Below are 109,635 nucleotides of genomic sequence, written 5' to 3'. Positions count from 1 at the left end.
CGCTTAAGCCCCCGTAGTTCTTCCATATACCAAGGGGCCAGTTTTGAAGCGGGTCGGAAAGGACGCTTAGGAGCGATCATGTCTATCACCCCGGTGAGTTTGCTGTTCCAGTTCTCCACCAGGACATCAACAGGATTGCCAGCAGAGCCAACACTGAATCCCTCCAAGGCTTCTTGAAATCCTATGGGATCAAATAACCTTCTTGGGCGGACCATCCTAATAGGTCCCTCGCCCCTGCGAAGGTGGGGTGTGACTGTGAGTCTAACCTTAACCAGATGGTGGTCCGTCCATGACAATGGGGAAATCACAGGAGTGATTTCCCCACGGAACACCACCCTGATCAGAGTGAAAGACCAAATCAAGCATGTGACCTGCAATGTGTGTCGGTCCAGAGACCACCTGAGATAGGCCCATAGTCGTCATGGCTGCTATGAACTCCTGAGCCGCCCTGGACAAATTGGTCCCGAAATGAACATTGAAGTCACCCAGCACCACAAGCCTGGGCAACTCCAACACCAAGTCCGAGACCAAGTCCGTCGGCTCAGTTAGGGACTCTGTTGAGCAGCGGGGCAATCGGCACACCAACAGAAGTCCCAGTCTATCCTTGGTTCCCAAACTTAAGTACACACATTTGATACGGTCTGACACTCTAACCTTCCCCTGGTAAGGGGAATATTATTCTTGTAGACCACAGCCACTCCACCTCCCTGCCCCTGGTCCCTCACCCGCTCCTCAACAGAGTACCCTGGAGGGAGAAGCTGGGACCACACTGGGCGCCAGCCTCCCCCAACCAGGTCTCTGTAATACATACCAGGTCAGTACCTTCATCCAGAATCAAATCATGGATGCTTTATGATTTGTTCTGGACCGACCTGGCATTACAGAGGAGCAAGGTGAGTGTCCATGGGTGATTGGCACTGCTCCCCAAGGTCAAAGAGCTAGCAGGACAGCCAGAAGGGGAAATAGCTAGTAAATGTCTATGTTCCCTTCCCCTGTAACGGCCTGCTCTATATACGGTATTACATTTACACAATATATACGGTATTACATTTACACTAGAAACATGTTATCAGTTGATTTTCTGCCTGTCACAATGGTTAAAGTCATCAAACAGAACCCTCAGTCCCCAAAGTGCCACACTATTGCCATCCCTAGTAGAGACCCCACATTTAAAGGTGTTATTGCCATGGCAACCCAAGGTTCAACCCCCCCCCCCTTGTACTGCTCCCATCCCATTCAGCAATTGCTCCTCTTGCTAAGTCTGCAGTCCTAAATATCTTCCCTAGGGGAAAAAATTCCTTTTTGAACTCAGTGGTTTTAACATTTTTCCTTACAAATGCACTATATGTCCAAGCTGGTTTGTGACCCCGGTGTGTGTTTGAACTGTGGAGCACGTACACGTGTTGTGTCCCAGTTGGTTTGTGAATGGTCAAGAATCTGGGGTGGGGGGGATTATCTTTTTTCTGTTTTACAAATGCACTCTGGCCCAGACCTGTAGATTTGTGGTGAATGATCAAGAAGGTGTGTGGGTTATTTGAAGTTTTGCATAGTATCCTCCCCCCATGCACTCTAGACCACATCTGCGGATTTATGATGAATGATCAAGAAGGTGTGTGGATCCTTCAGCTGTTTGGTGGGTGGGAGGAGCTGGCTGAGGCAGAGTGCTCTGTGCGCTGCTGCCTCAGTCTACTTGCCTCCCTACCTGCCCACACCAATGGGAAGTTATGTGAAACCATGGTGTATGTGTGTGTGTGTGTAGAGGATGCTTATTTTGCAAGCCCCCCTCCCCCCGTGACCCACTAGGTCCAGGCTCCCAAGTTATCTAGCTGTACCTTTGGCAAACCTGCAGCCACACCCATATGGATAGCTGTGTGGTGCCGCCTCCGTGCCAATACAATTCAAAGCACCCCTCCATGTGTTTGTCTTCCTGTATGCCATGGACCTTGTAAGATTAACACTCTGGACCTTCTTCTATTGGTAGTGTTTTGTGCTCCCCACCACTGCTCTGAGCACAATAAAATTTGTAGAGTTGGTTCCTTTTGAGGAAGGGGTACTAGAGAAGTCTTCTTCTGGCATTTTGCAGAGTTCTGTTGGCTTACAGATGTACAATTTGAGCTGGTGTTCCAGAGGCGCAGATGCAAGCATACAGCACTAACTTCACACCAACATCACTCCCAAAGTTAGAGCAGCAACCCTGAAATCTACCCTGCTTTTCTCTCAGACAGCTCTAAAAGCTGTGCAAACAATGGGAAGCTGTGTGAAACCATGGGGCTAGTGTGTGTGAGTGGTGCTTATTTTGCAAGGAGGGCCCCCCAGTGACCCACTAAGTCCATGCTCCAAAACTACCTAGCTGCACCTCTGAGCAGAACCCGTATCCGACTATAAGTATGACTGACAACAGCAGCGGGCCCCCACAAAGCCAACAAGCACGCATGAGTGCGAGACGGGTTGCAAAGCTATAAGAACAAAACACAACCCGGTTGTCCCGCGGTCGCGAAGATACGCCAACCCCACGCCACACCTCCGAGGGGGTGCCAGGGAGGGAGGGACTGATGAGCGAGTGATCCTGTGGTGCGCACGCGCGCGGCTGCCGAGCAAACTCCGCCTTCTCCGAATGTAGCCTAGCCCCGCCTCTCAACCCCGTCTCCTGCGTGGGGTCACTGCGAGCGGTTGAGAATGCGCCTTATGTGAGCGAGCCGCGAGCTCCGCTTGGCTGTTCCTGCCTCTCTCCAGCTGATGGGGCCCGCCTGGTGCGCGCGGGGAGTTGCTTGAGCTCACCCAACCTCCCCTCCTCACCCTCATTCTCGTCATGAGGCGCAGTGAGCGGAGAGGTCATGGAGTCGGGGCCGGCAAGGCAGCGCTGGAGGAGCAGCCGCCGCCGCCGCCTAACGGCGCCGCTTCTTCCCCGGCTACCGAGGGGATGCTGGGACTCCGCGGAGACCCACTGCCGGCAGTAGCAGCAGCAGCAGCAGCTCACGGCGGCCGGCGCAGTACGGAGTCCGAGGTGTATGATGATGGGACCAACACCTTCTTCTGGTGAGAGGCTAAGAGGGACGCCTTCCCCTTTTCTTCGTCCGCCTCGGGCCCTCTACTCTCCCCCCCTTCTTTTTTCTTTTTCTTTTTCTTCTTCTTCTTTGTCTCTCTTACTTAGCTTCTCCAACTGACAAAGTGGCCGGAAGGAGTAAGTCGCGTCCGCCGGACCGAAACAGTCCTAATAGACCTGATCTGTAGAGCACCGACAGTAGCTAGGCGCTGCACAGAGAATAAAAGACTCGGCGGTACCTGTGTACATTTTAAAAGACTAGACCTACAAGGGAAAGAGAAGAGGAGGGCAGCAAACAGTGGTCGGAGGAGGGAGGTCAGCTCGAGAATTCCCCAATCGGAGTTATCTTAAAAATGTAATTGTAATGTAACAGGTTTTCATGGACTGTAGTCTGTGTCATCAGGAATGTGAAGTGTTAACCTCGGTTGCCAGGGGTGTGTGTGTGTGTATGTGTACATATACACACACGAGTTATAGAGGAAAGGGGAGGAAAAGTAAATGGCAAGGATTATAATCTGTGACAACTCTGTAAAGCTTATGTGCATAAGAGAAACACAATTGATGACTTGCAATACAATTTATTGGTGATAGTCCTTTACTACAAAAACAAACATAGTTACCCCTCTGGACTAGCTGAAGTGAATCTTTAACAAGAATTTAAGTCCAGCTGGGACTGGGCTGATCTCCCCTTGCTGCCATTCTTCCTAGGAGGAAAGGGGTGGAAACCACTTGCAGCTGCCCTAAACCAGCCTTCTCCCTAAATCACTGCAGTCTCCCTTCTCACCCTTGGTCACATAAACAACTAGCTATGATGCAATTAGTTGCCTTTTCACTTTCTGTTCTTGCCCTCAGGGTTGTGGTTAATACTGCAGTCCCAAATGCAGTTACTGGAGAGCACAATCCCACTGAAGTTTTCTGAGTAAGCATGTTTAGCATTACTCTGTGTGTGCCTCAATATCCTTTCTTTTCCTTTTATTTTTCTTTCTTTCCCACCAGTGTTCTCTGTAAGAGAGATTCCCAGATGGTGTTGACTCCCATAATCCCCAGCCAAAGGTATTTGCAGCTGGGAATGCTGGCAGTTGTAGTCAACAACATTTGGGAAACCTTCTTACAGGGAACACCACCTCCCACCATGGTAGAACTCATAAATCAGGTAAGTGTTTGAGCATATAGCAAAATTTCTGCAAAGTAACTGTTAATATGCAGAACTAAGAAAGGTATGAGGATATATCCCTAAACACACATTCAGTTGAGTTCTCGTGGAACTAAACTTCTGAATAAACATATTGTTTATTCATATTGAGCTTTCTGTTGCATTTGTTGTGGCATGAATTTTCCTAGGGAGCAATCTTCTTGAGATGACTGAAATGCAAACTTGCAACCTTCCATTGGAGGACCAATGAAATGTTTGCCTATGCTGGAAATGGGTTTTGAGGCGAGAATTTAGACACGTTCTCTCTAACTTTTTTCCCTTCTGTATGCAGAATGAATTTTGTTCTGGGTGGCAGTATCAAGGCAGTGTGTACACATGTGTTCAGAGTAGGACTTTCCTGATTAAACATGAGTGGGATCTAAAATTAACTGAGCAGATATCAAAAAATGCATGAGCACTCACACAGGCCTTAGAGGGGAAATTTCTGTGTCCTTGCTTAATATTTGTGAGGGTGCTCTAGGTTTCCTTCTTCTACTCGTTGTTCCCATATTCTGAGTTTACTATCTAGGGAACTGCGTATGTGGTGGAACTCTTCTGTAGTTTAGTAGCCCCAGGAAGAGAAAGAGGCTGTAGGTTTACAAATGCATTTGGTTAGGCTTTCCCCCCATCTTTAAAATGGTTGAGACTGCAATTTTCCCACACCTGGTGATGATGAATCATCACCTGATGAAGTAGACTTGTGCATACACTGTACCTCTTCTGCCTTGTTTTGAGTTTTACTCCAACAGATTCAACATGGCTACCCTACTGAGTTCTTAATACATCTTCAACTGATTGCTGATAGAGTAAAGAAATATATGGAAGTGTATCAAGAGAATATCTGCAAGGCATATTTGTACCTGACACACATCTCAGAGCTGAGCAAAAGAAAAGATATACTTAATTATTAATATACTTAACATACTAAGTGAAAATGGTAATTGTGTCTTGGATAATTATCCCCTTACACTTAAAAAATTTTTTTTTAGCCTTCTCCTAGATCATTATTGTACCACAGTTCTTACAGTTGTGTTCAACTTCATTCTTAGATTGATTATGTCTGGTAAAATACTGTTAGTTCCCATGATGAATCAAAGTATTTCCATAAAGCAAAGTCTGAGAATGCAACTGTATTTTCTAATAAATAGTGTGGTGTCAGTCACAAACCTAGTAACTGCTAAATAGCAGTTCAGTGTCCTTAGTTTAACTGGAAGATGGGAAGTTTCATGCAAACTTGGAAAAAGTTTCAAGTGCTTCATCCTCCTCCACTGTATGTTGAGTTTAGGAGCCATCTAATGGCACAGCGGGGAAGTAACTTGCCTAGGGAGCAAGAGGTTGCTGGTTTGAATCGCTGCTGGTATGTTCCTCAGACTATGGGAAACACCTATATCGGGCAGCAGCGATATAGGAAGATGCCGAAAGACATCCTTATACTGCATGGGAGATATCAGTGGTAAACCCCTCCTGCATACTACCAAAGACAACTACATGGCTCTATGGTTGCCAGGAGTCGACACTGATCCGATGGCACAACTTTTACCTCTACCATGGCTTCTAGTTTGAGTTCTCCTCCCACCCCCACTTTTTGTGCTACATGCTTCCTCCTTGGAAAAGAGAATAAAATGGTTACCTGTAGATACTTCTTAACAATTATACTTGCTTGATTTTCAAAGGCGGTAGAGGGCATAGTTTTTCTGGCTCTGCAGGATACTTAGTAAAAGGAGGAAGATTTGGACTGTGAAGTGGGTCTTAATTGGCACTGTCCCCTCTGATCTTGGCAGTAGTGGAAACAGGGATGTGTTGATCTTGATGGAGCCCCTGATATTCAGTGACACACATTCTGCAGGCTTGGAGCGCAGCTTGTGGAGTGCAGCTTGTGGAGTACGTAGAGGTGGTTGCATTCTAGCGTAGTATCTAGGAACTTGCAGCCTGCAGTATCAAAGTTCAGCTATTTAGGAAATAGCATATTTCAACGCTTGGGAACTATCACTGAGACAACACTGGGAACTTGCTGTGTGTTGGCAGAAATAAGATCAATAGGATTTTATTGAGGTTCAGGCTTAGTGCCACCTTTTAAATGGAGAATGGGTAAAATTGTTGCTTGAACACTTCTTTAAAACTAGTTAATTTAAAGCTTATGCATCTTATTTCTAAACTTTATTGCGATACTTTGAGTCAGTGATACTTTTACTGTAGAATGTGATGTATACACTTCGTGTTGTAGAAGGGCTAAACTTTCTGTAATTATGTAGACATTGATTATCTTTTGAACAGATATGTAAATTTATGCCATGAATGAAAATAGCATCTTAAATTAGTTACAGTTGTGTTTAGCACTCAGGTATGCTGACCAACATTTTGATTCATTTTAGTAGCTAGCGTTACCTTGATCACCAAGTAGGCAACTAGCACAAATTCAATGTTCTTGCTACTGTTGAATGGAACTCATTAATGCACTAACTCCTTGCTTATAATCCTTAAAGTGCCACCACTGAAAATGCTGAGTGTTCTGTTCTAAGTGACATGTTTAGGCAATGCTGATCCTAAGTATAAATACATCTGAGGAAACAAATAGGGGGTTGAGTAAAACATTTACTTATTACTTGGCATTGATCTTACTGTCTGCATTAGCTAACAGTAATCCTGAGGGCAGTAGCCATCTAGTCTTTGCTACTGTCTTAGTAGATTCCTAGACATAATGTAACACAAGCTGACTGTATGCATGACTGTAAATATGGCTTTCTCTAATGTAATGTTTAAACTTTTTCTTAACCCTTTAAAGCTGATTCTGAATAATAAACTTTTCAGCTCACACTCTTAAAACTAAGTTTAACAGCAAAATTGAGGCTCTGGGATGGGGTGGAGATGTGAAACTAAATTAGACTTGTCAGTGGGGCTGCAGTGTTGCTAGTGTGAAACCTTTTGAACTTCTTTACAAGGTTAACACTAATTGTTTCAGAGCAAATTCCAGAGGGGCAGCTGTGTTAGTCTGTTAAAGCAAAAAGAAAAGACAAATAGTGCAGAATGCCTTGGCCTTAATGAATATGGAGAGGTGAGACTAATTGTGTTGTGATTTGCCCTAGCTTCCAATGATGTTCTGGGCCCAGTTCAATGTGCTTAACCTTTAAAGATCTTCATAGCCAGGGGCCGGCATACCCAGTGTCTGCATCTCCCTATATGAACCCCTATATTGGTTAAGTACTTTTGATCAGGCCTTATTTCATTTATTCTCATTGTACAAGTTAAAATAATCAACAACTAGGAGCAGGACCCCTACTTCAGTTGCTCTGAGACTCTAGAATGATTTCCTTATGAATGTTACAACTAGCTCTTCCATTCTCATTTTCCAAACGGCTGCAAGCCCTGGCTATTGCTATGATATTTGGAATCTGATTTGATATTGTGGGCGGAGACTTAGATGAATTGCTATCTTTGGCTCTTGAATTTGTTGTGTGTTTGTGTTTACATTTTAATGACATTAAGAGATGTTATATAAATGACAAAATATATTTCAGCTTAGTTAAAATACTGAGTTATCTGTTAATAGTTAAATATTAGCGTTCATTGATGTATGTGTTCCTGTACCACAGGCGAGCGCACACCTTAACAGTCCTGTTTATCCTTACCTGCACCCTGGGATATGTGACACTACTTGAAGAGACCCCACAGGATACAGCTTACAACACAAAGAGGTATCTGACTTTCACAGAAGTATTGTAGTATGAACTTGGGGCTTCCAGCTTTTTATTTAATGGGTTAATGTATTGATTATTTGGTAGAGGCTATAAAAATAGGGATTTGGTCTCTCTATAATGAGTTGTAAGATGGTCTTTTTATAATGAGATGTCTGCTGAGACTAGTGAGGGTTGCTTAAAGCAACAAAAGAAGCTCTTCTAGATAGATTTGATGGAAGGGACAGGAAATGGAAGGCATGCTGCTCAGTTGATAAAGAGCTGGTCAGGAAGCCTATTTTGAAAGAGTCCAGGTATTCAGGGCCAAATGAACTACATTCAATGATAGTAAAATAACTTGCTGATATAGAACCTCTTCTCTGTCATCTTTGAGAAATCTTTAAGAATTATTTGAGAATCTTTGAGAAATATTGGAGTATGACAAGACTGGAGATAAGCCAGTATTGTCCCCATCTTTAAAAAGAGAGAAAAAGATCATCTGGAATAATGCAGACTGGTCATTTTGGCTTGAGTACCAGGAAGATACTGGAGCAGATTATACAGCAATCCTTCTGTAAGCATCTTGAGACCAATGTAGTTAATTAATAAAAGCCAGCATGGATTTCTCAAAAATAATTCCTGCCAGACTAATCTTCTCTTTCTTGGATCAGCTTGCTAGTTTAGTAGATTGTGGGAATACTCTGAACATTATCTGTCTGTCTGTCTGTCTGTCTGTCTGTCTGTCTGTCTGTCTATCTGTCTATCTGTCTGTCTATCTGTCTATCTGTCTATATATCTATCTATTTCTCTTAAACATATCTGTTGCTAATTCCATGTGTGGCAGCTCTCGTGAGAGTTTGTGAGCAGCTGCTGGGTAGCCTTGGGGATGGGCGAACGGCAGCCAGGCCAGCCAGTGGGGAGGGAAAGTGGCAGCCAGGCAGTGAGGGAAAGCGCTGCTGAAGGGCAGAGAGAGAAAGCAGACTGGGAGGGGGAGAACAAGCCTGGGGCTGAAGGGGGGGAGGGGATGGACTCAGGCTGAAGATGAAATGAAGATGGGGGGAGAGACAGGGAGAACTAGGGGCACAGATGCTCTGCACTGGATCAGCTAGTTCATCTTTATTGTGACCAAAAAATATGAACAGTCTTGCTGGATCAGGCTGAAGGCCTATTTAGTCCAGCATCCTGTTTCACGCAGGGGCCCACCAGATGCCTCTGAGAAGCCCACAGGCAAGAGGTATGCGCATGCCCTCTCTCCTGCTGTTGCTCCCCTGTAACCATTGATAGACCTGTCCTCCATGAATTTGTCTAAGCCCCTTTTAAAGCCATCCAAGCTAGTGGCCTTCAACACATCCCATGGCAGAGAATTCCATAGATTAACTATGTGCCATGTGAAAAAGTACTTCCTTCTGTTGGTCCTAATTTTCCCAGCCGTCGGTTTCATGAGATGACCCCTGGTTCTAGTATTGGGAGAGAGGGAGACAAATTTCTCTGTCCATTTTCTGTATTCCATGCATAATTTTATACACCTCTTTCATGTCCCCCTGTAGTCGCCTCTTTTCCGAACTAAAAAGCCCCAGATGCTATAGCCTTGTCTCATAAGGGACGTATTCCAGGCCCCTGATCATCTTGGTTGCCCTCTTCGGCACCTTTTCCAGTTCTACAATGTCCTTCTAAAAATATGGTGGCCAGAACTGCATCCAGTACTCCAAATGTGGCGGCACCATAGATTTGTATAAGGGCATTAAAATATTAGCAGTTTTATTTTCAGTCCCCTTCCCAATGATCCCTAGCATGGAATTGGCCTTTTTCACCGCTGCAGTGCACTGAGTTGGCACTTTCAATGACCTGTCCAGCATAACCCCAAGTTCTCTGTCCTGGTCAGTTCCTGATAGATCAGACCCCATCAGTGTAACAGTGAAGCTGGGTGTTTTTTGCATCACTTTACAGTTTGCTTAAATTGAACTGTATTTGCCATTTTGTCACCCGCTCACCAAGTTTGGAGAGATCCTTTTGGAGCTCCTCACAATCTGTTTTGGATTTCACTACCCTAAGTAGTTTAGTGTCATCTGCAAATTTGCCCACTTCACTGCTTACCCCAAATTCTCGATCATTTAATAAACGAGTTAAAAGAGCACTGGTCCCAGTACAGATCCCTGGGGGACCCCACATCTTACTTCCATCCATTGTGAAAACTGCCCATTTATTCCTACCCTCTGTTTCCTGTTCGTCAACCAGTTAGCAATCCACACATGAACCTGTCCCCTTATCCCATGACTGCTAAATTTACTCAAAAGCCTTTGGTGGTGAACCTTGTCAAAAGCTTTTTGGAAGTCCAGGTATACTATGTCAACCAAATCACCTTTATCCACATGAATGTTGACACTCTCAAGGAACTCCGAGGTTAGTGAGGCAAGAATTGCCCTTGCAGAAGCCATGCTGGTTCTTCTACAGCAAGGCTTGTTCTATGTGTTTTAACAGTTTTGTCTTTTAGTATGCTTTCCATCAATTTGCCCAGCACTGAACTTAAGCTAACTGACCTGTAATTTCCCAGATCCCCTTTTTGAAAATCAGAGTTACATTGGCTACTTTCCAATTCTTTGGTACAGAGCTTGTAGGGACAAGTTATATATTTTTGCTAGGAGATCGGAGGATTGCTCACTTACAATGAAGGCTGCTTCTTGCTGCTGGAGCTGAGGACATCTCTGAGTGGGTTATCCTTCCCACTCAAATATTTCCAGAAGGTTAGTTCTCCCCAACAGGACTATGCTAATTAGTTAGAAAGCCTTAAGAGCCTGGGGAGGATAACTCCATCCAGTTCTTTTAGGCCAAGAAGTGATGACAGTTTGCAGATCCTACTCTGTTTTTGCAGGCAGTAAAAATATACAGGAAGAAGCCAACACATGTCGCTGATAGAAATGAATGAAAAACCTAACAGACATTTCCAGGAGTAGGCCAGGACACCCTTTAGGGAGGGTTGGGACATCCTTTATTCCGGCAGCAAGAATAGGCCTTCATAGTCAGTTACCAATGCTCCATTCTCTGCTGCCCGGAGCTGAGGACATCTCTGAATGAGAGATGTCACAGCTCTGGCTATAACACTCACCGGGTGGGAACATCTCTGGGAAAAGAACCTGCTGAAGCACCCTCTGTCTGAATGCTGCTTGAGAAGAGGCGTAAGAGTAAATTTTATAGTGCCTCATGAATGTAGATGTTGCTTTCCATGTGGCTGCCTTGCAGGTTTCCTGAACTGGTGCGTTTGTGGAGAACACTGCAGAGGTGGAAGTTGCTCTGGTGGAGTGGGTCATGATATACATGGGAGGATGGACATTCTGGGTTTCATACGCCAATGAAATGCATGTTAGAATCCATCTGGCAATGGTGGCAGGAGGGACCTCGTTGCTCATAGACACTGGAAGAAAACTGACAAACAGGAATTCTGAGTTTTGAAAGTCTTCTGTACATTTTAACTAGGTCTTAAGGCACCTTCGGATGTCTGACGTGCCATGCCTTATCTGTCGGGGGGACTGGCCTAAGGCAGAATGATGTCACACAATTTGTGGAAGGAGAAGGTCATCTTGGGTCTGAAGAATGGGTCTGGTATGAGGCGCACTGAATCCTTTGAGAATAGGTTCTTGTGGGCAGACAGAATATAGAGCTCTGTTAGATAACAGTTCAAAATAATTGAAAAGCTAACAGGTATTAGGGATGTGAATGGAACCAGTGGGGGCGGGACAACTTTAAGGGCAGGGGAGGGTGCACTTCTGGCCACAGAGGGAACGGGGCGGCAGAGAGGCCTGCTGCCACCCCGATGGAGCCTTTACTAATGGAGTTCTGGTGGGGGGGAAAGTGGAGGGAGGGGTAAATCCACCCCCCCATCCTTAAAGTTGTCACACACACACCCCACCAGTGAGCCTCCTAACTGCCTGGTATTCGAACCTGTTCGGAGGCCCGTAAAAGGGCCTCCAAACAGTTTCGTGCACATCCCTAACAGCTATTTCACCACTGCTGTGCAATGGAGATTTGAGTGTCTCACTGACCAGCAAAGGAAGGCCCTCTAGGTATGCTGGTAAATTCTGTTAGTTGAGTCTCTTGTGGATGCCAACCTCATATTCAAGACCTTTTTGTTGTAACTGCGTTGCTTTAGTATTCCCTGTTCAGTTTCCAGGTGGCTAGCTATAACCAGCCTGGATCATGATGGAGGACTGGTACTTGATGTAGTAGGTCGTCCATCATTGGTACAAATCAGGGCTCCTCCGTGACCATGTGGTAGAGTTCCGAGAACCACGGTCTCCTTGGCCAGTATGGTGCTACAAGCAGTACTTGGGCTTTGCTAAGGCATACCTCATGCAGGAATCTGGATAGGAGAGGTGTTGTTGGAAACACACATAGGAGGCCCAGAGGCCATTGTGCCGACAATGTGTCAACTGCTTCCACCTGATTACACAGGAACCATGTGAAGAACCTGAATTGTTGTGCATTGGTTGTTGATGTGAAGAGGTCGACATGAGGCATTCCAGAGCGGATCATTAAGAGGTGAAAACCCGACATGTTGAGGGACCATTCCCCTGGTGGTAGTTCTCGCAACTCAACCAGTCCGCAATTGAGCTAAGATCGCATTGTACATGATGGGCTGTTATAGAGGCCAAGTGCGTCTCTGCCCATGATATTATCAGGGTTGCCTCTGTCTGTAGGGATTTTGACCTGGTCCCTCCCTGTCTGTTGATGTGTGCCTTGGCTGTAGTGTTGTTGTTGTGTACTGGCACATGTTTGTGTAAAATCATGTCCTGGAATGAGTGCCAATCGAATTGCGCTGAGTTCCAACCAGTTTATACTGTTTGTTGCCTCTGTTGGGGACGATCATCCCTGGGTTGACTATCTCTGACAGTGTGCCCCCAACCCAACTTGCTGGCATCTGTTGTGAAAATAATCTTGGGTGGGTCCAGGAACTGATTGCCTCGATTGAGGTTGTGGGGAGAGGTCCACTGTCGCAGGGATTGGAAGACCGGTTGAGGAACTGGTATGCTGGTGTTGGTCTTTTGGGTGATCACACTCTGTAATGGGAGCAGAAATCATTGCAGAGGTCAAAGGTGGAAGCAGGCCCATGGGACTGATTCCAGTGTCACCACCATGGGTCCCAGGAGGTGTGCGAGAGACAATATTGGGGCCTCCCTGGCTGTTAAAATTTTGGATGCTGCTTGTTGCTAGGTGGTCCCCTGGTAGAAAGAACTTCTTCTTCTGGGTATCTATTTGTTAAGATGGCTCCAGGTGGCTCTTTTCTCTGTTTATGAGAAAATTGTTGTGCTAGTGTCTGAAGTGTTAGTTGCATGTCTGTGGCGGCTGAATGAGTGAAAGGAGACTTGAGGAGCAGATTGTCCAAATAAGGAAAAATGTGTACCCCCACTGAAGGCAGAGGTGCACGATTATTGGGACTAGAATCTTTGTGAAGATGAGTGGTATTAAGGGCAGTCTAAATGCAAGTGCTCTGTATTGGTATTTGGTAGTTCATCGTATTTGAAATGTAGCACATCCTGGGCTGCTGGGGTGGATTGGAATCTGAAAGTAAGCCTCCTTCAGGTTGATAGATGTCAGAAGGTCCTGATGGTTTAGGGCCTCTGCTATTGAGCAGAGAGACTCCTCACAGAATGTGTGCTTCTTTACCCAGTGATTCAGGAATAGGTACTAGCTGGGCTGGGTGCAGAGCATCTGTGCCTCTGGCTGGCCCACCCACCACCACCTTTTTCTTGCCCCTTCTCCTACACTAACAGGTTTAATCCCTCCCCGGTGTGGGCAAAATTCCAGGAAAACCCTCTTTCTTTTACCAAATGGAAAAATACAAAAACCTCCCACGTGTAGCCTACATGTGAGGAGAAAAACTTGGTAGTGTGCTGCTGAGCAATCAAACTTGAGGCATGTTTGCACCAGAGTAAAACACCTTTCCAGCCCCCACTTCCTGAGTTGAAAATCCACTCAAAGAGGCTGGTTAAAATTGTAAAGGACCAAAAAGAAAAATAACCTTTATTCAAATACTACAGACAGTTTAGTCTGAGGCGCACTCTCTCTCTCTCTCTCAGCTTCAGTTACAGATTTTTTAAAAAAACCACACTTGGTACTTTCAAGAATAATTCAAAAAGAGCACTCCAGTTGATAGTTGGAGTGGTACACTTTAAAATCTTGGTTAACCAGTTGGAAAGATAATTCAAAAAGTACCCCCAGTTGTAAGGAACCTTTAGAAGCACCTCTACAGAGACTTTTGCAGTGCCCTGGATGAATAAAAAGGGTACAGATACAACTTTCTTACGTTTATAAAATAAAACACAATAGACCAGTTGTAAGGATCTGCAAAGCACTAAAATAAAGAATTCTGACACCAGCTACCTAACACACGGTTCCCTGGCTAAACCCTTCTCTGAAGCCAAGCCCTGGTCTCTTCCCTAAACACACCAAAACCATGGTAGAGACTTCAGGACCTTGCAGAGTTCCTGGTTGCTGCCATGACTTGGCCAGCCAACCTGTTGCTTCCCCTGCCTGAGAACAAAGAACCTCTTCACTTCCTCCCTCAAGGCCGCTCTAGTTCCCAGTCATTGTGTGCTGAGTGGCTAATCCCTAGGGATCACTGCCTGATGGACAGGGCAGGGTTCACTTCCAGTTCACTCTTTAGGGAAAAGGAAAAGCTGTTCCTGACTGATCACAACACACCCCTTTCTTCCCTCCCGCCCATACCTGTGGCTATCCGGCAGCTCTCCGAATCCTTGTGAGAGCTGCCATGCATGGGATTAGCCATGGGTATGCCTCAGAGAATTAAATATATAGAGGATAGTACTGCTCTGAGTGACCTGTCCTCCTTGGGGACTGTGAACAGGATAGAATAAATGCCCTCCCCATGTTGTGAGGAAGGAAACCCGCTCTACGGCACTTATCTGTAATATGTATTGGATAGTGCTGACTAAGCCTGTGTGTTTGGAAAACAAATGTGAACATGGGGTTGGGAGAAGGCAGTTTGGAGGTAGGGCAGTCAATTCTATCCTGTAAACTGTTGCTATAGTGTCTAGCACCCAGTGGCCTGTGGTTGTCTGTTTCCAAGCATGGAAGAAATCCTACAAATGCTCTCCCAGGCCTGGGGGATACAAGTCATAGTAGTTGTTTTTGAGCTCTGGATTGGTTAGAGAAGGCTTGTCTATTCTGATTAAATGGTCTTGTGCAGCCCCCACCCCTACACCTTTGTCTGTTCCAGGAAGGATGCTGTGACCTGAAGTCTCCCTCCGTCCCTCTGAAGGAGGGTCAAAATGCCCAGAAGGGCTGCAGTTGCCATCTGTGTGACACTCATTCTTGGCGGCGGTGGGCTGATGGCATAGATGAACATTTCTATTTGGACTCTATGAGGACCTCCTTAAGGGCTTGTTCACCAAAGAGTTTAGTTCCATCATAGGGCACTGATGCCAGGTTGTGCTTGAGTCAGAGGTTATGGCATCCCACCACAGTTGCGGAAGCCACTCTAGACGTGAAACAGATGAAGTCTAGTGTGGCGTCTGATAGAGAGGCCTGTGCCTTTTTGAATTTTTATCAATTGATGTTGGAGGATCCTGGATCAGGTCATCCGACCACACCAGGGAGGCACAGGCCAACAACAAAGCAGATTTGTTGATGACCAAATTGCCAGAGATGAGGTTTTGTGGGCCTGCCTAAAGGACACTTGTGTGCATTTATCATTTTTATTCTTATTAGGATCCTTTAGTGCTGATTGCCAATCACAAGGGAACAGTAAGCCAGAACAGTAAACCCCCAAGTGCAGTTATGGGGCTGCTGAAACCACCATTATTCCCTATGGGGGGAAAGGAACATTGGTCTTACCGTGAAGGGTACTTTTTCCTGGTGGTAGGAGAGCCTCAGGACAGGTTAAGCAGTGCGCATGCTCGAGACAGAACTGGACATGTGACTGTTTGTAGGTGTAGCTGCCTTCCAGTTCCAGGAATGGTGAGCGAGGAACGTATGATTCTTGGAGAGAGCTCGTCAGATGCTTGAGTACTGAATAGTAGAAAAAAAAACAACTGTGCAAACGAGAGAACTAGAAAGAACACATGTATAACGACCAGATTAAGGTAACGGCAATAGAAAAAACAGTAGTAGAAAGGGAAAGGTTCTGTTCACCCTGAGAGTCATCTGACACCTCCCTCTGGATAACCATCCACCCAAAAGGAGAGAAAGCGCATCCGGGTGGGGCTGAGGCTCTCCTACCACCAGGAAAAAGTACCCTTCACGGTAAGACCAATGTTCCTTTTTCCCCGGTGGTAGGAGAGCCTCAGGACGGGACGTGCCCAAGCGAGAGACAATCGTCCCGGGAGGGAAGGATGCAGCTATAAGACTTGCTGGAGAATCGTGCGACCAAAGGCCGCTTGACCTTCATTGAAATCGGAGATTTTGTAGTGCTTAATAAAAGGGGAGGCGGAAGACCAAATCGCCGCCCTACAAATTTCCGACAGTGGGACGTGTGCTGAATAGGCCGCAGAGGTAGCAGCACTTCTGGTAGAATGGGCGGTAATCCCCCCCAGGTGGTGTTAGATGCAGAGAAGAGTAGGCCAGTTTAATGCAAGCCCTAATCCAACCCGCCAATGTTGAGCCCGAGACCCTGTTCCCCAATGTGCGGGAGTGGAAGGAGACAAATAGGGCATCCGACTTTCTAATATCTTTTGTTCTTCTGAGGTAAGTGCGTAAGGCCCTACGGACGTCCAAGTTATGCCATAGTTTCTCCCTCCTGTGGACCGGGGATGGGCAAAACGAGGGCAGTACTATCACTTGAGACCTGTGGAATAGGGAGTTAACCTTTGGTAAGAAGGTCTCGTCCAACCTCAAAATGGCAGCATCGTCCTGAAAGGTACAGAACTCCTTCTTAGAGGATAGAGCCCCAAGCTCTGACACTCTCTGGGCAGATGTGATCGCCACCAAGAAGAGAACTTTATAAGACAGGGTCTGTAGCGGAATGGTTGCAATGGGCTCGAAGGGGTTTTTGGTGAGTGCATTAAGTACCTTGTTAAGGTTCCATGTGGGGAAGCGCCTGACAGTGGGAGGGGAGAGATTTGTAGCCCCTCTGAGGAACCTAGCAATGTGAGGGTGCAGTGCGTGAGTATTGCCTGTATTAAGGTTCAGGACCGACGCCAGAGCCGAGACTTGCCGTTGTAGGGTGGAAGGCCGTAGATGGAGCTGTAGTCCGTCCTGAAGGAAATTCAGTACCTCCGGTACCCCTGCACGCATGAAATCGACATTGTTCCGTGAAGCCCATTTGGTGAAAGATACCCACGTAACTTGATAGATGCTGTGCGTTGATGAGCGTCTGGAAGCTAATATAGTGTCTAATACGGGTCCCGAGTATCCCTGCGTTGCTAAATTCGAGTGCTCAATCTCCAAGCACACAGCTGGAACCAATTGGGTTCTGGATGCAGGAGCGGGCCTTGGTGAAGGAGGTCGTGACGACGTGGCAGAAAGTACGGGCTTTCGACGGCCAACTCGATCACTGAGGAGAACCAGGGTCTCCTGGGCCAGTGTGGGATGACGAGGATGATGTCCGCTTGTTCTTGAATAATCTTCCTTAGTACCTTCATGATTATGGGTATTGGGGGAAATGCGTACATCAGGCCCTTCAGCCAGGGAGATATCAGGGCGTCCGTTGCCTCTGCCTTTCGAGAGAGGTATCTGGTAAAGTATCGTTGCACTTGGTGGTTGCTGTCGGATGCGAACAGATCAACCGCTGGCTGTCCGAGGTGACCCGCTATCTGTGTGAAGACCTCTGGGTGTATGGCCCACTCTCCTGGATCCAGCCTTTCGCGACTGAGCCAGTCTGCCAGGTTGTTTTGCTCCCCCTTTAGATGTTCTGCCGATAGGGAACGGAGGTTCACCTCCGCCCAACGAAATAAGAGGTTTGACTCCTCCATTAGTGCTTGAGACCTGGTGCCCCCCTGACGATTGATGTGGGCTTTTACAGTCACATTGTCTGTTCTTAGCAGCGATCTAGGAGAAGGTCTTGGAAGCGGAGGAGCGCCAGACGGGCCGCTCTCAATTCCAGCCAATTGATGGGGCGTTGAGATTCCTCCATGGTCCACCCCCCTTGTGTGAATCGCTCCTGGCAATGTGCCCCCCAACTGGTGAGGCTGGCGTCTGTAGTTAGGATTATCCGGGTTGGAACTTCCAGGGAATGGCCTCTTGTCATTGCCGGTGATATCCACCAGTCTATGGACCTCTGAACCTGATGTGGTATCGTGATAATGGTTTTCATGCCCGCCATTATGTGGTCCTGCCACGGCAGCAGGAGCCACTGTAGGGGGCGGGAATGCCATCTGGCCCACGGGGTGCAAGTTAGGCACGCCATCATCGAGCCTAGCGCCTGAGATAGGGTCATGACATCCAACTTCCGATTGACCAAGAGTGGTTGTAACTGGAGCTTTATGCGGTCTATCTTCTCCTGGGAGAGGGAAATCATTCTCTGCGTCGTGTCGAAGAGAGCCCCGAGATGTACTAATTGCTGGGACGGGTTGAGGTGGCTCTTCTGTAGATTGACCACGAAGCCATGATCCCCGAGAGTCTGCAGTGTTGTCCTGATGTCCCTGATGGCCTGGGCCTTTGATCTGGCTCTCATGAGCAGATCGTCTAAATATGGGTGGATATTTGAGGCGCAGGAAGGCGCAGGAAGGAGATTAGGGACAGCATGACCTTGGTGAAGACTCTCGGGGCGGAGGAAAGGCCGAATGGCAGTGCCCGGTATTGATAGTGACACCCGCTGTAGGCGAACCGGAGATATTGCTGTGACTGCTGAGCGATTGGAATATGTAGGTATGCTTCTGACAGGTCTATTGCCGCCAAAAAGTCTCCCGGTTGAATGGCTTCTTTGATCGAGTGGAGAGATTCCATTCGAAATTTTCTCTTTTTTACGTAGCGATTGAAGGCCTTCAAATCCAAAACGGCCCGCCATGATCTGTCTTTTTTCGGCACAAGGAATAGTATGGAATAGATGCCTAGAAAAACTTGAGACGGAGGGACTGGTTCTATCGCCCTCATTTGGAGAAGATGCTGTATGGCTTCCAGGAGATGTTGATGCTTGTGCTGGGCAGAAGATCTTGGTGTGGGGATGAAGTTTTGCCGGGGAACAGAGGAAAGCTCGATATCGTATCCGTTCGTTACCACATCTAACACCCATTCGTCGGCAGCCGTAGACATCCATGTGGTACTGAAGTCCGCCAGTCTGTCACCCACCGGGGTAGCGTCATTGTTTTCTATAGGCGGAAGGTGGTGTGAAATCTTTGTGGGGAGCACCTCTGGTGCTGCCCCTGTAACGCTGTCTCCACTGGACTCGGCCTGCGCCCCTGTATTGATTGAATCTCGAGTCCCTGTTCCGGTAACCCTGGCTGTAGGATGGGTGGAACTGGTTGAACTGTTGCCTGTAGGGGCGAAAGGAGCGTGTGGAACAGCGAAAATAACCCCGATTTTGTCTGCGGGCAGAGGGCAAAACTTTCTTTTTATCCCAGGATTCGACCAGGACTGGGTCGAGGGCCGGGCCAAAAAGCTTTTCACCTGTGAAGGGTGCAGAAATCAGTGCCAATTTTGATTTCTAATCCGCATTCCATGACTTGAGCCGCAAGGCCCTATGAATAGCTACCCTGGCTACCATGGCCCTTGACGCTTGTTGAATCCCATCTAAGCTGGAATCAGCCATCAGGGCTGCTGCTTTGGCCATTTTATTAATCCCCTGACGAAGTTTGGGCAATTCGGCGGGAACTAGCTTAACCAGTTCCTTGGCCCAGAGCAGGGATGCCCTAGCAAATATGGAATTTGTAGTAGCAATCCTTATGGCAGACGCTGTGGCGTCATGAACTTTCTTGAGTAGTGACTCGCAACGCCTATCCTCCTGATTTTTGAGTTGTTCTTGTCCCTCTGCCTGAATAATTGCCCCAGACACCAACTGTGTCACCGGGGTTTCCACCTTAGGGAGGGCAAGGAGCTTAGAGATGTCACTAGTTAACGTATAGTGCTTCTTGGAGATATTGCCTATCGGCTTAGAGGCCGTGGGGCGTTGCCACTCAGCTGATAACACACTCTTAAATAAGGGAGGGAAAGGTACTGCTGGACTCACCGCCTCCGCCATCGGAAACACCTCTTGATCCAGAGCGGAAGTATTGCCCTCCTGTTCCGGAGCAGCGACATCCTTGATTATGTGCTTCGCCTTGGCCAGTAAGACCTCAAATTCAGCTGAGGAGAAAAGTCTAGCATTGTTAGGTATGGGTGGAGGGATGTCCTCCTCCGATAGCTCTCCCTCCTCTTTATCTGAATCAGGATCGTTGGGTAACTGAGGGGAGTGTTCATCTGATGATGGGTGAGAGCCTGGCGGGGAACGGGGCCGAAGAGGCTGTGAAGCAATGATTGGGACCCCAATAGGCGCTGGAGGGGGCTGAGCGGGTATTGGTGGCGCTGCTGGTATTGGGAGTGCTGGCACCACCAGTGGCAGCTCCCTGGGATGCTTGGGTGCATTGTCCCGGCTAGACCCCGAAGATGAGGAAGGGGAATGCCTGCGCTTGTTTCTGTGTCTCTGTGGTAAAAGTCTAGGCATAAAGGAACCCAGTTCAGAGAACGGTATGGCCCTCCTTCTGGGGCTGGAGTCTGGGGACGAGGATGACAATCTCACCGTGCCTCGCCTGTTGGGTTGGCGCCTGCTACCCAACCTATGTCCACGTGCCAGAATGGGATTGTGCAGAGGAGGATGTATAACTTGTAGTGCGGGCTGTGCAGGTACTGTGGAACCACCATTAAGTATAGTAGTGGGCTGAACTGCAGCAATCTCTCTCCTGAAAAACTCTTTGAGCCACTCAGTGGCTGCAGGAGTGAAAGGATCATTACTCACATTTAAAGCTGTAGCAGCCTGAAGAGCAGTGCCACAAGTGCCCACAATAGAATTGGTAGGAGCGTCTAGAATTCTGGTCTCCTCGTGAGTAATCCCTGCCTGCATCCCAGCATTGGTCTCCAACGTGCCCACCGGGCAATGACCGTCCTGTACCATCTGACCAGGGTTGTTGATCGGTAAATTGCCCACCGGGCCCCGATCCACCCGAACGGGCTTAGAAAGCTTTTTGTGTGCTTCCTTTTGTTTTGCGCCATTTCCTGCCGTTTTGGCTTTGGAGCGGCGGCACACCGCTTGTATCAGTAGGCGCTCGCTAAGACGCTTGTGTCCCTCCGCCTTAGAGAGGGACTCCTTGCGTTTCTTCTTCCTCTTTTGGGGCAAATCCGTCCCCAAATGCTTAGACTTTTTGAGGGCTTTTGTAGGAACATGCCCTGAAGCAGATGCTTCTTCCGTCAAGCCCCCGGTAGAGAAGGGAGCGGGGGTGGGTGCATTAATCGCCGTTAGATCTGTGGAGGCGATAGCGGAGGGATCTTCCCGCCCGCTGCCCAAGTTCTGAGGCAACAGGGACGCTTCTGAAAGAGAGCCCTGTAGGAGCTCTTTAGCGTGGGAGATATCCATGAAGGACAGAGAAGGGATCATTGTTTAAAAGTTAAAACAAATACTAAAAATTTTAAAGGGTTCCAATCCAGATCGAATCCAAAGTAAAAAGAGATTTTTTTCTGGTAAATTTTTGGTGCCGAATACAGAACGGACTCTCTTCCCCCCCTTGCACAAATTGTAAAAGGAAGAGGAATGGCAGGAAAAGGACAAGTTAAGTATAACGAGTCAAGTAATCAAGAGGACAGAGGACCAAAGTGAGAAGAAGAAAAAACACTTGCCAAATATAGAGCTCTCTCATATGCAGTCTAGTCCTGAGCGAGACAGAACTGGAACTGGAAGGCAGCTACGCCTACAAACAGTCACATGTCCAGTTCTGTCTCGAGAATGCGCACTGCTTAACCCGTCCTGAGGCTCTCCTACCACCGGGGAAAAAGCTTAAAGACACTCAAACTTCCCCAAATCACAAAAAATCAGCCCTTTGCCCTATTCCTTTTGGAATCTGGGTTGTGGCAGGCACTCCTTGGGGCACTTCTACCCAACCCACTGTTCTTCCCCAGCAGACCCCTTTCTGCCACGAAGAACATCACCAGGCAGCACACACATCGACGACAACAACAGCAGAGCTTTGCAAAGAGCCAGGTTTCCGAAGCAGGCATCATATGCGCAGCAGACTAGTAGTCAACAGCAGCATCAAGTGCGCCCTGCCCTCCCTTCCCCACCCAAGTATTTGTCATCTACAGACAGGGACTGAGACTTCCAGAACATGCGGGTGGCATCTTGCAGGGGAAGGCAGAATCCTGGGGGCTTGGCTGGCTGGGGCCCACTGGGGAGAAACCTGGGGAAATGGTGCCCTGGGCAGATCTCACCAGCGCTGTTGTTGAGGGCATAGTTTGGGTCATCCCATCCGCAGTCATTCCTTGGTGGTCCTTGAAAACCAGTGTTGGAGTAGGGGAGGGGAGGCCTTGGCTGCTGTTAGCTCCCAAAGTTCCCGCTATGCCCATGGTGCTCGAAGTTGAGTTTGAAGCCTGGGCCTCACTCTCTGCCATCTGTTGTTGCTGCTGTGGTGGCAGGGCCAGATGTTGTGGGAGCAAGGTGGCTGCCTGGCCCATACTATCTGGGGGCGCTTTCCCCATGTTCTGGGCCAAGTTGCATATCTCATGGCCCAAAGGCGAGAAATTGGGGTCAACAGCAGTTGAGGGCCCAGCGTGACACAGTGACGGCTTTCGTGGCAGTGGTAATCCTGGTGGTCAGGTCACATGAGGAAACCCTGCACGGTTTGATCCCTTGGGGAGAAGGATGTTCCTAATAGCTTGTTGGCGCTCCATAAGGAGAGGAGGAGATGTGGTAAGGAAAGAATAGTGAGGATTTTTTTGTGGGGGGCAGGATTAGATGGAAATAAGGAGAAGAGCTTGAGAAGTTGGCAAGAAGAGTAAAGATAAGGACAAAGTTTTGATAATCAAATCAATTTATTTATGGTCCGAGACCAGCATAAGACAATACAGTAGAGCAACATCAAAAAGTAACTATAAAATGGCATGGTCAAAATTAAAATCATGTTACATCAACATTACAATTACATTAAAATTACTATAGACCCCAATTACTGTAAACTATAATATAATTAATGATAAAATTACCAGGAACTATTAAAAATTATTGTAGACTATAAAAACTTATAAAGTTTGAGATGTTTTTACAATAAAACTACTAAAAAGCTAAAGTCCTGCCTGGGAGCACATGGGAAGGATAACCCACTCAGAGATGTCTTCTTATCCTGGCAGCGGAGAACAGCAGTTTCACATTTGAGTTCCATCAGAACTCTTGGGTAGATGCCATCTGGCTCTCACAATTTGTTATTTTTTAGTTTTCAAGACAGTTTAGAACATCCTCTTCTTGTCACCTTGAATTGGCCCAATTCTTCAGCCTCCAAGCCTGAAAAGCTCAGTTCTGGAGTGGGTACATGGTCAGTATCCTCCACCATGAAGGCAGATGCAAAGAACTCCTTCATCTTCTCTGCAATCTCCTTATCCTCCTTAATCCCTTTCACACCCTCATCATCTAAGGGTCCAACCACCTCCCTGGCAGGTTTCCTGCTGCTGATATATTTAAAGCCAGCATGGTATAGTGGTTAGACTGCTAGACTAGGACCGGGGAGACCTGAGTTCAAACCCCCATTCAGCCATGAGATTTGCTGGGTGACTCTGGGCCAGTCACTTCTCTCTCAGCCTAACCTACTTCATAGGGTTGTTGTGAGGAAAAACCTACGTATGTAGTACACCGCTCTGGGCTTCTTGGAGGAAGAGCGGGATATAAATGTAAATAATAATAATAAAAAGAAGCTTTTGTAATTCCCTTTGACACTTCTAGCTATATGCTCTTAAAACTCTCGTTTTGCATCCCATATTGTCTCCTTGCATTTCTTTTGCCAGAGTTTATGCTCCCCATAAATTCCCCCATTAAATTTTTGTTAGTAAACAAATGTCACTATTGTCACTATTTGATTTCTATACCGCCCTTCCAAAAATGGTTCAGGGCAGTTTACACAGAGAAATGATAAATAAGATGGATCCCTGTCCCCATAGGGCTCACAATTTGAAAGAAACATAAGATAGACACCAGCAACAGTCACTGGATGTACTGTGCTGGGGATGGATAGGGCCAGTTACTCTCCCCCTGCTAAATAAAGAGAATCACCACATTAAAAGGTGCCTCTTTGCCAAGTTAGCAGGGGACTAGTCTTACATAGGAACATAGGAAGCTGCCATATACAGAGTCAGACCATTGATCTATCTAGCTCAGTATTGTCTTCACAGACTGGCAGTGGCTTCTCCAAGGCTGCAGGCAGGAATCTCTCTCAGCCCTATCTTGGAGAAGCCAGGGAGGGAACTTGGAACCTTCTGCTCTTTCCAGAGCTGCTCCATTCCCTGAGGGGAATATCTTGCAGTGCTCACACATCAGGTCTCCCTTTCACATGCAATCAGGGCAGACCCTGCTTAGCTAAGGGGACAAGTTATCTCTCCTCTCAAGTATTCTCTAGCACCTGAAAAATGGACTGCAAATCTCAATCATTATTTCAATTTAAGGATTATTTTATTACTCAAAAAGGTACTCTGGGTTAGAGGAACTCTATAAAAAAATTCCTATCTGTGCTAAAAGCATATTGTTGGATTTAATCTGACTCTGTTTCTGTAAAAAGTATATATACAAATGATTGACATTTTATTCTGTGCATGAGTGGTTTAAGAATACATTTGCTGTGAAACTGGCTTTTGTACAAAACTATATATCCTAGATTTTCTTGCACCTATGTTATATTTGCAAGCACTTTCTGAAGGTAATTTGTGTGTGCACGCACACATCTGCAAAGCTACTGAACATATCTGCATATTTTGGAACAAGTGAGTAGCAAGAAGACATTAGAAGTTGTTTTGTGGGAAGGCTGGGGAGTTCAGTGGCCAAATAGCAACAGGCTGGCCTTCCTGCAACCTCATCCAAGTCTACCTGTAACACTAAATACAGGAGAACAAATCCAGCATTCACGGATTTGTGGTTGGGTAATAGACACCTGACCTTGGTATACATTGTAAAAATCTGGCAAAAAATGAGCTAAACTTATGTATCTGTGGGTCATGGTGGACGGAAATGATGTGAGACATTAATTCAGGTTGCCATTTTGAGTGCAGGAGCCATTTTATGGCTCATTTTCTTGAGGGGGAAAAACATGAAACATGGGGGGGACAAAAATTGGGCAATTTCTGGCTTTAGGGGGGCATTTCTGGATCTCTGGAGACCCACAGAGCACAGTAGGGCATTTTATTTCACCATTTTAACACTTTTGGCATTTTTGAGGCAATTTTCAGGCCTCTGGGAACCTAACGTCAGCGATCCCATTGCCCCAGTGACTCACTATTCATGGTTTCCATGTCCACGGTGATAGTAGAGAACGGATCCCCCACAAATATCGAGGTCCTCCTGTAATGCCTTTTCCTACACCCTTTACATAAGAACAGTCCTCTTGCCAGATTTGGCTTTTTGGGTTATGGCCCATTTGACTCACGAGTATACCCCTTAGGTTCTGGCCACCCTGGGGCTGGATCAGGCCCAAGGTCTATCTAGTCCAGTATCCTGTTTCACACAGTGGCCCACCAGATGCCTCAAGCAGGAAGTGAGGACATCTCCTACTGTTGTTCCCCTGCAACTGGTATTTAGAAGCATCCTAAATGAGGTAGCCTATAGCCACCAGACTAGTAGCCATTGATACACCTGTCCTTCATGAATTTGTCTAAGCCCCTTTTAAAGCCTTTCAAGCTAATGGCTATCACCACATCCCATGGCAGAGAATTCCATAGATCAATTATGTGCTGTATGAAAAAGTACTTCCTCTTGTTGGTCCTAAATTTCCCAATGTTCAGTTTCATGAGATGACCCCTGGTTCTATTGTGAGAGAGGGAGAAAAATTTCTCTCTGCCTGCTCTCTGTATTCCATGCATAATTTTATACACCTCTATCATGTACCCCTGTAGTAAAACCCCCCAGATGCTATAGCCTTGCCTCATAAGGAAGGTGTTTCAGGCCCCTGATCATCTTGGTTGCCCTCTTCTGCACCTTTTCCAGTTCTACACAGTCCTTATTAAAATATGGTGATCAGAACTGTATGCAGTACTCCAAATGTGGCCACACCATAATTGGTATAAGGGCATTATAAAACTAGCATTCTTATTTTCAATCTCCTTCCTAATGATCCCTAGCATGGAATTTGCCTTTCTCATCGCTGCCACACGTTGAGTCGACGCTTTCAATGAACTGTCCACCACGACCCCAAGTTCTCTCTTCTGATTAGTCACTGACAGCTCAGCTCCCATCATCGTATTTGTGCTGCTGTTTTTTTGCCCCAATATGCAGTACTTTACACTTATCAACACTGGACCACATTTGCCATTTTGTCATCCACTCACCAAGTTTGGAGAGATCCTTTTGGAGCTCCTCACAACCTGATTTGGATTTAACGACCCTAAATAATTTAGTATCATCTGCAAATTCGGTCACTTCACTGCTGACCCCAACTTCTAGATCATTTATGAACAAGTTAAAGAGCACTAGTCCCAGTACAGATCCCTGGGGGCCTTACTTCAGCAGCAAGGTTCACCCATGTTAGCAGTGAGATCATAGAACTAGAATTGAGTTTTGTAGGGGTGAATTGTGAAATTCAGAAGTAGTCATTGCCACTTCTGTTGAGAGGTGGAGTACAGAACCCTTCTTGACTGTTGGAGTGCTTGCATTGCCTGTGTAGTTACAGTAGCAGATGAAAATGCCTCTCTGTTGAGTGACTACCCTAATGGGCTTAAAAATCAGTGTTCTGTTATAGGAATTAAGGCAGTAACCAGGAACTGATTTATAGGCATATCCCTATGATTCACTTCTGTGTGACCTTCTTGGTTTGTAATTTTCAACTTTTTCTCTGTTTGGAATAATAACTTCAAAGTACTGCAGAGGATTCATTAGTTAAGTGTTTTGCAAATATGTTGCCTACGTGTCCAAGATACTACTTGAGAGTGCACTTTCATACACTAGTTACCTTGGTACCGTATTCCCCTGGAAGAGCCTGCCTGCTGAATGAACACCAAGTGTTTTGGCTCAGCTTAGTTCTGGAGGCAAAAGTGCTGTGTGCATACTTCAAATGATGATTGAAACTTCTAGAGGCATCTTATTTCTCACTCCAAGATAGTACTTGGAGTAACTGGAGTTTGGCTGAGTTGCCCCATGATTTATGTAAACTTGTCAGCCATTTTGGGTGAATGCCATGTAGAACTGGCCAGGCTTTCCAAACAAAGGATCCATTTTCTCTTGTTCATAGAATACCTTGTCAGGCTGTATAATCCAACCAGTTCCATACCACATGTGTGTTCCATTCCACATATCCATTGAATCATTTGTGGGAAAGGACACTGGCTTCAGTCCTTTACTTTGTTCCTTGTTTGCCTTAGTAGTATTAGACTTCCCATAGCTATTGATTACAGATTATAATAGGGCTTCCCTCACAACTGTCCAGCCAATTATTCCTTAGCTAGTAGAAAGAATAAGTGCCTTGGAGAATATGCTGAGTGCCTTTTGCTTTCCACTGAGCAGGTGAAGCCTAGCCTTTCTCACATAGAACTAAAGAGATGGCTTAGTCCCCCCCCAACCTGATTCCTTGCATGTCTTTCTAGAAATTACACTGCCCCATCTTCCTAGCAAGTATACCTTATGACAGGCTCTCTTCCACAAAAACAGAGTCCTGATTTTTCCTAACTTGCATCTAGCAGCTCCTTGCAATTAAAATACTATTTTGTCATAGGCAAGCTCTTTTTTTTTTTTTTTCAAGAATCTGACACAGGACTTTGTTTCTATCAGAGCACAGTCCAGCAGGAGTTCTATTTTTCATTTCAGGGCTAAAAAAAGCTAGTGAACACAATCTTTCTCTCCACAGAGAAGTCCACTCCAGGTTGTATTGCCAGTCTCCATTCCGTACAGCCACTCCTTAACTTGCAAACAAGTCTTTTTTCCTCCCCCCCCCACATTCTGGGTGTCTCCCCCCCCTTTCCGGGTGTCCCCCCTTTTTCCGCCCCCACTTTCTGGCCTCTGCCCTTCCCCCTTTCGGGTCCCCCCCTTTAACTGAGTTTTTAACTGTTTAAATGTTTTAATTGTTAATTAGTTGTATGCTTTTTATCATTTAGTTTTTTGTTTTTAATTGATTTTTATTGTTTTATTTTGATGTAAACCACCCTGAGCCATTTTTGGAAGGGCAGTATATAAAATGAATAAATAAATAATTCAGTGTGGAATGGTCATGATTCAGTTTTAAGAGATTTTAAATGCAGGCTTCAACATGTTTCTATTAAATCCCATTTTTCTTCTAAACCAGATCTTTTTTTAAAAAAACAAACCCTCGATTACAGTAAGCATCACTTTAAAAAAACTAGTGTTTTTAAATCACTTCTTATCCACACTGCCGGACAGCAGTAGTGGGATTCCAGGTCATAAGAAATATTGCCAATGATAATCAATACTAAAGAACAACAGAAAGGGTGAAACCTGCAGCTAGAATCGAATTTTTTTTTCTGGTTTCTGTCACTGCTCAGGAGTCCATTTTCTATTGTTATTTTACAAGGTAAACAAACTTTACTCCTCCTAAGAGGGCAAAGAGGCACTTGTTAAAGTGCTGCTGCTTTTACATTTAGCAGAGCGAGAGCAACACTCCCTACTGAAGCCAGTATGATGCCCCTTCAGTGGCTCCTGCTAGTATCTTGTGTTTTCATTGGTTTAAAGATGGTGAGCCCTTTGGAACAGGGAACTGGTGATGTGCACGGACCGCAGAGGTATGGTCCAACTCCAGGGGGCTGTTGCTTTAAGGGCGGGAGGGTTGTACTTACCCCTCCCGCCGCTTCCCCCCTCCAGTGCTCCAGTTTTCGGCAAAATCTTCAGGGCGGCAGCATTCCTCTCTGCCTCCCCTGCCCCCTTGTTGTCGGCCAAATCTGGAAGTAACACGGGTGCATGCACCCGCCGCCGCCTCGCATGCCGCCGATGTGCACTCGCACGCCGCAGTGATGTGCGTGATGCGTGCGGCAGTCGGCGCATGCGCCTGTGTTACCTCCAGATTTGGCCGACAACAAGGGGGCAGGGGAGGCAGGGAGGAACGCTGCCTCCCCGAAGATTTTGCTGGAAACTGTAGCACTGGAGGGGGGAAAGCGGCGGGAGGGGTAAATACAACCTCCCTGGCCTTAAAGCAACACACACACCCGCTGATGGTTCGTTGGACCGCTGGACAAGAGAACCGGTTCACAGGCCTCCAACACGGCCTGCGAACCGTTTCGTGCACATCCCTACAGGGAACTATTTTCTCATTCCTTTTGCTAACAGCCTTGACCATTTTTATTTTTTATTTTGTATGTAAGAGCCACCCAAACATTCAAGAGCCCAACAATGGACAATGGACTTCGTGGGGAGGAAGAGTAAATGGGCTTCTCTTTATTTGCTTTACAAATAACTCACTTAGAACAGAAACAATGTGGCCTAGGACAAACACAGACTGTGCCTCTGAATATCGTAGGCTAGTTACCATGGTTAAATTTCTGGGCAGATTTGTCAAGCCCTGAGCTATGTAAATCACTTTTTATGGAAAAGAGGTATCACAGCAGCATCAACTACATCCAGACTTGTGTTGCACAAGCACAGCATGAAAAGTTGTGCACAGTTAATATTGTGGAGCTGTGTAAAGTTGCAATGCTCTGTAATCTTGTGCACCTGCTAGTGGAAGCCTACTCCCAACACATACAATGTTCTACAAGGTGTCATACAATCTGTTGTGCAAGGCATCAACATCTACTTGTACAAGACCTAGAAAAGTTCAATGTACAATGGAATGGGGAGGAATGGTGAGAAAGTATGTGAAGCCCTCTTTAAATGCCAGCTAACATGCAGTGGCAATGAAGATTCGTGTTCTGCTACAGTTTATATGACTAACTGCATCCTGCCACAAATTCTCCATGTGTTCTGTTTACCATAAGCCGAAATTCAGTTGCTCCTTGATTAAGATAAATGTTAATTTGATCTGTTAGAGAAATATAATATTGGGTACAATGTGATCAGATTAACAGTTTGCAGAGTTTAGTAACTCTAAAGGGAATCAACAAAATCAATTATTTATGAAAGTGTACATTGTCATGGAAAACTCAAAGGAACTAAGTGAAGGTTTCATACCATCATTAAATGTTTCGCACAGTAAGATTTTCAATTCAAATTTCAAGAAACTAAGTTGTATGCATTAACAAGAGCTGCATTGTAACATAAAGTCATCAGTAATTTTGGGCAGTAAACACTGAAACTAGTTGCAAAGATTGAAACAGACCTCCTGAACACCAGAACTCCAGCTATCCATACCTAACTAGAATACAGTGTCAACACAGGGCACAGTTAATAAGTGTTTTAAAAGTCAGCTTCCATTCAACTTTTAATCCTTTATGCATTATTAAGGTTGCCTCCTGGTTACTCTAGTAATTTGTATTTAAAAAGCAGAATTTTTTTTTAGAAGCAGGTCTTTCAATTGCTATCTGACACTTTTTTAGTCACATAGAGCATATATACTGATCATAACTACAGAGCACTAGAAAACAGACAAGATTAGTATGTCAGGCATATATGATTAAATTGTGTCTTTGTCTCCCTGATTTAAATCGCTTTGACTCTGTCAATTCATTATGTGGTCCAATAATTACCCTTGGGTTCAGCAGTCCCCATTGAGATAGAGTGAATCCAGTTTGTGTCCTTTGGTTATCTAGGGCATTTTCCTTCAGAACAAGATATGGAGTTCTTTTGCATGTGCAAATTATTTTTATTCTATTCCTTTCCTATTCCTTTCCTATTCATGAGCCAGCGTGGTCGTAGTGGTTAGAGTGCTGGACTAGGACCGGGGAGACCTGAGTTCAAATCCGCATTCAGCCATGATACTATCTGGGTGACTCTGGGCCAGTCACTTCTCTCTTTGCCTAACCTACTTCACAGGGTTGTTGTGAAAGAGAAACTTATGTAGTGCACCGCTCTGAGCTCCTTGGAGGAAGAGCAGGATATAAATGTAAAATAATAATAATAATAATATTCCGCCCTTCCAAAAATGGCTCAGGGCGGTTTACACAGAGAAATAACAAATAAGATGGACCCCTGTCCCCAAAGGGCTCACAGTCTAAAAAGAAACCTAAGATAGACACCAACAGTAGTCGCTGGAGGTACTGTGCTGGAGGTAGATAGGGCCAATTATTCTCTCCCTGCTAAATAAAGAGAATCACCACATTAAAAGGTGCCTCTTGCCAAGTTAGCTCTTTGCCATTGTAAGCTGAATTCTCTTCCTGATTCAAAGGCTTCTATAAACTAAAAAAAAAAAAAAGTTACAAGAAAGCCAGGGCAGACTTCAGTTTAACTGGGCCTCTCAGTGTAGTTGTGATGTAGTGAGCTTTCTACTCACATAAATCCAGCATGTTTTTGTTTGTTTGTTATGGGATTGACCCTGACCGTTCCCATATTCTTTTCGTTTTGCTAATTGGACAGTGTTAATGATATGCATCAGGACTGCACAATATTGGCACTCCAGCTGTTTGTGGACTACAACTCCCATAATCCCCAGGCACGGTGGCAAATAGGGAGGTGCAAGCTGAAGTTGTACAGTCTTGATATATTGTAAGGAGTACACTGTCCCTAGTGATGAAATTATGGTATTGCATGCAGGAACATAACGGTGTTTTGGAGGCGTATGGTAGGCTTCAGAGAGAAGAGATTTGTGAAAATTGACCTTTCCCTGCTCAAGCAACAGCACAGTTGTAGTCTAGAACTTGCACTACTGTATGTACACAGTGCTAGTCTGGATGCTGGCCAATTAATTTTTAGAAATGTAAAATTTTCCATGGAAACACAGTATGGGAAAATTCCACCCCACATCTCTGGTCATAGGCAAGGATTTCAGCCTAGCCCCACTGCTGCACCTCTCTGACTGTGCCCCCGACCTGCCTTATTCTTCTTTGACTATACATTATAGAAACGGCATGCTTTGTTTCTCATAACTTTTAAGGGCCAGGTACCTTTTTATGGTTTGAAAGGGAAATCAAAAAAAGGTAGGTCACCTGCACGTATACTTTTACTTGCCGTAAGTGACCAGGCAAGCAGCTAATTAGTTAACTCTTGTATTGAGTCAGGGGAGACCATCTGATCCAATTGAATCCAGTAGTGTCCCTCTCAGTGACTCTTGCTGGTGTCTCCCTTGTGTTTCTTCTTAAACTGTGAGGCTGTTTGGGATAAGGAACTATCCCAAATCATGTTCTCTGATGTTGAAAAGTGGTGTATAATTATTCCAATAGTTCCAATGAAGGTAGACTTCCTTCCCATGCACGGAACTTGGTTTCTCCCCCCACCCCTGCTGTAGCATAACTAGTGGAGAGCAGGAGATGCTTCTTTGCCCTATTCAGTTGCTATTTTTTATTCCTGACTTTAACCAAAAGGGATGCCTTGCAAACCTTATAAGGACACTGTCAGGAAGGAATTCAGCAACCACCAAAGCATTCCTCCCTTAGGAAGCCCTTTTCAGTGAGACCCTGTAAGTGTCCCTTAGATTCTTGTTCACATAGCTGTCTCAAAAAGGGGGCTATTGGAATTGAATGGTGCCAGAAAAAAATGAGCTAGATCTTTCTATGTACTTGAGGTTCTTTGCTTTTGATTAGTCTTTGCTTTTTAAGATGTCGCCTCTTTTTTAAAAGAATTTACTTGCACATGCTTTTTAATATATATTTAGATTGTATGTGTGCCAGGTAAAGTTGTTCTTCCTTGCAACAGGCTTCTGAATTTTGAAAACTTATATCTGAAACGGCTGACTTGTTAATGTAGTATGAACTGGATGTTCATGATACTTCAACCTTACATACAAGACTGCTTTAAAATGTGTCAGTCATCCTTTCTCATTTAGATGTTTAATAAATACTAAAATACTTATTTAACAAATGGCAACATGGATTTGCCTTTTCATGAACAAATATACACTGAAGAATTGTTCTTGATGTCTTTTTCAGAGGCATTGTTGCCAGCATTTTAGTCTTCCTGTGTTTTGGAGTCACTCAAGCTAAAGATGGGCCATTTTCAAGACCTCATCCAGGTAATCCAAGTTGCTCATAGCATAAAAATTTGCCTTGAGTAGCTCCTAATAGTTATATGTTGTTGAATTGAGTATCTTCTGTTTCATATTATATATCCTCCAGATAGATTGTAATTTCATTAAAGGAATCTAGCTTAGTTTTGAAGCCCTCTCCTGAATTTGTACCTGACTGTCACATTCCAATCTAAATTTTCTGTTCAACTCTTGAAAGAATGTCAGTTGATGCCACATTGTCATTGAGATATCTCAGGCTTAGGTTATACATGAGAGAGATATTTTCTTCCTCCATCCCCATGTAAAGGTAAAATGTGCCGCCAAGTCGATTTCGACTCCTGGTGCCCACAGACCCCTGTGGTTTTCTTTGGTAGAGTACAGAAGGTTTTACCATTACCGTTGCCTCCTCCCGCACAGTATGGAATGATGCCTTTCAGCATCTTCCTATATCGCTGCTGCCTGATATAGTACCAGCGGGGATTCGAACTGGCAACCTTCTGTTTGTTAATCAAGCATTTCCACACTGTGCCACTTAAGGTCCCCATGACTAGTAGGTAATTTGGTCACATGTGGCACTTTCACACCAATGTATTGATTGATCATCCTTCTTTTGGAAAGTTCTGATTGAACATAACTTCTTTATAAATGCCAAACAAAATAATGATCTTGTTATTAGTTTCAGCAAGAATTAAAAACAAAAACCCTTTCTAGGATATTCATTACCTTGTCCAGAAGATGTTTTGTCAAAAAATGAGAAGTACGATAGAAATACTCCTGCAGACATACCTCTGAAGTGTCAGTTCTGTAGTGGTTCAAGAATGTGTCAATATGCTACTGTTTGTTTTGGTAGCTCAGCATCCTCACTGTTGTGGTTTTAAATACATTTTTGGTGGCTTTATTTCCTTGTTTGTATGCTACAGGGGAATGTTGCAGCCTTAGTCACCAAATGTGTTGATGATTCTGTGTTCTGTGCCTACTGGTATGCTGAGTGCTTAAAACTTTCATAAAGATTTTGAAGACACAGACAGTGGAAAAACAGTTTAGAAAACGCAAGCTAATGCTGGCCTTCACTGTCATGAAGTTGACCTTTTCTGTCTCGAGGGAGAGAACAAAAACCAATGGAGCAAAATGGAGGTGCTCTTGTAATTCTGAATGATTGACCCATCAAAAATGGTTCAAAGGAATAAGTGGCCAATTTTCACTCCCTCCTGAGTTAAGCACCATTTTCAAACACAAACATCTTGACAATTACATCAAAATGATTTCTGAAACTATTGAGAAAGTATAAAATAAGCTGCCTTTGACAGAGCGAGCAAAAGTAGTTACTGAAACTATTTTGTAAGGCAGTCTCTGATGAACTTGAAGTAGTAAAGAACACCACTGTTCTTTAGAGTGATGGAATAAAGGGGAGTAGAAGAGCCAACTGTCACTTTAGAGAAATGAGTGTGATAAGGTTCCCATAACAGGCATAGTTTAAAAAAAAAGTGCAACATAGTTGTGATTGGAAGTAATCTTAGTAAAGCTAAATTTCTCCTTTTGTAACTTCTGTGTGTGTCTGAGATACTTTCCCACTTTAGTGGGAAAAGGCAATCAGCACATTTTTCCTTAAGAGGTATTTCATCATCCTATCAGAACTGGAAGGTTTTTTTTATCTCGCATGAAACACTTGCACTTTATCCAGGCTACCATTTTATTCCTTAATGCAAATTGGGCCCTTCTGAAAATTCTAATTTAGCACCCTTGCACAAGTTTATTTTTTAAGCTCTTTCAAAGTAGTTTTAGGAATAGCTTTTGCTAGATAAGTTCTGCTCTTATCTCGCCCTCCACCAGAAAACAGTCATTTTGTCAAGTATCTTCTTTCAATGAACAGTTTTCTTGACTTCTCTGATATGTGATGATGGAGAACTTAATGAATGCTAACCACATCAAATAGACTGATTACATAAGAGGTTTTTTCCCCTCTTGTCATGGTTTCTCAGAATTCCCTTCTACCACCTCACCCTCACCTGGTGACTTAGTCTTACTGTAGACCGTGTCAGCTTGGAAATTATGCCATTGTGTCATGCTACTTAGGTGAGATGATCAGAGTGAAAATGAATAACCCAGCCTTCTTTCACCACAACTCACATCAGTGTTGCAGAACAAAGTCCTGTATGCAATGTGAGAACCTGTAGCTAGGCTACAAAATAGTAACCTTGACTGAGGCCATCTGCAGATTTTTCTGACTTCTCTGAGATAATGATTGTACTGCAATATTACATTTTTGACTACCATCAATTACTTAAATAAATAAAAAGTGAAATACATGCCATGCCTATGCATTTAGTAGTTCACTGTTTCTGTTGTATCTCTTGAATATTTGTCACATTGTTGATCATAATCTCTTCCCAGAATGTATTACTACAATTTCTAAAGAGTTAATTCAAGTGCATATATAGTTATTTCACATCACTGCATTAGTTTCTTGATGCTGATAAATGTATTAGTTGATGACTGCCAGAAATTATCATTTGTCCTTTTGCTTCGGAAGTTCTGAATATGCAGCCCTCTGGATATATGTCAGATTTCAGTGTGTAATTGGCCTTATATTCTACCATTTTTCCTCCTTTAAGAATGGTTGTTCTTCTTAGACACAAACCAGCACAACATGTTGTGGAATGAAGGGATGTGCACAAATCGGTTTGGTGCTCCTTTTGGGAAGCACCAAACCAGCTTAGGTGCCCACAGTTGATTTGTTCAGCGGGGCAGAGAGCAGTTCCCTTAAGAAGCAGGTCCTTACCTACCCCGCTGCCGCCTGGCTGCTTTTCTGGGTGTGGTGCTCACTCTAGCAAACGTGGGTGCAACATTGTTCTCCGGTGTCAATAACGTCACAGCTGCATGCAGCCTTTGTGCCGTGCCTGGAAAAGTGATAGGACGGCAGTGGAGCAGGAAAGGGACCTGCTTACCTGCTTCTTAAAGGAACTGCTTTCTGCCTGCGCCTGCACGAACCATTCGTGCACATCTCTAGTGGAATGTTCTCTTTTCTGAGCCATCTTCAGGTATCTTGAAGATTGGAGACTTCCACTTTTGGAATTGCAGACCAGGTTGTAGAGGACTTGGATCCAGATGTCTGCTAGTTAGGTAGAATCTCGATCTGAGGTTCCAAATTGTGATCTGGTTGTACATCTTAAGAGTAATACCAGCTAAATGAGAGGTATGTCAGGAATAATCCTTTTGCCTTCTCTCCTCTCACCATTCATTTTGGGATAATCACCAGTAGAAGTTGTGTGAATTGTCCTAGTGTTTGAAGACTGGGAGATATAGCAAGCGTTTATGTATAGCCCAAAGGGTGTTTAGGAAGGAAGGAAAGAATAGAGGGCTGCTTACCTTTCTAGGCCTTTTCTAGCATTCAGTATTTGTTTGTTCTTGCCTTCTACAGATGTAGTTTTAGGGCTGTGACAGTGTGATATGCAGCCACGTGATTGCTGCAGGGAAAGGAAGATCTGGACTGTTATGATTTGTTTAATCCTAAAAGCACTAGGGACAGAGCATGGATAAGCTGTTAAATTCATTAAATCTGTGCCTCACTTTTTGTCTGTTTTGGCTTAACATAGGTTTGTAAATAGGCACTTCCTGGACATAGTAACACCTCCTAGGCAAGTAGCTTGCAGACCTGCCACTTAGGCTGCCCTGTGACACCTGAGAGTGGGCTTATCTGCGAGACTGTGGTTTAGTATGGATTTTCTTGTATCTGCTTGTTTGTTGACTTTGCTGAATAACAGGATGCCTGATTAGAGCTACTACAACAGGAACTGGTAATGTGTAGGTAGTAATATTAGGGGAAGGATTACTACTGATTATTTACTGACTTCAAGGTAAATTGGTACAAATTACTGCCTGAGTATTCCCTTTACAGAATAAGGATTGAAGCCAAAGAGTCATGGTTTGAACTGAAGCCAGCCAAAACATGTTGGACAAGGAGTGGGAGGAATGTTACGTTTAGTGTTCTTTAAAATTCATTTAGATATACCCCCTCTTAATCGCTTTCCAGCATTATGAGCACTTGAGATGCCTACAAAACCATTTTTTAAAAGTCAAGTTTTAGAAGCATCAAAAAGCTAAATGAGGTTAAAATGGGAATATTATCTTATTAACCATGAGTTTATGAAACAGGAGCAAATGCCTGACAGAAGGCTTGTCATTAGCTGGCAGAAGAATATGCATAGTGGGAGGGGCTTATTTCATCAAACTGAGGAGAAACAAAGACATTGAGTAGGCATAGGGACCCTAGAAATCTTGAGATATATGATAATCTTGTCTCCCAAAAATAGACACATTTCGACAGCTATTAAATGTGTGCATGGACCATCTCCAAAGGCAATCAAACAAGATTACCTTTTCCAAAAATCGTTCTTGACTAAATGAACAAACAATCTTTACTAAATGTTGAGACTTCACTGAAAACTTGCGGCTTCCTGAAAGCACATTGTCTGACCTTGTTTGATGTTGAAGTGCTGACCATTCCATAGCTTGCTTCAAATAACAGTTGTAATAAATCTACCCATTAAACTCTCATTTGTGTGTGTGTGTTCTGATTTTCTTGTTTGTTCCTCTAGCCTACTGGAGGTTTTGGCTGTGTGTCAGTGTTGTGTATGAGCTTTTCCTCATCTTCATACTCTTTCAGGTAAGAAATTTAAAAATTGCCTCCTAAAGAAGCTCTCTTAGGTGTAAAATTTAAAGACCATATTCAGCCCCCTTGCTGGATAGTATTGTGACCAATTTATTTCAGTTGAATAAATCTGTCTGTACAGTTATATTCTTCTTCATGACCTCTGTGCTGTTTAGTCTGGGGTAATGCACCTGCACAAAACAGAGTGCAGAATGTTCTTGAAAGCTGCTTTGGAGGACAGGATGCTTGCCATTCCCTTCAGCTCTGATATTGTGTACCATTGACAAGACAGGGGGCAAGACTTTTGCCTTTCCACTCAGTTTCCTTCTGGCTACTATATAAACAGTAGCAGATATTTAGGGAAATCTCATCTTTAACCACTCACCTGGTTGCCATTGCCAAACTGGATCTTAAGTCTTGGTGAGTGGTGTTGGAGGGAGTTGTTTCTTTATTACCTTTTCTTTTCTTTTTGGGCCATGCCTCTGGACAGCAGCAGCACTTGAAGCACTGAAACTTTTCCTGGTAGTTGGCTCATGCTCTAGAATATGTCAGGAGATCTATCCTGGGGCAAATCTAGGGTAAAAAAAAGCTACAGTGACCATCACAAGTCAGCTGTCAGAAACATTAACAGTGTATAAAGTGCTGCTGACAGGAATAAACTGCTCCAGTGCCCTTATAGCAGGCAAGTCCAAAAATGTTCAGGTAGGTAAACCATGGGAGCTTATTTACAAGTTTTAGTTAGGGTGGTTATCCTTTAGTAGTCTGCATGTTTTTCTGGTGGCAGCCTTGTATTGAGAGTCCTATAACTGGTAATGTTAATTGTCCAGTCTCTCTCTGCTGTTTATGGTACATAGCAATTAATCTGTTTAGAACAACGGGAGGATATTTTTAGCCATCATTTCACTTGTGACTAAGCCAGAGAAGTCCTCCTTAGCAACTCCACAGATTGTAAAAATCCTGTTTTTGAACTTTGTTAGGCATGTTAGGATGAGTGTTAGGCATCCAATGGGAGGTTATTCCCTGCTGAAATGCCTTCATATCCTAACATTGCATTCGTAATGGTAGGCAGAAGAGATGATGGGACATCAGGCAGGCTCAGGTAGTGTTCGCCTGTTTAGTGTATGTCATCACCTTCAGCCACTATCACCAGTCACGTAATTAGCCACTTTCCTGTCCACCATTGGCAAGTAAAAACTTCTAGTGACTCTCTCTTTAAGCGTACTGCGCTAACAGGGCTGTATTGCAAAGATTGCGTGTATTTCTTTCTCCCTTCCAATCTTGGAGCCTGTAACTATAAAAATACACTGGGGAGAACCCAAGTACAGCTTCTTTAATGTTGTCCTTTGTTAACGCTAAGTCTGCAAATATAAAAATACATTTTTCTCTGCTGCTCCTGTTGAATGGCAGGTTATTAGGCCCTTATAGCCAGGGGACAGGGACAGTTCTTCCTCTGGAAGATTTCATCTTCATCTCAAATGCTTGAGTATCCCAAATATCCTGCCTCTGCACACCCTTTGGGGCAGGATGATGATGCAAAGGGGTACATCTCTCAAGGTGGGGCACCAAGTGCACAAGCTGAGGTATTGTCAAATTTGTGTTTACTCTTGTAAGTTTTAACTCCTTATTCAAGAGCACTAAATAGACACTTGGACTTTGTTCTTCAGTCTCTTCCTGGAGGTCATGACTCAAATTGAGACAAAAGAACACACTAAGAGTTTGCCAGTCCATCTGCATTGTCAAATTAGCAAATGTAAAAATGGTTGTTTTCAAGAAATATTATACATTCTCTTAAACTTTAGAACATGTTTATTTCTATTTCTAATAGATGTATTTCATTCTGCAGAATGTACATGATGGAAGACAATTTATGAAATTCATTGATCCTAATCTAGGAGTCCCCTTGCCAGAAAGAGATTATGGTGGAAATTGCCTTATTTATGATCCAGGCAATGGGACGGATCCATTTCACAATATCTGGGTGAGAAACTGAAATGGAGAGATCTTATTTAGTTAACAAAACTTATTTCCTAAAATGTTGATTTGTTTGTAGCCACAGTGGGCAGAACGTGGGTCCAAATCTAGCTCATTTTCAACCGATTAGCAGGGTTTTCAGACTCCTGGCTGCCTCCCTTTTCTTTCAGCTAGTATTGCATATCTGATTGGTGGGCTGAATGGTGTAGCAGCGCTGTATTCACTCTCTTTCTTCTTGGTGCTCACTGCTTTTACTTGATATCTCTTCCTCCATCCCATGTGCTAAGCACCTTCCCCCCAAAGTGCTTTGTTCCCCTTCTCCTTGGAATTTGTTCCCCTTCTCCTTGGAATTCAGCAGCAGTAAGGAATGTCTGTAGCTTGTCCTCCCTCACCCTCAGGAATATACAAATAGCCCCCATTCTGGCCTACAATTGTGGATAACGAAAGCATGAATAATGAAACCGCACCCCACAGTTGGACTTGAATAATGAAACTCACCCCACAGTTGAAGTCCAGCACAGCAGCACAAGCCCCTGGCCTGTTTGGTTGGTAGGAGGGTCAAAGAGGAGGCACAAAATTAAATACATTTCAAGTAAACACCCACACACCACGTGAGAATCACAAACTGAGAGGAGAATCAATTTTCAGTGGATAATTAAAATCAAATTTTAATTGAAATTGAATTTGAATTGAAATTTAAATTAAATACCGCACTGTAATTATCAAAATTAATTTTTAATTTGAATTTTTTAAAATAAAAAATTCATTAAAATTAAATTTATAAAAGTGATAATTGACTGCCTTTCGAGAGCAGCACAATGTTGCAAGCGGTTCCAGAAAATGGCTCCAAGAAGTTCTACAGGAATGGCTGAAAAAGGACTCCCAATGGCTCCCTGAGGATATCAAGGGGTACTCAAATGGCTTTTAGAAGCACAAAAAACTCAAAGCATAAAGACCAAAGCACTCCACTGTCATCCTCCAAACTGTTCTTGTAACCCATGACGTGTACAGCAAAGGCACAACCATGTAAGGGGAGAACTGTGTTACCCCCGGTATGTGAAACCGTGGATAACGAGATCGCGTATATATTGCCTGACTGTGGTTACACAAAACCAAGGGAAATGAGGGCTACTTGTATGCCAAATAACTTCCAAGCAACCAGCTCCTGCCACTTCATTCCAGCAGGGAGGAAGTCTTGCTTTTTAAATTGGACTGTTGAACCCAATAAAAACTGGACAAAAACCAAGAGTGGGTTTTTGTGTGGCAACAGAAAAACCATGGCTCAGTTCTGGTACTGATTTTTGGACTGATAATGTAATCAGAGGCATTCTCTTCTTAATTTTAAACATTACTTGCTTGTGCAAATGAAAAGTGAGAGGGGTTAGAAAGTTGTGAAAGTATGTTTCCCCCTGAAGACCTCTGAGGGAGAAAAATGGAGTGAATATTTGTGTGGAACAGAACATGTGGTCTAATTGCTTGAGAGGTGGTATGGGGAAGATCTTTAATTTCTGAAGACAGAGGTGTTGGGAGGTATGTAGTTATCCTGTCAGCTCTGCTCCTTATTTTTACCCATACGGAAAGAGGATTAGGGGCGTTTGCTCATTAGTATTTGAAGGGAAAGTCATTCTGCTATTGAATTTTAAGGGTATGGAGAGGGGACAGGTTGCAGTTTCTCTGCAAAAAACACTCTGCTGCAGATGCTCGGTGTTTTGCTCCCTTGTCTGTCTGTCTCTCTTTTTCTCTGCCTTAGTTTCCCTTCCCCAGACATTTCCATACCCTGTATGCATACTCATGCACAGGAATGTCCTTGTTTTCATGTGTGGTATGTTGGGGGGGATAAGCTTGTATCTCCAGTTCCTCATTTCTCCTCCATCCCCTCTTGACCTTCCTGCCCCCCACCCAAGTGTGCTTCCATTCCTGAGGCTCCCCACCTTTGAAATCTTTCTCTTGTTTTGCTTTTTATTCCCCTCATGTTGGGCAGACTGGTCAATCTTTATTGCTGTCCAGAAGCTAGAGAAAAATGGTTTGCACCCATTCTATCAGACTTGTAAAGAAAAAGTCCACCATAGTAACTTTAAACAAAATAAGATTATATGTGTATATGGTAGCAGCATTTTGTCCTTGCCTTGATAGCCTCGCTATAACTATCCTGTTTCTAATTTATTCTTAAGACTTCAATTATATGCACTGTTACTTGAGTAACTGAGTAAAAATGCAGGAGCCCTGCTAACTTGGCAAAGAGGCACCTTTTAACACGGTGATTCTCTTTATTTGGCGGGGGAGAGTAACTGGCCCTATCCACCCTCAGCACAGTACCTCCAGTGACTGTTGCTGGTGTCTATCTTGTGTTTCTTTTTAGATTGTGAGCCCTTTGGGGACAGGGATCCATCTCATTTATTTATTATTTCTCTGTGTAAACCCCCCTGAGCCATTTTTGGAAGGGTGGTATAGGAATTGAATTAATATTAATAATAATAAATAATAGGATCAAGCTGCTTGCCTTAATGAAATGACAGGGTTGAGAAGTGCTCATATGCAAATCAATGCACAACTGCTTGCCTAGGCAAGTTCTATATATCTGCACCTCAGTGTCTCCTGTTCCTAAAATGGGACTTATGAATGCTGAGTGGGACTCATGGGACTTATGAATGCTGAGACAACTTGCTGTCCCTTTAAATTTTGCAAATCCTGTAAATTTCTGACTGGTTTCTGTTGTTCACCTTGGGCTTATCTCTTAGCCTCAGGGACCCTCACTTGTAACATATGCCTTGCCTTTGATCAGGTTTCTGTCCATATGATTATCGTGTATCCAACAAAGCATGTTCTGTAATTCCATGTAAATACAGAACTCAACTTCCTGAGAATCTTGGGTTTTGTTTTTCAAAAAAGGAAAAAGCAAGTTTCCAGCCGTTCAGGCTCTGGAGATGGGCCTGAGAGTTGGTGGGCAATGTCTAATGAAATATTAAAAGCAATGGTTACTGCTGCATACAGTTTTCAGTGGTCGGGAAGCAAGTTTCATTCCCCTATATAGGTCTTTGCCCTTCCCCATGGCTTGGAGAAAACCAAATTATGTAAAATAAAGTTGTGCAAATTAGATGCATGTTGCTGATTTTTATAGATACTTGAATTCAATAATTCTTGACAGAGTTCTGGTGGTGTTTTTTTAGAAAAGTATATACTTGCTTCTTGTAACCACCAATTAACTTCTGTCTTGACCAGATCATGTTCATTCATCTGTAACCCAACTACCCACGTTAAGGTTGGAGTTGAATTATTTAATTGCTATTTGCCCTTCAAAGTGTATTGATGTAAATCTACACCTATTCACCACTGCTAAAGTTCAGATCTGTCCTAACACTTCATGCTGGGATCTTTTACCCACTCTACCTAAGGCCAGGGTTGTCCCAGGGGTGTGTGGGGCTGGGGGCCAATCAGCACATGTGGGGCCTCTTTAACATTTCAACAGCAAGTAGGACTCACCACCTCCGCCAAATTAATTGTCCTACCTCCTTCATAGGCACACTGGCCATGGCTAACCTTAGGCTGCAGAAGCAAACAAGCAAGCACACAAGCAATCAAAGAGCAAAAAGCAAGCAAACCCGCCCCCACAAATCCACCACCCGCCCTCCTTACAAGCTGCTGATACTAATCAGAGGCATACACTGGCCATAATTAAGCTTAGGCTACAGAAACAAACAAGAACAAAAAACAAGCAAACAACTCTTCCTTCAGTGTAAGCTCTTAACTTTTTTCATGTGTGTGCAGAATGTGTTTTGCCCAGGGCAGCACTACAGGGAGGCAGTGTGTGCACACGTGCATTTAGAGTTCAACCTTCATGATTCAACCTGAGTGGGATCTAAATACTCCCTTGCATGATAACCTACCTAACAGGGTTGTTGTGAAAAAAGCCATCCATGTACACTGTTCTGGGCTCCTTGGAGAAAGGATATAAATTTAGTAAGAAGTTGGGAATGGCAATTAATTTGGTAGTGGTAGGCAGGGTAGATTTGATTTAAATCAGATCGATTAAAATCATGGTTTAAATCACTAGTCAGCAAGACTAGATTGAAATCATGGTTTTTTACATAAGGACTCATTCTTGCTGGTATAATCTTAATATTTACAGCCAGATGAAGGTTTCATTTTTGGTCCTCTTCTCGATAGAAAAATTGCCCAAAATAATCTTACAGAAACCTCTGGAAGAGCATGACATTGTGAATGGATTAATGGAATTCATTTACCAAAAATTTTAAGCAATTCATATATACAGCCTCATGCTGCATAATTAAAAATTAATCCTTATTTCATGATGAATACCTTTGGACTATAATGTATCTTAAATAGAAAACTATCTTTAGATTTTTTCTTCAAAAGGCATTTTATTTAAAAAAATTGATTTAAATTTAAAAAAAATCATTGGTTTTTATCCACCCTGGTGGTGGGGAGTCCTACTTGCTATGTTTATAAGAATCTGGAATGGGTGGGCAGAGTTTATACTACTAAACTTATATCCTGTTCTCACAGTAAATGTATCTCCTGTCACTGCTTCTGTGGGGGAGAAGAAGTTGTCCAGGGGTGTAACTACTATTAGGCAAGGGGAGGCAGCTGCCTGGGGGCCCCCACGCCTCGAGGGCCCCCCCAGAGGCAAATCACATGACTATATATTGTGAAGTATGTGTGTGTGTGTGTGTGTGTGTTTATCAGCGAGGGGCCCATTTTAAAATTTTGTCTCTGGGCACACTCCAGCCTTATTACGCTCCTGAATTTATCAATCCTTAGTTGTGCTTCTTTCCTACTTGTCCTTCATTGTCATTGGTAGGGCTCTTGCGAGATCGTTTTTTCACCCAGAGCGGGGGTGGGGGTGGGGACAAGCCCTTGGAAGGCATGCCCAGGGAGGGGAAAAATCCAGTTTGGGAATTGAGCTCTTAGCTGGTTGCCATCTTGGCTCCCCCCCACATCCCCGCTCAGACCTTCTGAGAAAGAGGAGAGCTGGTCATGTGGTAGCAAGCATGACTTGTCCCCTTAGGTAAGCAGGGTCCACTCTGGTTGCATATGAATGGGACACTTGATGTGTGAGCACTGTAAGATATTCCCCTTAAGGGACAGAGCCGCTTTGGGAAGAGCAGAAGGTTCCAAATTTCCTCCCTGGCATCTCCAAGATAGGGCTGAGAGAGATTCCTGCCTGCAACTTTGGAGAAGCCACTGCCAGTCTGTGTAGACAGTACTGAGCTAGATGGACCAATGGTCTAACTCAGTATAATGCAGCTTCCTATGTTGCAAACTAACTTGAACATAGTGCATTCTCTCTCTCTCTCTCTCTCTCTCTCTCTCTCTCTCTCTCTCTCTCTCTTTTACACACACACAGACACACACAGAGTTCGTTCCAAAAGTTTTTGTAATTTTCTGCCATGAAAGAAGCCAGTTATAGCAATAGCAATAGCACTTACATTTATATACTGCTCTATAGCCAAAGCTCTCTAAGCGGTTCACAATGATTTAGCATGTTGCCCCCAATGTTCTGGGTACTCATTTTACTGACCTCGGAAGGATGGAAGGCAGAGTCAACCTTGAGCCCCTGGTCAGGATCGAACTTGTAACCTTCTGGTTACAGGGCAGCAGTTTTACCACTGCGCCACCAGGGGCTCCTTTGGACTTCCTTTGGATAGGACTTCCTTTGGATAGGTTTTAAAATTAAAAAATGTATTAAAAACCAGCAAATTCCCCAATCTGTTTCAAATTAAATATTTGAAGTCTTCTCAATCTGCCCTGCCTCTCCCTACCTCACAATATCAAAGCCCTATGGCAAGCCGCTCCCTAAATATCCGGTCGGGGGGGACCACAAAAAGGAAATCGCATTATACCTCCGTTACTAAGCAGTCAAGAGCTGGGCTGGACTAGGCAGATGGTCTGCAGAGAGCTTTTATGGACAAGGGCAGCCAGCGCTGGCCACTCTGCCTGCCTCTCTCCTCCCTTCCTCCCTTGCTGCCTGGAGAGCATCAGATTTCAGCGAGGCCTCTCTGGAAGCCCCACCCACCCGCCAAACAGCTGAGAGATGGAGATGGAAGGAGCTGTAGCAGCTTGTAGGTTGCTTCGCTCGCTCAGCCAGCAAGCAGGAGGGTGAGCAGGGCAAGGGGGACTGGCTGAGGGGCCTTGGGGTGCCCACCAGACCCTTTGGGCCTAGGGACAAATGTCCCCCCTTGTCCAGTGGACCCTATGCTCCTGCCCCTGATTATCTCTCCCAGCAGTTTCATGTAGATGTTAAAAAGCATTACAGACAAAATGGAGCCCCGAGAGACACCATCCCAAAGCTCTCACTTTGTAGAGCAGCTGTTTCCAAGTAACATCTTCTGAAATCTGCCTGAGATATGAGCGGAACCACTGCAAACAGTGTCCTCTACACTGAGTCCCCACATGCGATCCAGAACGATAACCTGGTCGATGGTATCGAAAGCCACCGAGAGATCCAAAAGGACCTACAGTCACACTCCCTCTGTCAATTCCCCTTTGGACGTCATCCAACAGGCTGACCAAAGCAGTCTCCTCCCCATAACCTGCCCGAAAACCAGTTTGAAATGGGTCTAGATAATCTGTTTCATCCAAGACTGCCTGTTGAAAAGCCTCCACCCTCTCAATCACCTTGGCCAACCATGGGAGATTGGAGACACGCCTATAATTGCCTAACTCTGAGGGATCCAGTGTAGACTTCTTCAAAAGAAGTCTAATAATTGCCTCCTTTAAACAAGGAGGCATCCTACCTTCCTTTAAGCATTTTGCCATTTTGTTGATTGATTTCAACACTAGAGATTTAAACTTGTGCTTCCCTGTCTAATGAAAATCAGTAGAACTTCAAGGTGGTCAGCTTTGGCTGCATTGTGGTCAGTAGATTTCACCACAGTGTAAAAATAAATAAATTATGAAACCTCATCACTACTTGGGATAAGAAAATGAGTTGTCCAAATGTACCATTAAAAATCAGCAACGATGAGACATGTTTATATCTATCTAGATAACTATATGAAGATATTTTTCCTTTTGTTTTGTAGAAGTAAACAATACAAAGTCTTATTGTGCTAAAAATATTAAGTACCTGAAATACTTCATATTTTACTGTAAGTACAGTATTCCATTTGACCACCATTGGTCTATGCTGTAGTAGTCACTGTCAATCTTGATTTGCTTTGCCCAAGGAAAAATTTGTCTAATACTTGTAATCTAGTTTTTTTTCTGCTTTAATTATAGGACAAATTGGATGGATTTGTTCCTGCTCATTTCCTTGGCTGGTATCTAAAGGTAAGAATTGGTTCTTTCTGGGATGGATGGATAGATAGATACTTTATTACGGTCATTGACCCAACAATACAAATCACAGTAAAAAAAATTACAAATAGTACAAAATATGTTAGCGTCTTCATAATACTGATAATGCAAACCAGCTCAGACCTAATCTTACATGCAGCCATGCAGAATTTGGCCACACACATTATGGGTACACAACTATCAGCTAACAAAAAAGATGCATATCCATCATCCGAAGGATATTTAATATAAGGGGAGAGATAAGGGAGATACGAATATCCCTATAAAAGTGAACAATAAAAAAAGATGTGCGTCACAGTCTCAACACCTTGGCCGCAAGGACAGATCTGGTTAGTGATAGGGATTTTTTGATTTCTACCTTCCACTATTGCCAATGGAAGTACATTAAAGCATGCAAGGGAGAAAGCCCTTCTCTGGGACAGAGTAGTTATGCTCATTAAATAGTGGGCTGGTTTATGGTAGGTTGTAAAACTACCAAGGAAGTTTCTTGCAGAGATTCGTGCCAAATAGCTCTGCTTTCCAATGTCTGCTATATGTTGTTTTATAAGCCCTTTGGCCGCATTAGGACCCAGAGGCATTAAAATTTGAGTAGAAAGTTTATGCTTGCCCAGCATAACAGCAGTTTACACCAACTAGATTGGAAGCCTTCTTACAAAATGAGGGAGGCTAGTCCTTTGGAGGAGAAAACAATTTTAATCCAGAAGTTAAATACATACATCTAAACTTTGGCTTCCACACATATTAGATGGGCCTCCAGCTGCAGAATAACATACATTTAGGAGCTGAGAATGAAGCATGTAAAAAAATTTGATTGGACCATCTCCATTTGCTTAAAAGTATGCTGGTCACAAATAGCAGCACTGTACAGCAATTGTGAAAGCACTTTGGCCTCATAAGCCTTAATTACAGTTGGTATGCAGTGGCCACCTCTATGGAAGAAAAACTTTAAGATAGCAGAAGCACTTTTCTGAGCAATAATTATAGCATGCTCTTAATGGGCCCTCCAGAAACAATTTTTACTAAAGACCATTCACAGGTATTACCTCTCCATTAATCCTCCAGACATGTCTCTTGGGTGTTTTTGTTTGTTTGTTAGCAAAAAACCATGTTCTTGAATTTGGGAGCATTACTGGAGAAGTGCTTCTCTTCACAATATTGAGCTAGCCTACAGAAAGTTCTTCTCATGCCAACAGATGCCCTAGATAAAATGACCGCGTTGTTAGCATACAGCAAAACCGCTATAAATTTACTGGCTAGTATAGGAGGGTGGAAATCCGACTTATCCATACACTCAACAAGAGAATTTATATAAAAATTAAAGATGAACAGGGTGGTTCTTTCAGTGTGTGGCTATTGTTAGCTTTTGAAGTATGACTGTTTCCTTTTTCAATGTTCAGAATCAATTATGTGAGGCTGTCATCTTTGAAAAAGTTTAATCTGGAAGTGATTCGTTGTCATCCTGAGAAATGGGTTACTGCGCCTGCGCGGGGACCTTCCAGATGGATTAATTAGCTCCTTTCTGGTGCCACTCCCTGCCATGGACATGCTCAGTGCCTTTTTTTCTCAGCAGTTGGGCGCCATTTGATTCAGTTTCTTTTCGACTGCTGATGCGTGGAGACCTTCAGGTTATTGCTCCTCAGTAATTAGAAAAGAAAAGCATTATCCTATTGGATTTGACTGTGTTTTTTACTACGGACTGTACGTGAACTGTTGTTTGGTTTTTGGACGTTGGACTTGTTTGTTTGGAATTCTACGGCTTTGCCAGTAGAATGGAGAGAGCTGAGAGAGAAAAACTATTTTCAAACGTTGCTCTTGATGTAGTGAAATTGCCTTCTGTTGATGAACATGAGCTGTGCCTGTTGTGTTTGGGTGAACAGCATGTCCAGGCCACATGCAGAATTGTTTTCAAAACAAACTTCAAAAAATCAATCATTGCGCCTCAGAGCAGCATCCGTCAGCATCTATGGACTCAGTGCTGAAATCGACATCTTCAATGTTGGAGTCAGGTCTGTGCCTGCACACTCTAAAATCCTAGCGAGTGGCCTGGAAGAGATCGTCTTTAAGAAGCCAAGAAGCTCCGATGCTGGACATAAGAAACGTAAACATCATCAAGTCTCTTCTGACACTGACTCTCCACCTCCGAAGAAACATGTCGAAGACTCTACATCCACTGAGATCGAGGACTCCCTCGCCTACGTCGTTTCAATGTCAAGATTTGTTGGCATCGATGGATCCTCCACTACCAGTCTCTTTGTTGAGAACCTCTTTATCTGCTGGCCCTCTGTTGGGCCCATCGACATTGATGGCCATGTCAGTATCGATGTTGACCTTGATACCAAGTGCATTGGTATCGGTGGCTGAGGTTGAGCATGGATCTACTCAATGGAATATTCTGAGTTCACCATTGGCAGCAGTGCCTCCACATTCCTACAAACCTCTGTTCTTGTCTCCAGCATAAATGCCTGTGAGGTCTCCTATTATTTGACAATACTGATGATACCTTCATTGATCAAAGCACTGCAAAGTCACTAATGAGTATGTTGGACTCTCGCACCAGTACTCCTCCTGGCTCTACGTTCCAGGGGTTTTTAAGTGGTGGCTTGGACGTTGATGTGGATGCAGATGGAGATTCAACTCCTAAAACTCCATCCCTGCTACCTTTTATAAGTGCAATAACTGGAACGGGTCTCACCCCTTTCCAACCTGTATGACCAGCTGTATCGACTGCAACTTTGCCGCCCACCATTACTGCAACTTTGTGGAGGCCATCTTCTACATTTGGCCCTTTGCAATCTTCGGTGCCACAAAAGGACCCTTTACACATGTGTGGATTTAGACACACAATGTCTCTGGTGACTCAACTGGACTTGAATTTCAATTATGGAGGGTGCAGCATATGCTGCAAGGCCATATTGCATGACAACAACCTGTTCCTGTACAGCAACGTATGCTGCCTCCTCAGCCTGCAGCCCTCCCCTGCCTTATCCTATGCCTGCAGTGACCATGGAAGTAAGCCGTGGGGTCAGACTACCCCTCTTCCAGTGGATGTGCCTGTTACACCTGCAGCATCATCCTTATCTCAGTGTCCGATTACACAACCTCCTGCTGGAGATCACTCACACTCACCTCCACCCAAACGTCTGGTGGGTGCTTCAGTATCGGTTCCAGAAGTGGTTCCTATACCATCTGACAACTCTTATGATTCCTCCAATTCATTGGACCCAGACACTGATGAAGGGGGAATTGTAGAGCATCCTTCAGATCTACCCTTGGATGTACCCCAGAAAACTTCAACCTCACCTAACAAGGAATTGAAATCTTACACTAAAATGATACAGCAATGCTTGAGTTTCTAGGACTGGAAATAAAATGACCGACTCCAGACCTTGAGGATCCCATTTACAAAATGATGGCCTCAGTGCAATCAACACAACCTGTCACCTTTCCCATGTTACCAGTGATTTCTAAAGCAGCCAAAACAGTGTGGGAAGTTTTGCAAACTTCTACTCTGATTTCAAAACATTTAGAGAGTTTGTACTGTATCCAAGAGGAGGAGAATACTTTTTTAAAGCATCCTACTCCAAACTTTTTAGTAATAGAATGTGCAGCCCTGTCTAAATCAGGCCACCGTCATTCCACCCCTTAAGATAAAGGGAGAAAGCTGGATGTTTTTGGACGCTGCGTTTACTTGACTGTGACCTTATCTATTCAAATTGAGAATTATGCATCCTATATGGAATACTACAATTATTACCTGTGGGACTCTTTACCCAAGGAACTCTCCTCATTGAAACCAAAAGATTTTATGTCTAAATATGAGAAGATACAGTGAGGGAAATAAGTATTTGATCCCCTGCTGATTTTGTCCGTTTGCCCTCTGACACAGAAATGACCAGGCTATAATTGGAATGGTAGGTTTCTTGGAGCTGTGAGAGACAGAATAACAACAAACAAACACCCTCAAAAGCCCAGTGCCCAAAAGTCAGCGATGGATTTGCATTGTAGTGAGGGAAATAAGTATTCGATCCCCTATCAACCAGCAAGATTTCAGGCTCCCAGGTGTCTTTTCACTATATGCAGGTAACAAGCTGAGATGAGGAACACCCTCTGTAAGGGAGTGCTCCTAATCCCAGCTTGTTACAGTACCTGTATAAAAGACACCTGTCCATAGAAGCAAGCAATCACTCAGCTTCCAAACTCACCACCATGCCCAAGACCAAGCTGTCGAAGGATGTCAGGGACAAGGTTGTAGACCTGCACAAGGCTGGTCTGGGCTACAAGACTGTCGCCAAGCAGCTTGGTGAGAAGGTGACTACAGTTGGCACGATAACTCGCAAATGGAAGAAACACAAAATAACTGTCAATCTCCCTCGGTCTGGGGCTCCATGCAAGATCTCACCTCGTGGAGTTGCAATGATCATGAGAACGGTGACAAAGCAGCCCAGAACTACACGGGGGGAACTTGTCAATGATCTCAGGGCAGCTGGAACCATAGTCACCAAGAAAACAATTGGTAACACACTACGCTGTGAAGGACTGAAATCTTGCAGTGCCCACAAGGTCCCCCTGCTCAAGGCAGCACATGTACAGGCCCGTCTGCAGTTTGCCAATGCACATCTGAATGATCCAGAGGAGAACTGGGCTAAAGTGTTGTGGTCAGATGAGACCAAAATCGAGCTCTTTGGCATCAACTCAACTCGCCGTGTGTGGAGGAGGAGGAATGCTGCCTATGAGCCCAAGAACACCATCCCCACCGTCAAACATGAGGTGGACACATTATGCTTTGGGGGTGTTTTTCTGCTAAGGGGACAGGACACCTTCACCGCATCGAAGGGACGATGGACGGGACCATGTACCATCAGATCTTGGGTGAGCACCTCCTTCCCTCAGCCAGGGCATTGAGAATGGGTCGTGGATGGGTATTCCAGCATGACAATGACCCCAAACACACAGCCAAGGCAACAAAGGAGTGGCTCAAGAAGAAGCACATGAAGGTCCTGGAGTGGCCCAGCCAGTCTCCAGACCTTAATCCCATAGAAAATCTGTGGAGGGAGCTGAAGGTTCGGGTTGCCAAACATCAGCCTCGAAACCTTTCTGACTTGGAGAGGATCTGCAAAGAGCAGTGGGACAACATCCCTCCTGGGTTGTGTGCAAACCTGGTGGCCAACTACAAGAAACGTCTGACCTCTGTGATTGCCAACAAGGGTTTTACCACCAAGTACTAAGACATCTTTTGTGAAGGGATCGAATACTTATTTCCTTCACTACAATGCAAATCCATCGCTGACTTTTGGGCATTGGGCTTTTGAGGGTTTGTTTGTTGTTGTTCTGTCTCTCACAGCTACAAGAAACCTACCATTCCAATTATAGCCTGGTCATTTCTGTGTCAGAGGGCAAACGGACAAAATCAGCAGGGGATCAAATACTTATTTCCCTCACTGTACTTAACAAATCAGCTGAACTTACCAGACAGCAGCTAAGTATGTTTTAAGTATGTTTCCACTTGGCGGAAACAGAATCTAGGACAATGACCACTGCAGTCTCTCAGGTGCCATGCCTGGTTACACTCTTCAACCCAGCAGAACGTCATGAGAGATTGCATTGGAAATCTGCCATTCAACAGCAAAAGTCTCTTTAGTGCTTCAACAGATTCAACAATGGAGAACTTTAAAAAGTCAAGATTTACAGCAAAGAGTGTTTCATCAACGACAACTGCGCTAAGTTCTTCCTGCTACCGGAACTTCAAATGGCAACATTCTGGTTCCCGGTATCAAGACCATAAAGAACATAAGAAGCAATATAAGCCATACCACAAAAAGGGCTTTGGGCAAAAGAACAAATCAGGGACCCCATCCTGGGAAAGATGCCTCCAAGCAGTCCCTTTGATTCCCAAGATCATCCACCGCACATAACATTATCTCCTTCGGTACTGAACACTGAAGTACTGGCTATCAGGCATACCTGTAATAACACCTCTTTTGCCACCCCATGTCATCAGACTAGCCAGTCATGCTCCAGCATGGCACCAGATAACAGGTGTAAATTGTCAATTATCAATTCAGGTTAGGCAGTTGAGTTTGAAACTTTACCATGCTTCAAGGACATGAAGATCACTACCCCAACTCCCTCTTTATGGGAAGTAATATGAACTTTAGAAAAGAGAGTGATAGTGCCAGTGCAGTGGACGAACCAGCTGAAGTTATTTCTTGTGTTATTTCCTTCTTGCGTTATTTCCTCATTCCAAAGTGGGATGGCGGGATCAGGGCAATTATGGATCTCCTGGATCTCAATCAATTCATCAATACTTGCAAGTTCCATATGACAACGCTGCAAAGAATTCTCTAGTCCTCACCTGGGAGGAGTGGCTTGCTACAGTAGATCTCAAAGATGCATATTTTCATATCGAAATTCAACACAACCATGGGAAGTGCTTGCATTTTGCCATCGGAAGTACAGGGTCCTGCCCTCTGGTTTGTCTAAGGCACCAAGGGTATTTACCCTCTGTATGGTAGCAGTTGTAGCTTACTTGCACACACAAAGTATTGTAATCCGTCACCTTGACAACTGGCTCCTAGTACACCAAGACAGGTCAGAATTGGAGTCCCACATCCAGTATGTCTTGTGTCTGTTGAGGGACTTGGGAGTCCAGATCAATTTGGCCAAGTCGAAACCACAACCAACAAGATCAATAGACTACATTGGAGCAGTGCTGGATGCACTGGCGAAACAGGCATACCTACCAGAGGAACGATATATTCACATTTGTACTCTGGTGGAAACAGAAAACTAACTGCACCAACAGACCAAACAAGTTCAGAGGTTGCTCGGCCTAACGGCTTCCTGCAAAGCAACTGTCCTCCATACTCACCTATGTATGTGATAACTACAACCTTGGTTTCTGCAGTCATTTCTCCCAAATGTCGACAGTCAGTTGATGCTGCTAGAAGTCCCCCTGCCTGTTCTAAAGTCCTTGTGATGGTGGAAAGTGCGGGAGAACCTACTTCAAGGCATATCTTTTGAACCTCCAACTCTAACAAGGTGGATGACAACAGATGCCTCCTGGACGGGGTGGGGAGCACATTGCAGGAGTCATCAAACCTCAGGGCTTGTGGACAACACAACAGCGGAAGATGCATATCAACTTCCTAGAGCTGATGGTGACGTTTCTGGCCCTGAAATCTTTTGCATCCCTGATAAAAGACTCTACGGTTGAGCTCCAGTGGACGATACTATGGTGATTGCCTATGTCAATCAGGTAGGCACAGTTTCAACACACAACTTCTGGAATTGGTGCACACAACTTTGCTAAGCACATAACTTTGGAATTGGTGCATTCCCCAAGATGTGTTCCTGAAGGCCATCCACATCAAGGGTGTGGAGAACATCTTAGCAGGCAACTTGAGCAGGACATTAGAGAATCAACATCATGAATGGGGCTCAAGCAAGTGTGCCTGGACCATTTGACCGCTATGTGGGGGATTCCACAGGTGGATATGTTCTCAACGGAAGAGAACAGGAAATTTCTGCAATTCTGTTCTAGAGCGGGCATTGGGTGAGTGTCTCTAGGATGCTCTTCAGTACAACTGGAACATGGGTCTACTGTATAGGTTCCCCCACACTGTCCCTAGTCAACAGGGTTCTGAGCAAGCTGATACAAGATGGTGTGAAAGCTATTTTAGTGACGCTATGGTGGCCGCGCCAGCAGTGGTTTGCATCACTACTCAGACTGACGGGAAACAATTATTGCCATCTATCTCTCAACTCAGATCTGTTAACAAGAGACAGAGGTTGAATACTACATCTGGCTCTTCAGCTCACGGTGTGGAAGGTCGGTTATTGAAGAGAATCCTACTAAACTGCTGTAGACCATCTACACAGAAATGTTACACTAGTAAATGGAAGCGTTTTACCACCTATGCCAAGGACCATGGATTTGACCCATTCAGAGCTTCCATGGCTCAAGTCCTATTGTCTGAAGGAATCTGGTCTGGCAAATGTATACTTACGGGTGCATCTTGCTGCTATTTCAGCTAAGCATGGGGGCTGGCAAGGCAAGACCACCTTCTCTCACCCTCAGTGCAAAAGGTTTCTGCGGGGTATTAATAACCTATACCCTCATACACCACCAGCTGAACAGTGGAGTCTGGTACTGTCTTCACTAATGTAAGCTCCCTTTGAACCACTTCATGAGGCAAGTTTGTGTTATTTGACACCGAAAACTGCTTTTCTCATCATCATAATTACTGTGTTAGTGAAATGGCTGTTTTAAGAGTGGATGTACTGTATACGCAGTTCTTCCCTAACAAGGTGGTTATGCATCCTGACCCGTTTTTCTTACCTAAAGTGGTAACATATTTTCACTTAAATAAAAATATCATGCTTCCATCATTTTTTCAAGATCCTGAGATACGCCTGGAATGAACTTTGCATTCATTGGATGTCAGGCATTGCCTTCTCCATTACCTGAAATGAACAAAAGACTTTCAGCGTACAAAGCTGCTCTTTGTTCTGTTGAAGAGCAAAATAAAGGTATGCCAATATCGCAACAGAGACTCTCATGGTTAGTTGAACTGATTTTCTTAACATACAAGTTACAGAACCGTTAACTTCCAAAGATGGTGACGAGAGCATACGCTACTTCAGCTGCTCACTTATCTGGTCTCCGTCCATTTTAAGGACCTGTGTGCAGTTTCCAGTTGAACTACACATATGCCTTTTATATAGCATTATGCCATAGACTTACATATGCCTGCTGAAGTGAAATTTGGAAGAGAGGTACTGAAGAGAGTTCTAGATTAGTGGGTGGAATGGCTGCACCCTCCGCCATGGAGGGGAAATCTGGTTAGTCACCCATTTCTCATGATAACGGATTACTTCCAGATAAACAGGTTGCTTACCTGTAACTTATGATCTGGAGGTGATCCATTGTAATTCATGAGACCCACTCGTACCTCCCCGTTGCAGCATTGTAAAATTGGCAGATAACTAAACTGTATGGACAGTTGATTGGACACTTCAAGGAATGCCTGAGCATCAGGCGCTCTGCAAGAAACTGAATTGAAATGGTGCCCGGCTGCTGAAAGGAATGCACTGAACATGTGCACGGCAGGGAGGTGCACCAGAGAGGAGCTAATTAATCCATCCAGAAAGTCGCTGCTGCTCAGGCACAGTAACCCATTTCTTATGAATGACAATGGATCACCTCCAGATCATAAATTACAGGTAAGCAACCTGTTTAACTGCATTTGCCTGATATAAAATATTTCTGATCAGGGGTGTAGCAAGGTTGGAGTGGGCCTGGAGACGAGATTTTAAAATGGGCCCCTCACTGCCTTCCTCTCCTTCCCCTTGCCCAATGTCTCTGCTAACTATCCCAAATAGTTACAAGGTGTAAATAACAGCAGAACCAACTAATACAATGGATTCAATGAGGAACTTTAATCATGGAACATATTTTTCATTTTTAAAAGAAAGATCTTATCCAATACTCAAGAAAAAAATAAAATGTATTGGTACATGATCCAGCCAATGTTAAACGCTTTTACATATCAATTTCAACAGAAGTTAAAGTAAGCCTTTAACAGTTAGCTGAAATTAATGGATTCTGTATGTGCTTAATCTTGAAAAGTTCATGCTTTTTGTTTCAGCAATGTGTGAGAAACATATTTTCCTAAATAATTTCCTGACTTTTAAGACATGCTGATTTAACACCGTGCTGATTCACAATGGGAACCAGATCCCAGGAGGCAAGGAATGAAACATAACTCTAGGGTATGTAACAATCACTTTGCAGATTGGATCACTTCTGTGATTACAAATAATTAAGTGATCTGAATGCAAAATCATTTTTATACCCTATAGAGCTATATTTTAAGCAAAAGATCTCCCAAAGGAAGAAACAAAAAATAGAATTCTAATGGCAAAAACACTTAAAACACAATTTACAACAATTTTTTCAAGCCAAGGGAAGTCAATCATAGATGTTACAATACTTTCACAGAAATGGAGTTTATACAAAAATACAATTGCTTATAGATCTGGTACGGGATCCGTTGATATGCATTAGAATGGGTTCTGTGCCTGTGCGGAAGCCTCTCAGTGTCGAGTTTATACAGCTCCTTTCAGGCACCTGCGCCCCGCCCCACATGACCACATGGCTATTTAAGGCGGGAGGAAGCGCTGGCCGCTCAGTTCCTTTGTGACTGCCGTGGAAATCACTTGGTTTCTGCGGCTCCTTCGCGCTTGTTTCCTTGGCTACTTTCGTTTTTGAATTCACTGGATTTTGACTCGGACTCTTGCGGCTTACTTGAATTATATCGTTTTGACCCGGACTGAGACTGTGTTTGGCTTCTCTAATCCCCTCTGGCTTGGCGAAAGATCGGACTGTTTCTCTGGCTACTGACCTCGGATAGTGAGTAACATGGACGTCCCGATGGGGAAACGGAACTTTAAACGTTGCACTGAGTGCAAAGCTAAACTGCCCTCACAAGATCGTCATAGCTTGTGCTTACTGTGCCTAGGGGAAGCCCATAAAACTTCTTCTTGTAAGATCTGTCAATCCTTTTCGAAGCAGACCAGGAGGAATCGCGAGCTCTAGTTACGGGCCGCGTTATATGATGATTTTTTGGCAGCGCCTTCCTCCTCAAAATCTCCTCAGGCGCATGGCTCGAAGGACCTGGGTCCGGCCCAGTCTAAAACTTCAAAGCCCTCCGCGAAGTCCCCTAAGTCCTCGAAGAGGCCGAGTGAGAAAATGGCTGCCACGGATGTTCCCGCCAAAAAGACACGGCCTCGAACTCAGTCGGAATCAACACCCTCTCCGGGTACTGCACTCTTGTGCAGTACCCGGAGAGGGCGTTGATTCCGACTGAGTTCGGTCTTTGTCTCGCCATCAAGAGCGTCGGCTCCCGGAGATTCAACTTCGACACCGTCGATACCGACTTCTTCGCAACCTCCAGTATCGACAGCTCCTTTGACATCAGGAGCTCCAACCAAAACTTTGTCGACACCGAGACCTATGTCCCACTCAACATCAACAGCCTCAATATCGACAGTCTTGATACCGACGGAGTCTGTAGAAACTCATGCGGCACACGGAGCCTCGACATCGAGACAAGGCACCTCAGTGTCGATATCAACAGACACTCGAGACGCACCACTGAATGAGTCAACCTCAACATTGATGATGCTGCCAACAACATTCTCAATATCGATCACTAGGGATCTAGTTCTGGCGCCTACTCCGATCCGTTCGCCATCAACCTCGAGAGATGACCAGATATCTACACTAAATACGCCAACAAATGTCACGGCTGTAACCCCACGATTCCGGGCACCTATGATTTTTACTATGGAGGGAGCTGATACGGAGGACGATGCACCACAGCTAGATCCTCTTCTGAAAATGCTGGACTCCTCTAACAATACGCCATCCACTTTCCGAGGCTTTCCACATTCTGAAGAAGATGCTTCCACCTCTGACCCATGAATACTCACTGCTGTGCAACTCACAACTTCAACACCTTGGCACACTTGTGGTTTCAGTCATCAAGTGTCACCTTCTATGGAGACTGCTTTACCAGGGACCACTTCTCCTGGTGCGGGATATGACTTTCAGGAAAACAGTGCTTGGCGCAGCGGATTGGCCTCGATACAGACTCCTGCCTTCTCAGCAGAGACTGCTCCACCTCCTCATGAAAGGATCTTTACTAATGTGAGCACCCAGACGAGAACTCAGGGCACTTCTGCACAGACTCAAACAATCCCAAGACGCTACACTAACGCCAGTGCACAAACTGACCCTTTGCCAGCCCCTATCCACCCGAGGGAGACGTCTCCCAAACTTCCATCGCACCATTCTACTTCGGACCCAGATTCTGAGGAAAGTCATCATGGATTGTCTGATTGCGAATCAGACACAGAAACTATAGAATTGGACCCATCTCCAGATGTGGCAACACCTTCCCACGTGTCACCAACGGAAGAATTAAAAGCATATCATTCACATGTTTAACGCATGGCCAGTGCGTTGGGTCTGGATCTTACCTCTCAACTTAAGACTATAGACGATCCAGTCTATAACTTTATGCAAAGGTCACAATCAGCGCAGCCTGTAGCACTTCCTTTGTTGCCCATCATTTCCAATGCTGCACAGTGCGCTTGGCAAGTCCCCCATACTTCTACACCGACTTCAAAAAGACTTGAAGGTCTGTATCGGGTTCAGGAGCAAGATAATACCTACCTGTTTAAGCACCCTGTCCCGAACTCTTTAGTTATCGATTGTGCTACCTCCTCCAAGTCTGGACGATGTCATACAACTCCTGCAGACAGAGAAGGCAGAAAACTAGATGTTATGGGAAGGAAATTATATTCTACTTCCTGTTTATCAGTAAAAGTTGCTAACTACTCGGCTTGTATGGCAAAGTACAGTTATTGCATTTGGGAGGAACTGGAGAAAGTCCTGGATACGTTATCTCCAGAAGAGCTGAAACTTCGATTCCGAAAAACTTTGCAACAGGCGGGTGACCTTAGCTGTCAGCAGTTGAGCACTGCAAAGCACTTAGCGGAGTCTGAGTCCCGCTCCATCACGACGGCGATCACCCTACGTCGTCATGTCTGGCTAAGATCAGCCACCCTACAACTAGACATGAAAGATAAAATAGAGGGTCTGCCATTTGATGGGAAAGGTCTATTCTCAGAAGAGACTGATGCCACCATGGAAAAGATGAAAAAATCTAAGTTCACTGCTAAGACCTTCAATTCAGCGGCCTCACCTGCTACATCCTATGGAAATAGATAGCGTACCTCTTACCAGCCCCAGTCTACATACAGACAGCAAGACCGGAGGGACTTCCGTAAATCCTACCACCCGTTCACTAAACGGGCGAACCAACAGAAGGGAAAATTTTCCTCAGGCCAACGTAACAAACAGACTGACGGGAATAAACAGCGTCCTTGAAGTGCAGAGCAGCCCATCGCTTCCACCTGGTACTTCCCATTACTTCTATTCCCAGAACATCAGAGAGAATTTGAGCCCGGTCTACAATATCACGCAACCAGACCCACTAGTCACCAACACCATCAGGTTGGCAAGTCATGCGAAAGCATGGCGCAACGTAACATCAGATCAGTGGGTTTTAAAGATTGTTCAATCAGGTTACGCGATAGAGTTCAAGACCCAGCCAAAGTTCAGGGGCATACGCTTCACGAAAGCAACGCCAGCCCTTCTTCAGGAGGTTCGGGAACTCCTGCTCAAAAAAGCAATAGTACCAGTGCGATGGGCAAACCAACGGGAGGGATTTTACTCCCGTTATTTTCAGATTCCGAAGAAGGATGGCGGAATTCGACCTATCATGGACTTGAGACATCTAAACAAGTTCATCCGTGTGAAAAGGTATCGAATGATGACGTTACAGGACATCCTACCTCTTCTCCATCAAGAGAGGTGGCTTGTGACATTAGACTTAAAGGATGCCTACTTTCACATAGGAATCCGGCCCTCCTTTCAAAGGTATCTGCGATTCACGGTGGGGACCTCGCTATACCAGTATCAGGTGCTTCCATTTGGCCTGTGCACGGCTCCCCATGTCTTTACCAAGTGTATGGCAGTGGTAGTCGCCCACCTGAAGACAAGAGGTCTGAAGCTGTATCTGTATCTGGACGATTGGCTTCTGTCCTCAACAAAGAGTTACTTTCGCAGATAGAGTACATGTTGCAACTTCTCCAGGACTTGGGCATACAAGTGAACTGGAAGAAGTCAAATCTGACGCCAGTTACAACCATATTGTACATTGGAGCTCAACTCAATGCTACACTGGGGAGGGCGTTTTTACCAGAAGACTGTTTTCAGACCATAGCTTCGCTAGTTCAAGCGTTTCGAACTATGCCGTCACAAACAGCATGGCACATCCAACGTCTATTGGGTCTGATGGCTTCTTGCAGGACAACCGTGTGGTATACGCACCTGAAAATGAGGAAACTGCAATTATGGCTCCTGTCTGCCTTCAATCTACTCAGGGACAACCCCAAAAAATTTCTGACAGTTCCTCTTCCAATTCTGCGGTCTCTTTCCTGGTGGACACAACGCTCCAGTCTGCTCAGGGGAGTCCAGTTCCAGGCCCAACTTCCATCAGTATGGGTCACGACGGATGCCTCTCTTCGGTGTTGGGGTGCACACTGCAATACCTCCACTACTCAGGGCCTTTGGACCCACAACCAACGTCTGCTACACATAAACTTCCTGGAGCTGTTGGCAGTTTTTCAGGCCGTGAAAGCCTTCCTTCCCATGCTACGCGGAAGGGTGGTCAAGTTACAATTGGACAACACCACTGCCATAGCCTACCTCAACAGGCAGCGGGGAACGGTCTCCAGGTCACTCTGTGCACTCAGCATTCAGATTTGGCACTGGTGCATCAAGAACAGCATAACACCTGTGGCAATACACATAAAGGGATCAGACAATGTATTGGCAGATGGCCTCAGCCGCTTGTTCTCCAGGGACTGTCACGAGTGGGAACTGAACGACCATTACCTTCAACGGATCTTCGACCTTTGGGGCCATCTGGAAATAGACCTGTTCGCCACAACACAGAATGCAAAATGCAGACGGTTCTGCTCCAGAGCAGGACACGATCCACATTCTGTGGGGGATGCATTCCAAATAGACTGGTCACTTCAACGCTCTTATATGTTCCCCCCCCTTGCCGCTCGTGAGCAGAGTAATAGCTCGTCTCCTGCACACTCCAGCGAGATGCATCTTGATTGCCCTGTGGTGGCCACGCCAGCCATGGTTTCCACATTTACTCAAACTGACCTCACACACTTACCAGAGACTTCCGAACTGCCCGGACCTGCTAATTCAAGAAGGCGGTCGAGTGTTACACCCGGAAGTTCTCACACTACAACTGACAGCTTGGCGGATCGACTACTAAAGAAAATCCTGCTGAACGAACGTAAACCGTCTACTAGGCGGAACTATGCTAGCTAGTGGAAGAGATTTACATCCTATGCAGATACACATGGGTTCCGTCCCAAACGAGCTACCATACGGGAAGTCCTGCTTTATTTAACGGATCTTAAGACATCGGGCCTTTCTAATGTGTCCATACGAGTACATCTAGCTGCTCTTACGTCTAGACATCCAGGGTGAGATGGCAAGACACTGCTTTCTCATCCGGCCTGTAAGAGTTTCCTGAGAGGGCTCACGAATCTCTATCCTCCTATACGCAAACCAATTGAACCTTGGAACATCTCTCTGGTCCTCTCTGCACTAACAGAACTACCATTCGAACCCATGAATACGACAACTCTTCGCCATGTCTCCTTAAAGACAGCCTTTTTGGTAGCTATCACCACTGCCCGCAGGGTGAGTGAGCTGACTGCTCTCCGTATAGCAATAGCACTTAGCAATAGCACTTACATTTATATACCGCTTTATAGCCGGAGCTCTCTAAGTGGTTTACAATGATTTAGCATATTGCCCCCAACATTCTGGGTACTCATTTTACCGACCTCAGAAGGATGGAAGGCTGAGTCAACCTTGAGCCCCTGGTCAGGATCAAACTTGTAACCTACTGGTTACAGGGTGGCAGTTTTACCACTGCGCCACCAGGGGCTCTTTGAGGTATGGACGTACCTCACACCCAGTTTTACCCAGATAAAGTTCTCCTACTTCCGGACATCAGGTTGACACCCAAGGTGGTTTCAAGCTTCCATGTCAATCAAGACATAGTCCTGCCCGCCTTTTTTAGTACTCCTTCCACGCCCTTGGAAAAGGCTCTCCACTCTTTAGACGTCCGCAGAGCACTTCTCTATTATCTCTCAAGAACGAAACTGTTCTGGAAGTCCAAAAAGTTACTGATATCGATCGTACAAAGGATCTTCTAGGGGCCAAGCACTGTCTAGGCAACGTTTATAACATTGGCTAGTGGAAGCTATTCGCCTTACCTACTCAATCCAGGGAGTACCAGCTCCAAAGACTATCAAGGCACATTCCACTAGAGCGTATGGCACTTCTGCAGCTTTTCTGTCTGGGGTATCCTTTCCAGAGATCTGCAGGGCTGCTACTTGGTCATCTGAGGAACCTTTCGTTAAGCACTACGCTATTGACCTACGGTCCGCTGTGGAGGCAAACTTTGGGAGAGGCGTTTTTAAAAGGGTGTTGCAGTAATGCACTGCTCCCTCCTCCTTCCGGAGCTAACTAGACACCCATTCTAATACATATCAACGGATCCCGTACCAGATAAACGGGTTGCTCACCTGTAACTGATGATCTGGTAGAGATCCGTTGATATCCATTAGACCCTCCCAAACCTCCCCTCTGCAGTGCACCATAGGTCTATAAAGTAATACTGGTCATATCTACGACTGCCTCGGCGATCTCCAAGGAACTGAGCGGCCTGCGCTTCCTCCTGCCTTAAATAGCCACGTGGTCACGTGGGGCGGGGCACAGGCGTCTGAAAGCAGCTGTATAAACTCGACACTGAGAGGCTTCCGCGCAGGCGCAGAACCCATTCTAATGGATATCAACGGATCTCTACCAGATCATCAGTTACAGGTGAGCAACTTGTTTATACTGCTCATACCTTGTTCAAAGGCTTTTGTTTTGCTTGCATTTTGGAAATGCAGGCTTACTTGAAATGGAAGTAACTGCATATATAACTTTTAACTTAAAGAAAGGTTTAATTCTAACAGATGGAAGCCTACTAATTGGCAATCCTACCAAGCACTGATGTGAGGGAAACATGCCTTTATAGGCTGTTATCTCTAGGCACTGTCTCCTGCAAATGACACTCAGAAGAGCTGTGACAGAGCAGGGAGGCTCTCCTCCAGCCTAATTCATACTGCTTGTTCTGCTGAGAATAGTCTAAGAGCAGTAAGAAGGATGGATATTAAAAGTCTTATGATCACTTATGTTTAAGGGGCAAAGCGCCTTGCTTTTCTGAGAGTATTGGATTAAATGTTTTCTTCATGAATCTTACCTTTTCCAGGATATTTAGAATACAGGCAGTAGCTCTCTGAAACATGGAAAGGATGAGGAGTATGTGGCGCAGCACATTCCTCAGACAGGCAGGGCTTTGAACACAGCTTGGACTGGTTTACCGGGCAGCAGAGCAGATTCCCAGTGTGCGCCCCACTGCTGTTGGGAGTGCAAGTTCCCCTTCCTTCTCCGTGGTTGCCGATGCCTGCTTTCGCATGGCCACCATGTCCAACTTCCGCGCTCGCCATTATATTTTGATTCCCACTCTTGCCATGGGAGCTTTTGAGCGCAACTTACGACTGACTTCAACACACTAACCAACCCTTTAGCAGCCAGTTTGCTTGCTGTAACTGCAGTCATTATTTTCCCTCCCGAGATTTTGCAAGCTCCTCCTTTCTGTGGCGCCTCGTTACCTTTCTCTTCCTCCTCGATTTGTTTTTAAATAGCATTTTATGCAAGGAAAGAGGAGGCATTAAACTAATAGCCAGCAAAGCCTCTTTGATCTGAAACCCAGATCAAAACTCAAATACCTGCTTCTAACAAGACAGAGAAGGAAGGCGAGAGAAGGCGGGAGGGAGGGAGGTGGGGGAGCAGGCAGGTTTTAAATACCAGACAAATATTTAAACATGCGGGTTACAAGTTTAACTGCGGCTCATCTGGAATTTCAGGAGGCGGGAGGTGGAAGGGAAATATCTGAAACTTACCTCGGCTGGCGTGGTCCCCATAGTGGCTGGGATGCTGCAGAGTGCGCCAGATGCGAGAAGCAGCAAGAAGCGGGGGCTTAATCTGAAGCCCAACTTGCTGTCCTTGGTTCTCATGGTGGGGGAGTGGGAGGAAAAGTTGGAAGAGTGCCCCACTTCGTAATGTCTGCCGGTGCCAAGATCATTTTCAGCACAACTGCTGAAGGGGGTTGCTGCTCCGCCGAGCTTTTCCACGGCTGGGGTGTAACTTCAGCAGGGCGCACACGGAGATCAGCTTAGCCAAATGCCGAGCTCACATCCAAGGAGCAAAAAGCAGAGGAGGCGGAAGAGGTCCTTTCCCGCCATTGCCTAACTTCATGCGCTGCCCAGCCCAGACCAGGAGAGAGAAGGGCACAGTCGCCGCTCCTCAAGTCTTTTCTGAAGGCAAGGGAAGGGCCCCGCCATCCTTATAGCAGCAAGGCTGCCAGCCATTGCGCGGCCCGCCCAGGCAGTGGGCTGCAATTAGGTGGGGGCTGTGGAGTCGGGATTGGGTGCTAGGGAGTCGAGATCATGTGACTTGCCTCTGGGGGCCCCTTTGGGGTGGCGGGCCTGGAGACAACTGTCTCCCCTTGCCCAATGGAAGTTTAGCCCATTACTGATCATACTAGGTCATCTAATTTCTTTCCTAAATCTGTCTCGCACATGCATGCCTAGTTGTGTAAATAGAAGGATTCTTAGTATCCTAATATTTCAACGCTGTGAAAGCATCCCTTTGTGACACACAGCCAGACAGCTTCATTAAATATGTATTACACTCACTATAGTCATCTTTTCAAGATTTAGTCTTCAGCTTTTGGGGCCGGAAACTTTCTAGTAAGAAACCTGAGATTCTCCACTGCTGTAACAAATTTCTTGGTGACCCAAATTAAAATGGTCACTAAGTGACTATACTTTCACCATACGTCTAAGGGCAAATCTGCACAGGAACCTATGCTGTTACTTGTTTGGCATCATAGTAGCAAATCCAAACTGTGGAAGATGCAATTATCCTTCTGCTCAACTATTTTCCTCTACTAACTTTTTAGAGGGAGAGGAAGACCAACTTGAATATATGTGTCTTCTGGTCACTGGATGCACTAAATGAGCACATCTGTTTTCCAGAGGCTTGTGCAGATGTATGCTACAATAAGCACTTTTATCTTTGCTTTTGTAATATTTTATTTCATACATACATGATTTAAATAACGATTTAAATCACTTCACAGATACTCTATTTTAATTATTTAAATCACTAGTCAGGAAAATAACCATTTTCTAGTAAAAGTACATTCTTGTTGTCTAATACAACCTGAATAGATATTCAGAGAGATCTTTCATTTTTTATTTTTAGAAGGTAGGTACACACTTCTCATCATGCTGTTTCATTCGGGCAACCAGGCCTTACATTTCTTTATTGCACTGTTTGCATTTTGTACACATGCCTATCTTACCCACAGAACCTTCATTAAAAATATTCCCAAATGGGGTCTCTCTTACAGCCTGCTGCCATGATTCATTTTTTTCTTTTTTGCAGTGGAGGATGCACTAAAAAATGTTTCCTCGGGACTAAATGAATATATTTTGTTAACTTTTGTTTTCACTTTTTGTTCTCCCTCCACCCGCATCCCTTGCCTTTATAATAGTCTGTAGTCAGTCTCTGCGATCTTTTTACAACAGCTGATTAGGTGGTCCACTGTTTCATCTGCTTCTTTACAACGGCGGCACTTGCTGTTCGTTGTGGATTTTTCGACTTTTGCTCTTATTGCATTTGTTCTTAGTGCCTGTTCTTGCGCAGCCAGTATTAAACCCTCTGTTTCTTTCTTCAAGTAACCATTCCTAAGCCATTGCCAGGTCTTGGTGATGTCTGATTTTCCACTTATATTGTGTAAATATTGACCATGCAGTGGCTTATTTTTCCATTTTTCTGCTCGGTTCTTGACTTGTTCTTTCTTGTAGGCCTGCTTTGTTTCATTGGTGTTGAATAGTTTCGCGTTATTGACTATTTGAAGTGCATCTTCTTCACTGTTCTTGATATATTCTTCAAGGCCTCTTTTCTCCTCCTCTACTGTTTGATGGACTTGCAGAATTCCTCTTCCACCTGAGCTGCGAGGGAGGTATAGCCTATCGACATCACTGCGGGGGTGCAGAGCATGATTAATGGTCTTGATTTTCCTGGTCTTACGATCTAGCGTCTCTAGCTCTGCCTGGGTCCAGTCTATTATTCCTGCAGTGTATCTAATAACAGGTATAGCCCAGGTGTTTATGGCTTGTATGGTGTTCCCGCCATTGAGTTTGGACTTGAGGATTTTTCTAACTCTCCTGACGTATTCACTTCCAATTTTTCTTTTAACTTCATTGTGTGCAATGTTATCAGCCTGGAGAATGCCCAAGTATTTGTAATGTTCTTTCTCTTCCAGGTTCTTGATCTTGCTTCCATTGGACAGTTCTATTCCTTCTGTTTTTGTTGTTTTCCCTCTGTTCATTATTAATGCAGCACACTTGTCTAGTCCAAACTCCATTGCTATATCACTACTGAATATACGGACAGTGTTTAGCAGTGATTCGATTTCTGACTGGGACTTCCCATACAACTTCAGATCGTCCATGTACCTCAGATGGTTGATTTGACTTGATGTTTTAGATGTTTGGTATCCGAGGCCTGTTTTGTTTAGTATTTGTGAAAGTGGTGTCATGGTGATTACAAACAATAGAGGGGATAGTGAGTCCCCTTGGAAAATGCCTCTTCTAATGCTAACCTGTCCAAGTGTCTCGCCATTGATTGTTAACTGTGTACTCCACATGCTCATTGCTTTTTTTAATAAATATCTGAATGTTTTTGCTGACACCAGTTGTTTTTAAACATTTTAGTATCCATGTGTGAGGCAATGAATCGAAGGCTTTCTTGTAGTCAATCCATGCAACACTTATTATTATTATTATTTTCAATTTCTATACCGCCCTCCAAAAATGGCTCAGGGTGGTTTACACAGAAAAATAACAAATAAATAAGATGTCTCCCTGTCCCCAAAGGGCTCACATTCTAAAACGAAACATAAGATAGACACTAGCAACAGTCACTGGAAGTACTGTGCTGGGAGTCGATAGAGCCAGTTACTCTCCCCCTGCTAAATAAAGAGAATCACCACGGTAAAAGGTGCCTTTTTGCCCAGTTAGCAGGGGTCAGTATGGGACTTGGTTTCCTGTAAAGAAGCCCCTCTGCACCAGAAATGTGCAGTACTGCATGGAGATGGCCACACTGTGTGTAGCCACTTCTGCATAATACCTGTGTGAAGGTGCAGATTATTTGGCTTCAGCACAGTCAAAGCATAGGCCTAGTGATTTCTGTGTTTTGGGTTAGGTGCCCTGTTCCCTCTAAGGTGTGTGTATGTGCATACACTCACAAGTTTTTGGATGTCCGCTCAGTTCATTTTAGATCCCGCTCAGGTTGAATTGGGTAGGCCGATTCAGAATAACTAGCTGTGCCCGGCCCAGCTAGTTATTAATAAAAATAATGAATAGTGCTCTCAGATCAAGATGCAATCAAGATCCAGTCTCTGTTTTTGAAAAGGGACTGAGAGCCTGAAGAATAGTTACTTTAAAAAGTTTAGCAGCACAAGCTTTAAACAGTGCCAGACAGTCATGAGGTCTTCTGTTCTTCAGATCTAGAGCTGCTTGTCTCCAGAGGAGCACAGAAATACTTTGTGCAGCCCACCATATAATGTAAACCGAAATAGCTGCCAAGTTCTATTACAACTCTGGAATTCATGTTCAGTGAGTGTCTCTTAGAACCTTTGTGGAAGACTGTGTGTTGAGTCACCTGGGGATTAATCTTACTTTCAGGATTAACTGGTTTTATTTGTTTGTTTGAACTTGCTCAGACACTTATGATTCGTGACTGGTGGATGTGCATGATCATCAGTGTAATGTTTGAATGTTTGGAGTACAGTCTAGAACATCAGCTTCCAAACTTCAGTGAATGTTGGTGGGACCATGTGAGTACTACATTCTAAAGTACTACATTCTAAAGAAATAAAATGCTCCAGACATATTACTCAAATTCTTCTGTTAACAAGCTGCTTCAGTTGCTGGCTAAATTTTAATAGCTTTGAGGAAGTAACTTTTAACCTTTGCAGCCTAAAGACCATGTAATTCTGAACTGCAGTATCCTCTGCCATATGAAGTTGACTTGATAAATATTTTTGTAATTTTTTTGTAACTTTCTATACTTGTAATTGTAAAAATTAATTGTAACTGTAATTGTAAAAATGTAATTGTAAAAATTGTACTGTAATTTTTTATACTTTTATATTTTTAATACTTTTGTAATTTTTTATACTTTGACATGGCACTGAAATATGAAACAAAGCTCTGGACTCTTAAGACAACACATATAGTTATCCCTATAGTGAAAGTGCTCTGTTAATGAAATATTAAAAATAGTAAACTTTAGCAACATTACAGTTTTTCTAGTTCGGGCAGAACAGGAACCTGCAATCTGTAACAAGTCACAAAGCTTAGCTTTTAATTGCTTCTCCTTGTGCTTGAACCTGAGACATACCGGCTTGTGCTTGTAACAAACCATGCTTTGTTACATCTGAATCAGGCCTGTGTTTCCACAGACAAGACCATTTCCTATAGTTTAATAACTGAGAAGTCTTCTGCTTTGTCTAAGAATATGACTGACCTTTGAAATCATTTGGAAGCACATATCTGAATTGCAAAAATTACTTAGAATAACTACTTTATACATGCTTTTATAATGTAATAAGTTATATGAATTTGAACCAGTGCTACTATTGCTGTGCCATAGAGATGTGATTTTTTTTGCAGTGGATTATGGATGTACTCTTGTGCAATGGACTTGGCATCTACTGTGGAATGAAGACTCTGGGGTGGCTTTCCTTGAAAACATATAAATGGCAAGGACTTTGGAACATTCCCACATACAAGTATGTTAAAATATAGCATTTCATATCTAAAGTGGAAAATGTAACACAGCTTTTAATGCCAGGTATGCCAATTGAGCCTACATCTTTAACTTGGGGAAGATAAAACAAATTTATTCTGATGCAGACTAGGGCTAATCTAGGCTAAATGGGTAACTGCAACCACTGTTCTCTCTAACGGGGATTTCCAGATGTTCACTACAACTCCCAGCATCCACATCTGCAGTGGCCTTTGGCTGGGGATTATGGGAGTTGTAGTCAACATCATCTGGGAGTCTCTTTTAGAGGGAACACTGACTGCAACATTTTCAAAACATTTTTTAAATTTAGAAGTTTGATATATTTGAGTTATACGAATATGACAAATATTTATATACTGGTTTTCAGCAAAAATTCCCAAGGTGGTTTGTATAGAAATAAGCAAATAAATGGCTTTTACTGGAGTAGATAAACTAGGGCAACTGACTTCTGTGGGGGAGGAGATACAAGTAGTGGTTTCTTCACTATTTCACTGGTAAGACTATGAAAAATGTTCTTGACATTAAATATTTCCCCCATGAACAAAATAGTTGCTCTCTTCTTGCAAATCATGCACATTTCTGATACGGTAACTCACTGCAGCATTCTTTTAAAATGTAGATGGATGTTTGTGGTTTGAGGTTCCAAAGGGCCAAGTCCCAGTACTAGGTTCAAAGTATTTGCATCCCTCTTAACTCTGGGTTTGTACAGGAACAGTCATGCAAAATGGGAGAATTGTTTAATTCCAGCTTTATTATATAAACAGATACAAGATCTCGATGACTTTCTGTATAGAAAAACGTATGATGTATCCAGAGCTCTTAATTTAATTACCACTTCTCTCAAATTAAGATGCATTTATATAAACATACATACAACTGATATTCACATAATGATCCAGTATTGAAATACAGTACCCAGTTACAATTAATTCTTCCCTTCTGACATGGAGATTGCTAATTGCTAATCATGTTTATTTTAAAACAAATCAGTAGATCATTCTTGACATTGTTCTTGACCCTGGAATATTAGCTACTGCTCTCAACATTCTGTACCAGCCTAGTGGTACAGTGGGTAAGATTAGAATGTACAGTAGGTTCAGGCATTCACAGCTATGCTTGATGCCAGATCAGCTCATGCCACATAACTCCATACACTATCCATTCATGTAAGTGTCTGTAGGAAAGCTCAAGGCTTAGTATTTGATCAAAGTTAACTAAATTCATTCCCAATATCTCTTTGAGTTTACGGCACAGAAATTTGAAAATTTGAATAAAAATTGAAATAAAAATAATTTGCGATGTGCCACACACTAGGTATCAAAAGGCTGTAACCTGGGATATTTGGTTTTTTCTCCAGAGGTAAAATGAAGAGAATTGCCTTCCAGTTCACACCATACAGCTGGGTTAAATTTGAGTGGAAGCCAGCATCCAGCCTTCGCAGATGGCTAGCAGTCTGTGGTATTATTTTTGTAGTAAGGATCACTTTCTTTCGTATAGCTACAACAAATGAACTATTCCAAAGTTCTTGTCTTAATATTGTAAATAAGAATGCTTAAATTCTGATACTAAACCTCCTTAGGTCACAAAACAGCTTTCCTGAATCGGACACATAGCAAAGGAGGTGGTTTATCTGGCAACACTTCTACCTTTATCCTAAGAGTAAGCCAGTCAGAAGGAATGGGGAAGAGAAGAACCACCTGGTCGCTTAATAATCTAGAAGTCATGCATCATATTGAATAAGATCTTGACCCTAATCACTTGAATAAGGTGATCAAAATTTGGACATGTTTAGTAGCTTGTGCAGGATATACATCATGTTGTGCACATGTGTTGTGCAACACTGGTTGAATTCAGACCTAATGCAAAACCGTAGTTTGTTCAACCATGGTTTATTTTAACATCTAAATCCAAGTTTACCCACAAACAGTTATCCACAAACTATTGTTTTGGGCATGCAAACCGGGATCTGAAACCAGCTTGAAGCTAGTTTGTGAACCACAGTTTGTGCTAACTGTGGCTTACTATTATGTCTGAGAATTCAGATCATTGACAAACTTCAACTAGCTCCATTGCTTAATTTCAAGAGGCCGCTGCCCCATGATGATGGGCAGGTCCGTGGCTGCCTCTGCTGCTCGGCTTCCTACCTGGCCGCAAAGGAGTCTCCAGGAGGGGAGAAAAGGGGCACCCGCCGGGAATGAGGGGGGAGGGGACACTGAGCCAGGCGACCCCGCCGTTGCCTCTGGAGGCAGGCACAGATGCGTCGGATACTTCCGGTCATATCCAGAAAATGGGCAACGGGGTGGCAGAGAGGTACGCTGCTGCCCTGATGGGCTTGTCAAAAATGGATGCCGGCAGGGGCAAAGCGGCGGGAGGGGTAAGTGCACCCCCACCCCCATTCTTAAAGCTAGACACCCCCGCCATCAAACTGGCGGAACCCCTAGTTCTTTGAACCATTCCAGAGGCCCATAAAGGGTCTCCGAACTGGTTTGTTGCACATCCCTACAAGCAACGATCTATGCCGGGTCCCAGACGCCAAACACGGCAGCAGCAGATGGGCAAGAAAACCCACAGAGAGCGCTTCCCATCTTCTGCACATGCACCACCAGAAGGTAGTGTGCATCCTCTGAAAGGTATAGCTGTACCTTTGATAGTTGTAACAGGCATGCAGAGGTCCCAGCCATGGGGGTCTATGAGAGTGCAGGCCTGGGGGTGATTGCCCCGCTTAAAGGACGGGCCTGAAGATGGGAATCAACTTTGAATTTAAGGTCTCTGAAGTAAGTCATGAGCAGATGGGAAACAAATAGATAAGCTACTCTAAATGATGATTCACCTGTTGTATATCCAGAAATTCAAACCATGGTGTGAGTTTTAAACTTTTCATTCTTACCTAATGCAAAAACATAGTTTTGCATTAGGTCTGAACCCAGACTATCTGAATAGTCAAACAGATTCAAATGAATATGGGGTATTGGTGGTCGTATCTCAGGGTCTGATAGGATCCCAACATTCCTTTTAGAGTGTTGAGTTCATAATTCTGTGATTGATGTCAGTTATGGATGCTGAATAATTAATTTCCACAAATAATTTTGTAACACACACACCTACACCTTTATTTTGGTCCATGACCAGGTACAGAAACACAATACAAATACACAGCAAAATAATACCACTTGCATTGAAAATAGCAAGTGTAAAAATCCTTATCACAAAGTTTGCATTAATATTGCAGGGGGCACACCAAAACAGCCATCTGGAGGTAGAAATGCCTTTACCTATTATTCAGACACTATTTAAGAGTCACCCCAGGCTAGGGATTTGCACAAATGGCGATTTGCAGCACATCCCCAGCACCTTTAAAACGGAGGAGAGCAGGTGCATACCTGTTCCTCTGCCGATATCTGCCACTTCCTGTATCGGCAGCACTAGCCAGGTGCATGCTGGCATTGCATGAGGGCAGCTGGGGGCTAGTGCTACCAATGCAGGAAGTGGCAGATATCGGCGGAGGATCAGGTATGCGCCTGCCCTCCCCCGTTTTAAAGGTGCCAGGGATGGTGCTGCAAACCATGTGTCAAATCATGATTCATGCGCATCCCTACCCCAGGCTGGGGACTCTAGGCAATTTTGATTTTGTTCAGTTGTCCTAATACAAGATTGAGTAGATTGCAGCCTGCAAGAAGGAGCTGGGGCTGCATATTTAGTGCTGATGAAAATCGCATTGAAGAATGTGAAACAACTTGCTCCTAACTAACTTTAAGATGCCTCTGTTGAAAAAGCTATGCGAGAATACTCAAAATCTGATATTTCCTGAAATATTGATCTGAAAAACTGAAAATCTCCTGAAATGGGATGATTCAATGATATGTCTTTCAGTTTCTTTTGGCAGAATTGAACACTTTTTACTTGAAGTTTGTCCTGTGGATGCCTCCAGAACACTACTTGGTCCTGCTGCGACTTGTATTTTTTGTGAATGTGGGAGGTGTAGCCATGAGAGAGATCTACGATTTCATGGATGATCCGTAAGTCATTCTTCTTACTCAAGCTCAGTTGCATTATTTTTAGAACTGATGAGGACTACTGCAACTTGGTGACAAAAATACCCGAGGAATGAATGGAGGTATCTGCTGCTGCAAAAAATATCCCTAGCCTTAAGTATCTGTGTGTTTGAATCCAATGCATACGATTGACTGCAGATTACATATGTTAGGAATTGAAGATGTCACTTTGCTATGTGCTGTTTTAAAATCTTCAGTATTGTGCAATAATCCATATGACAAATTAGCTTGAATGCTGCTGGCTTTTGCACAAAACACCTGAATTGCCTTTTGAATGTGGCTGGATACTTGAGGAAATTACTCAGTCTGAAGGGTCTAGGCATAAGACCCTTTTAAAAATCTTGTTCCTTGAGATCTTTCAACAGATCACCAGTCTTCCTTAAATTTTGTGGCACCATCTTCCCATACAGCTGTTGAAATGCATTTTGCAATAGTCTGCCCTCACACAGCAATGCATGCACTAAACATCTGCCTGATTTCCTGTACATAAGTAACAATTTGCTCTTTCTCCTTCATAATTCAGTAAAAAGTAGGAACCAATTCTGAGGGGGTGGTTTGATTTGGTGATATTGGAGCATCGTGGCTGATCCCACAACTTTAAGCTTACTGTCTTATTGACCTATACAAAAAGTGTCTGTATTTAGTATCTACTGTAGTCTTCCAATACTTTATGAAGATCAGTTCCACTTGCAAGTCTTTGACTCCTAGAACTGGGAACAAGGGCCAACCCTGATTACTTAGTCTAATTTCAGGACATTCAGCAGTGACAGGCCATCCCCTGCCCCCTCGTGTTGGACCTACTGATTTGGGATGTACTTCCTGCTTAAAGGTAAGAAGAGGTCTCAATTTCTTATTAGTGAGCTCCTCTACTTAGTACCCTGGCCCATCCTCAGGTCCTTGTGTTTGAGTTGAAAAAGCATCTGTCTTTGATTCCTTTGCCCTCTGTTCAACCACATGGCATAACATTGGAACAGGGGAGCATAATCAGTCACCAGTATCTCATTGCTGATCCACTGTGTTGCCATTCTTTGCTGGATTAAGTCCTCAATTTTTGCATCTCATACTAGCAAACATTCTAAGCAGTAGACCAATTTCCTAATTCTTGCATTTCTTATGAGTAAAGTGACTGTTTTGTGTACACTTAAGAAGAATCTCCTCATCACCACATTCCTCACTGGTGAGAAAGCTACACACAAAGAACAAAACAATCTACAAAACTTCCTAAAATTTATGTGAAGCTACTTCTTCTGTGTCCTGAAAAGTCTTGGCTTTTAAACATAGTTAGAAGACTTAAAAAATGATTTTTCTCATTACCTAATTAAGTAGCATTTTGTCAGAGTTCATTGGCTTCCTATCTGACCACTCTTAAACAAGAGTAAAGCTCATTTGTTAGAAGAGCCTCTTAACATTGGTGTTGGAACCAGTAGGATATTTCTTCAGATACTGAGATACTTACTAGAATATCTGCAAATCATTTTCTTATATCCTTAAAGTTCACATTCCTTGCGCACAGGGACCAGGCTACTTGCTCTGTCCCGACTGTCCATAAGAGCCGTTAACCTTTGTGGCATGGGAAGTGGGTTTTAAAAGTAAACAAACTATGGCAAAGAAACTCCCATTGCAGCCAGCAATATTCTGTCTTTTCTTCCTGTGCAAGACCACAGTGGGAAGACCTGCTAAGTTTCAGAGCAGTTTGCTGGAACAGCTGCCCACTTGTATATCTGTCTGTGGGAGGGGGCTCTCCCACAAACTCCCAACTGTAAACATAGCCTTCTTTTAAAATGGCTGCAAAACAGGTGGATTTCATTGGCAAGATGTTGTCAATTTCATTGCCAAATTTCATTGGCAAGAAGTTGCTTGCATCTACCAAGCCCTGAGCAAAGCGATTATCCCACTTGGTAGCTGAGGAAGGTTAACTTAAATCCTGAGGACTTGTTGGCAGACACAAGCCGAGGTAGTCCAGAAGCATGCAGGCTCAAAGGTTGAACTTGACTGAAGAATGAAAACGGCATTAGTCTAGATTTTTGTATTTGATCTATGAGCAAAGTTATTTCTCTTTGAAGGTCCTTTCTTGAAGTTGCTTCTTACAACATAGTTGGCTGTTTCTTGATGGCTGATCATATGTCTCTTGCAAGACCCCATGCAGTTTTTTTATGCTTTCTACTTTTAAGAAAGGAACTGTATAAAAAAGTATCTCTGGTGATCTCCTGCTTCTCTAAATGAGTCAGAAAAAATTAAAAGCATACAGATTTGTTTCAGGGTTGTTAGAACTATCCATCTTTGCCACAATCAGGATGAAGTAAGCCACTTCCAAGTTCAGTGACCCCAATGCTGCCCTGCAAGGGGAGGGTGGGTCATCCTCAAGCAATAGCTTATCAGCATTAAAGTATGCTCTGTGTAACTAATTTCCTGCTGTTTGCTTAATTCTTTGTCATGATCTCTGTTGTTCATATTATGAGCTTTCACACGTGTACGATAGCTCTGTTGAGAACCTTTTGGTGGTAGCTCTGCTCCCCAATCTTAGCCTTCTCAACTCACCTTCCTAAAAATTAAAGAACTCTGCTTTATCTCTTCTATACATTTTTTCCTTATTCCTCTCTATCTTTAGTTATTATTAGTTGTTTTTTCTTACTCTACTGCTATTTGCATTTTGCTTTTCTTCAGGTACCCCATTCCCTTCCCTCTCACCTCTCCCCCACCCATGGGAGTGGGGGATTAAAACTTGATTTAACTTCTCTTTGAAGCCCCCTCATGGCCACAGAGGTCATGTTTAAAAGTTGTACTAGCTACTGGGCCACTCGCATCGGTGGACAGGCACTCGCATTGCCTGTTGTACCTAGGCAAGGCTCATTGTGTTGACAGTTGCCCTCATTGCCTGAATTTCACCAAACAGGCCAGAAAAAATAGGGCTCTGAGGCTGCACTCCTTGCTCTGGGAGAAGGCCCTGGCTGCCCCAATGGCCTTGACATCGACCGCAGTGCTGTCAGATGCACACCCTTCAAACTTAGATTCATCTAATTTGGGAGATCTTCAATACACTGGAACTGTCAGTCCCGATGCCTCTGCTATCTGCTCTGGTCGCACACCAAATCCTGTCCAGCCCAGTACCAAGCAGCACTGACTGGGGCAAGACCACACTACTGGCCCCACTGAAGCATGCACTAGATTCCAATGCAGAACCTCTGAAAAAGAAGACCATCTTGTTGGACCCAGCAGCCCTCGTACCTCCAAAACAAAAGAGGCTACAGCTGTCTGTGGGACAAGGGTTATCCAAGAGACCAAAAAAGAAAAATCTTTGGAAGCACTGCAACCAAGTGCTCCAAAGTGCCAACAGGACCATTCTTGGCCTCATGAAGAGTGGCCTCGAGACAAGGACCACTCTTGACCTTGAGTCGAACCCAACCCAGTTAAGCCCAATCCCGTTATCAACCCTGACACACCACACAAGTCCCTCCATGCCTCTCAGCCTAGATTGGGATGCAGCCTCACCAATTAGCCTAGGGAATGATAGCTGCCAGTCTGATGGCTGGCATTCATCTCTGAAGGATTGGGATAGAGAACTCACCCCATTGAGGGAGAAGACCATACCACAGGACAATAGGTATCCACTCAAAGATAGAACAAGGGATAGACATCCAGGTGGTGATTACCATCCCATGGACCGGCATCAAGAGGATTGGGACCATTGATGACTACAGACACCACCATCACAGGTACTGTGACTAGGATTGGGATGATATTCACAGTGTACTCCAGAGCACCATCTCCTTGTTGCAAATCGTTATGTGCACGAAGATGCTACTACCATTACAGGAGTTTGTCCCCACCATCCTGCCATCATCAGGGCCTATTACCCTCTTATTGTTGTTACCGCAATTGTAAAGGACACAATTTGTCTCAATCCAGAGTGTGTGCCAGATCCAGTTCTGCCTCATGCCATGGGCTTTGGAACCAATCTCTACCCAGCCATCCAATTGTTCCTCCACTGAAGGAACAAGACACTTTTACACCCACTGGAGTGGCACCACCACAACCTATTCCACAAGATTGGCTGACCTCCAACCCATCCATCCCCTTGGATCGTGCTTCACCTATGAGGGACTTGAACTCTGCCTCAGTCAGACCTATCTGACGCCAGCACACATAAATCTTCTCTAGAGGGCATTCACAGAACCAAAGCCAGAGTCACCAACAGAATATGTCTGCTTTAACTCAGAATTTTGTGCATGGCAACATCCCTAGGGCTGAAAGTGAAACAGCCCATCTTTGGTCTGATTTGAGTCTGACGCCAATGCTCCAGTTTCTTAACCTATGTTTAGACCATTGCTAGGTATTACATGTGATTGCTGGGCCAAGCCTTAGTTGGTGCAACTGACACCAAAACATCTAGAATTGTTCTATAGAGTTCAACTGAATGACTGCACTTTTCTTCAAAAACATCTGATGCCGAACCACATTGTTGTAGAGGCTGCTCAGGCCTATTCGTGACACCATCCTCTATCTACCCCCACTGATCGTGAGGGTAGGAAATTGATTGTCATATTTACTCCACTGCAACCCTACAACTTGAGATTGTGAATTATCAGGTCTACATGGGCCAATACAAGCACTTCCTATGTGAGAAGTTGGGACCCTACCTTGACATTGCTCCGCCAGGGACAGAGAGTATCGGCATCAGTCATCCTCAATGAGGCTTTCCATCTATTAAAACTACTATATTTCTCAGGGCACAAAATGGACTGTGAAACACCAACCATGGCCACCTCTATTGCACTACGCTGCCATGCATGGCTCTAGTCTTCAGGGCTAACTCCTGAAGTTTAGACATGCATTGAGGATTTGCCTTTTGATGGAGAGGTCCTCTTTGGCTCGAAGACAGATGAGACTATGGAGAAGGTCCACAAATACGGCACGCTCACTGAGTTTCCAGCCTATCCATTCTAAACAAACTTAAGATGTACGAGTGGAATAGGCCCACCACTTCAGTCATCTTCCTACTCACAAAACTCTGACAATATCTTTCGCAGCCAGAGGCAAAATACTTACAGAAAGGCGGCTCAATATGCCTGTCAGAAACAAGCATTCTAAGCCGAAGACTATGGCCTACACGAAACGAACCTGACACTTGCACTAGGGATAGTTACACGTCGGCGACCCTACCTGGAAGCCTGGGAAAATATCACTTCAGACCACAGGGTCTTTACTATCATGTGCACAGGTTGTGCATTAAAATTAGAAGAATAATCCACATCCAGTATCCTGGATCATTCTTCCTGGAAGAATTGGATGCCCTTCTAGAAAAGGATGCAATATTGCCAGTGCCACCAGGCTTGACAGGAGTTTCAGTCCCCATACTTCACGGTCCTCAAGCATGATGGAGGGCTCCACCTCATTCTCAGTCTTGGTGATTTGAACCTTTTTCTGCAGTACAAAAGATTCCCTATGCTCACAGTAAAGGAAATTATAACCCTCCTAATCAAAAACACTTGGGTTGCCTCCATAGATTGAAAAGCTGCACATTATCATGTCTCAGTCCGCCCTCGGCATTGCAAATTTCTCCATTTCCAGGTAGGAGCAGATACATACCAAATCAAAGCCCTTGTTTTCTGATTTGCTTCAATCCCTAGTGTATGGCGGTTGTCATGGCATACTTTCAAGAGAGGGACCTTCAAATCCTGCCTTAACTGAGCAACTGGCTCCTCACAGCAAACTCGCCAAATCTCTTGACATGAAATCTGAACACCACTGTCAGTCTCCTCGAGAACCTGGGTCTTCAAATCAGTTGCAAGAAATGAAACCTAATGCCTTCAAAGACCATCCAGTTTGTGGGTGTCATGTTTGACTCCATCACTGCTCAGGCGTACCTGCCTTTAGAAGGCATAGATGCTTTTGCGTAGCTTGCAAAATGTCTTGTTACTCACGAATGTCATCCTGTGAAGAAGATCCAAAGGATCTTTTTGCTTGGCCTCACGTCATCAACCACATAAGTGTTAAAATACACAAGACTGCTACTACAAATAGTAATAATAAACTTTATTTGTCAGTCTCTGCATAACAAGTTATTCTCTGTGCGGTTCACAACAGAGGATTAAATCATATAATAAAAACACATAACACGTTAAATCATAACAGACAAAAAAGAAAAATACATTACAAAACCGCTTAAAAACTTATTTTAAAATTAGTTAAAAATCAGAACAAATCCAAAAACCCAAATTTAAAAGGCCTGTGTGAACAAAAAAGTCTTTATCTGTTGTCTAAAAGAACAAAGTCATGAAGCCAGGTGAACCTTAGTGGGGAGGCTATTCCATGCAACCACCAAAAAGGCTCTCTCCCTGGTAGCTACCCATCTCACCTCGTTTGGCAAGGGCACCTAGAGGAGGGCCCCTGAAGATCTTAAGGTATGGGTAGGGACACATGGGGCAAGGCGCTCTCTCATGTAACCCGGTCCCAAACCATTTGGGACTTCCAAGGTTAAAATCAGCACTTTGAATTGGGCCCCAAAATGGACTGGGAGCCAGTACAGTGGATGAAGCACTGGCATAATATAGAGCCCGTGGTGGCACAGTGGTAAAACTGCCGCCCTGTAACCAGAAGGTTACAAGTTCGATCCTGACCAGGGGCTCAAGGTTGACTCAGCCTTCCATCCTTCCGAGGTCAGTAAAATGAGTACCCAGAATGTTGGGGGCAATATGCTAAATCATTGTAAACAGCTTAGAGAGCTCCGGCTATAAAGCGGTATATAAATGTAAGTGCTATTGCTATAATATAATCAAAATGTCCAGTCCCAGTTAATAATCTTGCAGCTCTATTTTGTACCAGGTCCAGTTTCCGGACAGTTTTCAAAGGCAACCCCATATTCAATGCATTGCAGTAATCTAAGTGAGAGGTTACCAGAGTGTGAATAACTGTGGACAATCTATCTCTGTCCAGGTAAGGTCACAGTTGGTGTATCAGCTGAAGCTGATAAAAGGCACTCCGAGCCACAGAGGAGACTCTAGTGACTGTGCTGGATCGATGAGCACCCCCAGACTGGTCCTTCAGGGGGAGTGCATCTAGAAGAGGCTGAACATCATTCACCCAGGCAGAGGAACCACTGACCAACAGTACTTCAGTCTTGTCTGTATTGAGTCTCAGCTTATTCACCCTCATCCAGTTCATTACTGCATCCAAGCACCAATTCAGGACAGTCACTGTTTCACCTGTGTCTGATGAAAAAGAGAGATACAACTGAGTGTCATCTGTATATTGATGACACCTCAAGCCAAATCTCCAAATGACCTTTCCTAGCGGCTTCATGTAGATGTTAAACAGCATAGAGGAAAGAGTGGAACCTTGTGGAACCTCATAGCATAACTACAAAGGGATTGAGCAGTAGTCCCCCAGCACCACCTTTTGGGAACGGGCCTCAAGGTAGGAGTGGAATCACTCCAAGCAGTGCCTCCCACACCCTACTCGGCCAGCCTATCCAAAAGGATACCATGGTCAGTGGTATCGAAATGTGTATCTATAGTTTACACATAAAGTATACACAACTACCAATGTGTATACTTCAGCAGTGATTCATAGACAAGTTCAATCCACAGTCAGATTGTTAGTCAAAGACCATGTTCCTGCCCATTTCTGTTCAGGGGCCCCTCAGATGCGAGACTCCCCACAAATACCTAGAATGAGGGACCCTTTGTTCCCCTCCTTCCTCTCAGGACTCTCACCACAGATGTGTCAGAAGCTGGAATTGAAAGCCCATTTCTTGGCACTGAGGATAAAACTACTTTGGTCCCACTGCAAAGCGGCCCACCATATCAATTACCTTGAACTCCTGGCAATCTGCAAAGCTCTGAGGGGCTTTCTATGCCACACTTGTCGCTGTCATGTACAAATCCAGAGAGACAACACAACTGCAAAAGCCTATATGAACCGGCAGGGGGGGACAGGATCCAGGTCCCTGGCTCTGAGATTGTGGAACAGGGCCCTCTACCACCAGATTGACTTCTCCATGATTCACATTCAAGGACACACAAATGTCCTGCAGACATCCTCAGCAGAACAACTTCGGACTCTCACAAGTGGCAAATGGACAGGACCTTCTTGGAAGGTCTCTTCTGCATGTGAGGCACCCCAGTAACAGACCTTTTCACCTCACAAGGCAACAAACAATGCCCATGCTGTTGCATCAGGGCTGGCAAGGGGTAGTACTCGAAGGGAGATGCCTTTGCTCTCAGCTGGAGCTCCCAACTCCTCTCTCTTCCTTTTCTCCCCCATGTAATACAAAAGATAAGAAGGGACCACGCCTCGGCCATCCTTATAGCACCTTGGTGGCCTAGAAGACCTTGGTTCCTTATAGCACTTTGGTTTCCCTACCTGTGGCTGCTGGCAACAGGGATGGCTGCACTTACCTCTCATTCCTCACTTGCTCACATAGCAGCAAAGAAAGGTGCTCCACCTGGATGTGTATCACCTTTGCCTAAGGCCTTGTACCTTCTTCTGTAACAGACCTACAGCTCTTGCAGATTTTGGAGGCCTCTTGGAAACCTGCAACCAGAAAAACATACAGAAATAAGTGGAAACGTTGCATTTCACGTATGGAACAGATGGGTCACGATCATCACGAACCAACAACCTCACACATACTTTCATATCCCTTACATCTGAAAACATTGGGACTAGTTCCATCATGCTTTCAAGTCCACTTAGCTGCCATCACATTCTACCTAACTAAAGAAAATAGACCCTCAATGTTTCAAGACCCGATTGTGGAACAATTCCTGAAGGGCCTGGCCCACACTTATCCAGATGCACCTCATCTCTTTCTCCGCCATAGGACTTACCCCTTGTAGGTCCCATGGAAAAATCTTTCTGATGGACCAATCTTTCGAGCCACTTGCCATCTATGATCTCTGTTAACTTACCTGGAAGACTATTTTTCTTGTAGCAATTACAGCAGTCTTCCATAAGGACAAGGTTCAGCTATGGACCAATATTGACTTCTTGCCCAAGTAGTCTCCACCTCTTTGTGTCTTATGGGACTTGTACTTTGGGGTCTCAACTTGCCTCACAATCCATCTCAGGGTAGATTGTGGAAACCAGTAGGCTGGCCTATGAACCCGCAGAAAAACACCTGACAACTCTAATCAGAATGTATTCCACCTGGGCAGTAGCCGCCTCAACTGCCTTCAACAGCAGTCTCCCCTTAGAGACTATCTGCCAGGGGACTACTTAGGCAACACTTAGCTATTTCATCTCTCATTATGTCTTGGATGTCAAAGCATGCTAGGATGCCATATTTGAGAGAATGGTGCTGAGATCCATCTTCCAGTGACTGCATCGCACCCCCCAGGTTTGTAAGCTTGCTATGCACCCATAATCTGAACAGAGATCACAATGAAGAACAAGTTAATTACCTGTAACTGAGATTCTTCTAGTGGTCATCTGTTGGTTCATATATCCGCCCTACTTCTCTGCTGCAGTCTCTTTCAGATCAGTGGACTCCTGAACTGAGGGAAAGCTGGCACAATGCTAGGCTGTGGGGTGGAGTTACCGCCAAAATGTAGCAGAGGGGGAAAAGCTTGGAAAGTTCCTGATGCAGGAACTGTGCAGGTGCTAAAGCCCTTAATGTGAATGAACAGATAACCACTAGAAGAACCTCAGTTACAGGTAAGCAACCTGTTCTCTCTTGTATAAGGAATGGCACAGGTGTCTGATATAAATATCTCAAGTACAGCTGTTTGATATTGGACAAAATTATTCAATTGTGGTTGAATAATCCCACCAGTAGGAATTTGGCTCAGGGATTTCTGATTATCCCTTGCCATACAACAGCACCTTGGCAGGAAACCTTCTACTGTGACTTCTTGAATGATTGGTTTCCATGTTGACTGCATGCTTTTATGGGAGATGCACGGCAAAAGAGATTTGAGTCTTTTGCTGTTTCATCCTCATAGCCAACTCATTGACTGCTTGGGGAAAGATCCAGGGAAATGAGAAACACAATGTTCCTGAATTTCCTTCATATTCTATTACAATGTTACTCAAGTAACCTAGAAATTATGGAGAGGCAAAAAAAAAAAAATCATTGACAATCCAGCTGTACTTTATCTTCTGTTTAAGCTCAGCAAAAAAGTCTTTGATGCAGATCAAAAAAACAACTTAGCTTTTAAAGAGTTGTGCTTCAGATTCTCTCTAGCCAGATTTTTTTAAACTTTCCCTCTGTACCAGAAGAAGCTGCTGAAATGAAATGGAAAGCACCTCTGCATTAGCCCAGCTGCCACAGATGAAGATGGTGCTCTTTCATCCCCCTTCCCATGCTGGTCGTCTGTACATTGCAGTATTTCTCCATGGGTAGAGCAGGAAAGTGAAAGCCAAGGCGCTCTGTTGTTGCTGTTCACACCTCTTGATTTTGCAGGCAGACACACTTACATAGTAATCACCACCCCTTCAGTCTTAAATAGCTTTTTAGTTCCTTTTCGCTGCCATACAGTGCTTCATCCCCTATCCCAATAGTTGTGTCATGCTCTTAACAATAGTACCATGCTTACATTCATTTTGCAATTTGTGGTGTGTTCAAAGTTTGGGGGGTGGGGTTTGAGAACATGATTGGGAAGATAGGGGGAAGTATCTGTGTTGTTCATGCCAGTCATATACTGTCAAAATATATACTTATTAAAGACAGGGAAAGTTTGAATCAAACCCACACTTCAACTTCAGTTGTTTTAGATGTTTTAGTGCCAAGTAGAATGTACTAAATTTAATGCCAAATAGAAGTGAACCACAAGGTGAGATTTAAGGACATGAACAAAATACATAACCATGTGAGATTACTTTTGAGAATAAGTGAAATTACAGTTGATGTGAGAGGCTGTAGAATTGGAGGATGGTTGGCACTGGATAACGCAATCCCTTAAGATGTTTGCTAGGAAGTCTTTTTTCCTCTGGGGCATTGAGTACTGCTAATACAGACAGAATGTTGAGTGGTCGTGTCTCATTCTGATTCTACCTGGTTACCCTGTTTTTGGTTGAAGGAAGGAATCTTTCTCCCCAGATCTGATAAGGTGGTATCCTGAAGGCATTCAATTTAGTCTATCAAAATATAGAGTGGGCCAGAACATCATGTTGTCTAGCATAACATACAGCTCAGAAGTGTGAAACATCTGACTGTAAGCTCTACAGGTTTGAAGTGGCCTGTTGTCATTGGAGGCACCCACAATTTGAAAACACTTTCTGCCATGAATTCACTTGGTGGACTGGAGATGGCCTTACACTGATTTCCACAGGGTTGATTTGACTTAAATCATGACAGATTGTTTCACAGAGATTTGATTTTAATTATTTAAATCACTAGTCAGGAAAATCATCATTTTCTAGTAAAAGTACATTCTTGTTGTCTGATATAACTGTAATACATTTTTAGGAGGTAGGTACACTTCATAATGCTGTTTCATTCAGGCAACCAGGCCTTACATTGCTTTGTTGCACGGTTTACATTTTGCACACATGGCTGTCTTACCCACAGAAACGTCATTAAAATATTCCCAAATAGGGTCTCTTTTACAGCCTGCTGACATGTTAGGTGTTTCCTTTTTGCAATGGAGGATAAACTCTGAAAACATTTCCTCAGGATTGCATGAATATGTTTTGTTTTCACTTTCTATCCCCCTCCCCCATCCCTTACATTTATAATAATTTATAACTCCTCCTTGCTCGGCTCTACTTGATCCCCCCAAATCCTCTATTCATTTATTGACCACCTTTGTCATTGCACTCTGGTGGGGAGGAGGGAGGGCAAGGGCTTGATTGGGGGTGGGGTGCTGCATGTACACCACCTGCAGAATAGGATTGATGAGGTCTGTTATCTCTCATCTCCATATACTGCTATTAACATGTTCATAGAATATAATGAGAAGCTATGATTGATATTCACGATGATACATTTGACCTAGGTTCTATTTGTTATGAATTTTTTAAATCTGATTTAAATTTTAAAAAATCAATTTATTTCTTAATAAATTGAATTTATCCAAGGTTTACCTGGATTTCAGTAGAACAGATTAAATACTCTGCAACTTGAGATACAATTGAGAGACAAGTTGCTTTGCACTCTAAAAACTGGGAGTGGATTTTATTCATACCAGTAGCAAAAATACAGTGTTGCGCATTAACAGGTTCATCTTGCTGCCTGTCTGGTGGCTACTCAGGGATGGGCCTTCTCTGTTGCTACCCCGAGACTCTGGAATGTGCTCCCTGCTGAAATAAGAGCCTCCCCACTTCTAACAACTTTTTAAAAGTCTCTAAATTATTTTTTTACCCAAGCTTTTTAACTTGGACTGTGGTTTTGAATTGATTTAAGGTTTTCATTTTTAATCTGTTATATGTTGTTGTAAAACTCCCAGAGACGGAAGTTTGGGGTGGTCTGAAAATTTGATAAATGATGCATGATAAGTGATAAATAAAATAAACTGAATCTGGCTGCCCGGGCCACCACTGGCAGGACTCCAGTGGGTGGGGAGAAAGAGGACAATATTTCTTCTTTCCCTACTGAAGGCAGCTCTTTTGTGATAAGGGAGGGTGCAATATTTCTATGTGGGCCCTCCCCCGCCACAACAAAAAGCTGGATATAGACTTGAAGGAAGCATTGCAGTAGAGGATTGCCTCTTGCCCACCTTGAACATAGCTTTCAGGGTAGGTTGGGAAAGTGAAGGACTTTTTGTCCTCTATAAGCGGCATGTGACTTGGGGGAGCAGAATAAAAGTTGGGGTTTGGAAAAGCAATCGTGGTCTTACCCTCTTGGTCTGCCTGAAAATAATGGATGGGAATATACTGGGAGGAATTGAAATATCCATTCTTCACTTTCCTTTTTGACAGGACCCTAGCTACTAAATAGGTCTTAAAGATTAAAGCTACTTAGCAGTGGATATTGTTTCTGAAAGCATAGATGTTTTTAGATGTGTGCATGAGTGAGTGAGAGAGAGATAAGTCCAACAAAATGTTTCTTTCTCACTGTAGAAGCAGATACTCAAAGCTCTTAAGAATTTTGTTAGTGTTTATTTTGAGGATTTACTTCAAAGTTCCCTTGAAGTTTTATGCTATTGAGTGACACAGTTCTGTTTTACAAACATTAGTTCAAGGAGAAATTTCATGCCAAGAATGTTTGGATGAGGATGGTTAAGTCACACAAAATTGCTATTTTTTCAGCCTTGATTAATAAAAATTACAAATGTAATGTACTAGTACTATATGAAACTGGGGCCTCCTTTAATTAAACTGGCACATAATAAAGATACTACAGTATGTATGTGGAACTGAGTCTCATTAACAAATAAATTTGGCTATTGTTTATACATATATGTATGTGCATACAAACCACTGACGTTAATATGTATGAACATGGTTATTTCTTAACAGGCTGGAACTAATTTCAGTTCCACTGAAACACAAATGTTAGGAATCCAAGAGGTCCATGCACACATCCAAATGCATTTGTGTGTGTAGTAAACTTTTTTATTGTAGCTCCTCAAAAAAGAAAAAGAAGAAGAAGAAAGGCCTCTTCTTAAGGCTATTCCCAAAGGTCCCACAGGTTTCAGGAGCTGGTTCTTGGGCATCATAGAGAGAGTGTCTACAGTCAGGTGCTTCCAAAGCCATATCACTTGCATGGGTGATCCCTGCAGTAGCCACGATTGCCATCAAACTAACATTGACAATGCTCAATGGCCCATGTTTCTCAGGGTAATTCAGTTGACTTACACAACACTGGGAATCGTGTGTATTCTGGTTTTCAATTGAAATACCACTTTGAAGAAATAACTTCTTGCCCCTCTATACTAATGTTGTTGGTTTTTTATTGTTGCAGGAAATTCCACAAGAAGTTGGGTCAGCAGGCATGGCTTGTTGCTGCTATCACAGCTACTGAGTTCCTTATTGTGGTAAAATATGACCCCTATACCCTAACATTGTCGCTTCCCTTCTACATTACTCAGTGCTGGATCCTTGGAATCATACTTGTGCTCACTTGGACAGTGTGGCGCTTCTTCATTCGGTAAGAAAGAGCTTTCCAGGTGTTTATGTGTTGGGATCATTTCCATTATGTTTCCATGGTAACAATTTAAATATAAGAAATTAGGAAGAAATTTGCTAGCTCATATCAAGGGTCCATCTACTGCAGCATTTTTGTTGCCAACAGTGACCAGCAAGTTGCTTCTGGGAAGTCCACCAGCAAAGGCATGAAGGCAGCAGCATTCCTCTCCCACCCACTGCCCGGCCGGCTTGCTTGTTTGCCAATAACTGGTATTTCAGATACACACCTCTCCTGAATATGGAGATTCCATTTAGCCTTAATGGCTACTAGCCATTTACAGAACCTGTCCTCCATGACTCTGTCTGATCTCTTTTTAAAGCTGTCTTAACAGTGGCCATCACCACACCTTGTGGCAGTGTATTTCATAAATAGGAAATAGTATGAAGAAATACTTTCTTTTGGCTGTCCTGAATTGACTGCCAATCTGTTGCATTGGATGAATCTGAGTACTAATATTGAGACTTAAGAAATTCTATCCACTTTCTCCACACCATGCATAATCTTATGCAGCATGATCACGTTGCCCTTTGGTTGCTGTCTTTCTAAGCTTAAAAAGCCCCAAGTGTGTTAGCTCTTCTTTTGTGGAGAGGTGCTCCAGTTTCCTGATCATTTTGGCTGAAGTACTTTCAGCTCAACAATATCCTCTTTCAGATTGAACAAACAGAACTATACACAGTATTCCAAGCTATAGCTGCACCATATGTTTATATTATAAGCACTATGATATTGGCAACTTATTTTCAATTTTTAATAATTCCTGATGAAATATGCCTTCTTTCAGAACTCCCCCCACCCAATTTCCTGGAAGTGAGAATGCATCCCTTGTGCTGCCCCTCAATTAGACCTCTATATTACAGGGTTCCATTTGGAAGGATGTGTCTCATGACTGTATTTTTCTCTTCTCCCTGCCCCCAATAGTGAGGGTGGGGTGGAGAACAAAAAGAATGCTCAGCTTAAGTTCCACTGCATATATTCTACTGGTCAAACACAGCAGAGCTAGTTCCTGCTTCCCCACTCCCATCCTTTTGCTAGCAGGAGAGCAACAGAAAGAGAAGGTCCAGATAGCCCCAGTGAGCTTGCTTGGCAGATGGAGTGGATCTGGTTGACTGCTCCCTAGAGATGTGCGAGCTGACTTGAGGTTGAGCTGGCTCGCACTCAAGTGGCCCAGCTCAAGGTGGGGCCGGTTTAGTGTTTTGTTGTTGTTTTTAATGGCGGACTTAACTCCTTTGGGACATCGGTGGGGGGGAGGGTGTGCTGCCGCAGCCACTGAAGGGTTGTTGTTGAGCTTTCCCTCCCCCACCCCCCCGGCCTTCCACATCCTGTTTTGAGCTATTTTTGGCCCATTCAGGGCGTCTTTGTACTGGCGGTGGCCATTTTGGAGGATGCCACACATGCGCACTGGCCTTTGCTACTGCTGCAATCCAAGGGGGTCTCTTGAGTGGGTTATACTCATCCATGTGGCTCTCTAAAGGCAGGACTATGTAAATGAGTTAGTGTTTAATAGCCGGATAAGCATAGCCACACCCAGTTCTTCTAGTCCTGCGTGACTCCAAGGCAGTTGGAGAGCCCAGAGTGGAGCGCACACCCTGCTCAACAGCTGATGGGTGGCACTCCGGAGCTTCCACCCACTCAATCAGACATTTATTTATTTTTTGGTGGGGAGGCAAGCCAGGCCCTGAACTCTCTCCTTCCCACCGCCTGATCCCCGGGCCGAGTGCCCTTGAAAAAGAAAGCGCTGCTTCTCTTGCCCACTCACTGAAGCCTTGCAGAGCACACAGCTGCTGTGCCAAACCTCCTGCCGGCTCCGATGGCCTCCACCAGCAGCCAGCAGAGCACACCAACAGAAAAATGCCACCCACCTCCAGCACACGGCGACAACCAAGAGCATGGGAATGGGCCATGGAGCAGCAAAGGCCTCCACCACTATCCGAGCTGTGGTCACCAGGAGCACTTCTGCTGGAGCTGGCGCCCAAATGATGAGCTCAGCCCATACTGGGTTTTCTAATTTAGGCCCCCCCCCCCGCAAGGGCCCTCAGGGCTCCATCCCTTGCCAACCCACTCCAGTGCGTCTTTCGACCAAATGTCCTCTGATGTGGCATCAGACCAAATGCCCTCTAATGTGGCATCAAACCTATCTGGCACTCCTAGTTTGAGGATATTTTGGCACATTCTTTTGAACATTATGATAAATTAAGATTAAAACAAAGGGGAAGCGGTCTAGGAGAGACCCTTCCTCTTCCACCAGTGCTTCGTCTTCTGTTTCTGAGGCTCCAGTCCCTAGGAAGGCAAAGAAAAAGTACAAACACATTAAAAAAGCAAAAAAGGGAAGGTCTAAGTCAAAACAGGATAAGGGCACCCAACTTTCCAAAATCTCAGACCATGACTTACCAGACTTTGGGGGATGCCCAGGCAGGATTCAGAACCTTCCAAACAAACTTCCATCTGGTCCAGTACCTATTATTCCCTTGGATGCAGACCCTATCCCTAGGGGAGACATCCCAGAAGATCCCAGGGATCCCTTGGAGGGTACTGACCTTGACTACCCAGATAAAGAGGGGCAAGAAACAGAGGGTGCAGAAGCCCTCCAAAGACTTTTTCATTCATTGGACTTTGTCCCATTACTGTCCAAGACCATACATGCATTGGGCTTGGCCCAGCCTACCCCTCAGGAATCCTAGCCCCTGAGTAAAAGTGCTATGGTGTTTCCTGGGCCTAAATCAAACAATATGACGCTTCCAATCCCTAAGCACTTCATTGAGTCTTCAAAAGGGGAATTGACCTTTTCCATATCTAATAGGAAGGCAATGGCAATAGCCAACAATTGTATTCCTTCTAGCAAGCGGTGGGGGGGAGAGATTTTTAATACACTCCCCACAGACGCTCCAGTGGTCCAAATGATTTTCTGGCTCTGTCATCTCCAGGGATGGGGACTCTGCACTTAAAGACACTGCAGACGAACAAATAGAAGGGGCTATGTAAAGGTCACATGAATCTGCTGCCTTAGCGATGGGAGCTTCAACAGCTGCGTCCATGGTAACCTGAGCATGTCTCATATGGCTGGATAACTTAATCCAGCACCCTGTCTCAGAACCCACCCGTTTGAGGCAAACCCTCCTAAAATTACACAAGGCACAGGCGTTTATATCTGATTCCACCCTAGACGCTATTAGATTTGCATCAAGTGCAGGAGCTGCTTCGGTTCTGGGCCTCCAAAACCTGGTTAAAATATTGGCAGGTGGACACAACTTCTAAGGCCAATCTTACTGTCGTGTCCTTTGATGGGGAAAATATTTGGGGGGATACAGACTTAAAGGATCTCCTTGCTTCGGTTCTGGGCCTCCAAAACCTGGTTAAAATATTGGCAGGTGGACACAACTTCTAAGGCCAATCTTACTGTCGTGTCCTTTGATGGGGAAAATATTTGGGGGGATACAGACTTAAAGGATCTCCTTGTTGAATCAAAAGATAAGAAAAAGGTGATGTCCTCCTCAATGCATAAGCAGGATCGCCCACAGGGGAGGTGGGTTTTCCCAACCCTTTCGCTCCTTTCGTTCTTCCTTCACTAGCAGGGATTGGGGTTTCAGGCCCCAACGAATTTTCTGGAACAGGTCCAGGGCCTCTAGACAGGGGTTTGGGAACAGGGCAGCCTTCACAGCCCAGAATAAGCAAGCCAAAATGCAGTCCTGACTCGGCCGGGGTGCCCCAGGTTGGTCGCCTCTCCTCTCACTTTCATGTCTGGGAGGGCACCACTTCAGACCACTGGGTGCTCGACATCATCAAGAGGGATTACTACATAAAACTAACCAAAAATCCTCCTCGCCGCTTCGTTCCCACACCCACACCAATCTCCTGCCTTTCCTCCAAACACAGGAGTCTCGAGGTGATCCAGCACCTCCAGTCGGGGCAATAGAACTAGTGCCAGCAGAAGAACAGAGAGCAGCAATATATTCCATTATCTTCACAGTGCCTGGGGGAGAGGGGGGAAGACCGCTCCCTGGGTGTGGTTCTGGACCTAAAATACCTCAACCACCTCGTGAAAAAGAGAAGGTTTTGCATGGAATCACTCGGGTCAACTGTGGAAGCCCTACACCATCTCAATTTTCTATCCTCTAGACCAGGGATTCTCAACGTTGGGTCCCCGGATGTTGTTGGACTTCAACTCCCATAATCCCCAGCCCCAGTGGCCTTTGGTTGGGGTTTTTGGGAATTGAAGTCCAAGAACATCTGGGGGCCCAATGTTGAGAATCCCTGCTCTAGACCTGAAGGAGGCTTATCTGCATATCCTGATTCACCAAGACAGTTGCCCTCTGCTCTGCTTCCTCTACATAGGAAGTTACTACCAATACAGGGCACTACTTTTGGCCTATCCTCAGCCCCTCGCATATTCACAAAGAACCTGGCGCCAGTTGTAGCACATCGCCAGTTGTAGCACATCACAGTCAGGATATTTGCTTACCTGGAAGACTTGTTGGTCCAATTTCCTTCCCTACAGTCTGCCCAGAAGGACCTCAACACCACGCCACAGGTCCTCCAGAGCCACGGCTTCCTAGTTAAAAGAGAAAAGCCAGTTACACCCATTGCACCTACTGCAGCATCTAGGCATCGTAATAGGCACACAAAGGGGCAAGCTCTTCCTACTGCCAGAGCACAGGACCACCCTGGAGACGGAACTCTATCAGGCCCTGGTAAGGAAATCCTTACCATTGCTCACCTTATCCAGGATCCTGGGACTGATGATGGCAACCTTGAAATCCGTTCCGTGGGCATGTTTCCATCTGAGGCCCTTGCAGTGGTTTCTACTTCCCTATCACTTGAACCTGCCGTGAAATCCAACAGATGGGTGACCCACTCCCAATTCTGCACTCCCTGAGATGGACTACGCCTCCACACCTCTCCATGGGAAAGGAGTTCCTGGACCCTCCTCAGGTCATTGTCACCACCAAGCAAGCATGGGTGAGGTGCCCACTGCCTACACAAATCGGTTCAAGGAAAGCAAAACAGCATCAACTGGCTGGAATGCAGCAATACGGATGGCACTTCTGGCATTCCAACACATAGTCCACAATCAACATGTGCTGATCCGCATGGACAACACCATGGCGAAAGTGCATGTAAACCACCAGGGGAGAACCAGGTTGAAGTCTCTCCAGGTAAAAGCAGTTCTCCTGTTCCTGTCAGCCAAACAGCTGGCATCCATAACTGCTCACCATGTACAAGGTGATCTGAACACAGTGGCGGACTGGCTCAGCAGGAGGGAAATTCTCCCAGGAAAATGGAGACTGAACCCAGAGACCTTCCAGTTGAACAGTCTGTGGACCTGTTCGCGACTCCAGACAATGCCCAGGTACAATGTTTCTTCACCAGGTTTCCCTTCCCCAAACAGAAGCAGTGGATGCTCTATCAATTCCATGTCTGGCAGATCTTCTATATGCATTCCTACTAACACTGCTCGTCACCAGGTTTCTGCAACGGGTGAAACTCCTCAGGGCACAGGTCATCCTGGTGGCACCGTTCTGGCCTCGAAGACCCTGGTTTTCAGAGATCCAAAACCTGGCAGCAGCAGAACACCTAATATTACCTGTCATGGCAGATCTTTTTCAGCAGGGCCAAGTGCATCACCCAGATCCCAGCTGGTTACAGCTAGCTGCCTGGAGACTGAACAGTGCCTCCTTAAACAACATGGCTGCTCTTCTAAAGTGCTTGGCATGATCTGGCCTCCAGATGCTCCTTCACAAATAGGATCTATCAATATATTTGGAGGGCGTTCCTCAGATGGTCTACAAGGCACGTGGTTCCTAATGGGGCAGCTACCATGAAACATCTTTTACAATTCCTGCAGGACAGTCTGGACTGGGGTCTCTCTACAAACACTTTGAAACAGCAGGCCACCTTCCTGGTGAGACTTATCTCGGGATCAAAACGTTCCAGGCTGCATCACCCACACTTGAAGTACTTCCTCAGGGGGGCAACACTGATCCCCCCCCCAGTATTGCACCAATTTCCTACCTGGAATTTACATACGGTCCTAAAGGCCCTCCAGATTGAGCCAATTCAATCTATCCCTTTACATCTTCTGACCCTAAAACGCTTGATAGCCATAATTTTGGCACACAGGATGAAAAAACTTTGGGCACTTTCAGTCCATAAGAACCTTTGCATATTTTCTGAAAACTCTGTGAGGTTCATCTCTGGCCCTTTTTTCTGGCCCAAGTTGGCCTGTCCTTTTCACTTGTCACAGGATGTAATCTTCCCTTGCTTTTGCCCAAAGCCGGTACATTCAGTGGAAATGAATACCCTGCTAACTTGGCAAAACCCCTTCTAACTTGGCAAAGAGGCACCTTTTAATGTGGTGATTCTCTTTATTTAGCAGGGGGAGAGTAACTTGCCCTGTCCACCCACAGCACAGTACCTCCAGTGAATGTTGCTGGTGTCTCTCTTGTGTTTCTTTTTAGATTGTGAGCCCTATGGGGACAGAGATCCATCTTATTTATTGGTTATTTCTCTGTGTAAACTGCCCTGAGCCATTTTTAGAAGGGTGGCATAGAAATTGAATGAATGAATGAATGAATGAATGAATGAATGAATGAATAAATAAATAATAAAAAAGGCTAGGCATAAATTGGATGTCCATAGGTGCCTGATGCCTCGGAACATGGGCCAAGCCATTACTCCTGCCACGATAGCTCAGTGGCTAAAGGCATGCATAATCCTGGCATATGAAACATAGAAACTTAGGGCCCCCACTAAAGTGTTTGCCTATTTGACCAGGGTTGCCACCCTTCAGCTGCATTCTTCATGAACGCTCTGGTCCGGAACATCTGCAGGGTAGCTACCTGATGATCTCCATCTACTTTTACCAGGCACTATAAATTGGATTCCTTTGCCTCTGCTCAAGCAGCATTTTGGAGGCGGGTACTCCAACAGATCCTTCCTTCAGAGTAGGCAGGGTCCCCCCCCCCAACATTTGGGTTGAGGGCTGTGGTATGTCCCCACTCAAGAGATGCCCTTGGATTGCAGCAGCAGAGAACAGAGCATTGGTTCACTTACCGTGAAGGCTGCTTCTTGCTGCTGCATCCAAGAGCGTCTCACACACACCCCTTCAGTATCCGCAGGGACCTTAGGGTTGTATTGCTAAAGTAGCTGGTGGTAGTACAAGAAACATACTGGTTGTTTCCCCTTTTTGTTTGTTCTCTGGACACACTTTCGTTTTTAACTAGTCTCTTCCAGAAGAATAGTTGGATGTTTTTTAGGAATGTTGGGATTTTTGAGTATGTTTTCTTTCTGTTAGATCCGTGTTTTTAATTCTTCAGAGTACTCAGCTATCTTGGCCTAAAAGAACTGGATGGGGCTATGCTCACCTAGCTATTAAATACTCTAACTCGTTTACATAGTCCTGCCTTTAGTGAGCCATGAGGACGAGTATAACCCACTCAAGAGACACCCTTGGATGCAGCAGCAAGAAGAAGCCTTCACGGTAGGTGAACCAGTGCTCCAATCTGAGTGGCTAGGTAACTTGGCCATGCAGATGGCCGGTGTGCATGCGCAGCAGCCTCCAAAGCGGCCACCGCTAGCACACAGAGGCCCAAACAAGGTGAAAATGGCCCAAAATGGGCTGTGGAAGGCCGGGAGGGGGGACCTCAGCAGACCCTCCTCCCCCATGCTCCCTGAAGCTCTGCAATGGCGGTAAGTCCATCTTTAAAAAAAAAAATTTTTTTTTCTTTGCTTCCCTTCCCGAGCCAGGCCCAAACCCATTCGGACTCAAGAGCTGGACCAGGCTTGGCTCTAGTGTGTATAGGACTAGACTGGACCTGGTTCAATTCAAGTCCAGTTCTATTCAAGCCAAACCGGGGGTTCTGGTTTTGTGCCCACCCCTGCTGCTCACATTCTTCTTCTTTTCTCCACCAAACTTGAAACCTTTCATTTTAAATCTGGGGAAGAGAGGAAAGGAGCCGCCACAATATACACTACACTGTAGAAAAGCTTTGCCGTGCTGCTAACAGCAGCTCTCCCTCCTTGCTACTCCCTTTCTTATCAGAGCTGTGGAGAAAATATATGGTGTGCCTCATGCTGTAGAGAGAAGACTCAGGTGAATATTGGGATGACTGATCTTCTACCCCCTAAGTATTTGCAAGGCTGCTTTAGTCGCTATAATACTGTCTCTTGGAGATGCTCAGTGACTAAGTACAGCCAACTTCTGAACAAAGAAAAAAGTTCTTGTTCCATCATATAGTAACTGTTTCTTGTAAACTAAAACAAGAATGACTTGAGATGTTTTCCTCTAAACAGTGTGTTTTGTTTTTAATGTCTAGTGACATCACCTTGCGGTATAAAGAAATAAGACGACAAAAGCAGGAGCACAAATATGGAAAAGACAAGTCTTTAAGCAATGGTGATGGACATTCTATACTGGCAGCTGAGCACAGTGGGAATAAACTGAGAGAGAGAAAAGTTTGAACATTACTAATGAATTAACGGCTAAGAGGGTTATTTTGCTTAAGTCAATCTGGTTGCCTTGACGTGCAAGTTTAACCCTGTCTAGTTTTGTAACTTCTGTGTTTTCTCGTGTGAGAATCCTATTGGAAAAGGTACCACCTAATCTTGTTTGGGCAAGAATGTTACAACTAATGTTAGAAGCAATGTTCCTCCCATACGGGGACCTCCACCTGAGTGTGTTGTTTTTGTGTCATCTTACAAAAAGGAGAATTGGGGAGGCTTAAGCAGGTGCAAAGGGAATAGAGTTGCCCCAGTATTGGAAAACTGTTACTGCTTGGGGCATCAGGAACACATTTTCTGGAATAAATATGTGCACTGTGAAGAACAGTTTGATATTGTCTGCTGAAACTACCTTGACCTGCGGTGTAATATTCTTGTCCTTTTGATTCATTCACCATTTAGGACAGTATCTACAAGATAAATGGAGGGATGCAATTTGAAGCGTGAAACACACTGCATAACTTGCACAAAAACTATTGCAACAGCCTCTGGAGGTCCTCGATATAGCTGCCTATTTCACAAAGCTAAGGTGCATTATCTTGAAGCAGCCTCCTAGTTTTGTACTACATAATATTGATACCAAATACCTCTTCAATTCATATTTATCCTGGTTATCCCTTTAGGTCAGAATATTTTACTTAACTTTGCTGCCCCTTAGCCAAAAAGAGCAAGTGAAGGCTAACAAAAGTAAAGAAGAGTTAATCCACCAAAGCTCCAAGTTCTTGCCTTATCATACTACAGAGCTACTTTCTGTTCTTGCCAAGGCTATGCTTGCTTCAGTCTTGGGGCCCATATTGTGCAAGGCAGAGCATGTCATATGATCCTCCAGAACTGTCTTGTTACTTCTAGAGTTTAAGCTGCACTAAATAACATGGGGATTTATGTAGGTGTACACAACCACTCAATGCTGGAAGGCTACTCCTGATGCCTCATGAGAGTCTCCAGTCAAGGGCACTGGCTGTCTTGCTTGAAGCTCATCTACCAAAACCAAGCTTGGACAAATGGTGTTCATAACATGAACATCTCCTCTCTACAATGATATTGTCATAGGAACTTGTTGCACATTCCTAAAACAGCTATGCGGGTTTCCCTTTATGTGACACTACATTAATTTAAACAATATAACAGTCTTAAATCTGTTGAAACTTTTAAGAATTTTGCTTTGAAATGACCTTTTTTATTTTGAAGTACAAGCTACATTTAGCCCTCCTCTTGCCACCCTCAACCCCTACAAGATCTCAAAAATGCTGCTGGTTAAAGTACAGTATGCAGACCTTAGCTCCCTCTCATGTCAATACTTGAATGGCAAAACATAGCCTGCCTTTCCTTGTTTCTATAGTGACACTAATATGTTCTCCTCTTAAACAATGGATACTTTCATCAGGGCAAAATAAAAATATTTCCATATAAATGAATCTTTGAAAGCTCAACAAATGAAGCAATTTTTAAGCATACAAAATAATTGAAGGCACTCCTCTTCATACTCCTCAGTATGAAGAAGGTTGCATGAAGCTTATTTCTTGATTTGTACATAATATACTGCAGTTTAACAATTGAAGGCCAATATTTAAAACTAGAATTTATCTGCTGCTCAGTAAAACAATGGCTGTTACTAGACATGAACAGATTTGTTTTTTTTAAGGGCAGATGCTGAGTTGAGCTGATACAGATTACAAGCCTCTCCCCACATATGGATGCAGTAGGTTTTGGAAGTTCAGGTTCATTTTGTACCTGTCTGTGTGAACTGACTAGAGGTAGTGCTAGTGTACTTGTGCTAGTGTGGCTCCAGCTCTGCAAGGCTTACATGGGCATTTAGTCCTTTTCTCTTTTTGTACTAGTAAACTCCGCCCCCCTTGTAATTTTGTATTGTTATGTCCTCCTTGTAATTCTGGTGGTAACAAGTGCAGTGGGGAGAACTTGATAGGGATTTTTTTTTTTTTTTAAGGAACCAATTGTGTAAAAGTGGAAGTATAAGATGCGGGGCGGGGGGGAACCCTTGTTTCCCATTTTGAAGCTGACCTAATCTCAAAAATATTTTCTTTTGTATCGATCTTTATGTTCATTAAAATGTTGAGTTATAAACTGGATAACTGAACAAATGTAATAAAAGAATGTTTGCTGGTATACTGAGTTACAAACTTTGTGTGTGAAAGGGGCTCTTGCTAGCTACCGTAGTCTTGATTTTCCAAGGATGATAGAAGGTCCTGGATGCTTATTGAAGATTTTTGACTGTGGCTGCACTGAAAGTCAAAAACGTGATCCTAAACTGCTCTAAATTGATTTAAGTTTGAGTTGACACTTTGAATCAGATGGTAATGAGGTTCCATCCAGTGGAAGTCGGGCATGTCTAGGTGCCTTTTTGATTTTAAAGGGAAGGGATCTTATTGCATTCAGTGCTTCAGATTCCAGTGATAAATTGATGACTTCCTAATCTTCTGAGGTTAGAAACTAAAACTAAATGGCTGTATATTCAAAGCTACAGTGTGAAGGTGTTTATAGCAAATAAATGAAGCAATATGTACTTATTGAAATGTGCAAGCAAACAACTGGTGTAGCAATACGTTCAAGATGTGAAAAAACTATGTAGTATTGAATTTGCTCTGCATTGCTGGAACATTCAGGCCAGATGCGTCACTGAGATATTATTGACAAGGAATCTTTGATCCTGGTCAAGTGGATAACTCTGGATTTCTCACATCCCCTAATGTTGCAGTGTACTGGCTTGGGGTCTGTTACCAAACTTCTTGCTAGTCTTTCTGGTATCTTGGTCATTCTACAAAACTCTCCCATTTTGTGACAAATTATTCTGATTATGATCTGTAGTTTTATGAGTGTTTTGGACTGGATTCTTTCTCAGTATAGATAGGACGGGGTTGTCAGGCTTTTTAAACAAGTATACTCCTGTCTCAAAGCTTCACCTCAGGTAACCCATATATACACATTCCATAACTGTCACTATTACTTTAAAAAAACCCATAGTATTCTTATAACATCGGAGCTGCTGAAGAATGTGGAAGCCAAAACATCTTGCCCATTATATTTCTCTTAAATAGAAGTAAAACCCATTATATGCCTCTTAAAGTGAACATCTTAGAGTTTGAACAGTGTACACCCAAAAGAAAAATAAGGGAAGCACTGTTTTTAGACAAGTTACAGCCTGAGGTCAATGGTAAGGAAGAACTGAAAGAAATAATAAAATACATAGGCCATTCAAGGGTAAGCAGTAATTTAGTTCACACCCTCTCCTCTTTCATTTTTCTATTAGTTACTGATAATCAGGTAAAGCTGTGAGTCATCCATTTCTGCCTTGCCCGCCTCCCCTCTTTCTGCATGTGCTAATCAGGTGCCTGATTAGATTTAGGGAGAGTGTTTGGGATTTAAGAGTATGGATTTTTAAACAGTGAGACATGGAACACTGAAGTTGCTTTCTATACGTTGAAACGTTTGTTCTTTACTTGCAGCTGTTATATTTTTTCCTTCTAATTTACGCAATAAAAAGGTCGAGAGAACTTGGTTGTAGATCCATCATGTGTATTGCATCACCAGTATATAATTATATTTCTGTTAATAAAATTTTGTATTAACCTTTTTGATTAACAACATCCTTCTGGGATCCAGATAATACTTGTATGGAGTTCTGTTTGCAGCTTTAAAAATTGTATATCCTATCTATACTCTGTGCTATGTTATGAGAGCTGGCATGAGAGTAACATGTGCACCCCATTTGGGAAGGAGACGGGCAGCGGGGGAGGGCACTATGAATAGGGGGCCCAGGGCACATGCCACCTATACCCGCACTTAATCCAGCCTGTGCTCCACATATCCCCCACAAGGCTTTAGAGAACCTCCAAGGGTTCACATAGCCCTGTGGAAAATCCCTGATATAGGAGATTGGGCAACATAACCTTCTGTTCCCTCTTGCTTCATTTCTATGATAGAAAGTGCATAAGCATGTCCAGAGGGAAAGGAGAGACCACTAATGTAGTTGTGCATTAAGCTGGGAAATGCTTTGAGGCCTTTGTTGAGATCGCATTTTCCACAGTTTCAAGACCCTGAACCTAGGGATATGACTAGCATGACCTGAGAGGTTGACTGCCAGTTCTCTCCTTGCTGAAATATCAATTCCTTAGTCTGTGTGGTTAAGAGAACTAAAGCTCTTGACCCCTCTTCTGAGTTTCTGCAATTTGATCTTTGCTTGTGGAAGTGGTTTCTCTCTCAGCATTCTACCCTTCCAAGTGGAGGATTCAAACAGGAGCTTGTGTTGCAATTCCATAAAATGTGAAGGAGGTGTCAAGGAGTACAAAATGAACTACAGCTGCCTGGATACTAATATTACCTACCTCAAACTTTAATTTAGCCTCTTTTGGTAAGGAAATGTGTGTGTGAACTTTGATCTACAATCACAATACTTGTAGCTGCTTGTTTGTCTGTTCAGAGGTCATGAACACATGCCAGCTCTTTATCAATATGTGACTTTCACTGCATTATTTGAAATCAGTTAACAGCACATCCTAATTTCCTCCTCTAGCTATCCAAGTTAAAATTATTAGTCATTTTAATGATGCATATGATACTGCCCACATATATATCTGCTCATTGAAACAGATTTTGATTCTCATACATTCTGAGAGGGGGGGAATTGAAAAGCTATTGTAACTACAGTAATAGACTCGGTTAAACCACCTCATAGGAAACTTGCTACCATATTTCACAAAATGAATCTTTCCCTCATGATACTTTGGGTGGGAAAGTTTGAAAGATGTCCTAATATTCCCATTAAGAGTACAAAAACTGTAATGGATTGAAAACATGCAAGAAAAATGGAACAGCATATTGAAAAGCTTACATCTGAATTACTGCATTAAAAAGGGGGGGGGGGGGTGTTTGGAAATGAGTGTTAGTTAATTACCTTGGTGTTGCAGATCACTGATGCTGTCCTGTATATTATTGTCAGCCCTGTGGAAGTAGGTCAGAATTATTTCCTACTGATAGATTAGAAAACTAACCTGGAGACTGTGACCTACCAAAGTGCATTCAACACATTCCTGGTCAAGATGGGATTCTATGCTCTAATCCCTGATTATCTTGCACTGGCTGCCAATTTGTTTCCAGGCAAAGTACAAAATGCTGGTTATTGCCTTTAAAGCCCTCAGTGGCTTAGGTCCAGATTACCTAAGAGATCACCTTTCTCTACAAGATCCCTACCACTCTTTGAGAAGATCAACAGGGAGCCCATCTTTGTGTGCCACCGGTTCATCTGGTGGCAACCTGAGAATGGGGCCTTCTCTATTGTCGCCCCTAGGTTTGGAACACACTTCCTGTGGATATAAGAGGATTATCTTCTTTGGAGGCCTTCAGGAGAGCCTTAAGACCCATCTTTTTACCCTGCTTTTTAATGATAACTTGTTTAAATTGTAATTTCAATCTGATTAGAATTGGTTTTTTATTTTAATTATGTGTTTTTTATTTTAGTGTAAACTGCCTTGAGCCACTTTAGGAAGGGTGGTATATAAATCAAATAAATAGAGAAAATCTTGATGGATCGACTTCCTAACATAAGCAGTTGACTGGTCAAACTACCCCAAATCTATGTCCATAATAGTTTTACGATAATTCTGTATTACAATAGTGTTTGATCACTATAGGTTGTCACTAAATGTTGAATTTATGATATAGAAAGAGACATGTAGTGTTCTAGGGGTGAACTATTAGATTGTGAATGATGAGGGGGCAGAGCTCAACATCCGCCATTGAAGCCTTGCCCCTTTAAATGGAAACTGCTAGATAACTTCATTTGTTAGCTGTCCCATATCAAATTGTTCTGAGTGGCTGACAGCACATTAAAACATAAAACACATCAAATCACACACGCCATTTAAAAATTGTTTTTTAATTCAATTTTAAAAAGCTGGAGTGAACAAAAAGGTCTTCACCTAGCCGCTCCTGGGCTGTGGAATGCATTCCTTGCAGAAATCCATAATTTGAACTCTTTATTGACCTTCAGGAGAGCCCTTAAGACTGATCTGTTTGGCCTGGCATTCCAAGGTTTTTAAATTGTTGTAAGGGGTTTTTAATGCACTGGGTTTTTAAATCGTGTTTTAACTGATTGTTTTATGGTATTTTAAATTTTTTGTTTTTATTGATTGATTTTAACTTTTTGTTTTGCTTGTAATCCCCCCTGAGCCAAATTAGGAAGGGTGGTATAAAACTCCAATTAATAATAAATAAATAATAAATATTTCAGACTCCCAAGAGGACACTAATTTGCAAGTAACTGTCAATTAAGGCACTAACTTCCATCTACACACCACACAGATAGCAAGGGCAAACACAAAACTGGGAGGTGGGGGGAGCCTGCCCTATGGCCATATAGCACCCTGAGGATTTACTGAGCTGCAGTCTTGTGCATGAATACGTGGAAGTAATATAACTTTTGGAATACACCTTTCGACTGAATTCTAATTTAGTGAATTGTGTGCTAAGTGCATTGTTAAATGAACTGTACACGTAACATAGGCAGCTGCTCTATATCATGTCAGGCCACTGGTCCATCTAGCTCAGTATTGTCTGTACAAACAGGCAGCAGCTTCTCCAAGGTTGCAGGCAGGAGTCTTTCAACCTTATCTTAGAGATGCCAGGGAGGGAACTTGGGGCCTTCTGCATGCAAGCATGCAGGTGCTCTTCCCAGGTGCTCACCTAAGGGGAATATCTTACTGTGCTCACACATGTAGTCTCCCTGCTTAAGACCCTGTTTAGCAAAGGGGACAATTCATGTTTGGCATCATCTCAGACTGTGTGGGAGAGGGGAAAGGTTAATCCCTCCTGTATTCTACTAAAGACAACCACAGCTAGGAGTCGAAACACACTCAACGGCACACTTTACCTTTACTTTACCATAAGACCAGCTCTCCTCCCATGCACTGCTTGGCCAGACTGGGGTAGTATACACTGCTGCTTGGTGGTTTTCAAAAATGTTACAAAGTGATGTTGCATTTTACTTTATACACTAGTTGATTTTCTATATCTGTTAAAATGTCCTAGCTCCAGTACACACATGGAAGGAATTGGTCCTGTTCAGTTTGCATTCTCACAAATGTTTATCTTCAGCCCATGTGTTCCTGCCAGGCTTGTTTAAAGAGCTACTGCATCACTAAGAGAGGACGTCAACTTGTGCTTGAGGAAGTGATTGGTATGCTGAAAGAACAGGCTCAAAAGGTCTTGTTGGTGATCAGCAGCAAAAGACTGTGTGTGATCGGCTGTTAACAGTAGATCAGACATAAGCTGGGAAGGTGCAAAAAAGGGGGAGTGGAGAAACAAGTTGTTCCACCTCTGCCCCTATTCTCCCTCTTGGAAGCACTAGTAACACAGCACGCCTTGACACGGAAGACAGCATCAGTAACAGTTCGTCATGACAGCTAATCCCATACATCTTATTTTCTATTAAGAAGCTGCTCTCTTTGAAAGGATGGTAGCTTGGCACCCAAATGCACTTGGCACTGCAGTTCATCACAAGCTGACCATAAATCAGCAGTATGATGCAACTGAAGAGAAAATAAAAGAAAGGCTAATGTCTTTAAGGCTGCATTGACAGTCAAACTTCCCAAATCACTAAAAGTAATAGTTTTACTTTATACGGCACTAGTCAGACCTCATTTAGAACACTGTGTCCAGTTCTGGGCACCACATTTTAAGCAGGATGTAGACAAACTGGAACAGCTTCAGGGGAGGGTAACAAAGACAGAGGTGAGGAAAACAAGCCCTATGAGAAAACTGGTTAAAGAAACTGGTTCATCTGGGGAAGAGAAGACTGAAGGGGGACACGATAGTATTCTTCGGATACCCAAAGGGATGATACATAGAAGAGGCTGAAGGCTTGTTCTCTTTTGCCCCAGAGGACAGGACTAAACTGAATGGGCTTAAGTTATAATTAAATAGATTTCAGTTGACTATCAGAAAACATTTCTTAACAATAAGAGCAGTTTGACAATAGGAGCTATTACCTGATTTGTGCATGTACACATTCTCTCTCTCTCTCTGTCTCTCTGGTGGTCTTCAAGCAGAGGCTGGCCAGCCATATGTAGGAAGTACTGTGAAGTACCAACTGCCCCAAGATTAGAGGTTATTGGAGAGGGAGTGCTTTGATGGGGCTTGGAGTAGCCAGGGGAAAAAGCTTTGATTACTCCTGTGATTGAAACTTATAGTTGTGCCTCTGCTACGATGCATCTACTCACCATCATCACATGTGAACCATTCCTTTTCAGCCTATATCCCAGAACAGACACTGGTTGTTTAGAAAAGGCTATATTTTCCCAACAGTAAAATAAATTGTGCTAGAGTGGAGTGCACTGTAATATCTCACATGCATTCTCTCAGTAATCCTTACAACAGTACTGATAGGCCAGTATCCTCACCATGTTGCTGATGGTAGAGGAGGAGTCTGAGACTGAGAGACGATAGTTGCTTACTTAAGACTCCTAGTGCATTCATGCAGAGTAAAATTTGAACCAGGGACCATCTGGATCACAGCTTGGTTTCTCAACCACTATGTTATATTGCTACAAGCCTTGATAAATATATGCTTATTCTCAAAGTGTATTGCAGGTGACTCCCCCCCCCCCCCGTGCCATCCCCCACTAGATTCATAATTTGAGTATTTTACTTGAGGAATTCTAGCTCTCATAGATAGCTACGGTGAGTTTGGAGGCAACCCAAATTCAAATAGCTAAGGAGACTGCTGAATCCATGCAACTACATTTCGTACAGTCCACTAAGTAACAATTGGAGGGCAAGTTGCATCAGATACCAGCTTGTTTGTTTTCTGGATGACCTAGAAACATTGCAATTCTCTTTTTAACTGACTCGGAAATCTTTTCTTTGAAACTGTATCTGAAGATGAACACAGCTGACATTTCCTTTACACAAAATGCCAAATGCAAAGCAACAGCATGTCCTACAATCCAGTCTGTTGCACTGGTCACAATGTAATTAATCCCAAAGAGAAAACAAATATTATGGACTAATTGAACTTGTTAGTGTTGTTGCACTGCAGGAGGGCTTGTGGGAAAACAGGTTTCTCTTTGTACATGGTACTGATTGGAAAGATCTCAACAGATACTAATTTCACTAAAGTATAGTCTAGGCTTAACTGTTACCAGCTTCACACACACACACGCCCTGCAACATATTCCACCATGTATACCCTGCCTTTTAGATGCCCAAGAATGGCTTTTGGTAATATTAAAAACAAGTCGTAATAGCATAAAAAACAGGAAGGCTGAAACCAGACATAGCTGCAAAAAACAAATAAGCAGCAACCTGAATAATAAATAATCAAGTTGTCAATAACATCATGTCAAGTTTACAAATCTAGATGTCGGATTTGGACAGCATTTCAAATTGCTGAAATTCTATTGAGCCAGGATCAGGCATTGCTGTTGAGGTACCCTGGATATGTCCCATTCTCCTCTAACCCGGGTAGCACAAGAATCTTGCCCATCTTTTCTATCCTACCCCCGCTGCTTCCCTTGCCAGTTTAAAGGCACAATAGCAACTATGTTGCGATATCAAGCCTACATTGTGCCATTGCTGCTAGGAAAGGAAGACACACCCTCTCTTCGAAACAGTGGCCTTATTGTCCAGTGGGAGAGGACAATATGATGAGGAAAATGCCAGCTACCCAGGCTTTTGATGATGTCTAGCACTAGCTCTCAAGAAAGAGAGCACCAAAATATGACCATGAGATTAGTTCCTGGGGAAAGGTTTTTTAAAACGTCTTTTATTTCTATGCAACTGGAAAGGTATGTAAATATGTGTAGTACTAACTTATCATAATAAAAAAGGACTGAGGAACAGGATAAGTGCAATAATCTGAAACCCCATTTAGTGAAAAACAACCAACTTTTCGGTACACAGGCATGCCCGTCATCCACAAGGGGGTGCTAACATACAAGGATTCAAGAAGCACCAGCAGAGTCCTGCCTGGAGAATAGTAAAAAGGACAGAGACATCAGGCAGCCCAGGCCTGTGGTCTGCATTAGGTTAGGTACAGCAGTGCCAGCAGTGAGTGGCATCACAATTAACTGTAACATCTAGTGAGGAGAGCTGCTCTTTGGGGCTCTTCCTAGACGCCCAGGCAAGCCTGTACTCCACCCCACCTTTTCAGCATGTGTTGGTGCTGGTCTCTGAGGCTCCCCTGCAGTGTAGTGAAGCTGCTCTCAGGAGGCACAGACAAGGCTAACTTGGAGCCAAATGTGACATCAGTGTCAATGTTCTGTTTTGGAACATATGAAGTAACAGTGTCTCTGAGGATGTGCAAAGTGTGTCTTGCCTCTTGGACTACTGTCATTCCCACCCCCATAGACTAGAAGAGGCAATATTTACTCTTTGCTGTGTGTGTATCTCATTCGGCCTCCAAGGAAGGCAGGGCACAGAAGGGGTAGCTCAAGGCATTGTGGTGCCTGAGGCACAGTGCCAAAAGGCAGCCTCACCCCGTGATCCTGGTGGTTGCCAACCCTTCCCCGCCATCCAAAATTAGCCCTTGCAAACTTTGGCAGGGGTGGGGAGGGGAGGAGGTGGCCAGCAGCCTAGTGCTTCTGGCAAGCTTTGTGTAGTGGGGCATTCCTCACAAAGCTTGCAAAGGCCAGAGGGGTCCTGAAGAGTTGCTCCAGAGACAATAGCAGTGTGCATCTTACCACCCGTCTGGCACCCCAATAGTCTGTCAGCTGAGGTTACTGTCTTGCTGTGCCAAATGAAAGGATGGCCCCTGGGTACAGGGCAGCATTCACCTCATTTTACCCTCTGCTTGTGTGTGGTAGCCGAGGTGGAGAGAAAAGGATCACAAAAGGCCACTGGCTGACCGCTGCTCTCTCCAATGCAGATGTTATATCAGTCCCAAGCAGGTGTGAGCCCCGTTCCTCTCTTTTTGATCGTTAAATACAGAGTATACGTGATGCCTGATTTCTACAGTGGTGGGACAAACCAGATCTCATCCTGGTGCTGAGGCTCCAGGTGTGCCCTTGCAGAAGGGATAGTCCCCTTGTGGTGGCTGATGTGAACTGCTGGTTTGGAATTGATGACAAAGGGCTGGTTTATTATTTATGCTGTAGAAGCCGGGCAATCACCTTAAGTGAAGCAGCGGGGAAATGCTGGACTAACAAGCAGAAGGTTGCCGGTTCAAATCCCTGCTGGCATAGGAAACACCTATATCAGGCAGCAGAGATAAAGGAAGATGCTGAAAGGCATCACCTCACACTGCACGGGAGAAGGCAATGGTAAATCCCTCCTGTATTCTGCCAAAGAAAACCACAGGGCTCTGTGGGCGCCAGGAGTCAAAACTGACTTGACGGCACACTTTACCTTTAGAAGCCAGGCAACCTCACCAGATGCCTTGAGAGGAGTAATTTCTCTCCATTTCAGAAATTGGATAAAGACTTAATATTGAACCTAGATGATATGTTTTTGATATGAGAGCGTAAGAAACAGAACCATTCTTATCATTACAGCTAAGTCAAATGGTGTAATAAGCATGCTGGTTCTATCAAAAACCCCAAATAGGGGTCCCTGAGTGCCATGGGTCTCCTGTAACCAATTAGTGCAACATATTTTTACAGTGTGTATTCTTGTTAGAAGTTTGATCATCGCTCCCTGTGGTTTTTTGTTGATTTTTTTTTTAGTAATTTCTAATTTCCATTCAAATATCTTGTTGGATCAAAACAAAAGTCCATTTAGGCCAACATTCGATTTCCAACAACAGCCAACCTGAAGCCCCTAGAAGCTTACAAGCAGGGCATGAAGGTGATGGCTTTTCTCTGCTGTTTATCCTCAGCACCTGGTATTCAGAGGTAAAGTGCTGCTATACAAGGAAGTTATATTTGACTAATCATGCAAGCCACTCCAATATTACAATGAAGCAGAAATGGCTTGCTAGAATGATTCATTCAGTTACCACAAGCTAGATCCTTCAATTGTAGGGCTGCTTTAGTCTTGCAGTACATGGGTCTTCCTCATTGCAGTTCATCTGTGCTGCCCATTAACAAATTTGCTCCAAAATCTTTTGCATAGAGGATTGATATACAAGTAAGCCCCATCAAAATCTAAACTGAGAGTCAAAAGAAACCAAAAGTCATCCATCCCAAGCCTTCTCAAAAATGAGGGGACTGGTAAGAAGGAAGTTGAAAGGGAAAGTCAGGAGGATCAAATCACTCCAGAAAGCATGGAACTTATTTAAAGCCACAGTACTAGAAGCACAGGACTCTTAGATGATGAGGGTGTGAGAGGGATTATTAAGGAGGATGAGATTGCAGCGAAGCTGAATAAGTTCTTTGCATCTGTCTTCATGGCAGAGGATACTGACCATATACCCTCTCCAGATTTGGGTTTTTCAGGTTTAGCGGCTGAGGAACTGGGCAAATTTGAGGTGACAAGGGAACGGTCTCAAAAAGCTAAAAATTAACAAATCGCCAGAGCCTGATGGCATCCACCCAGGAGTTCTGAAGGAACTCAAATGTGAAATAGCCAATCTTCTAGCAAAGATATATAACTTGTCCCTACAGTCAAGCTCTGTACCAGAGGACTGGAAAGTAGCCAATGTGACTCCAATTCTCAAGAAAGGATCCAGGGGCGATCTGGAAAATTATAGGCTGGTCAGCTTAACTTTGGTGCTGGGTAAATTGATGGAAAGCATACTTAAGGACAAAACTGTTAAACATATAGAAGAACAGGCCTTGTTGAAGGAGGACCAGCATGGCTTCTGCAAGGGAAAGTCTTGCCTCACTAACCTTTTGGAGTTCTGTGAGAGTGTCAACAAGCATGTGGATGAAGTTGATCTGGTTGACATAGTATATCTGGACTCCCAAAAAGCTTTTGATAAAGTTCCCCACCAAAGGCTCTTGAGTAAACTTAGCAGTCATGGAATAAGGAGACAGGTTCATGTGTGGATCGGTAACTGGCTGAAGGACAGAAAACAGAGAGTAGAAATAAATGGACAGTTTTCACAACGGAGAGAGGTAGGAAGTGGGATCCCCCAGGGATTGGTACTGGGACCAGTGCTCTTTAACTTGTTCATAAATGGTCTAGAAGTTAGAGCAAAGTGGCCAAATTTGCAGATGACACTAAACTATTTAAGATAGTGAAATCCACAACGGATTGTGAGGAACTCCAAAAAGATCTCTCCAAACTGGGGTGGAATGCAGTTCAGTGTAAGCAAGTGTAAAGTGATGCACATTGGGGCAAAAAACACCAACTTCACATATACGCTGATGGGATCTGAGCTGTCGGTGACTGACCAAGAGAGAGATCTTGGGGTCATGGTGGACAGCTCATTGAAAGTGTTGTCTCGGTGAGCGGCAGCTGTGCAAAATGTTAATTCCATGCTAGGAATCAT

The 109,635-nt window shown here is 44.1% G+C and overlaps 1 protein-coding gene across 3 annotated transcripts; it reads left to right on the top strand.

Annotated features, from left to right (window-relative positions):
- The first annotated feature begins 2,592 nt into the window (after positions 1 to 2,592).
- On the top strand, positions 2,593 to 98,378 carry PTDSS2 (phosphatidylserine synthase 2). 3 transcript variants are annotated; one of them, XM_053265813.1, is made up of 12 exons: positions 2,593 to 3,036; positions 7,826 to 7,927; positions 32,969 to 33,051; positions 37,641 to 37,708; positions 39,537 to 39,671; positions 46,904 to 46,954; positions 68,554 to 68,667; positions 69,506 to 69,624; positions 70,999 to 71,113; positions 73,512 to 73,657; positions 74,446 to 74,522; positions 87,537 to 87,669. In XM_053265813.1, the coding sequence occupies exons 1-11, from the start codon at positions 2,810 to 2,812 to the stop codon at positions 74,495 to 74,497; spliced, it is 1,212 nt and encodes a 403-aa protein (XP_053121788.1). In that variant the 5' UTR covers positions 2,593 to 2,809; the 3' UTR covers positions 74,498 to 74,522; positions 87,537 to 87,669. The 3 variants fall into 3 exon arrangements, with proteins under 3 accessions (XP_053121788.1, XP_053121777.1, XP_053121768.1); XM_053265802.1 differs by lacking the exon at positions 74,446 to 74,522 and adding an exon at positions 96,071 to 98,378 and having other exon boundaries at positions 2,594 to 3,036; positions 87,664 to 87,722; XM_053265793.1 differs by lacking the exon at positions 74,446 to 74,522 and adding an exon at positions 96,071 to 98,378 and having other exon boundaries at positions 2,613 to 3,036; positions 87,537 to 87,722.
- The last annotated feature ends 11,257 nt before the right edge of the window (positions 98,379 to 109,635 follow it).

Source organism: Hemicordylus capensis, chromosome 1 (assembly GCF_027244095.1).
Source record: "Hemicordylus capensis ecotype Gifberg chromosome 1, rHemCap1.1.pri, whole genome shotgun sequence".
Classification (NCBI taxonomy): Eukaryota; Metazoa; Chordata; class Lepidosauria; order Squamata; family Cordylidae; genus Hemicordylus; species Hemicordylus capensis.
This window is presented reverse-complemented; position numbering and strand designations above follow the sequence as displayed.

What these genes read in the sequence shown, in the direction of transcription:
- PTDSS2 (XM_053265793.1), top strand. Translation starts at nt 2,810, where the DNA reads ATGAGGCGCAGTGAGCGGAGAGGTCATGGAGTCGGGGCCGGCAAGGCA. An exon ending in ATTTTCAAGACCTCATCCAG is followed by an intron (nt 33,052 to 37,640) that starts GTAATCCAAGTT and finishes TTGTTCCTCTAG; the next exon opens with CCTACTGGAGGTTTTGGCTG. An exon ending in ATCCATTTCACAATATCTGG is followed by an intron (nt 39,672 to 46,903) that starts GTGAGAAACTGA and finishes CTTTAATTATAG; the next exon opens with GACAAATTGGATGGATTTGT.